Raw genomic sequence first — 136,108 nt, forward strand, 5'->3', positions numbered from 1 at the left:
AAGAGTACGAATTCGATAATGGGGGAAGGTGCTGTCTGGAGCAGCTCTGGGTTCAAGAATTCAGCCCAGCGATGCGCCTTGGTTTGGATTTTCAGACTCCACTGTGCCCTTGCGTGTGAGAAACGGTGTTTTTGTGCCCCAAGCTTCTGAAGGGAAGGATTGATGGTACTTTGGAAGCCATCCTTCAAGCAAGCAGTGCTGCCCACTTAGTTTGAAACTATTTTGTCACTTTATAAAGCACCCATTGTACAGACATCTGCATCAGTCACTCCACATATGCGAACAAAGATTATAATCCATCCCCATCGCCTGGAGACAGTGGCTGTTCCTGCAAACAACCCAAGCGGGTGGAAGTTTCAGGAGCTGCAGAAGGGCAGGAGTCTGAATGTCGCCATAGAGTTTAAATCTACAGAGTTTTCAAATGCGGTCTTGCAGAGGGATTTTCATCTGGTTGGGCATGTGAGGGTGATTTTTCTTCTCTGTTTTTGCTGTGTGCAAAATGGACACAAACCAAGGAAGAAAGTGGCTGGTGCCGGGCCTGGGCCAGCAGCCTTTGAGGTCACTGGCAGTCTGTCAGTGCCCCCGGGTGGCTTGGAGCCCAGCCCGGAATACCAAGGGATGCAGCAAAACAAGTAATTTCATATCAAAGTGCTATCATATGCTCATAAAAATAGAAGGAAAATAGAGATGTTTCCTCCCCCACCCTTTGCAATCCTTTGGAATTACAATGATCAGAGTTGTCGCCTGGAAAGCCTGACTTCACTGGGAGTGCATGGATCCAGATGCCATGGAGTACCCTGTGACAGTGAGTGGGACCACAGTGGGACAGGGGGCAGCCACATTCCACAGCGAGTGGTGCTGGGGTTTGAATGTTTCAGCACTAATCCCTGTCAGACAAAGCCCCCACTCCACTGTACCCCAACAGCTGCAGTGCTGCTCCTCCCCCACCACCAGTGGCCTTGTCTGCCCTTAAAATTCACTGATATTCGAACTGGCTCCCTAGCAGCCACTCCCATTGTAGGTACACAAAAGAGGCCTTTTATGAGTGTCATTTTTACTAGTATTCAAAGCTAAATAACATAGAGTGGAAAAATAATCACCACCAGCATTTGGTCCCATTGACCCCTCTCTCTAAACACCATTTCTGCTGCCAGATTTTCCTGGGAAAAAGTATGGGATTGCAGTTTTCACTGTGAAATGTGTCAGACCCCTAATCTTTCTGTCCACTTTCAGGTGTTCAGAGGATGCAGACCTGCAGCACAGTGGTGTCCTTGGCCCTTGGTTCCTGGCTGGGCTCAGTCCTTGGTGACTCAGAGGGTTGGGAATGTCCAGCGGGGCTTATCTCCTGGTGGGATTCACTGCAGAGGGGAAGGCAAGGCTTAAACTATGCTGGCTGCTCAGGCTCCCTCTGCTATTGATAGGAAAAGAGGCCTCTCTACAGGACAAATCCTGTCTTTCCAGTGTCTCACAAGCCCTCAAATCAGCAGTTTCTGAGCCACTTTCTGTACAAGAAAGGAAATTCCCATCTCAAGGCTCATAGCCAGGATCGTTTTCAGCTATGTCCCCTTTGCCTGTGTTGCAGGGCAGGACCTGCCTCTGAGTCCCTGCTCTCCAGAGGGACCTTGGACCCCACAGAGTGGTAAAAAGGATGGATAAAGGCAAGGCCTGAGGCTGGGAAAGGAGAAAAGGAGAGACTGTAAATGGCAATAGATCCTTGTTGGGCTGGGAGGGAAGGAGATTTTTGTGCACGCTTCAGTCACATGCACATTTGGGTAAAAGATGTACCAGGAATTTGACAGTATGAGGGAAAGATGGGATACAGCCAAGCTGAAAGCAGGATGGTCTGTGGGCATGGGAGAGCCCAAGCACGGTGGGAGGCTAGTGGGAAGGAGGGACAACACCAAGCACATGGAGCTGCACTGGGAAGGTGTCAGGGTGGGCTCTGGGCTTGCTTTGTGGCCTGGAGAGAACCAGTGGGAGCTGGAAAGATTCCCTCCTTCTCCCCCTTCAGCACTGGCGTCGGACGGATGAGTGCCCTCATCCCCCTGGTGCCGCACTTCCCCTCATGCGGGGAGGGACAACAACCTGTCGGGATTCCCATAGGAAAGGGGCTGCGGAAGGGCCTTGTTATCCTGACCTGGAACAATGCAGGCCATCCCCTTGAGCTGCCTGCATGGACCCAGAGACGGCAGCCCCCCCTTCCTCCTGCCCTCGGCCGCCAAGAGCACGGGCCTGGCCTTGTAAACAAATTGTCTTGCTCTGTTCCGGTGGCAGCTGCACTTCTGGGTATCTCATCTGGGAAAGGCATCAGCTGTAGGATGAAAGGGGATGTGCAAGATGTTATTACAAGCAATTACTGTAAAAGAGGGGAAATTTTCCCATGCTAGTAACACATGTCTCCTCTTCCCAGGATGCAGTGGGACAGACTCCTCTGCCCAGGAGTTATAGTGAAACAAGAGTGTGATCTGCTGCATAATGAGCTGAAGCTGGAGGATCAGGGTCCAGCTTGCCTTCCAAAGTAAGCATGCTCTGCTGGGTGTTCCAGCTGCTGGGGCAGGGCTAGGGTAGGGCTGGGGCAGGGCCAGTGCTTGGATAAACCCTGTGCAGCTCCATCCTGAGGACAGGAGACACTCACCCGGTGTCAGAGCTGTGTTTGTAAGAGCACCTTTAGCCTTTGAAGAGGGCAGAGGGAGGGTGTGACTGTGCCAGGACCATGCATGAACCTCCAAAACCCTGCTGCTCCAACTGCCCAGGCAGAGGCGTAGAAGGATGTGTCACTGGGGCTGAGGATGGAAGAGCAAGGTGTTTCTGATGTCTTTTCCCTGAAGGAGAGCTGTCCCTTGGGAGGTGTCAAGTGGGCAAGGATCTTCTTCCCAGAAGGAATTTTGAGAGTTCTTCTTCTCCCTCCTTGTCCCTGAGACTCAGGGGATGGACCCACCTTCCTCTTTGTGTGGTCTAAGTGGAAGGGAAGGCAGATGGGAATTATTTCCAATCTGGCAGCAATTCTCACTCGAGGCACAATGCTGAGAGGGGACCCAGCTTGCTGGTTTTGGGTGACAACAAGGATGAAGGGATGCAGAGAGAAGGTCTCACACTGCTGTGGAATGGAGAGACCCTCTCTTCCCTGGGAGGGGTGGACCAGCTCTCCCTCTGCTGCCAGCTGGTTGGATGCTCTGTTTTACAAACCAAACATCAGGGAGAGTTTAGAGGTCCCACGCCCTAATCATCCCCCTAGAAGTGCCCTTCGTTTGCATCAAATCCCATTTCACCTCATTACACCTTTCTGTACCACCTTTAGCAACACCCCCCCCCCCACACACACTCGGGATCACCTCCCTCACACCTCCATCCGCGGGCTGTTATCGCATCCTCCCTGCCTCCCAGTGTGTATTTACCCCAGGAATCACCTGTCCCACCCAAAACCATCCTCAACTCTTTTCCTCTATCGTTATCTCACTAGGAGTTTGGCAGTCAGGGTTCTCCCCTGCGCACACCAGGCAGAAAATTGTCCCCCCTTCGGGGGACGTGGACTTCTCCCAGGTGAGCAGCCCGGAACACGCGATGGGGCTGGCCCGGCGTTACTTCCTTGCCTCCCAGGGAAGGGGAACCTCTCCACCACTGAGGATGAGCTGTAGCTGGGGTCCCGCCAGCACCTGCTCCGTAGACCCAGAGGGGACCGGGCGACCTCCCGGGGACGTACTGCAGCCCAACCTGCCATGGAATCTTGCTTCTGGACAAGTTCCACCCTGGACAAGGTAACCTGTTTTCCCCCCGCTCCAGAGGGACAGGCCGGAGGAGGCTCTCCTCCGGGGGTGTCCCAGAGAGCCCCTTGCCGCACCATGCCGGGGCAGACCCGGACCTTAAGGAGGAGCTGGTCTGCTCCCGGGCGGCATGGCCCAGAGGTGGGGCCCATCTGAGGGTAGACCCTAGTTTGGAGAATTTGCACCGCTGGGGCAGATCCCACCGGGACGGTGCACATAGCGGAGACGGACAGTTCTCAGAACAGACCCCACCGGGACGGCCACCCCGACTCCGCCCCGGTCCCGCCCGTCCTTGTCGCGGCTGCTGACGCCGAGGGCGGCCCCGCGCCCGCCCCGCCCCGCCCGCCGGACCAACTTCCATTTTAGGTGCGGGAGCGGCGCGGGCGCACGGCGGGAGCCGACCGACCCCGCGCTCCGCACACACCGCCCCGCGCCGCCCGGCGGGACCCGGCCTGACCCGCGCCGCCGCCGCACCGGGCGCCCGCCTCGCCTCTCCCCTCGCCGCCGCGGCGGGACCCGCGGAGCGGAGCGGGCCGGGTGGCCGTGCCGCCGCCGCGGGGCGGGACCGCCCCCCCCTCGCCCGTCCGCCGAGGAGGCCGGCCACGGTGAGTCCCGATCGCGGTGTCCGTGCCGCCGCTCAGGGGACAGAGGGGAGGGAGCGGAGCCAGTGCGGGCTGGCGCCTGCCGGGCGCCGCACGCCTCCGCGGCGGCGGCGGGGCGAGCCGGGCCGGGCCGGTCCGGTCCTCGCCCGGCGGGCCGGATCGGGGCTTGGCCGCATTCTCCTGCTGGGGCCGGTCAGTACTGGGACCCGGGAGCCCCGTCCTGCCCGAGAGCCCGCGCCAGGCGCGGCCGCGCCCCGCGGGACCGGTGGGGCGGCGGGGCCCGGCCCTGGCGGGGGCGCTGGCGGCGCCCGGGAGCCCGCGGGGAGCGACACAAAGGCGGCTGGGCCGGGCGGCCGCCCCGCTCCCCGCCCGGGGCCGCCGCCGCTCGCCCTGCCCGGAACAAAGGCGGCCCGTGTGCCAGCTTCCCGCGGCCGGCACCGGCGGGCCCCCCCCGCCCTCGGGCGGGGATCGGGGCTGGGTCTCCCCGCGGGGTCTCGGCCGAGGTACGGCCCGGCTCTCCAGCTCTGCGTCCACCTAGTTCGGCTCTGCCGGTCTGCGCAGGGGCTCGTCGCCCGGTGTGTTGTTTGCCTGCGCCTTTGTTCTGGCGGGGAAGGGGCCGGTGTGCCCGGGGGGGTCAAGTGTGCGGGTGGGGCTGCGGCTCCTCCTAATGCAATCGCTGTGAGCTTCAAAACAGCCCGACAGGCCCGTCCGCCCGAGCTCCCAAGCGACACCGAAACGCTTCCCGAAGAGACAGGACGGTCCTGGAGCCGGCCTCGGGGGTCTGCTCAGCCGCCGCTTCGTTCTGAGTTTCCCTTGGCCACACTGTCATTTAGCGACAGCCCGGCTGCCTCCCCTTACCCAGCGCTCGTCGTGCCTTCCTTGGTGACCTTCCCCGGCATCGCTTCCTCCTGCACCGTGGGCATTCCTATGCCTCCTCGGAGCGTTGCAGAGAGGAGACTTAGCTTGGGTGAGAAAGTTTGGGTGTCTCTCAGTCATGAGGGCTGCTGGCATCTGCGAGGCACCCGCGGACTGGCAGAAGGGAGGTGGGGCACCTCCGTTATGGCCCTGGGCTTTGGGCGAGGGAGCTTGGACAACAAAGCTTCCTCTGATTGTTGGAGAGAGGGGTGGACCTCCTGGAGTGCCTCCCTCTCTCTCTTCAAGGGCTCACAAGGTGCCCTTACCCTTCCAGGGAGCCGGTGATGATGGGGCTCACAGGGTGTTATCTGGCGTGCCTGGGTTGTTCTGTGACCAGGGGCTGGAGGCTCCTCTCCCAGGGTTGAGGCACCCAGGCTTCTGCCCAGCTCCCGGTGAACCAGAAAGGAGCATCTCAGTGCATGGAGCCCTGTGATGGTATTGAACTGCAGCTACCTGTGTTTTCGCTGATGCCCTCCCTGCCCTGCACAGATGCTTCTGGACTTGACTGTCCAGGTCTTTGGTGTGGAGAATTCAGCTTGTCCTCAGCTTTGCAGGTGCGCTGGGATCCTGTAAGCCGTGCTCACAGCTTGTGTTTGAAGTTGCGACTTCCGTGCCCTCTCTCTTGGATGTGGCAAGGTGGGGTAAGCAGCTGGCTGGTGACTCCCAGGCTCCTGCCTCTGCTGTGGCTCCTGCCAATGGAGCAGGGCAGTGTCCACCAGGCCAGTGGGAAGAGCCTAGGCAGTAAAATTGTTAGTAGTTTCCCAGGGTTACCTTGTCCGCTCCATCCTGCTCCCAGGGCATTCTTGAGACAGGTTCTTTACCTGCTGGAGTTTGCTTGTGCTCTGTAAACAGCAAAAAGGCAGATTTTAAGGATCTGCTGTTCCCCTTGGCTGGACTCTTGAGTGTGCAGAGGACTGTCCTTTGCCGTACGCAGCGTTGCTGGAATCTCGCGCAGAACCTTCCTGGAAGCGGTGGGAGGATGAAAGCGCTCACTCAGTGGAGCGTGCTGGGCTTGCCTGGGCTGCCGCAGAGGGGTGAGCCTCCTCCCTTCCGACACGGAGGTCAGGGCCTGATGGTTGTGGTTGAGGAGCCCTTGAGGCCATCCCTTCCCTAAAGATGGGCTGGGAGGCAGATGAATGGTCCAGCCCAGACTGCGGAGCCAGTGTCTGTCCCTGGACTGCCTCTCGTCTTTTCCCTCCTCCAGCCTCTGGCATGGAGATAAGACCTTGGCCCATTGTATCTGCTGTGGAGGTGGCTTTAGGACATCCAGAAAATAACAGTGTGGCTTGGATCATGCCTGGAAGGCTATTGGCTTCTCGAAATAGCTTACCAGTGTCTGTGGCCTTAGGGGGGAGAGTGCTGGGTGAAGCTCTTGCTTTCCCTTCCCAACAACCCCTCATAACTGTCTCTCATTTACTGCTGGCAAGGACAAAGCCCTTTCCCAAGACAGTGGTGATGCTGTCTCCAGGGAAGTACAGAGCTCTACTGGCTCTGAACCCCCTTGTCTCTGCAGCACCATGGCTGTGTCCCGTCCCTGCCTTGCTGACAGAGAAGCGGAACCTGAAGCTGGTGTGGGTCAATAGAAGACAACAGGTGTTGGCTGGATGTGATGACAAAACCCAAACCTGGGCAATTCAGGCACTCCTTTGAGTTTGACACAGGGCTTGGCCAGCAAAGGAGGTTGTCCTCTGGCACGGAGTTCAGGAATGTGCCTCAGCGCTAGGCTGTCGGAAAGGGGTTGGATTTACGGGCTCTCGACCAAAGTCCTCGAGTTCTCTGAGGTGGCCACAACCTCCTCTTTGCTTTATATCATCTGAGGAGCCTGTTTGGGGGAGGAAATGGTTTCTTAAGAGCCAGTTCTTGTGCTGGAAACCCCCAGCAGCAGGCTGATGAGTATGTCCAGCTCCTGCCTGTCTTGTGCTTGTTGCTAATCCGCCTTCCTTCCCTCCAGGAAGGCTGCTGATGTTGGTTTGGCAGAGGAGTGCCTGTCCCTCTGCCTTGTCCAGTGACTGCTGCATGTGGGGCCTGATCTCTGGATTAATGTGCTCTGTTGTGTTCCTGTGTGCCCTCAGCCTGTTAGGGTGCTTCAGGGTGGCAGTGGGTGCAGTGTGATCCTCCTGTTTCCCTTTGCCTGTGGAGGAAGCAACTTTTCCCTGTGAGGAATACCGCTTCCTTATGGTGCCCTGTGCAAGGAGCAATGAGATGAGGTGGCTCTGCTGGGTGTGGGGGGCAAACCAGTGACTAAGGAGCACAAGCTGCCAGGTGTGGTGCCAGGATGGACCAACCCTTAACCAGGGTTCCCGTCACCTCTGCTTTCGTCTGCTCTTCCCAGCCCGGAGCAGCTGCTGATCAGAGGTTGGCAGTGGGATGTCTGCCATGTATGGACCTTGGACTGAGGTGGGAATGACTGGTCCCTGCTGCCCAGCCCTCCATGCTAGCTCCTGCTGCCTTGAGGGAGATGTGTTGACAGGAGTGGTGGGTGCCCAGGAACTTGTGCCAGTGTCCCTAGCCTCATGCTGCAGGTCCATGGTGACTTTGCACTGCAGAGCTCTTACCCACTGCAAGAATGCTTGTGCCAGTGCAGACCTGAGGACCTGAGCCAGGCTTACTCCATGTTTGAATTTAGCAGGTCTGTGCCCAGATGTTTGTGCTGATGGGATGGAGAATTTCTGCTGTGGTACCAGTCTTGGTGGGGTGCTTGTCCGGGTGTGCCTAGCTTTTCAGCACAAACAGGGAAGGGTCCAGGTAAATTGAGGTAGGGTCCAAGCCCTGGGAAGAGCTCTCGTGTAGTCTGGCCAGGGTGGTGGTGCTCTAGAAACATCTGCAGCTCCAGGGTTTGTATGAGATGCCCCTGGGTGGGCTGGGGTTGGTGGCAGGAGCGTGCTGGGCTCGTGTGTGAGGACAGGAGCTGTTCCCGTACCTCCATCCTAGCCCTGACTGCTCCTGTTCCTCTGGGCGTTGGCCCTGGTCACAGCAAATGCTGCTCAAAGTTCACTGGCCCTCCTGGGCACACCTGAGCTGTACCTGCCACTGCTGGATCCCTGAGGGCTGTGCTGTGGGTACCAGGCATGGGGATAAAGCAGCCAGAGCATTCAGGAGTGGGTAATGGGTGGGCAGCTCTCTTCTCCCCTTGTCTCACACAGCTTTTGCAACTGTGAAAGCACCTCCTACATAGGAGAGTGGTTACCTGGGGGAGGGAGCAAGGTGACCCCATGTGTGAGAGTTGGATGGCCTTGGACTGGATGAGTATGGGGAACTGGTTCCCATCCAGTCCAGAAGGAGGAAGGCATCTCACTGTCCCCAGATGATGCGTTTTCCTCTCACCCCCATCTCATGTGGCGCTGGGGCTGCTCTGTTCCGGGAAGAGCCTCTGGCTTTCTCAGCTGCTTCCCAGTGCTCCCAGCCCCGGTCCTGGCCCAGTTGGAAAGGGGAGGCAGTGATGCTGGGCTGCATGTGGGTATCTGCTGTGGGTGGGAGGGAGGGAGGGAGGGAGGGAGGGAGGGAGTGAGTGAGTGTGTGGAACTGCAAAGACGAGTTTTTCCGACCTGGAAGGGTGGGTCACCGGGGGTGTTTGCATGCTGCTGGCAGGCCCCTTGCCCAGTGGAGTAACACATTCCTGCGAGCGTGTTGCGGCATGCAGGGCTGCTGCTTGCCATGCTTGGCTTGGCTGCGGGCAGGCCGGCTTGCTCGAGGGGGAGAGATGTTGTCCCCCTCCTGCTCACTGGGGTCTGAGGGGGAGGAGGTGGAGAGCCCAGGGTGTTTCTGGGAGAAATCCTCTTTCATGTGGGGAGCCTGCCTTCTCAGGTTGGCTTTGTGTCATCCTTACTCTCTCTTCTCGTTTTTGCCTGCTTTTACTTCCAGGACACACTGGTGTGGCAGAGCCACCTGTTCTCCCCTGGTCTCTGCCCGGGGTCTGTCACCAGCTGTCTGTCACCACAGCTGGCTGCAGTGGAAAACCACTCACTTCCCTTCTCCATTCTCTTTTCAGCAGCAAGAGGAGCCGCCCTGTGAAGGGCAGGTGGATGGACCTGTGGAGCAAAGCTCTGGCAGCATTGAGAGATCTGAGGGGACTCATGCTTGGCTTTCCAGGGGTGACCTGTCCTGCTTTCAGGAGCCTTGGCCGCCCCACAGTGTGAGGCATCTCTGAGGGAGCTGTGCACACAAAGAGATGAGGTGTGTGAGGGAGGCTGGAGAGCTGGCTTAGGGGGCAGATGTGCAGGGGCTGTGGTCTTGGTGCTGCTGTAGCTCTGCAGGTAACCAGCCCATCTGTGGGGCATGGTGGGCGCAGCCAGACCCTCATGGGGTTGAAAAACAACATCTTCCACCCTCTCCTCATAGGATGCTCCCAGACCTGGACAGGAATGTGATAGCACTATGGGTGAGGAACCCTTGGATGTGTTCCCTGGAGGCAGACTGCTTCCAGCAAGCTGGAAGGCCAGGCCTCTGGTCTCTTGGGTGAACCATGCTGACTTCATGGATGGCACAGCTGGTCGAGGCTGGGCTGGTGGTGGTGCCCATGCCTGACATTCCCAGCCTGGTTCCAGATCGTCTGCATGCCGGCCAGGGGCAGTGGGGAGTGGCCCTTGGCAGGACGTCGTGTTTAGAAACTTGCAGGAAAGGGAAGCCACGATGTCATCTCCCGTCTGACCAGGAAGCGCAGGTTTCCTTCCCTTTGGCTCGCATAGGAGCCTGGGAAGGTGCTTCTCAGTGAGAGAGATGGGGGTGCAAACAGTTTGGGCAGGGGGCTGGGGTAGGATGGAGTCCTGCTGGCCGTCTGTCCTGTTTGTCTTTTGCTGTTCTGTATGAACGCTGACTCCTGCCAGCCTGTATGTGCACTGTGTGGGGCCTTGGAGTGCTCTGGGGGACTTGCTGTCACCCTGCTGCAGAGCCCCTTTCCCCACGTCCAGCTGTGGTTCACTCCCTGGCTCCCGCCTGATGCTTTTCCAGTGGCTTTCCTTCACCCATTCATTACTGCTCTTGGCAGGGCCCTCGGAGCCATCTCCAGCAGACGCAGGCGTGCGATTAGAGAGCCGGGCACCTGATGAGATCATGCCGAATGAGCAGAGCCGGGGCGTTCAGCCCAGCCCCGCGTGGTTTGTGCTCTGACTCAGCCCGTGGCCACCCTACCTGCTCGGGGAGTCCGGGCTGGCTGGGGCGAGGGGCAGGTAGGGGGTCCCACTCCTCCTGGGCCACTCCCTCAGGCCGGCTTGGCTTAATCTCGGCAATTCCCTCCTGGCCACTCCCTCGCCAAATGCTACTTCGCCTGTTTGCTCAGCGTGGGGAGGGGAGGGTGTCTCCTCTGGAAGAGTGAAGGGTGCCTTGTCTGCCTCAGGGGTGGCTGGGTACCCTTTGGGTGTGGAGGCCCCACGTGGGGTTGCTGGGAAGGCTGGGGGGCCCTGTCTCCTGCCCTTCATCCCACTCCTGGTCACGGTTCCTCGGTGACTTGCTCTTGCTGGAAAGGCAGATAGTGCTGGCTGCCCCCAGTGGTGCAGGTCCTGTCCTGGTGCCAGTGAGATTCCCCTGTGCTTCCAGGCCCCGCTCCTTTGTCCACTGGTTGGAGCAGGGCCTGGAAGCCAGGACGAGTTCCTGGGGCTGCAGGTGCGGGACAGGAAATTATCTCAAGTGGCTTCCTAGGGAAGAGGGCTGTGGGAAGGGCTCTGTGCCTGGGAAGGATCCCAGATCTATGTGTCTGGGTGCTGGGCTGGCACAGGTAGCTGCAGGTGCTTGTGCCTGTGGCATAATGAAGGGAGGCTGCCTGTAATCCTGATGGGAATGCTGGCCACCAGACCGGCCTCTCTGCTTGGACACAGCCAGCAGCACTTGTAGTGTATTACTCTGGAGTAGCACATGTTCCCCTGGGATGGGGAGCCCACGTGTGCCGTGCCCTCGGCTTGGGGAGGCAGGCTCAGGTCTCACTGAGGGGACTTTGCTCCCTGGACTCTGCCAACATGGCCGTTATCTCTGGTGTGTTTGTTTTCCCTGTGGGAGAGAGGCAGCTGAATGGGAAAGTTGAGCCCAGCAGAGGGTGGGGGGACGGGTGAAGGGCAGGAACATTGGCGTGGCTGGAGCCTGGGGGGCCGCGTTGACCTTCAGCTCAGCGCCAGCGTCCACTGAGCCTTGTGGCCGTGGGGACAGCTCATGTCCCCCTTGGGGGTGGCCATTGTCACCTGCGTGGAGCAGGGGGCTGCCCTGCAATCCCCCCTGCTCAGCTGCTCGTCTCGGGCCGTGGTGGCAGAGCCGGGGGGCTGCTGCCTCCCCCTGCCCGGGAGCTGCTGGGGTGAAGCAGGAGCCCGCTGGCTTGCCGGAGCGTGGCCTGTCCCGGGAATGCTCTGGCCCCTTTCCCAGAATCCGGCGCTGGGTGTTTGTTTGCTGCTGCGCCCCCGAGGTCTGGTGCTACTGTGACAGGAAGCGGGGACGCCGGGGGGAGGGAGGCCGGCCGCCGGCTGGGGATGTGCCTGTGAAATCCCTTTGTCCCTGCCGAGCGCTCAGCTGCGAATTCCCACAGCGAGGAGAGAGCCGCCTTTGTGCTGCTGCAGGGCTCCCGACATGTGAATCTCTTGGGCCTGGGTATGTGAGCCATGGGGCTGGTACAGAGGGGTGGCAGGGACCCTCGCACCAGTTCCCCGTGGCAGGAGGGCTGCTGAGGTGTCCGTGGGCAGCGGGATGCAGCAGGAAGGAAGGCTCTGGCCCTGTGGCAGTCCTGCTTGGGGGCTGCGGGCGAACAGAGCCTCTACCTGGAACCCAGCGCCTTGGCTGCCCTCCTGCGGCCCTCTCCTCCCTGCAATTGCCGAGGGAAGCTCATCTCCCTTCCTCTCGCCGTGGTGCTCCATCCAGGTGGTGCAGAGGGTCGGCAGCTTCCTGGCTCTCCTGGAGGGAAGGAGCTCCTGGCATGCTGTGTCCTGGCTATTCAGAGAGGGGCGAGTGGCCCCCGGCGTGCCTGGGAGGGACAGCTGCCCCGCCACAGGATTGCTGGCATTCCAGCAGAACAATCCCGGCTCTCCACTCTCCACAGCCGACCCTGCGCTACTCTGTGCTCGGCTGCCTCACTCTTGGCCCTGTGGGGTGGCACCGGCCCAGTGACCTCAGCGCAGCCAGGGACAGATCCCTTCCCCAGGAGATTGCCCGTGTTTCACAACTGTCGGCTGTGTCCAGACCCGTCCTGCAGACCCGATCGGTATCTCCGTTCTCGGCCCCCTGGCTGAGGGGAAGACCCACGCTCCTGCTTCCTCCTCTCCAGCCCCACCCTGCCCTTATCGCTCCCTCCTCATCCTGCTCCCTGGCTGCCGGCCCGCTGCCTTATAAGGTGCGATCTGCACCCGGCTTGCATCTCCAGGTGACTCCCCTCTCCAAAGGGAGGCTTTCCCAACCCATCCCGGCTACATGGCTGTCATCCCTGGCACTGGGGGCGGCAGGTGAGGTAGGCCAGATGGCGATCCTGCTGCCAGTCCAACCAGTTGGGTGTGAAGGGTGGAGGAGGAGTGGCTCCGTGCCTGTCCCTGCCCGCGGTGCCACTCATGGGTGTTCACCCGCCGGGCTCCTGCCGTGACGGGCACCCGGGGCACGGCTCCCCCCGGGGAAGGTGGGGCTGGGCCAGAGCAGGCAGGTGCCCAAGGCGGTGTCCAACCTGCTGCCGGAGCAGCCCTTTTCTGGCCAACTTCCAGCCTGCCCGAAGTCCACTGTGTTGTGTGACCTGCCAGCAGGAAGAGCCCTCCTGGGGGCCAGGGAGGCAGCTGGAGCCCAGGGCAGGAGGTGGGGAAGCCTCTCCCCTCATGTAAGGTCTGGCAGGGTCAGGGTAGGCTGGGGAGTGGGAGCAAGGGGCCTCGCACAACCTGGCAGCAAAGATGTGTCAGCCTTGGCAGGGGTCCCTCAAGGGTGGGCTGCTCTGAGGTGATGGCTGTGGGCGCCTTCCTGCCTCTGGGTTTGGGAGAGAAACAGCTAAAACTCCTTCGCCTGCATGGGGATATGGGATCTGCTGCCCACCATCAGCTGTCCTGCTTCCTACCATGGCCTGAGGGCCATGGGCGCTCTGAGCTGGACACAGGAGCAGGTGAGCCTGTGGTCTCCCCTCCCATGCTCTGCTGCTTTAGCCATGCTGAGGTCTGAGGGTTGATGTGTGAGTCTGGACCCTGTGCTTGGCATGGGGAAAGATGCCAAGGATGTCGGCTCATTTATTTCTTAGGTAATTGAGACTGACCAGAAGCCTGTGGTGAATTAGCAGGGCTGTGAGCCTGTGCAGAGCAAGTGCACTGCAAGCACTCGGACAATTGTAGGCTTGAATTATTGATGGAGTTTCTGTTTTTCCTAAGTGCATCATGATAGGCAGCTGGGACCAGGAGAATTTGTTCCTTCCTCTCTCTCAGGGACAGGGTCTGGTGCTGAGAGCTTTCAGAGAGCGGTCAGCCAGCTGGCTCTCCTCAGGCCCTGGGGCTGAGAGAGAAAGGCCAGTTATTGGAGTGGAGTTCGGGACTGTGTTGCAAAATTCCTCAGGAAGCGCATCCCTCTTTGTCAGCCTGGCAGGTGGGTCTGACTCAGGAGCCTCACAGGAACTCAGCCAGCCTGGATGAGAGGCTGTGTCTGTCCTGGCTCTGATGGAGATGGAGAAGGGCTTTCTTTGTGCTGCCAAGGGTGTCTGACCACAGTGACAAACCTTGCCATGTGCTGGACAGGTGCTGGGGGTCACAAACAAGCAGTGAAGCTGTGTGAAGGGCTGCAGTGTGGCAGGCAGAGCTGATGCAGTTCTGTTCACCCTCCCTGGTGGCAGCAGGACTGTGGCAGTGAGGACCTGGTGTGTCCCTTAGCAGGGTGCTGGGGCAGGGATGATGTGGCAGAGGAGATTCTGACTTTGTAGGTGCTTGGGTTGAACTTTGCTCAAAGTGTTCTGTGCTGAGGCAGCAGCCTTAGCCCCAGGGATCCCAAGACCTTTGGGTGACAGCTTTCCAGGGACTTGGGGCATGGAGAAGGGCTGGAGCTGATTGCTGGAAGAATCCACATAGAGGACTGTGCCGGAGGTTTCCCGTGCTGAGGTGGTGCTGCCTGTCAAGCCTCCCGCCTGAGTCCTATCAGCCAGATCGTGTCGATTTTCCCTAGCCTGTGGAGTACAATTCCCCATCTGCTGGCTTGGTCTGGGCCCCGGGGTTAATCTTTCTGTGACAGACTACAGGAAAATACTCTGGTTGGGAGCCTTCTCAAGGCCTTCCATCCTCTGGCAGAGAAGGGTGCAGGTGAACTCTAGGTGGGTATGTCTGTGGTTTGGCCCTGGAAATTTATTTTTCCAGGCAAAGGATTTACTCTATGGGAAGGCAGTTCTGCTGGAGAAGCTGGGGTGAGAGGTTTTGAAAAATCTGCCACATCACAGCTGGCTGCAGCAGAAGAGCTGTGGAGGGCTCAGGGTTTGGGGTGCCTGTCTGGCTGTGTCCAAGCCTTTATCCAGATGGGAAGGTTGTGGTGGGGAAGCTCTATGCACACAGGTGGGCTGGCAGCTGCCTTGTGGCTCCTCCGGGCTCTGCTCCCAAGGCCCATGACATCTCTCCAGTGGACCCGCTCTGACTTTGGGACCTGTGGGCACAGCACAAGGTAGGGTTGGTGCAGGAAGTTGGGAGATAAGGTATGGGCATGTAGGTGTGAAGCTTCCTGGGTCGCTGCATTGTTCCCTGGGGTCCCTTCGGTACTGATTGCTGCAGGGACAGAGAGGATTCTGCCCCTGGGGTGAAGCTTTGTCCTTAGGCTCTTTGGTTTGCCCTGAACTGAGCCAGCTGAAATATTTTTGGCTTGTTGGGGTTTTTAAGTAACGGGTGTGTCAGCAAGTGCCTCTCTCATGATGAAAAGGCTTTCATGAGCCATCCTCAGAGCTGGTCAGGGTCTGGTTCTGGAAGAATGCTCTGTAGTTGGATCTTCAGAGGCTGGGAGTGGGGAGGGAGGGTATGGGTGCAAAGTGATCTCTGGAATTTCACCCTTGCGGGTTCCTGGGTACTTGGCTTTGTACTGTCATGAGTAGCTCACTGGCTGGAAGGAGCAGGATGCACATAGCTGAGGCTCTCTTCTTCCTACCCTCCCTGTCTTATTCTAGAGATGGCCACTGAGTGCTCCAGATGGCACTGGGACATGTCAAGGGGCCCTGTCCCTGATTGTGGGGCAGGTTCCTCACAGCTAGGCGGTGTAGGGCTGAGTTTGGGGTTTGTGTGCCAAACCCAGGGAATGGCTGTGCTCCAGCTGGGATGGTGCTGGCTGTGTCTGCAGGGACAGCTTTTGCTGGCCTCTCTGGACCTGGCACTGCCTCTCTGTAATTATGTCTTTAATCCCAGATCAATGAAGACAATGGCTGGAACGAGGGTGGAGGAAGCTGGTCTGTCCTGGTGGTGGAGGAAAACTGGGAGAGACCCCATTCTACAGGCACTTCTTGCCCATCACGGAGCTGTGTCCAGTGCTCAGGGCAGGAATGACAGCTGTGTAGGCAGCGCAGCCCCCTGACACTGAGTCTCTCAGCTTAGCATGGCCTGATCCTGCTGGGAGACCCTCAGGTGGCCCCTCCTTGAGCATCCATTGGAGTCGGAGGGTGCAGGACCTGTCCTGTTCCTTCCCTTGCTGTTGTGTTTACTCCCTGTGGAAGGGACGGGAAGGAAACAGCCTCGCAGCTGCTCTGGCCCCTTATCTGGGGCCCTAACAGCCCTGCAAGCTACATTGTTAGTGTCCGTGTTTCCCAGCCCCATTCCCAGGAAACAGGGGTGGGCATTTGGGGCTGGGGTGTCCCTGTGGGCTGTGTGGGTGTGCTGCCTGGCAGCCATTGGGGGACCAAGGGGATCTTCTGGGGCTCCTGTCTTTCCTGTCCATGCTTCCCACAGAGCCAGACCCTGCTAGTTTATACTTGCTGCAGGCATGATCGTCTTTATAAGACCAGACTACAAGTCTCTCTCTGGACTCAGGGAGCTGCCTCTGCCTTGCGCCCTAAAAATCTGCCTTTTCTGCATCGGGACTGTTGAGGGCCGGCCGGGAGCACAGCTGCTTGGAAAGGCCATGTTGTGGAGGATCGTTCTCCACAGGGGGCTGTTCCCCTCTTTTAAAGGGTTTGCTGGAATACCCCTCTGGAAATAAATCCCAGCAAGCCAGGAGGACTGCTGGCTGGGATTCTGGATTCTGCAGTTGCATAGGGTGTCTGGGGTGGTAGGACTGCTCTGTGTCCTGCTGAACAATGCTGGGATGTGGCAAAGAGCTGCTCCGCTTCCATCAGAAAGCCCTGGAAAGGCTGAGGATCTGTGTCCCTGCTTAAAGTGAGTGGTACCCCACCAGAGAGAGGGAGTGTCACTCAGGGATGAGAGTTGGGATGTGTCATCACTGTTCTGAGAGGCACCAAGCCCATCCTTTGGAGAATCCTGCAAATCCACAGGGCAGGTGAGCAGCAAGGGTCAGAGCCATCCCTGCATTTCCATACAAGGCTTGGAGCCGATCTGTTGGAAAAACCTCAGGGAGTACCTGTTGCAAGGTGGGAGGGGCAGAAAGCTTCTTGCATGAGCCAGGAGTCATGTCTGGGAGCCTCTAAAAGCTTGTTTGGGCTCCCGAGGGTGGTGGGCTATGTTCTTCCTGGGGTATGCAGCTGGGCTGGGTGTGCCACGGCTCCTTCTCCTGCTGGACACCACGTGGGCAGGAGTAGAGCAACTGGGTTTTTTTTTTATTGATGAAGGCAGATGACAGAGTGGCAGTGACCAGACGGTGGAACGCGCTGTGGGCGCCTTCTAAAGCACTTGGAAAACATCCACCCTGCATGGCCAGGCTCTGTTGCGGCAGTGCCACCGTGGCTGACACGCGCCTGTACCCGAGGGAGGCTTTGGGGAATAGAGCCACAAGAGCGAGGAGGGGTTTGACAGATCAGAAGACTTTACTGAGCTGCTGTGCACCTGCGTGTGTTGCAGGCTGGGTCTGGAGGGGCTGCAGGAGGTGGTGGGAACAGGGATGCTGCCTGCGTGAGCTCTCGGCCTCGGGTCGTCCTTATCGGCCCTCTGGGGCGGTGGCACTGGGGAGTGGAGTGGGCAGAGCCAGTGTTGGAGACCGTGGGAAAGCAGCCTCTGTGCTGCTTGCCTGGCTTGAGCGAGTCCCCACATGCCTGCCATGACTGCAGAGCTTTGGGAAAACCTCTCGGGCTTGCAGGGACTCGGCCGGGCTGTACGGGAGGGGAGCAGGGCTGAGCCCTGGCCGCTCCTCTCCGTCTCCGTTTCTCCCGTCAGTGGGGACAGTGAGTGGTGCTGGAGTCTCCGAGGAGCTGGGGGGCTGCTGTGGGAGCAGTGCCCTGTTTGCCACCCCACCAGCCCTTCCAGACTCATGCCTCAGAGGGGAGGGGGTGGGAGAGAGGCACCTGTTTCCCAATTCTGTGCCTGCCCTACCTCCTGTTTAGGGGTTCTTGTGTGTGATTTTGACCTGCTCCCGCTGTCCCTGCAGCTCTCTTCTCTCCTGCTTCCTCACTGTGGTGGCTGGGCTGTTTCTCCCATGACTCTCTGCGTCTAGACCTGGCTGTCCCGTGCCTTTGCCAATCAAACCTGAGCTTCCTCCTCTGACAGGTCTGTATGGAAGAATATTGCCTTTCTGTACCAAAATGTTGATTGTGGCTCGCTTGCTGTTCCCCTTTGGGTGGGAGTGTTGGAGGGGTGCAGGCCAAAGCCCATCCCCAGGTCTATGGGCTGAGGAGCCCTGGTGGATACCTGGAAGGTGGTGAGTTTTGGCAGCAGGAGCTCATGGGATCCCCTTTAGGGGGATCCCACCACGTTCCATCCTCTTCCTGGCTAGGAAGGAGCTGTGGAGCCAGGGCTGTCTCCCCATCTCTTACCACACCAGGGAGGAGGGAGCAGATAAGTGACACGGGCCTCTCCCTCCACCCTTCCCTGGAGGAAGCAGTAGGATGTGGGTCACTTCTCATTCTTCAGGAGTGTCCCCTGCCCCACCCCAGGGACATGCCCTCCTCTCCTGCACTGCCTGCCCGCAGCTTTTCCTTGCCCGTGAGGTTTTTCCCTCAGCCCACAGCAGCTATTCTGAACCAGGCTCAGCCCCAGCTATTTGCTGTACTGGGGAGACCTTCTGTCCCCACAGTGCCACTTTTCCAGGCTTTAATGCTGGGGCAGTTTGCATCTGAATCCTGCTCCAGGACCCTCTTGCCAGCTCTCTGGTGATGGGTGGGAGCGGGTGTTAATGCCATAAGACTTTTTCCCCCCCGTTCTGAAAATCTGTCTTAATGAAATCAGCTTCTTCTGACCGCTTTTCTCTCCTCCTTTCCTCCCCCAAAATCATGTGCAGTGAAGAGAGGGGCTCCTGCCCTTCTGGGTCATTTTTCCCACCCTCACCTTGACACCAAGCCGCCTCTGCTTGTGCCTCCCCGTGCCCCCCGCCCTGCCCACCCTGGGCACCCATCACCCATGGACGACTCAGAAGTGGAGTCGACCGCCAGCATCCTTGCCTCTGTCAAGGAGCAGGAGGCACAGTTCGAGAAGCTGACCCGGGCCCTGGAGGAGGAACGGCGCCATGTCTCGGCCCAGCTGGAGCGAGTCCGGGTCTCCCCACAGGACGCCGGCCCGGGCTTGGCCAACGGCACGCTCACCCGGCGGCACCAGGTAAAACACCCCCTCGGCAGAGGGGCGTGCACAGGCTCCTGGAGCCCCCCGAGCTGCCTCCCCTCAGCCCTCCTTGGATACGGGAGGTGGAGGAGGGCCTGGCTGTTCTTGTGGCACTGGTGTACTGGAGTCGGTCTGGGGGTTTGCAGACCTCCCTTGGCAGACAGAGCCTTCAGAAGAGGAGGTGCCAGCCCGAAGGGTCTTGGTGCCAGGTTGGCTCTGCTCTGGTTTTGGGAAGGTCAGAGGTTGGCTGTGCTCAGTTCCAGGGCATCTCTGTTCCCCATCCTGCTCAGCTGCTTGGAGGGCAGCTGAAATGCTGAGGCTGGGGGTGTGTGTCTCCCTCTGTGTGTGACAAAGGGCAAACTCCTGGAGTCTGTCTGTCCCCACATGACCAAACCAGGGCTGGGAGAGATCTTCTCTACAGGGCTGGAAATGTGGTTTCATCTGCCTTGTCTTGAGGCATCTCCTCACTTTCTCAGGCTCAGTCTTGGAGAGGGGTGCTCAGAGGGCTGGTGCGTGGTGGTGTGCAGGAGCCAGGTTTCTTTGCGGCTGTGGAAGGTGGTGGTGGCAGGTGGGACATGTAGGGCAGGGTGGAGGAAGAGTTCAAGTGTCAAACAGCAGCAGTCTGCGATCGGCCACCGCATGGTTCTCTCAGGCCCAGGGTGGGCCTCTGGGGTCACTGGTGGCTCCTGCATCAGCAGGTGTGGAAAGTGTCCAGGGCCCTGCCAGGGAGCAGGGAAGGGTCGTGGCTGTTCCATCAGGAGTGTGCATGAGAGTTGGGATGTCGGGGTGTCTCCTCCGACTCTTGCCCAGGCTGGCCTAGAGGAAATTTGATGCATGTGGCACAGACCCCTGAGGAATGTGTTCCTCTGCTACGGGTTCCTGCGGGGTGCATGGTGGGTGTCTCTGTCAGGTGCATGAGATTGGCTGCTCTGGACCCTGCAGGGGAGTGAGGATGGGTATGTGGGTGATCTGTGTAGTAACAAGGCTGGCTGCCCTGCTCTGTTTCAGAACGGACGTTTCCTGGGCGATGCTGACCTGGAAAGGCAGAAATACTCAGATCTGAAGCTCAACGGGCCACAGGTAGGGGGAGCTCAGCCCTCTGGCTGTGGGCAGCCTGCTTGCTGTGGGAGGGTGCAGGACAGTGCCCCAGTGTCCCCATTCCAACTGGGGCTTTGGGCTCCTCATGTGGCCACCGTGGTTTAAAGGTACCTTCTTCCAAAAGGGATCAGAACTCTCCCTGTGAAGAAAGATCTCCTGTCCAGCTGACAGCAGGAAGGCCCAGATTGGTGACAGGGCCTGACTGCCTGTCATTTTCTCCCCTCAGGACCACAGCCACCTCTTGTACAGCACAATCCCCAGGATGCAGGACCCGGGCCAGATCGTGGAGGAGACTTACACCATGGAGGAGGACCCGGAAGGGGCCATGTCAGTCGTGTCTGTGGAGACATCAGATGATGGCACAACTCGACGTACAGAGACCACGGTGCGGGCCTGGGGACACCATGGAGGGACAGGGCATGGTGGGGGACCCTGGTGGCTGGGTGCTCTGCCATGAGCTGAAACAGGGTGTGAAATGTACCTGAAGTAAAGTGCTGGGCTGGAAGGGGAATCTGGGGATGCAAGGGACGTGGTGGGTTTCCTGATGTGAGCGTGCCCTGCACATGTTTTCCAGGTGAAGAAAGTGGTGAAGACTGTGACCACCCGGACGGTGCAGCAGGTGCCGGTGGGACCTGACGGGCTGCCTTTGGAAACATCCCCCGTCACAAGCAGCTACGTCCAGACCATGGACAGGAACTTCCGCAAGAACGGCAATGGGGGGCCCGGCAGCTACCTGGGCCAGGCGGGCACAGCCACCCTCCCTCGCAACTACCACTACCCCGACGGCTACGGCCGCCCCTATGAGGATGGGTACCCAGGCAGCGACCACAGCTACGGCAGCCTGTCCCGCGTCACCCGCATCGATGAGCGCTACCGCCCCTCCATGGACACCTACCGGGCCCCCAGCCGCCAGGACATCTACGGCCCCCAGCCCCAGGTGCGTGTTGGGGGCAGCAACATGGACCTCAACCATTTCCACCCTGAGCCTTACGGCCTGGAAGATGACCAGCGCAGCGTGGGCTTTGAAGATGTGGACTACGGGCTCATGTCTGACTATGGCACGGCCAGGAGGGCGGGGACCCCATCTGATGCTCGGCGGCGGCTCAGGTACGTGGGAGGAGGTTCTGGCGTGCTCTAGGGTTCCTTGAACTTTACGGTCCTTGGAGGAAGGAGGACCGTGGCACACAACGCTGTGAGCTGAGTCACACACGGCTCACACAGGAGAAAACTTTCATCCGCTTCTAATTGTCTGCTTAATTGGTGGTTCAACATGGGTGCTAATTGAGCTGGTCGTCCTGCAGCCAGGAGTTCCAGTGGGCAGCTGGATGTAGCTCCAGGCCCTTCTCTTTGTGTGTGCTGTGGTGTGGCACATCTCTCTGGGAGTGGTGCTCATGTGGGTTCTATGTCAGGAGCAGCTGCAGTCCCATGATTGTGTTCTCCCTGAGCCCAGAGCAGCCCCGGGAAGGGGAACTTAGCCCAGGCTGGGGTGAGCAGGGCTCGGCACCACAGTGCCCTGGGAGTGTTCTTGCACAGCCCGACCCTGCTGCAGGGCAAGACGGGAGAAGCTGCTCAACCTGTTTGGCAGCAGCTTCTCCTCCTTGTGTGTCTGTGGTGATGGTGGCTCCTTCAGCTTGCTGAGCTGTGCTGCCCTGGGAGGCCAGAGCAGGGTCCTGGTGGTCCTTCCTGCCCTGCCAGGCATCCAGGAGGTCACCTGCCTGAGGCCATGACTCCTGCCCATCAGTCTCTTTTTGCCAGCTGTCCCTGCACAAGCACTGCTTCCTGTTCTGCTCCTGGCTGGGCTGTCAGCAGGGCTTGGGCAGGTTCCTGGGGGATGGCTCTGGGGGTGGTGAAGTAGCAGTGGAGTGAGGGGCTGAGCCAGAGTCCTGGAGATGGGGAAGGGACTATGTCAGCACCTCCTGAGTGCTCCAGAGTGGGCCCAGGCAGATAAGGTTCAGCACAGGTGGCCTAAGCTCCTGGGACATAAAACAGAGGCAACAGGGAGAGGCCTGGGGGAAATGAGGCTCTTACCAGCCCCGGTGGAGATCTGCCCGGTCCAGGTGCATGCTCTAAATCCATAGTAGCTCCTGGCTGCCGAGGGACTGAAGGAGCAGCTTTGTCTGTCCTTGTGGCTGGTGCCAGCCACAAGTGCTTCTGGGCTGTGGTGAACCAGTCAGGGCAGTTGTTCACCCGGATGGGTTTGCTTGGCCTCCTCGCTTTGTGCAGCTTGTGCTGGCTGGAGGAGGGCAGGCAGGGCTGCTCTGGGCTTCTCCCTTCTTGGGCAGCCCAGGACAAGCCAGTGTTGGCAGTTTTGAGCACATGGCCATTGGGTCTCATCCCTCAGGGAGCATCTTGGGCAAAAGGGGTTACACAGGTGTGTCCAACCCCTGGCTCCTTGTCCAGACAGAGACTCTGGCTTGTGTATTTTCCCTGGGCTGTGTCCTGGGTGGCCTTTGAGACCATGAGCCCTTTCTGCTCCACAGGAAGGTACCTGTGCTCCTTCTCCTCCACATCCTGGAGGAAGGGGGTTACAGGAGTCAAGTGCATGAGCTGCAGCCAGGTGGGACACTGGGGGATGTGGGTCACCTAGAGGCAGAAGGTCAGCTCTGTTGGAGTTACAGGAGTGGCTCAGGGTATGAAAGATGGGTTGGTGGGCCCCTGAGCCAGCTCTCCCTCTCCCTGGGCAGAGCGATAAAGATCACAGCAATCTGTGGAATTCAGGCGCTGTTGAACTTGGCTTGTCCCCCACCTTCTCAGTTACTGTCCACACTGGCGGCCCAGCTCACAGGAAGGGGAACAGGGAGAGCAGCGTCCCTCGCCTCAGAGATGTTTGTCTTGAGCAGGAGCCTGTCTGTTAAGGACATCTTTTGGGGAGACAGCTTGCCAGGCACGCGGAGCCGAAGGAGCGCCTCGAGCTGTGTGTGCTGGCTGCCATTGGCTGCAGAGACCTCCGGCCCCTGCTCTGGGGCTCTTGTCAGAGCTCCCTCTCTGCAGGGAAGGAGGGAAGGGGCTCCTTCCCATTCCCTGCCAGCCCTATCTTGCCCGGAGGGGATCCAGCACCATGGGAGGTGGGATCCTCCACAGTTGGAGGGTGGGATCCAGCACCACGGTGGGATGAGAGCTCCCTTTCAGGGAGCCTGAGTCTTGGCACAGGAGTGGGATCAGCTGCCAGCCACGTTGGCAAGTGTTGGTTGCTGCATCTCACTCCAGCCTTGTGCTGCTGCTGCCTAGTGCTTTTGAGCTGCCAGGTGTGGGGCATGTTCCCACTGGGACCTGCTGGAAGCCAGCCTGGCACCCTCTGCCACACCACACCATGGCAGTGCCACAGTGCCCAGGGGTTGTGTGACTGTGGAAGTGGCTCTAAAGCTGGCTTGGGCAAGTCCTGTACCAGAGGCTGTAGGAAGGGAAGGGGTGGCAGCAGCAGGACATGCCACCATCCTTGTCAGGATAGTCAGGGGCTGGAGCTGCCTGTGCCTGATCCACGAGTGCTCTGGAGGTGGCTGAGCAGCCCCTGGAGCAGGTGTGAGCTGAAATGGAAGTAGAAGTCTCTCCTTGGGTCTTGTTTGAATGTCCTCAGTGCCGTGGCACAGCAGGGGTGACCAATCTGTCTCCTCCCATCCCTTTCTGTTGGAAATGCTGGATTCCTCTGCCTGGGTGGGGGAAGGATTATAGTGCCAGTGACTGCAAAAATGGGAGAATCTGGGATTTGAGAGGTGTATGTTCTGGGAGTGTGAAATGTCACTTCGGCATGCGGGGCGGTAGTTACCCTTTAAACTTCTATGTCCTTGTTTGGACTCATTCCCAGTGGTGCCAGTCAGTGGATGGACTGGCCAGTTCCTGGCCAGGGCAGGTGTGTGGGACCATGGCTCTTCTCCGGGCCTGCCGAGGTTGATCCCTGGAGCCTGTGTGTCTCAACTTGGCCTGTCTCCATGGCAGCAGCACACCTTACCTATGGGGCTGGCTCTTGCCTGCGTCCTAGGGCTAGCTCTTACTTCTGCAGGGGTCAGAGACCAAGATCCATCTTCATCCCTTCTGGCCGGCTGGAAGGGGTACTGCCTCCCCCTGGTCCAGGGCTGTGCTCAGATACCCTCTGCCCTCTCTCCTAGGAGTTATGAAGACATGCTGGTGGATGAAGTGGCCCCCGACCGGTACTACTGGGCCCCACTGGCCCAGCACGAGCGGGGCAGCCTGGCCAGCCTGGACAGCCTGCGGAAAGGCGGCCCGGCCCCGGGGAACTGGCGTCAGCCGGAGCTGCCGGAGGTCATAGCCATGCTGAGCTTCCGGCTGGACGCCGTCAAATCCAACGCAGCCGCCTACCTGCAGCACCTGTGCTACCGCAATGACAAGGTGAAGACAGAGGTGCGCCGGCTGAAGGGCATCCCCGTGCTCGTGGGGCTGCTGGATCACCCCAAGAAGGAGGTACACTACGGTGCCTGTGGAGCTCTCAAGAACATCTCCTTCGGCAAGGACCAGGATAACAAGATCGCCATCAAGAACTGCGATGGGGTGCCCGCACTGGTGCGCCTGCTGCGCAAGGCCCACGACATGGACCTCACCGAGGTCATCACAGGTACTGGCTCCAGGGAAGGCAGGACGGGCTGGCCCCTGGGGTCAGGTCTGTGGTCAGGGTCCAGGTGCTCACCTTCCGCTTGTGACGTTGCAGGGACGCTGTGGAACCTGTCCTCGCACGACTCCATCAAGATGGCCATCGTGGATCATGCACTACATGCCCTGACAGATGAGGTGGTCATTCCCCGCTCCGGCTGGGAGCGGGAGCCCAATGAGGATTCCAAACCCCGCCACATAGAGTGGGAATCGGTGCTCACCAACACCGCTGGCTGCCTTAGGTATGGATCTGGCAGAGCTTTGGCCTGGGTTTGGGGTGCAACACTCCTTCTGGGCTGTTCCTGGCACTTCAGAGGACTGTGGAGCAGCTGCTCTCGTAAGACAGCTGCAGGTCGTGCAGACCTTGAATTTGGAGGTGTTGACCCTCAGTGAGAGGAGCTGCAGGAGCTGTTTTCTCTCTTGAGTTCTGTGGGGTGTGGGCTGCCCCTCACCTGCCCTTCGCTGTCTCTCTCTGATGGTTCTCTCCTGCCTGTCAGGAATGTGAGCTCAGAGCGGAGTGAGGCCCGTCGGAAGCTGCGGGAATGTGACGGGCTGGTGGATGCCCTGATCTACATTGTGCAGTCCGAGATTGGCCAGAAGGACTTGGACAGCAAGGTACCACAGCGGGACTGGCATTGGGAAAGGGAGAGCCTGTGTGGGGTACACCTAGCACTATTAGACCAGGAGGTGGCTGGCACTCAGCCTGCTGTTTGGGGTAGGAATGTTGGCCTCCCAACAGGGGTCTGGTTGTGTCATTCATCCCCACATCACTATCCCCTGGCTCAGGGTTTCTGGATCAGCCTGGATAAGGTCTTGGCTTGAATTTTCCTTGAGCTTTAAGCTGAAGGCTGGGCCGGGCCCTCACTCGCAGACCTGATGTGCTGCTCCCAGTCTCTCAGTCAGACACACTCTGGTTCTCTCCCCAGCTGGTGGAGAACTGTGTGTGCCTGCTGAGGAACCTGTCCTACCAAGTCCACCGTGAGATCCCCCACGCCGAGCGCTACCAGGAGACGCCCCTTGTCCCCACCAACAACGCTGGGCCCCACAACGCCAGCTGCTTCGGGGCCAAGAAGGGCAAAGGTTCGTGTGCCAGCAGCAGCAGGGAAGGAAGGGAGAGGAACAGAGACAGGTCTTGAGGGTGGTCTGGGGACTTCATGCTTCTACTCGGGCATCTCATGTGAAGCCTGAAGGCACAGTGGTCCCTGCTTCCCTGGCTCTGGGTGCTGTAGCTTGGCTTGCCCAAAGCATTTGTCACAAGCTGTGGTGGGTGTCCGTGGTGGCAGGATGGTGACGGATACATGTCCACTAATTCCACGCCTTCCCTTTTCTCCTGTGTTGCCCCTTCCCCTTCCCTTTGCTTTCTTGCCAAATGATCTGCCCCATGATGCTGTTGGCACTTCTCTCCTCCTGCCTCCCCTCTCTCCTGTCCTTCTGTCCGCCTCACCAATAGACGAGTGGTTCTCCAGAGGTGAGTGCGCTCTTGGTTTTACTTTTCCATGGTTTAATTGGGTGCTTTCTCCAGCTCTCTTTGCCACCCCCCTCCCCAACTGGGCACATTCTGCCTGCAGTGTGGCCAATACCCCCAATGTCACCTCCTATGACACGCTGGTTGCTTGGCTTCAGCTTGCCTCTGGGCTTGTTCCTGCAAGTGGCAAAGAGCTGTTGGGCTGAGGCGGGTGGGGAGAGGAGGAGTCTCATGCCTCTCCACTTGCCCTTTGAAGGTAAAAAGCTCCCAGAAGACCCTGGTGCTGACACAGTGGATTTTCCCAAAAGAACAACTCCAGCCAAAGGTATGCTCCTTGAGTGATGATGCAGGGCTTGGGTGTCAGGGCAGTTTTTGCCACAGCAGTGTGGGAGAGGAACAAGTGAGAGGAGCTCTTTCCCATTGAAGTGAGCCTCTCCGATGGGCAGAAGTTGGTTTTGGAGCAGGAATGGCTAAGGACCTGTTAAAACATGAGCTCTGCTAGTAGTTGTGAGGATCTTGTGCATGGATGAGGTCAGCGCTGCCTCAGGACAGGCTTCAGAGGGAAATACTGCCCCATGGGCAGAGGGACAGCACACTGACACAGTCCTCTGTGGTGGTCTCAGACTTGCCAGCACAGTTTTCCTCTTGCCTGTTCATCACTCCTGGACATGGAGAACAGGCATGATTTAAAGCTAAAATCTCTGTCTTCAAGTGCTCTGCTGAGAATGAGGAAGGGTCATTCCCAGAAGCCTCTGGGGACAAGTATCTCACTGCATGTGACTCACAGCCCCTGACCAAGCAGTGGCTGGGGTTTCTGGTACCCTGAGGCAGCTTGGCCCTCTCTGTGCCATGGATCCCACTCCCTGGGAGCCTGGCTAGAAGCTTTCAGCTTCATCTGCCTAGCAGTGCCTCTTTGGATTAGGCAGATGCTAGCAGAGCCCTTGGATAAACCCTTCCTACCCATGTCTTCCTGGCAGGCTACGAGCTCCTCTTCCAGCCAGAGGTGGTGCGGATATACATCTCCCTGCTGAAGGAAAGCAAGACTCCAGCTATCCTGGAGGCTTCAGCAGGAGCCATCCAGAACCTGTGCGCTGGCAGCTGGACGGTGAGTGCCCACGGAGCTGGCGGTGTGACGGGGAAGGGGAGCAGGGAGCACCACCCGTGGGGGCTGGCAGTGGTGTCCCCAGCCCCGGGTGACACGGTGGACCCGTCCCTTCCCGCAGTACGGCCGGTGCATCCGCTCAGCCCTGCGCCAGGAGAAGGGGCTCTCCGCCATCGCCGACCTCCTGACCCACGACAGCGAGCGCGTGGTCAAAGCGGCATCCGGCGCCCTGCGCAACCTGGCCGTGGACCTGCGCAACAAGGAGCTGATCGGTGAGGATGGCACTCTCCCTGTATCCTTGCAGGCTGGGCAGGAGCTTCCTCCTTCTCCTTTTGGCTGCCGGGGGAGTGTGTGGTCACAACATCAGCCCAGGCCATGTCTGCTGCCCTCACCCAGAGCAGACAGTGCTGGACTCTGCAGAGGGTCAGCAAAATGGGTCACCTCTAAGTGGTTTTCCCTTCAGTCCTGTTTTCTGCTTGCTAATGCCCAGCTCTTTATCCTTCCCAGGCAAACATGCCATCCCCAACCTAGTGAAGAACCTGCCTGGAGGCCAGCAGACCCCTGCCAAAAACCTCTCTGAGGACACAGTAGTGTCAATCCTCAACACCATCAATGAAGTGATCGTGGACAACCTCGAGGCGGCAAAAAAACTCCGGGAAACACAGGGGATTGAGAAGCTTGTGCTGATCAACAAATCTGGGTAGGCTCTGATAGGATGATGCCGCTGTGGAGAGGGGCTTCACTTTCTCTGTGTTTCCAAACATCTCTTCCTTTGCTTCTTCCTAGGAACCGCTCAGAGAGAGAAGTCCGGGCAGCTGCCTTGGTCTTGCAGACAGTCTGGGGCTATAAGGAGCTGCGGAAGCCCCTTGAAAAGGAAGGCTGGAAGAAGTCAGATTTCCAGGTGTGGGGATGCCCTGTGGTGGCCAGGGCAGTAGGTGGGGTCCTGCAGCAGGGAGAAGGGTGTTCCTGGAGCTTGGCAGTACTGGCCTGCAGCTCTTCACCTTGCTGGTAGCACTGGGCACCCACAGAGTCTGGTGTCAAAGGCCAGCAGAAAGTCTCTGCTAGGAGCACTCTGTAAAGTGTCATACCCTGTGTCCCACATGAGCACAGGGAAGGAATTTTGTCACTCTAAGTGCTTCTGTGGCAGTGTTGAAGAACAGGGTTTTCCCAGGCTGTTTCCTTCCCAAAAGCAGGGATTGCCCTTGCTGCTGGAGGGACAGGCACTGCCCTGGTCCAGGCAGGCCTCCCATTCTGATTGGGGGTGCAGTGGGGGCTTCAGCACCTTCTGGTTACTTTGGGTCCCTTGCTCAAGAGCTGTGGGAGGGTTCCTGGGTTTGTGCTGGTGCTGGAGGGGTGGGATGTGCTGGTGAGGAAGAAGCCCCTGGGCCCAGGCTTTGAGTAGTCACTTGTCTGTTGCTGTAGGTGAACCTGAGCAATGCCTCTCGGACCCAGGGAGGCAACTCCTTTGATGACAGCACCTTGCCTCTCATCGACAGGAACCAAAAAACCGGTATGTGCTTGCCTTCAGCACCTGTGCCCGCCATCAACCCTCTGTCTTGTGGGTACTCAGGGCAGCTGGCATTTGTCCCCTCCCTGCTCCTCAGCTTTGGCTTCCTTGGCAGCCACAGCCACTCACACAGGGCCATTAGTATGGGCCTTGGGTGGCTTTCCTGGCCATCAGAGCCCTCAGTTTGGGCCTTAGATGGCTTCTTGGGGCTGGCACTGTAGGTCCTGTAGTCCTTAGGTCACAGAGCTGCAGCTGGGCCTGGGCTTCCCCAGCTGGGGCAGGGGAGAACAGTTCCTCTGCAGTTCCTGGCTGCAGGAGCTGTTGCTGATGTGCTCTCCCATACTTGTAGACAAGAAATCCTCCCGGGAGGAGATCCAGATGAGCAACATGGGACCAGGTAGGAGAGGGACTCCCCCTCACTGTGTGGGGAGCAGGGCAGAGTTCACATGTCCTGTGGGGATGGTGCAGCCCCTCACAGAGGTGACACGACTCACTGACTGTCCCCTCTCCTGCTCCAGACAACTATTCCACACTCAACGAGAGGGACCACAGCAGGACGCTGGACCGATCCGGTGACCTGGGAGAGATGGAGCCGGTGAAGGCAGCGCCGTTGATGGTGAGCAGCACTCTTTAACTCGGGAGGAGTGGGATGGGTGCAGGAAATGCCACATCACTGTCCTGTCTGGCAGAGGAGAGGAGAGGTGGTCTCCCACAACTAACACCCCCCATGCCATGGCCCCTACTAACCCCGTGTGTCTGCAGCAGGAGGAGGGGCAGGAGTCGCAGCCTGAGGTAGAGGAGGAGGAGGAGGAAGATGCTGCTGTGCCCCCCCCCATGTCGGTATGTCCCACAGTGTCCTGCCCAATCTGACAGTGGTGACAGATCCTGCTGTGCTCTTCGGGGTGCTTGGTCAGCCAAATCCTGCTCCAATCACTGCTGCTGCAATCACTGGTGCCATGATCCTGCCTCCAGCCTCACTCCCGCTCCGGCCTTAACACCTGTCCCCCCTCTCTCTCTCTCCACAGCAGAAGATCTAGCTGGCCTCCCCACCACTGCTCCGTTTGGGTTGATAATATATTATATATATAAATATATAACTCTTCATGGTGGAATGGACCGACTTTTACCTTGTCTTATTGTTGGAATTTTGCTGGACTCTCTGTGCCAACCATCCAGCCAAACGCCTGGGCCGGGTCTTCAGGGCAGCCCGGTCCACTCAGTCTCCTCTGGTCCGCTGCACCTCCCTGTTCTGGGACACCACCACTGAGAACTCCTCCTCCCATCCTCTAACCACGTCCTTCCTCCTGAGAGTAAAACCTTCCTGCCTGACTCTGCCGGATCAGCCGGCGTGGATGCTGCACAAGGACTCGGATCTCTGCCTTGACCAGGAGCTGCCTTCTCTTCCACATTTTCCCCCTGCTCCGAGGTGTCTTGCAGGGACAGGGACTGGGACCTCATTCGCTGCCGCCTTGTTTTTGGTTTGGTTTTGTTGCTATAGGATATATTTTTTAGTGCCGGATCACTCTTCAACCAGGGCCGTGGGGACAGCAGCAGCATCCCTGCTCCCTGAGGGCTGCAGGACCAGAGTCCAGGGGCTGGAGGCACAGGGGCCAGGAAAAGGAAAACCAGCAATAACGTCTCTTGCTTTGCTCTAGATGAGGCTTTGGGGGCATGGGAAGGGGGATCCAGCTCTGGATCGGGCCCTGGCTCCCACCCAGTGCCTGTGTGAGGAGGATTCTTCTGTGAGGAAGGAGGTCAGTGCTGGGGCATGGGCCGGGGTCCCTGTGGAGGAAGGAGATGCGGCAGGGTTTTGGGGAGAGCGGGCGGCTCGGGGCACACTGGGCCGGGCACCTGGAGCCAGGATCCCGCGGCGCTGCCCCACTGACTTTCTCTTGACACGTGCCTTTCTTTTGCCACTGTGAAATAGCTCTTTGAATCGTACTGTCCAGCTGCTTCCCTGGGAAAGGGAAGTTTCCTGGGCTTCCGGCAGGGCTGAGCTCTTCCCTTCCCTGCTGGGAGCCTTACCTGTCTGCAGTGGGGCTGGGAGCCTGTTTCGGGGGGAGCCCAACCCTGCTGCCCTTGCTAAGAGGGTGCGGGGTGCTCATCTGCATCCTGGCCTGGGCTGCCACGGGAGTTGGAATGTTCTGCTCCTCCTCCTCCTCCTCCTCTTGGCTGTGGTGCTGGGGCACATCCCTGTGCCGTGATCTTTCAGGGGGCCCTGGGGCTCCCTGTGCAACTGGAAGCCTCTATAGGAGGCTACAAACTGGAGCAGGATCCCTCCCAGCCCGGGGCTCCCCCCAGGGTGGGCTCTCAGGGCACGGGGAGGTGGCAGGGGCAGAGCTGGTGCCTTGCTCCTGCCCCAGTTCCCCCCTAGCTCTGGCTGGGTCTGCCCTGCTTCCAGCCCCACCTCAGCTTGGTTGGGTTTTGTTCTGGGGTCTAACTCTTCTCTTTTCCTCTAAATATGTAAAACACTAATTCCTTTTTTAATTTGTAATTCCAAATGAACCAAAAAGACAGCGTCCCCCTTCTCTCCTCCTTGGCCCTGGTAGGGAGGGGGCCAAGGAGTTGGGGAGGGGGAAGCACCAAGCCGTTCTTGTCTGATTCCTGTGCACACTCTTGTAACGCTTTTAAAACAAAATGATTTTTTTATATAAATAAAGTTTTTAAAGTGTGATGTGTGCCTGCCCCTTTGGTGTTTTTGGCTTTGCTGCGGGGCCCAGCTGCCTTTTCCAGGAGTGGTTCTGGTCTCCATGGCCCCCAGAGGTGTCATTTTATGACAAAACGTGCCATTTCCCAGTGCTCCCACCTTGCCTTGCACCCTTGTCCCAAAAGCCACCAGTAAGCAGAGAAAAGGCAGGACCAGGTATTTTATTGCTTCAAGTCCAAGGTGTAATGCCAGGGCTGTCTTGCAGGGAGGGGGACAAGGAATGATGCTTGGCTGGGCAGCAACAAGGCTGGGGACAGTTGGCTTAGGGAGACCAGCGCTGGGGCTGTTGATGGGTGGGATATGAGGTGTGTTTGGGCCAGCAGGGACAAGGCCAGGCATGCTGATGCTGGGGCCATCCAGGCAGGGAAGGGCTTAGAGAAAGAGCTTGTCATGGCAGGGCTGGCAGTACATCTTGTCGCCACACTCGCTGAAGGTGCCCTTGTGCAGGCGGCGCATGCAGTAGCTGCAGACGAAGTGCTCGGGGTGGTACCTGCGCCCCACGACCGTGATGCAGCGCCCGGTGATGGGGCGGCCACAGCTGTGGCACAGGGTGCCCTGCCGCTGGTGGAAGTGCAGCTCGCAGTAGGGCCGCCCCTCCAGCTCAAAGAAGGACCCGCTGCTGAAGCCAGTCAGGCACTCCTGGGGAACGAGAGGGGAAGGCTGGCATGGCCCTGGGAACACCCCCGTTATGTGAATGTCCACCATCCCGGTCACTGTCCCACTCACCGTGCACACGAAGCACTCGGTGTGCCAGACACCCTGCAGGGCTGACAGGTAGCTGTCCATGACAGGGCGTTCACAACCCTGGCATTTGGGGGCAAACATGGCCAGGAAGTCCTGGTGGCAGTACGGCTTCCCATTACGCTCCAGGAACCCTGTGGGGAGGGAATTGGGATGGGCATCCACCTGGGGATGGCTCAGGCTGGGGACAGTGGGACATGAACATGGCGGTACCCAGGACAGGAGGCAAGGGAGAGACCATGGGAAGCTGTCGGATGGGGCAATAAGTGCAAGAGCAGGGGATACCTGGAATGGGGGCAGGACCCCTGCACCTGTTCCTTGGGACATACCCTCATCTCCAAACACCTTCCCGCAGTGGGCACAGAAGAAGTGCTCAGGGTGCCAGGTCTGCTCCAGGGCCGTGAGGACTTTCTGCAGGAAAAGCCGAGGTGAGGGGGCCGGCCAATGGTGGTGGGGGCTGGCAGGGGAGGCCGGGGGGTCGCCCACTCACCTCGCGGATGGGGCCGGCGCAGTAGGCACAGCGTGGGGAGAAGGCCTGGTGATAATCCTCCTCACAGAACGCCCGCCCGCCCTGCTCGAAGAAGGGCCCCTTGTCCAGCTCCTGCCCGCAGTGGGCACATGTGAAGTGCTCGGGGTGCCAGGTTTTGCCCAGGGCTGTGAGCACCTGTGAGGAGGAGGCATGGCGGCCGTGAGGGTGGCTCTAGGAGGATGCCCTGGGTGCCAGGGTGGAAGCGGGGGCTCACCTGGCCAGCGATGGGCTTGTGGCAGGCGGCGCAGACGCCAGCGGGTGCGGCCGTGATGCCCAGCTCCTGCAGGTCCCGGGTGAGGCTGTCCAGCATGTTGTCCAGCACGGATTCCGTGGGCAACCCGGCTCCCTGCCCTGCAGCTGCCAGCTGCTGGGAAGGAGGATGGTGAGGTCTAGGTGAGGGCCAAGCCCCCCAGCCTGCTGCCCCAGGGCCAAGGCTCACCTTGCTCTGTGTGTGGCCCAGGTCAGCCAGGAGCTCATCCAGCTGTGAGGCGGCCTCTGTGCGTGGGGGTGAGGGGAGCAGCGGCTTTGGGATTTGCACAGGGGTGCTGGACATGGCAGAGAGGGGAGATGCTGTGGTGTCCACCCCAAGGCCGGCACCAAGACCCCTCCACCCCTGAAACACAGCCCTTTCCCACAGGCCACTGCAAGGAACACTGCAGGGATGCAGGATTTGTCCCAGGTGACCCTGGATAGCAGATCCCAGCATGGAACAGACAGCCCCAGAGGGCTTTCCCTCCCATGGCCGTTTTTACCTGTACACTGAATCCAAACCTTCTCCTGGAGGCTGAGCTCGCGGTGGCAGTGGCACCTGGAAGGACAAGCCCTTGTGGCAGAGCCCTTAGGGTGCTCCCCTGGCAGCTTCCCCTGCCCAGTTCCACTACCCCATCATGAGCTGAGGGTCTCTGTGCCCAGACATTACCTTCAGGGTACCATGCTGGGCATCCTGGCGGGAGCTTGGTCCCTGCAGCGCATGGTCCTTGGAGGCCAGGTAAGAGCTCTGCTCCAGTTCTGCCAGCAAAACATCTGCACGGAGACACCTGGGTCAGGCCCCACTAGCTGCCCACCCTGTGATCTTGTACCACTCCCAAAACCTCAGGAGCAAAAGGAGTGTCACAGAAGGTCCTGCTGGCCAGCTGCCAGTGCCTCAAGGGGCCCTGGGCACCCTCCCTGAGGCCCCCATCCTGGTGCAGGATGTGTCCACCTTCCCAAAGAGTGGGGCAAAGGGTCCTGCCCCCACACACCATTCCTGGACAGCAAAGAAACCTCCGCTAGTCCTCAGCTTTCTCAGAATAAGCCTTGGCAGGGAAAAGCTCACCCTGGGCCCATCCTGTGTGTCCAGAGCACCACTTCCCCCCAAGGTGAGCAGAGAACTTTTCCTTTCTGCTTTCGCCTCTCTGCCTTGGCTGTCCCTCACACTGGGAAACAGAGAATGGCCCAACAGTGTGGCTGCTTCCCTGACCCCATCTCCCTCACCCCAGGCCAAAGCTGGCTCCCAGCTCCCACTGGGTGCAGCCATGGTTGCGGCACTGCCGCAGCCCATTTCCTGCTCTCAAGCTTGCTCCGTTTTTGGCCAACTGCTCACTCGACCACCGGCCCCATCAGGCCCTTGGGATGGGGGAGGCACAGGAGGGAGGAGGGCACGGCAGCCGTCCCTCGGCTGCATCCCCTCCCGGTCCTGAGGTACAGGAAAGAAAAGGCTCCCCAGAGGTGCCGGAAATGTGACCCCCAAGCCAGGCCTGGCTGCAGGATCAGTTCTGGACAGGCCCAACTTACCCAAATCCTCCATCCTGCCTAGGCGTGGGGTCCCAGGGCAGGGGCAGCACCCCGAAGTGCTGAGATGGCAGTCGAGGCTGCGCCGGCTCTGTTCCGGTCTCGCCTCCGCCCCCCGTGCCGGGGTTTGGCACCCAGGGTTTCCTTTGTGGGCTGTGTGCCTCACATCACGTGTGACGGGCACAGCTGGGGCACAGGGAGCCACAAACAGCCCAGGCTGGGGTTGCAGAGAAGAGAAACTGGCCAGTGGGCTGCCCAAGGAGCTCCAGAAACCAAGACGTGGATTTCCTGCTGACCCAGGCCCTTTCTAGAAGCCACTGGCCATGTGTGACAAGTGATGGCATCCAAGTGCTAGGTGGAAATGGGTTAGTGGCAGCATGATAGAGCAGTGCCATAACATTCTAGCAGAATTTTGCCTTTGGGAGACGCTTCTGAAACCTTGTCATTGATTTCCAGGTAACAGCAAACTCCTTTTTGGCAGAGAAATCTCCTGACGCTGCTGGGATTAGGCAGTAGATGTGGAAACAACTCCAAGGAACTGGGGGAATATTAATGCCAGAGGTGGATGCATGTGGCTTGGCGTGTCCTTCAGGCTCTTGTTTGGTGTTTGGAGGAGGCAGCACCTGGTAGGTGACCAACAACATCTCTGTCGGCCACCAAAGCTTCACCATGTTCTGGCTTGGCCCCTCTTTCATCCTGCCAGAAAAACCTTGGGAACAAAGATTAAGAGCCACAGACTTCATCCTCTCTGTGGGGAGGCTGCAGCACCCACATTGCTCAGGCTGGCACTGCCTTGGCCCTGCTCCTGGGCATGGCTGAACCCCCACGGGTGGGATGGGCTGGAGCTGAGCCCCTCAAGCTGCCACCACAGGAGTCACTTCATTCATGACACCATTTTGTCTCCTGCTCACAGCTGGGACATCCAGTCTAGCCCCGCTTCAGGAAAAGGCCCCCGGGGCACCAACCTGCTGTGTCCAGACTGTGTTTCAGGGTCAGGAATGCTGAGAGCCATCCAAACCTGAGAGGAGGCACTGCTGGTGTCAGTCCTCAGGGCTGCTTGGCTGTGGAATCCTTGTGTCCGACGCTTCCCTTTCTGCACACAACAGAACATTCCTGGCTGTGGAAGGTTTCGGGCTATTTTTAGCTTTCTAATTGATTTAGTTATGTGTGAGCCCGAGTGCACACGAGCATCTGGAGCTGGTGCTTCTTAAAACTTGTCCTTACAGAACCCAGAGGCCAAAGGGTGAGCTGTGCACTACCCTGAGCTCTGCTCCCCTGTTCTAAAAAAGAATTAGTCTAGCCTGCAGAGGGGAAAACAGTCATGACAATGACAGGGACAGGGTGGCGTGGGGCTGACAAATAGCAGGAATAAGAGGAATCCCTGTGCGAGGATCCCGAGGTTTTCTTTAACTTTCATGCAAGGACATTCTCCTCCTTCCCAGTGTCTGGGTCAGGGGAGCATGGCTCTCCATGGTGAGGGGGTTTGTTAGCATGCTCTCAGGAACTGTTGGACACGCTTTTGTTTTCTAGGAACACACCAGAGCTCAGGACTTGAAATGCAGAAGCAGAAAAGATTTGAAATACAGAAGCAGAAAGGATTTGAAATGCAGAAGCAGAAGCACCAGGCACTCAGAGCCCTCTCACTGCTGGGAACCAGTTCAGCAAACAGGATTTTCCAGCTGAACGCTGCCGGCTCTTTGAACCCCTGAGATTTTTTGCTGTCTCCCCAGGGGGGATGAGGAGCACCTTGCTCTGGGCAAGTGCTACCCTTTGTTCTCGGTGGGTAAGATCAGCCAAACCCTCCGCTGCAGAGCAAGCACACCCCTGTCGTCTTCCCCAATCCAAGCCCTTGATCCTGGCCTGGTGTTACATCCCGCTGCCGCCAAGGCAAGGAATATTGTGCCAGGATCAGTCCAGGTTCAAGAGTCTGCACACCGAGGCCGCAGGGACAGCAGGGAATGGGACAGAGGGGAGACCGTGACGAAACCCGCTCCCGGGTGGTGCTTTCAGCATCTGTGGGGTTGAAGTTTTGAGGTTTTGTGTGGGTTTAATGTATTAATGCAGCTCCTGTGAGAGAATCAGGCGCTGCTGGGGTTGTTTTGGGGAGGGACTCCGGCGTTGGAGGACACAAGGGCGGGTCCTTCCGCACAGCCGCTCCCGGGGTTCCTGCCCAGGAGCGCCGCTGGGGACGGGGACACAGCCGGGAACGCGGAACCGACGCTGCCTCGGCTCCGGTGAACTACAACTCCCGACAAGCACCGCACATGCGCGGCCGCGGGACGGAAGCGGGCGGGGCTAGGGCTGTTTGCCCCGCCCCCCTTGAGCCGGCCACCATTTTGTCACCGACTTTCACCCGCCGCCCGACGGGGCGTTTTTTTTTTTTCTTAAAGGAGAAGCGGTAGCCAAAAGCGGCCCGGCCGCCAGGTCCCGCCGGTACCACGGGCGGCGTCGCAGCCCCGCGGCACGGAGCGGCCGCGTGGGGCAGGGCGGCGAACGGCTTCCCCTGCCGGGCCTCGCCCGAGGGGCAAAGGGGCCCGGGGGCAGGCGGAGGGGCACAGGCAGCGGCGGCGGTAGGGAGCCCGGCGGTGCCGGGGGCCGGGCGGCGGCCGCGCGGCGGACGGGCGGTCCGGGCGGCGGGGCCTGCGGGGCGGCGGCCGCGGGGGCCGCGCTCGAGTGGGCGCTGAGCGGGGCCGGCCGGGGGGGGGGGGGGGGGGGGGGTGGGGAGCGGGAGCTCGAGAGCAGCGGCCGCGGCAGCGCCTGCGCGAGAGGCGGCGCGAGTCCGGGGCGCGCGCGGGAGCAGCGCGCTGATTGGCCGATCGGAAGTGGGGGGGCGGGTCCCGCCCCGGCCGGGCCGCCTATTGGTCAGGCGGCGCGCGAGCGGCGTGAGCGCGGCGGGCGGGGGGGACTCGGGCCTGGGAGGCAGGGCCGTTTCTCGCGTCCCGCCCGTGGATTGGTGATCGCGGAGGGGGGGCGGGGCGCAGGGGCCGCGCGTGGAGGCGGGCGGCGGTCGCTGATTGGCCGCGGGCGGCGGGGGCGGGCGTGCCCGACCGAGGGTGGAGCGCGGCCGTCCCGGCCCCGCCGCCGCCGCTGCCGCCCCGATGCCGGCGGGCACCGAGCAGCCGGGAGGCGCCGCCGCCGAGCCGCCGCCCTCCCCGGGACCGCCGCCCGCCGCAGACAGACCGCCGGCTTCGGGCCGCCGCCGTCCACCGCCGCCACCCGCCGCTGATCAGGGGGAGGAGTCCGGCGGCAGCCGGGTGCTGAGGGGCGGCCGGGACCGCGGCCGCGCCGCTTCGGCCGCGGGGGGAGCTGCCGCCGCCGCATCCCGCCGCCGGAAGGCCGAGTATCCCCGACGTCGGCGGAGCAGCCCCGGGGCGCGGCCCGCCGCCGAGCAGCCCGCCGCCGAGACGCCGCCCGCGGCCAGGAAGGCCCCCCGGGCCGGGTGAGTCCCTCCAGCGCCGGACTCCGCCCGCGCCTTCCGGGGATCGCGGCCGGGGACCTGCGGGCGGCCTCTGTCTGACCCGCGCGAACGGGCCCAGGCCCTGGGGCCCCCTCCGGCCGCGGGGTGTCCCGCGCCACCGCCCCTTTGTTCCGGCCGGGCTGCGCCGGCCCCGCGGGTCCCTTCCCAGGAAGGGCAGTGTCCCGGGAATCGCTGGCTGCGCAGTGCCCTCGGGCAGCGGCCGCTGTCCCGGTGCCCCGCGGCGCCAGCGTGGTCTGGCCGCGTCTACCAAAGGTCTGGGTGAGGGAGACGGTGGGGTCTGCGCTCCCGGCAGGAGATGCTGCATTCGCTGCACCGATCATGAGCAGGACACCGGAGCCTTTGGAAGTGCAGCTGTTCTGCCCTGTTCTAAGCACGAGATCCCCCTGGGATCCCCGATAACTCTCCTGGGCATGGCTGGGCCTTTGCTGTTGGATATTCCTCTAGTTGCCTTCAGCTTCCTGCAGCTGAAACAATCCACCTTGGCATGAGGGGTTGAAAAATAATCCAATAGAGAGGCACCGGGACTTTGAGGAATCTGGGCACATCTCCATTCAGTTCCTTGTTGCTGCCCCCATCCCATAGCGTCTGGCTCTTACACTAGCTTTTATGTTTCTTTCAGGTGCACAGATAAAGTTGCTGGTAAAGGTAAGAGCTGAATTACTCACTCCTGGTGTTGTGTTCCATCTAGAAAATCCTATGGCTTAGCTCACTCCTTTTGGATGTTCCTTTTAAAGAATGTTTTAGTGCTGGGTGATGAGCAGGATTTTTTCTGAGTCTCAAGACTGTGGAACGGTGATAAGTTGCTGCTGGTGTTGGCATGTACCCAACCTGCAAAATCTTACTGTCCCAAAAAGTACTCGGGCTTTCCATGGCTGTTGGGAGTGTGAGGCTGGGCTGCTCCATGGTTTGACAGTTCTTGTTGCACACCAGTCCCAAGTAGCTGGCAAATCCTGGGTTCACTTCTCTTCGGTGCTTAGAAATACAGGAGTAGATCCTGGAGAGACCTGGGAAGGTTGTGTGGAAATTGGTGTGTTCAGACATTCACACTTGTTCTTTTCTGCCTTTAGTGGATTATGGTTTTATTTAGGCTGATGTCTTCAGGGGTGGAAGTGAAAATTATTCAGAACTGGTGGTGTGAGTAGGGTCAGAAGACAAAAGCCCCACCTGTGGGGATCTGTGAGCTGGAGCAGAACTTTAGTTTTCCAGTGCACACTGTGAACTTTGAGCACCTATTTAACAATTTATTGTTAAAAAAAAAAAGGAACAAAACCCAACCTAAAAAGCAAAAAGAAAAATCCCAAAGTTAGAGGGCTTTTCTCCTCACCTGGTGATGACTTCTGAAACGGGTCCAAGTAAAGAGCTTTGTGTAGTGTTGTTTTTGATCTGGCACCAGAGAATTGTGGCAGAATGAAGCATTGAGGAAAGGAGGTCACACACCTGTGCAGATGAATTCCCCTTTCTCCTGGAGCTGTCTCGGTTTGTTTGCCAGCAGTTGTGTCTCGGAAGCTGCTGTTATTCTTGTGTTTTGGTAACTCTTTAGCTTTCTTCCTACAAGTCTTTATTCCATTTGGGTGTAGAAATCCATCCCAGTTCCAGCTGGCAAGGTGTGTTTTTACAGACTGAAGCAGAATTAACCGCTGTTTGTTGATCCCAAACCTTGCTCGTGTGTATTTACCCCTCACTGTGTAAAGGGTAGGCAGGAAGATTATGTCAGAGCTTCAACCTTTTACATCAAAGCACAGTTGCTAAAATGTCTAAAAAAGTTTAGCTTCATATGTGTATAGAGTTAAGACTTTAATGGTCATGCTTGGTATTTCTGGTTTAAGGAGAAACACTTAGTGGTAGTGGTGGAAAACGGGCAGATTATTCCCATTTTTACCCCAGGAAGTGAAAGCTGTCAAACTGAAATTCCCAGGTTTGGGGGCCATCTGCACTCGAGCCATTTTAGCTTTTAACTTGTGCTCTGAGAGTTTCAGCTGTGCTTGAAGGTGAGAGTGGAAAAAGTGCTAGTTAAACTTCTGGGGCTCTATTCTTTTCCTGATTAGATTTGCAGCCAGAATGATGGTAGGGAATAGTTGCATGGAAATTGGCACTGGGAAGAGCTGACTTCTGGGCCAGAGGAAATCTGTGCCATGGGGGGCGGGGGTTGTTTGTTTCTGGTTTGTTTTTTAGTCTACAGAAGTGAGGAAGCTGCACTCCTGTGTCTTGGCTGCACGCTGGATGAAGCCCTTTTGCACCTTGTGCTGGTTGCAGAGGACCTGGAAACAGGCTGAGGAGTGTCTTCCTTAGACAGGTTGTGCAGAAGAAGGAGAGAGGCTTCTCCCTCCTCCTCCTCCTCCTTCTCCTGTTGGGCTTTAGCAGAAGTTTATTTTTTTTTTTTTTTTTTTTTTTTTTTGTTTTGTTTTGTTATTGCATTGCATTGCATTGCATTGCAGTATTAGCCTTTACTGTCAACTGCTAGATCCAGTTTGGAATATTCCCTGGGAGCTGTGGTACAGAGCCATGGGATCAGGCTTCTCCAGCATCTCCTTGGGAGTTCTGGCTGTGCAGGTCTGATGGGAATTTAGAGGGGAGATGAGCCAAAGGTGTGTACCTGAGTGTGACTGTCACTGCAGCGGCGTGCATGGGGGCAGCTGCAGTGTCAGCCTGTGTTCCCTGGCTATTCCCTGTTGCCTGCTTAGTCATGCCGTCGCAGGATTTCCCAACTTGTGCCTGCAGGAGTATTGGATGCATAAGTAGAATGTTTAATCTCAGTTTACAAATGAATTTGTGTAGCTGCAGTGGCTGTGTAGCAGAGTTCACGTCTGGCTTCCCACAGCACTCTGTATCGTTGTGGGAATAATTTTCATTTTAATCAAGAGAGTCACTTCCCTGGAAGCCTGTTCTCAAATCCAGGGCTTTTGCTAAGAAAACAGTCAGGTTTGGCAGATTTAAAAAAAGATAGAAAATTTTGAGGCTCAGGTAGTACCAAATGGGTTTGTACAGAGAGTACTCACATGTACTCACATTATACCTAAGAGTTTTAATCTTAATGCTTCATGCTCCTTTTGGGACTGACTGCTTTCCCTTAAGGCTTTGTCACTGTTTGGAGAGAGAAATGTCATTACTTAAAACCAAACTTTATAAAAATGCACTGAATTTAAATAGTTCAGACTGCCCAAACCATCCAAGGATTTTCCTGTGTCCCATCTGTACAGTTCCACAGTGCTCTGGTAGGGGAGAGCCCTTTGAATGGAGCTTTGCACTTGGATATTTTTCTTGAGTTTCATTTTTGTCCATGCCATTATAAACCCAGGTGTCTGGTGCCTTATCTGTTGTCTGGTTGCTGCCTTAAATCTCAGAGGTGTGCATATGTTGTGGTGCATTTATTTTTATGACAGCTTTTTAACTTAGCAATTAATAGTTTACTTTCCTTTCACTTAATTGCACACATGTATTTTCTGAAATTATCTGCAGGGTCAGTAAGAAGCTTTTAAATGCTTTATAAATCAAAGTCTGTTCTGTTGAAAAGCAGAGCAGTGCTCAGAGCCTTGTCTTTTGGTTGTCTAAATGAAGCCACAGCTTCACTGTGAGTGTCCTTCCAGGTTCCCTTTTCTTGTCTCTTCTCCCAGAGACTGACATTCGCTCACAATTTTTAATCTATTTTTTGTGAAGGAAAAAGAGACAAAAATTTATTCCAAATCTAGAACTTCCCATATTTTGGGAAAGGCCTTGGAGTTTGCTGATGCCAGCTGTTCCTGCATCTGAACACTTGACAGACAGAAGTTTCCTGGTGCAGCCCTGACCCTTGGATAGGGACCAGGGACCATGTTGGGAGGATCTAGAATGAGAAGGTTTTTCAGCTCATATCTCTGTATCACTGTGAGTTCTGTGGCAAAATAAATACTTGATACATCTCCTGAGGATGGTGTTTGGGAGGTACCTGGGTATTCTCAGCAAGTAAAAATGCCCTGAATCTGTTAGACAGCCTTGCTGAAGCAGAGGAAGTAGGAAGGAGAAATCCTGGGAAAAGGCTTATCAAAGACTTTCACTTTAGAGGAAGGAAGCAAAGCTGCTGGGTGAGGGTTGTGCTCTGTCCAGGTGTGTTCTCAGGCAGGTCTGCTTCAGTTCTGTGAGCCTGATTTTTAAAATGATAAGCAATCAGCTGAATGCCCGATCTTCCAAGGGAATACAGCTCTTCCAGAGCAGCAGTGTGTGCTATCCTTGGCAACACGGTAGTGGTTCACGGGGGAATTTCTAGAGGATGGTTTCAAGTGTCTTTGGGTTTGATTTAGCATTCAAAAACCTGAGATGTTCGCCATGAAGACTGAGAAGGTGCAGCAGTCGCCTTGAGATCTGCTAAAGAAAGCCAAGAAGGTGCAGTACATGCTCTGATGGTGAAGTTTATACATGCAAGACAGCAGCTTGATGGTTTACAACACAATGTGATGTCTCACATCCGGGATTCCAGTCAGGCTTTTCCAGCCAAATGTTGCTTATTCCCACCCTGCTAATCAAAGAGCAGACAGTGAGTAATGCAAAGCAAACTGCGTGCTAGGAGAAAAGGGATCATTTGGTTCAGAAGGCCTGATGCAAAACTGGAGATGGAAGGCTGGGAGGAATTGGAGAAGTTGTGGATTCCTCATTCCTGGAAATATCCAAGGCCAGGTTGGACAGGGCTTGGAGCAGCCTGAGCTAGTGGAAGGTGTTGCTACCCATGGCAGGGGTTGGAATGAGATGAGATTTAAGGTCCCTTCCAACCCAAATCTTTCTGTGATCATCTGTCACATTTAAAAAGGCTTTGAGTTCCTGAAGGCCCAGTGTCACAGCAAGCACCAAAAAGTGAGATCACATGAACTGTACTTGGGAATTTTAGTTTTTAAGGGATTAACTTGTTCGCAAGACATTTCAGCCAGTTGTTATCTTGCCAAAGCATGTTTGGAGACCAGCCATGAGCCAAAAGGAAACCACCTGTACAAGCTGTAAATAAGCATGGAGACCTCGGGCTAACAGCATTTGTAATGCTTTTTGCTCTAGCACAGCACTAGAAACATCCAGCTCAGATCCCTCAGGGATATTGCCAGGTGTACAATTCCAGTGAAGTATATGTTTGGGGGATTCTCTAAACATGACTTTCCACATGGCCCAACTTTGAAGCCAGCCTTTCATAAAGCACTTGCTGAGCTTTACAAGTGTCTCTTTTGTTGTGCTTAGAGCCAGCAAATCATCGTCGTAGAAGTCATTATCCAAGGGAAATGTAATCTGCTTTTAAATATTAGTGTCTTTCCTTAGGGACAATGTGAGGAGAGTTTTAAGAGAAGGTTTGCTGAGATGAGGACCTGGGGAGTGTCTGGGCTCAGCAGAGAGGGCTGAGTAGGTTCCCACAGCAGGCAGGGGTTTAAGGTGTGATTAACTATGGGATTCAGGGGTTTTGTACTATGATGAAAGAGCCTGCAACGCCTGTTTTAGCTCCCAAAGAAGAGAAGGAAGAAGAGGAAGTGTCCAGCGTGCTGAGCCATGGCTCTCCCGTGGGCACGGCCCGGCCCAGCCGGAGCTGGCGCAGCAGCCGGACGGCGGCCGCCGCTCGGCAGCGCGACTCCGAGAATTCCCGCACCTCCAGATCCAAGGCAGGCTCGCTGCAGCTCATCTGCAAGTCAGAGCCCAACGCCGACCAGCTGGAGTACGGTACGTGGGGCATGGGAGGCCTGGGGACGGTCAGGGAGCCGGCTGTGGGTGTCACTCTGGGCGTGCGGCTGGTGCTGGCGTGGTGCTGCTTGTCACGGGTACCTTCTGCCACCAGCACTCCCGGCTCTGAATGTCGACGGAGGTACCGTGAGACAGATGAGCTCACTGCAGCGAACACACTTTGAAACCTAATGGTGACTTTTCCTTTCAGTGGTCACAGAAGAGCATCAACCTCCAGATGGAGTCAGGTAGGACATGTCGTTTTGTGGTGGTTCTTCCTATTCAGTGTCTCAAGGTGGGCCTGAGTTGCTCGAAAACAAACGCTTGCGTGAGGTGTTCCATGGGACCCACACGCTCTGTCTCCTTTGGTCCCTTGCCTTTGCAGTTCCAGTGCGCGCAGATGTGCAGAGATACTGTGGTGAAATTGATAGTAAGATGTAATCTGGGCATTCCACCTGGTAGCTTTGTTGCTGTGGGTGGGTAGGTTCAGGAGAGGACACAGTTCTGCCTGGCCTGTTTTGGTTGTTGCTGTGCTCCTTGGTCAGTGCAGGATGTTACCTTTCCCCAGTCCTGCTGGATGAGGAACTGCTATGTAATAGTGTCCTTTCCATGCTGGGGGGTGGTGCACGGATATTCTTGCAGTAGGGGCCAAGCAGTTGCTGCCAAAGTCCTCTCTTCTCCTTTTCTCCCAGCAGCGATGATGATGAGGAGATGCTCATCAGTGAGGAAGAAGTTCCCTTCAAAGATGATCCCAGAGATGAGACCTACAAGCCCCACCTAGAGAAGTATATTGGATTATGTACTTACTGAGGGTTTTGACCAAGAAATCTGGGCATGTTACCTGAATTACCTTAATATGCCCCAAAGCACCTGTGCTAGTTGATTTGGTGGAATGGTTCTAAACACTGCCTGCATTGGCCAGAACTGTTCTTCCCTCAGGAATTGAATTCTTTAGAGCCTTGCTGGCTGCTGGATGCTTCCCTAAGCCTGGTTCCCACTTCTGCTTGAAAGTGGGACTTGAAGAATAGACCTGAACTGGGGTCCATTTCTTTTTTTAAATCTTTGCAAAAAGCAGGCAGTGGGAAGAGTATTGCAATAATATGTTGCATTTGTGTCTTTGTAGGGAAGCACCAAAGCAAAGGAGAAAAGCTAGCAAGGGGAAGGAGGAAAAAGAAAGGCAGAAAGAGATTAAAGTGGAAGTGAAAGAAGAGAACGAGTTTCAGGAGGATGAAGAACCACCGAGGAAGTGAGTAAACTCTGCAGTTACACATGCCAGTGTGTGCTGTGTGTTTTGCATTCTTACTGGTGTACAACAGTGTTTAATTGTTGCTGGTTCCCCCCATCCCCCTCCTCCTCCTCCTCTGGGCATGAGAGCTGACAGGGCAGCACTGTTTATCCTGTGCCCTCACATCTTGCCTGTGTGCAGCCACAAAAAAATCAGACTTTAGCTTAAGTGGAGGGTTTTTTCATCATCCTGTGGTTAGTCAGCCTCCATGGGTGTGACCACACAGTGGGAAATACTTTGGGGTGTCCTTACAATGGGTTCCTTGTGATGCCTCGAGTGGATCCTGAAAGCCAGTGGGAGAGGGCAGCATTCCTGCTGTGTGCTGGGGGCAGACACTGGGATATCTTGTCACTGGAATACCTTATGTGTGTGGTAAGTGTCCTTTTACATTTGTGACTTTCTTTACCAGAGCTCAGAAAAATCAGCTGTTTTCCCCTGGCTTTTGATAAGTAAAACAACAAACTTTTGCCACACAGTCACCAGTGGCCTGACAGCTTCGGGTGTGCTGTGACTGGAACTCATGGCTGAAGCATTTCTCCTGGTAACAGAGGGAGATTGGTTTATGTGACTACCAAAGCCTTTCTTTGGGATAATATGGGGGGGGGGGGGGGGGAGAAAAAGGAGCTGGTTTTGTACCTCAGCTCTTCTCTGAGTGGTTGGAATGGCCCGGGCTCCCTCTGCTGACCTGCTGCACACTGCTAGTGTAATTTCCCTTGCTATTCCTGAGCTTCTGCTGTTTAACAGTGGAGAGGAGTGAGGAGGCTGAAGTTTTGAGAACATTTTTGTCTGTTGGAGAGTGCTTTCTGAGGCTTGAGGTTTTGTTGTTTGAATCAGACACTGCTTTTTATGCGTAATAAAACCTGTGGCTCTTCTGAGGGCTTGGCTTGAATGCTGAGTGTGTGTTCAGTATGTTCCTGGCTTGCCATCAATAGACATGTCTCAGTAGAGTCTAGAAAATACTTCCATCAATCTACTCCACGTGTCTCTGCAGCAATGGGATCAGGAAGGCAGAGCTGGGCAGAGCTGTGGCCTGGGAGGCTGCAGTTTACATGTGAGCACAGGTCTGCTCAGACAGAGCCTAGATTTTTGTCTTGACAGGTACAGAAGCTGCTGTAGCTAATTGAGAGGCCTGTAAAATAGCTGCTGGATCATTAATCCCATTCTTCCTGATCAGGCAGGTGGATGCTTTCCCATGGTGAGGAATGTTCCCCAGCAGAGCAGAGGAAATCGGGTGCACTGTCAGTTCTAGACTGTGTTGGCAAAACTATATGTTTATGAAAAATGCATTAGGAAATGGGAAGTATTGAGAGAGCAAACCACGTGAAGCATTTATTTCTCTGGAATTCTTCATATTTTGAATCTGTCTCCAACTTGCACTCAGTTTTTGTGGTTTTTTTTTTCTAGACCATTTATTTCATGCAGTTAATGAGGCAGTACAGCATACACGTCAAAGTCTCTGCCCACTGCTAATGCAAAGAAGCTTCTCTCAGCTCTCTTTCTGTATTCCCTGTTACAGGAGGGGAAGGAGGAGAAAGGATGACAAGAGCCCAAGGCTGCCCAAGAGAAGGTAATTGATCCTCTCAGCCCAGTTCTTTTCTGCATAGTTGCTTCCCTTGTGTCCTACATGTAGACATGGATTGTCCCAAAGCCATTTCTATGCCTTAAAGGGAATAAAACCCAAAAATATCAGCATACCTTGTCTTCCCTCTTCTGTAGGTGTTGGTATGATTTCTTCCAAGTGAACCAGCCCCCTCCCCACTTCTCAGTTGATCCTCCCATGGCATTGCCCAGCAGTAAGGCTCTGACAATTCTGGGTTTCCTGAGGTTTTCCCAGCTCTAGGAAGAGCCCTCAAATAGTGGCAGGAGAAAAGGTGGCTCTTGGACAGCAACTGTGTCACAGCCCAGGCAGGGGTTTTGGAGCAATCGTGCTTTGCTGTGCTTGCACTTATTTGTGGCATGAGACACGTAAGCCACTCACAGACACAGAGAATTGTGATTCTAAGTAGGACATATATAGAATCTTTATCTGTAGAATCACTTGATCATAGAAGCAGCCAAGCACTCTGCCCCTCTTGTTGCTGATTTCCCAGGAAGAAGCCTCCGATCCAGTATGTCCGCTGTGAGATGGAAGGCTGCGGAACGGTCCTGGCCCACCCGCGGTACCTGCAGGTTGGTGGAGGTGTTCACTTCCTCTGTGGCATGTGGGAGGGCAGGGAAGGAGTGCTTGGAGCAGGCAGCTAAACTTCCACTGGCACTCACACCCCTTTCTGATGCTGTCATTTTGGAAGATTTCATTGTGGCCAGTTGTAGCCGCGTGTGTGAGTGTTTGTCAGGTTGCTGGATGTCATGTGTGTTTTATTTTCCAGTGGAAATCTAAACTTGAGTGAACCTCAGCTGTTCACTCCGCTGCAAATTTCCACTCTTTCTTTCCAGCATCACATAAAATATCAGCACTTACTGAAGAAGAAATACGTGTGTCCTCACCCCTCCTGCGGTCGGCTTTTCCGGCTCCAGAAGCAGCTCCTGCGGCATGCCAAACATCACACAGGTACAGGGGGATGGGAAATAGATACAAACTCCTCTTCAGGTCAGTGAACAGACAGTGGGAAAAGGGAAAAGCCTCTGGGACTTCTGGGGAGAGTGAAGCCAAGTCAGGTGGCACAGATTTGCAGCAGCAGTGGCAGGGTATTACTGTCTTCTGGATTACCATCTTTTATTTTAGACTATAGAGGTTTTATTCTCCTTCTGGCAAGCATCACTCAGGGGCTCTGTAGAGGAATAAACCTCTACAGATAAAGTCTGATTTATCCCAATTTGCCAGCCTTTGAGTGTTGGTCAGAGTGGATAATTAGCTCTTAGGGGAGTCTTAATCATGCTTCACCTCTCCAGATCAGCGGCTGTGGTGTGTTGTGGGACACCTCCTCCCAGAACTTGGTAGTTCTCCTTGGGCAGCTTTACCTGCACTGTCTGAGAGTTGGGAAAGGGAGCAGGTCTGTGGGAGAGCAATGCTGCAACTGCTGTTGTCTTTCAGATCAAAGGGATTACATCTGCGAGTACTGCGCCCGGGCCTTCAAGAGCTCCCACAACTTGGCAGTGCACCGGATGATCCACACGGGCGAGAAGCCCTTGCAGTGAGTAACTCTGCCTGTGCCTTGCCCTGCTGCTCCCCAAGACACCCATTTCAGAGCAGCTCTGAAGTCGGGGCTGGAGCCTGTTCCTGGTGTCCTGGCTCTCTTTGAACACGTGCTTGTGTCACCTGCTCCTCAGGGCAGTGTCTTGGTGCGGATCTGGGGAGTGTAAGCCCTCAGTAAATAAATTCAGAGCTGGAGCTGCAGTGACAATAGCGAGCCCCTGCTGTTTTCCTGGGCTGCCACCTCACCACTAGTGTCCCTGTGAGCGTGTGTGGATGTCCCTTTGTTGTGACCTCCTCGTTGTCCCCTCCCAGGTGTGAGATCTGCGGATTCACGTGCCGGCAGAAGGCTTCCCTCAACTGGCACATGAAGAAGCACGATGCAGACTCCTTCTACCAGTTCTCCTGCAATATTTGTGGCAAGAAATTCGAGAAGAAGGACAGCGTCGTGGCCCACAAAGCCAAGAGTCACCCCGAGGTGCTCATTGCTGAAGCACTGGCTGCCAACGCAGGTGCCCTGATCACCAGCACCGATATCCTGGGCACTAATCCCGAGGCCATTGTGCCACCGACAGATGGCCAGGGCCTCCCACTGCTCCCTGATCCCCTGGGCAGTGCTCCCCCAGCAGATTGCCTGCTGCTGAGCCCAGAGGGGATGCCAAAGCCCTACTGTGGCGGGGCAGAGCGCGTGAGCCTGGTGGCTGACGGCAAGCTCTTCGTGGGCAGCGGCAGCAGCGCGAACCCAGAGGGGCTGGTCATGAACACAGAGATGCTGGAAGCCAGTACAGAGGTGCTCATTGAAGATTCAGACTCCACTGGACCCTAGTGGCAGGGGAGCACCTGGGTGCTGGGACAGTTGGGACTCTGTATTTAAAAGGAAAAGGAAAAAAAAAACAAAAAAAAGAAAAAAAAAGGGAGGAGGCACTTACAGAAAGAGAGGAAAGTTAAACAAAACTTACAATACTAGTAAATAACTGAAGGGTCTGCTCCCCTCCAGCGCAGATCACAGCACATCCTCTTTCTCCCAACCACTTCTCTCTCTCCCACGGCCCCTTTGTGGAAAGGGGCACATGCTGCCATTGCCAGAGCAAGTTGGATTGATCGGCGGATTTCTCCAAGGGAGGGGGCACTGCCAAAACCCTTCGCTCTACCCCAAAGCAGTTGCCTTTCTGGCTCCTTGGCGTGGCCCCACTGGCAAACTAAAAAGCGTTGGACATGCTCTGGAGAAGTTCCTTAGGACTCCCTCTCCCCTGGTCCCGACTTCTATGCACCACTGCACTCTGGTCCTTGCAGTCTCCTCCTTCCTTGCCGGGGCTAGGAGTTTGGCACTTTAGCCCCTCGGCAGGGTGAGCTGTGAAGCAGCAGTGCATGTCCAGCTCCCACCGCGCTCCCCTGCTCCAGCCCTAGCAGGAAGTGAAGGGAGGGAACGCCTTGGCTCGTAGATCGTGTTTGCTTGGAGAGGCCCGGGGGCTACAGGAGCCCTGCGTGGGAGAGGCAAGGAGGAGCATCCCAGTTTGACGACAGTAATTTGCACTTTGAACATGCTTCGTTTTTGTGTTGTGGTAACAAGATTCCTTATTTATTGTTTAAAAAAGGGTCGGTATTTTTTAGTTCTGTTCTTAGGGGGCGGGGGTGGAAGGGGTTCAGGCTGTTTTCCAGTAGGCTCCAGTGCAGGGAGCTCCAGTGCCATCGTGCCAGCAGCCGGGAGAGCTGAGGTGAAGGCAGCACTCTGGAGTCAGATGTGTCTCGAAGCTTTTCCAGAGTAGAGGGAGAGCCCCTGGAGAAGAGCCTGTGTGCAGTGGGAGTCTCTGCAGCAGCGTGTTAGCAGGAGGATGAGGTGAGTGATGGGCTGTGTCTCCCTCCCTCCCAGCTCCGGGTGAGCTCCTTTGCATTAAATGCCTGTTCTGCCTCCAGCCTTTGGGGGAAGGACGTTGTTAGCCAGGAACTTGTTCTTGTGACTCGGGACAGCCGTGAGCTACTTGCTGCTGGGGGATGTGGTGCTCCTCATCCAACTCTGCCTCTCCTTTCCAGGTCTAGACAAAGACGCAGCAGGGACTGGATATGGTTTTCTCAGGCTTGTTTATCGAAGGCAATAGATTGATGTGGGACTAAGGGGCTGTCTGCATTTCTCCCTGCCCTCATTTTTGGGGGTGGATTGTGTAGCCGTGTTCTGAAAGCTTCTCTTTTCTGCACAGACACTCCAGCTTTCCCTGAAACATGGTGGGTCAGGTGTTGCCTGCTGGTGTAGTTAGGGCAACTTTGAGCCCTTGAAAAAGTTTACATAGGATAAGATGTGTCTGCTATGGAGACTTGGATTTTTTTTGCTCTTCTCTGAAACTTTGTGTGGAGATTCAGTGGCCTTGAATTCGTAGCAGTTTTGGAAGAGGTGAAGAATAACCTGTTTTTTTTGTTTGTTTGCTTGGTTTTTTGGTTGAGTTGCTGCGGTTGGGAGCAGAGCTGAGCTGAGCTTGTCTGAGCACAAGATCAGCTGAGCTGGTCTGTAGCACACAGCAGATTGATGAAATCGGGTACCTGGGGTCTGGAAAACTGCAATAAAATGTGAAATTTAATTGGATTAACAGGAAACTGACTCTGAACACCCACTCTGTCCCCTGTGATGCCTGGAAATCCAGCTGTGGCCCAAACATGCTGGCTTTTCTCAGGCTGTTTGTCCTGGTTTGCCCCCTTCCCTCCCTTCATCCTCCCCCCTTACACTGATACCTTTGTCAGAGCAAGCCGAAGCACTTCCTGGTGTTGGGGCGGATCGAGGCTGAGCAGTTGGGTGTCCTGTGCCCTGGGTGTGGGCATCCCACGTCCTCATGCTGTGGCAGCAGCCTGGCTCACGTGGGGGCCCAGCACACCTGGTGGCAGGTCTGTGGAATGGTCTTAAACTAAACCAGTTCCTTCGGTTGAGATGATCCAGTGTCTTTCTTGGATTGCTTTACTGTGGTTTGCAGCAGGAAACTTTCTGGGTGGCAGCTGGTCCCCTCCCCTTGCAGGCTAGAGAGGGGCAGTACACTGAGGCCAGCAGTTAGCCCAGCTCTGATGGTTTCACCCCCAGCAATGTGAGGCTTCTCTCTGGGGACACTTGGTGGCCCTCAGGGCAGGTTGGCTATGTCCTTCCTACCTGTTGCTGCTGGCCCCTGTGCCTGTGGGAGGTGCAGGGTGGGCAGAACCTTGCACAGAACACTAAAGGAGAGCTCGGGGGTATGTTGGTCAAGGGATGGCACTAAAAGGCTTTTCTTTGGGCCAAGGGCTTGCTCACCTCTGGTGACCCAGCACTTGGCACCGGGCTGGGGGAGACTTGCTCGTCCCACGTCTGCCCCAGTGGAACAGGGTTTGCCCCTGGCTGCACTTCTGGGATGCAAAATCAAACATTTCCTTTGCTTCCCAGTCTGGACACCTCTGATCCCTGCCGCTCCCTGCCTTGTCCTTCCATTACACCTCTTGTAGCTCTCCCTTTTCATTTTCTGGCCGTGGCCAGGTGCCTGTCTGTCTTCTAACCACAGCCTGCTCGCCCCTGATGCAGGAGACATGTGTAGCTCCCTTTCCACACCCTTCTGAAGCCCTAAAACTGACAGCCCTCCTGCAGCTCCTCCTCCCCTCGATGTCTCTCCTTCACTCGCATGCAGTTTGCTTCAATAAATTATTGTAGTAGTTTGCAATAAACTTTTTTGTATTTTTTTCCCCTGTATTTATTTTTTTTTTCTCCCTGGGGAGGGATCGGAGGGGGCACAAGGCCCTTTGACACGGGCAGCACTTTGGGGGCTCTTGGCTACTGGGCTGGGGCTAGGGGCCCCCCAAGCTCAGCAGCTTCTGCAGTAGCCACGGGGTGGCAAGGAAGCTGCTGGGCATATGGGGACCCCGAGGCAGGCACACTGTAGTATTCATGGGAAGCTGCTTTTCAACTCCTGGGGTTTTTCTCACTCTTGATCTGGGTAATGCATAACCAAAATAAACATACTGAGGAAAAACCAACCCAACCCAAAGGGCTGTTTTTGTCTTGGTGTGTGCAGCTCACCTGTGGGGTGGCCGGTGTTGTTGTGGGCTGGCTGGGATACCTTTCCCTGTCTGCAGCCCCTCTTTAGGGCAGGGCCCCTCTGGGCATGAGAGGGTTAGAAACACCTGGCACAGATCCTTCTGCCATGGTTTGGGTTGCAGTTCGGCTTGGGGCTGCTGCAGGATCTCCAGCCTGGGGGCAGCCCTCGAGCATTGCCTGGCCCTGCTCAGGCTCCAGCCGGCTGGCCGGGCTGAGGTGTTGAGCAATGTCCGGGCTTTGCTCACCTCTTCCCGGCAGAGGTTTCCCGCGCTCTGGAATGAGGGAATGAGCCGAGGGCTTAGCGTGCTGCTAATCTCACTGTGTAGCTGGGAGGGAGGAGTGGGTCAGCCGGGGCTGGGAGCCTGTTGCTGCCGGGCCAGACAGTTCTGGGCAAGGCACTTGGAGTAGCGATGCGTGGGGGAATTAGGGAAATAATCTGTCGCTGTTGATCCCAGAGGCGGGAATTTGCAGCGTGGTGCCAGGCCCCAGGCACGGAAGAGGGGGAGAGCCAGGCCAGCGGACGTGTGAGCGGAGCTCCCGGCTGGAATGCACCAGCTCAGCAAGGGATTGTCCTCGCCAGGCCGGACGGGTGCTGCGCCCGGAGCCTGGTGGCCGTGACAGCTGCCCGGACCATGGCAGCCGCAGAGAGCCCCTCTGCTGCCCTCCGGCGCCGCGACCTCTGCAGCCGCGGCATCCGCCTGGCCGGCAAGATGCGCGCAGATGTCGTTGACCTCCTGGACGCCTACGTGAGTTTGCCCTGCTCCTTCTGGGATCACTGGCGGGATCTGGGCAGCCGTGCTGGGGGTGCGAGGACTCCGACCCGTGGCAGGGACGGGGCACGGGGAGTCCTGCTGGATCTGGCACCTGGGCAAGACTCTGCTTGCGCTGCCCCGACACCTGCAGGGCTCGGCGCTGGGGATCCCCCCACGCTTGTCCTGCCTCCACTGATCCCCGACGGGTCTCACCCTGCAGGTGGAGCAGCAGGGCTTGGACGCCTCGGCCAGCGTGGCAGCAGTGGAGGGGGTGCCGCTGGCGGCAGTGGAGCGCTGGGACGAGCAGACGGGCACTCAGCGGCTGCTGGAGAACCTGGCAGCCTACCGGGCCTTCCGCGCCCTGCTGGCCCAGATGCTGGAGGAGCAGCGGGAGCAGCTGGGCGAGGCGGACGCGGGCCTGGGCCGGGCGCTGGCGGCCGTCCTGCTCCAGGTCTCGGCCTTTGCCTACCACCTCGAGGAGCTGCTGCGGCTGGAGAGCCGCGGGATCCCCGGCGAGGAGGGGGACGGGCCGCCGCCCCCGCCGCGCCTCAGCCTCTTCGAGCAGAAGCTGCGGGGCCTGGGCGTGCTGCGGGAGCTGGCCCAGTGGGCCGTGAGGTCCGTGCGGGACCTGAGACAGCTCGCCAAGCCCAGCCCGGCCACCGGCACGGCCCCTGGCCTGGCCGAGAGCCCCTGAAGGCGGGCACGGGGTGGGGGGGTCTTGGGTGCCGCTGGGGCTCCTTGTTCACCCTCTCGGAGGACAGCTGACAGCGAAGGAGGAGAACGTGGAGGGGAGGGACCAGGTCATTAATGCCCCTGCTTTTAGTGCTGCTCCCAATGGGGAAACTGAGGCACGGGCTGCAGTCTGTCCATCTTCAGGTGTCCTTGGGCTCTTCCTGCTGGGCAGTTGAATTATCCCCCAGGAAGCAGCTCTGCTGCTCGTCCCAGGGCCTAGAGGCATGACCAGCGGCACTGCCCTTGTCTTTGGAATTTGGACCTATGGCTGGCAGATGCTGCCTTGGGGCTCTTGCAGATGGCAGGGCAGGATCGAAGGGACAGAAAAGCATCACCTAGTGAAAGGAGTCTTGGGACCTGTCCCACCCAGCTGCAAGGCACAAGGCTTGGCTTCCTGCACGTGGACTCTTTTCCTTCTGCCCAGCTTGGCTAGCTGCTCATTGAATTTCTGCTCTAACTGCTTGGGGGCTTTTTGGGGAGGGAGGGAAGCAATCAGGAGTGGAATTCTTAACTGCTTGGACATGATAATGCAGAGGATTTTTTAACTGAAAGGGGATCTTTTAGCTGTGATTCGGAAGCCCCTCTGCAAGGAGGTTAGTGCCTGCAGGGCTTATTTTAGGACTGGGAATGGCATGGGAGAATCTTAACAGCCCCAACCACATCCTTCACCCTGTGAACTGCTGGGATGTTTCACGGCTTCCTGGGCCACGGTTCTCCTGCCGACTGGATGTGATGGCTGCTAGCTGCTGAGTGAATAAAAGGGCTGGGAGATCTACCAGGGTGATGTCCTTCTTGGGGGAGCTGGGGCAGTCAACCTCACCAAAAAGCCTGAGCTGCCCAGTTCTCACTCCAGGGAAGGGTCTTTCCCAGTGGAGTAAGAGGTTTGAGGGGGATGCAACCAGCTGGGAGGTCATGGGGATGATGAAGGAGCCGGGGATTAAGGAGATGGTGGGAGGAGAAGGAGGAGGTGGTGGGTGACAGGGCTTGTGCCCTATCCTGGTGAGGCCCTGCCTTCTCTGTGAGAGGACAGGCAGTACGGAGGGAGGCTGGGCCCACAGAGCAGAGAGGAGGCTGGGGACGTGCCTGGCTGGCTCTACACAAAGTGGCTTTGTGGTGGCAGGTTGGGGCAGCAGCGGGCATAGCGCCTGCCTCAGAACCAACAGCGTCTGCACAGGCACGGGGGCTCTGCAAGCACAAAGAGCAGCCCGAGGCTGAGCCCCCAGTGCCATCCTGCCCACCCCACGACGACACCAGGCTGCAGGGTTGGGGCAAGGGTGGTTTGATGCAATCTGGTTTTGTTTTTTTGTTTTTTTTTTTTTGGGTGATGCCTGAGAGGAAGAATGTGCACCTTCTTCATCGCCACTTAACTGCCTGCCCTAAGCTTTGCAGCTCAGGCTGGATTATTTCAATCTTTATGCTTCCCTGCACTCGGGAATAACAATTTATGGCCATTATATTTTTTTCAGGATTAATCAAAGCAAGTCTATTTTCTGACAAGTATTTTTCTTGCTCGCTGCTGTGTGCTTGAAGCCACCTTGCTCTTCTCCCTTTACATCCTCCAGCTCAGCAGTGGTCGGGTGCTCACACCCTCCTCACCTTCCCAGGGGTGGGCAGGGACATTTGGAATATGTCCTTGAACCTCACCACCAGACCAGGTGGGAACAGACCTCTTTTCTCCGGCAGCACAGGCCGGGTAGGAGGTGACCTTCAGATCCAGGGAGCCGGCCAAGGCTGCAACCCGATCCTCCCACATCAGCTGCTGGCAGAGAGCTGAGCTGGGTGCTGCACTTGCACTCCAGGGTGAAAGCAGCAATGGAGACCCAAGGTGGATGATGGTGTTGCCCCAGGGATTTCCCCGGGCTTTTGCAACCTTCCTTCCTCCTTCCCTGTTACCTTTGCCAGCTGGGTACACCTGCATTTGTGGAGCAGCCACCACGCTTGGGAATTGCCACCCTGACCAGAAACAATGGGAAAAAGCAGTCCATTAATCCAAACCTCCACGCTTTGGCTGAGCAAGAGGCTCCGGCTCCCGGCCTTTCCCTGCCAGCCAGCCCCCACCATGCCGTGCAGAGGCGGTGACATCTGAGCTGGCTGGGATTTAATGCTGTTTTCCAGCTGCAGCCCTGAGGGAATCACCAGTGAAATGATTTGGCGAGGACAGGGGCGCCCAACAGCTGAGCTCCCGTGGTGCCAGGAGGCCCTTGGATTTGCTTTGCCACGGATTGAAGTTGATCTGGCTGGCTGAAGGCAAATGATGCTGCTCATTTTGGAATCAGAAATTAGGAGTTTGAGGGGAGGACAGCTGTACCTGTGCGGCTGATGCTGCTGAGGACCCCTGCAATGGCCTCCTGCAAACTGAGAACCCACCAAAACCATCCAGCTTTGGGAAGAGACAAGAGATTTGCAGTGCTGGTGGGAACAGGGAAGGGGGGGGGCTTTGGAGGGAGGGAGGGCTGCACTCCCAAATTGTAGCAGGGATGGAACCACCAAAAGCAGCCCATGGATGTGTTTAATTTCAAATTAATAAATGTTTTTTAGGGCTTAATGTGTGGCTGGGCACACTTTGTGGGGTTGCAAAGGTTTTGAGCTGACTGAGGCTGCTCCCTGCTCTCAGGCCTTGGTGCTGTGTGGGAATGGATTTGCTCCTTGCCCACAGGGCACCAGAGGCCAGTGGGATTCAGCCGTGCTGGTCCCACTGCTTCACCCACAGTCCCAGCATTGCAGTGCTGGCTTCTGACTTCTTGATCCTGAGCTGGAGCTGGGGTGGGTGGATGTTCACCAACACTTTCCTTTTTTAATAGCAGGAAAGCCTTTTCCTCCCGTCTGAGTCAGTGGAAAGGATTTCCCTGGGTTTCCCCCCTCGTAGCCTTGGCTGCGCTTGTCTGCCTCAAAGGAACAGGTGGAAACCCCAGGGGAGTGGTTCTCTGCGGCTGTGCTGCTTTCCTGGGAAGGGTCAGGAGCCCTCCCTTCTTGCAGGAAAATGTGCCTGAAGCATAGCCCTGCGTGTGTCTCCAAGTGTGAGCTGGAAAAAAGGAGAACTTTTGTGGTTCACCTCATCCTCCCTCACCACAGCGCCTGCCAGCTGGCATCTCTGCAGTTAGTCCCCACCTGTTCATTCCCCCTTTTTCTTCCCTTCGTTTTTTCCTCTCCTTTGGATCTTGTCTAATGGTTTCTCACCACAAGCACCACTGGCAGGCGCTCAGCAGGATGGGCAGTGCCTGGGAAACAGGTTTGTCAGGAGAGGAGCTTCACCACCTGCCTGGGGATGAGTTGCCTCCAAGCCGAGGTGGACTGTGGAGTGGGGGATTTCTTGTGCTGCTAAACCTGGGACACAGGGGCAATTTGTACAGTTCTCCCAAACCAGGAAAGTTCAGGTATTTCATATACAGGGAAATCAGTGTTAGGTGTGTGTGAGCACGGGAGCACAAAAGGAGTTGAGACCAGTCTGTCACCAATATCCTGCCATTCTGGGAAGCTGCTTATGGGGCTCTGTGGAAGAACGAGCTCAGGAATGTTTTTCTGGCCTGAAAGGAAGGGCCAGCACTGGCTGCTCCCGTCGGAGGGTTGCCATAGCACAGGGGTGCTACATCACAGCAGGGGCAGCCAGGCAGGCAGCTGGGCGAGCGGGGCTGCAAGGGCAAGGGTTACAGCCCACGTGCCCCTCAGACATGAGGCAATTTTGGGCTTTGAAACCATTTTTGTGTGTCATGGGCCACAGGCAAGGGGAGCTCAGGGCGCCGCTTCTGGAAGAAGCTCTTGGACCACATTTCCCTGTCACAGCACATCCCTGAGACCCACCAGCACCCCGAGTCCCATCGCTGGCAGGCAGGGACTGGGGTGGTCCCCACAAGGACGGGCACACGGCCGGGGCTCCCTGGGCTGTTACACCTGGTTGGGGGTCTTCGGGTGCAGGGTGGGGGTACAGGGACATTGGGAGGGGTCCCAGGGGACAGGGTGGGGGCACAGGGGGTACGGGCACAGCGGGGACCCGGGGTGCAGGACAGCGCTCCAGGGACCGAGGCGGGACGGGTCTCTCTTTCCCCCGCGGGTCGCTCGGTGCCGCCGGGGCGGGACGGGACTCGGTGACGTGTGTGGGTCCCGCCCCCGGCCCGGGGCGCTCGGTGCGGGCGGAGGGGCCGGGAGCGACGCCGCGGGTGCGCGCAGGGGCGAGGGGCGGCCCGGCCGTGCGCGGCTCCGGCCCCGGGCGGGGGCGGGCAGAGCCCTGCGCCGCGCCGAGCATGCGAGAGCCGCCGGGGCGGGCGGCAGCGGCGCAGCCAGCCGGGGCCGGGGCCGGGGCCGGGGCGGCGGAGCCATGCTGCTGGCCTCGGCCGTGGTGGTGTGGGAATGGCTGAACGAGCACGGGCGATGGCGGCCCTACAGCCCGGCCGTCAGCCACCACATCGAGGCTGTGGCCCGCGCCGGGCCGCGGGCGGGCGGCAGCGTGGTGTTGGGCCAGGCCGACAGCCGCCTGGCGCCCTACATCATCGACCTGCAGTCCATGCACCAGTTCCGCCAGGACACCGGTGAGTCGGCCCCGCCGCCCGCGCCCGCCCGTGCCCGGGGGGCTCCTCCCGGTGTTCCCCGCTCCGGGGCCGTGCGGGGCTGCACCGAGCACCGCTGCCGTGCCCCGCCGTGCACCGCCCGGCCGCGATGCCGGCTCGCCCGGTGTCCTCCCACCCGATCCCCAGCCCTGCCCTCGCTGCCCAGTGCTGCCCACGCATCCCTGATTCCACCCCCCCCCCCCCCCCCCCCCACCCCGGGGGTCGCGCTGCCCGCTCTCCTCGCTGCTGCAGCGCCCCGGGGTCTGTTGTACCCACCCCGTGGCCTTTCCTTCTCCCTTGAGGAGACCCCTGCACAGCTTTCCCGGGGCCGTGCTCCCTCTGTGCTAGCTCTGAGCCGCCATCGACCTAGAGCTGAATGGCGCTCGGGTGACAGATGCTGCCCTGGGGCATGGCAGCCCCAGGGCAGGGACACAAGCAGGTGGAGGGATGCTCAGGGAGGGCACGGGCAGGTGGGTGGGTCCCTAGCGTGATGGGGTTGTCTGTCCCCCACCTCCTGGGGTTGTCTGGGTCGTGAGGCACAGGCACCCGTGGCAGGGCATTGGCAAGAGGGGTTGTGGCCCCCCAGCACCCCCGTGATGGCCAGTGTGCTTTGTCCCTGGGGTGCAGCAGAGTGCCAGACACCCCTCCTTTGTCCCTCTTTCCCCAGCAGCCCTGGGGGCTGGCGGCGACCCTCCCCTGCCCGTGGGTGTGGGGACAAGGGACCTCTGCGAGCAGGGTGGCTGGGGGCCAGCTTCTGAAGACTATTGTTGCCCAGGGTGGAGGACTGAAAGGGAGATTGTTCTGCCTCTCCCTGGGTTGCTGGGGATGTTGGTATTTTGGGTCATTAAACAGCTCTGATTTGGGGGGGTCGCGACCCTGGCAGGCCCTGAATAGCTATTGTTCCCTTTCTTCCCCTGTTGAATGGGAGGCCGGCTGGCGGCGCGGGGCTGGGGGAACACACAGCATTCCCACACTGCTGCCTGGGGACCGCCAGATGCCGCATGCCGCCGGATTAGGATAAATCATTGCCCGCTCCCCTCGGCTTTTCTGCCCCGGGTGCCCCTTGGCAGGACAGGGTGGCTTGGCTTGGCTTGGCTGGGGTGTAGCACCCCGTGCCCCTTTAGCAGGGTGCTGATAAACACCTTTTCCTTCTTATCCCACTCATGTCCCTGCGGGACCTGCGGTGGCGGCTGCTCTCCGCGGAGAGGTGGGGGTGAGAAGGGACTGAAATTCTTGGAGGCTTTGCAGGACACGTGGTGAAAAGCCGAAGCAGCAGACTTGTTATTGCTTCTCTTTGAGTGCTTTCTTGTTCCTCACCCTGGGCTGAGCCATGGGGAGCTGCAGAAGGACCTGAGGGCAGTGGTGCTCATCCCACCTGTTAGCAGACACCTCTGGGTATTAGGATGAGATCCCAGGACCAAGCCCAGCCATGAACAGCCAGCCCTGCTTTGCTGTGAGACATCCCAAAGAGGAAGGCTTTCTCCTCTCTATAGGAATCTCCTTTTCTGTAGGAATTTCCAAAATCTTTGTCTATGCATCCTAGTTGACTGGGAGTGGTGGGAAAGGAAATGCTTAGCCAAAATAAGGATGCTAGGCACAAAGCCTTGGTGCTTTGTGCTCTCATCCCACTCCTAATGTTTGCTGATGGGGCAGCGGGAGCTGGGCACAGGGCCCCACTCAGACTCCTTAGCTTGGCCTCACAGGGATTTTCCCTGTGCCACAGTTGGGGTTTTCGTCACGGGCTGGTTTGGCAGCTGCAGATGGTGGGGCTGGCACGAACCCCGCTCCCCTGTGTGCGATGAGGGCCTGTGTGTCTCACTGCTGGGGCCTTGGAGCTGTCCCTTAGAACTTTTATTCGCCTGTTCCATCCCAGAGCTGGGAGGGAGACAGGCACAGCAGGACTTGGGTGCCCTAATGCCTGGTTTCATCAGGCTCCTGGGGGAAGTCCCTGGGAGCAGGCTGGAGCAGCCAAGCTTGTGGTTCTGTGTTTCCCCATCTGGGCTGAGTTGCTCCATGCTGGGCCTGTGGGCCAGCGTGAGTGAAATCTGCCCTTCCCTTCAGTCCAGTTGCACCCCCAGGCTGTGAGGCTCCCTGCTCTCTGGAGAAACTGAGGCACACCAGTCAGTCCCCTGGCAGGGTGGGGACAGCCGCAGAGCCAGAAAGCCATGCTGTCCCCGCGTGGAACGGCACCGGCGGGGCAGGTTGGGGTGGTTCCGCTGCCTGCCCACGGGTAGGTGCTGGCGCCAGGGTCTGACAGCATCTGTCCCCTTCCCTCAGGCACCATCCGGCCCGTCCGGCGCAGCTACTACGACCCATCCTCGGCGCCGGGCAAGGGAGTCGTCTGGGAGTGGGAGAATGACAGCGGGACGTGGACGCCCTACGACATGGACGTGGGCATCACCATCCAGCGCGCCTACGAGAAGCAGCACCCCTGGGTGGACCTGAGCGCCATCGGCTTCTGCTACGTCATCGACTTCGCCACCATGGGCCAGATCAACCGGCAGACCCAGCGCAAGCGCCGCGTCCGCCGCCGCCTCGACATGGTCTACCCGCTGGTGTCGGGCACCCTGCCCAAGTCGCAGTCGTGGCCAGCCAGCCCCGGGGCGGCGGCGGCCCCGCCGGTCCCTGCCTGCACCTGTCCCCAGTGCCTCCTGGTCATGAGCGTCAAAGCGGCCGCCGGCCCCGGCACCTCCACCCTGCAGCCCCGCAAAGCTGCCCCCGCGCCGCCGGCCGCTCCCAAGCCCCCGCTGCCCGCGGCAGGGCCGAAGGCGCCGGACGGCGTGGCCGCGGTGCGCGGCTCGCTGAAGCCGCTGGCGGCGCAGGGGGGCCGAAGGCAGGCGGCCAGCGCACCTGCCCTGAGCTCGGCCGGCGCTTCCAGCAGCCCCCCTGGCGTGGGCAGCGGCAAAGGCTCCCGGCCCAGCCTCGGCACCCTGAACCGGAGCCACCTGCAGCGCCTGGCCATCGCCCAGTCCCGCGTGCTCATCGCCTCCGGGTGAGTCCCACGGGTGGCCTGAGCGGAGAGAGGGACAGCACAGAGTGTTCCCCCTCCACAGGGCACAGGGTCTGTCAACCCTGAGCGTGGTTGGAGACACCTCGGTGGTCCCCAGGCTCTCGTGGAGGGTGGTGGGTTCTGCTGGGCCCCTCGCCTTCCCCGCAGGTGCCTGCGGCCCAGAGCAGGGATGGGGTGGCTCCTGCATCTCAATGAAGAGGCTGAGGCTGCTCTTTCTCTTGAAGTCAGGGGTTGGGTGGGGGACTGCGAAAGGCCCAAAGAAAAGCCATTCAGGCCCCATGAGAAGGGGTCCCTCCAGACCCCCACCCTCCAAAGACATTATTTTGTGATGGAGTGGACATTTAATGGGCCTGTTTCTCCCCTTTGTCTGGCTCTGCCATCAGCCTTCTGTCGCAGCCTGGCCCCTTTCCTCTCTCCCTCTTCATCCTCCCCCTTCCCTTCGCTCCTGACCTGCAGGGAAACTTTCCCATGGAAGAGAGCCCCAAGGGGAGGGGGAAAAGAGCTGCGGCAGTGACGTGGCCGTAGGAGAAAAGAGGAAAAGAAACAACAGAGTGGCCTGGGGAGCTGTGACAAAAAGGGGCCATGAATGGAGATGCAGTCAGGGTTTCTAAAGCGCCAGAGAAAAGGCGGTGGTGGGGCAGGGAGGGGCACGTTGCCCCATCGGGGGTTTCTCTGTTTCCAGCCAGGACCTGTGCAGTTGCTCAGGCAACTGTTGTGTGGCCCCTGGGCCCTGTGGGGACGTGGGTGCCTCCTGACGTGGTTGCTGCTGACTCCCCTCAGGGTCCCCACCGTCCCTGTGAAGAACCTCACTGGCTCCAGCCCTGTCAACCCAGCGCTGGCAGGTGAGGATGGGGCTGCAGTGGGTGCTGGCTCCCCTGGGGTGGGGGGCAAACAGCCCCAGTTTTGGGGGTACATCTGGGGTTTGGGGTGTTGCTGGTTTTCCTCAGTGCCGTTTGTTACCTCCTCTCGCAGGGATCACAGGGATCCTCATGAGCGCGGCCGGGCTGCCTGTGTGCCTGACCCGGCCCCCCAAGCTGGTGCTGCACCCCCCACCCGTCAGCAAGAGCGAGATCCAGTCCATCCCCGGCATCTCCCACTCCTGCCGCAAGACCACCAAGAAACAGGCCAAGAAGGGTAAGAGAGACTGTCCCTCCTGCCCTTCCTGGTTCCCCTGTGCCCCCCATCCCTTCTGCTGCCCCTGGCAGTGGGTTTCTCCCATCCTTTGACTCTCGCTCTCCTGCAGGTAAAACCCCAGAGGAGGTGCTGAAGAAATACCTGCAGAAGGTGCGGCATCCGCCGGATGAGGTGCGAGTGGCAGGGCTGCACCAGGGAGTCCCGGGGAGCTTTGCCCTGGGATGAGCAGGGCACACGCAGTGCCGTGTGCAGGGATATCCCACCACCCTGTGTGGCTCTGCCCTGTCCCCAAAGAGGGGCTGTGTGCTGCATGCACGGCCCCTGCAGGGTGACAGCCTGGCCCAGGGCTGGGTGCCGGTCCCTGGGTGAGAGCAGGCCAGCCCAGCAGCACGCATCCCTCTGATCCCTGTCCTTCCCTCTGGCACAGGACTGCACCATCTGCATGGAGCGGCTCTCTGCCCCCTCTGGCTACAAGGGGCCCCAGCCAACCGTCAAGCCTGACCTCGTGGGGAAGCTGGTCAAGTGCAGCCACGTCTTCCACCTCCACTGCCTGGTGGCCATGTACAACAACGGCAACAAGGTGAGAGGCTGCAGCCCTGGGGGATCCCCAGCTCGGCCACCTCTGCTGAGCTCCACAAGCTCTCCATGGGACAGAGCTTCAGCCTGGCTGTCCTGGAGGACTCTGAGCTCGCACCCTAACTCAGAGTTTCATTTTTATCAGCAGCAAGCAGTTGGGGACTGCTAAATCAGAACTCAGGGTTGTGTGGGTGTGTTTCCCCACACCATCCCTGGTTTTATGTGCTTGTTTTCCTTGCCAGGGTGGACTTTGGTCCCTGTGTGTTTGAGCAGAGCTACCTGGAATTTGGTGCCAGGCAGTGGTTCAACAGCCACGGGAGGGTTTTTGCAAATAACCTTAGTGCTTGCCATTCCCTGGAAAATGCATTGTTTAGAGATTTTCAATATTTATTGTATTTCCCTCTTTGAAAGAACAAAGCAAAACAAACCACCAATTCAGAGCTAGGGAAAGCGATGAGGACTGGAAAACTGCTGGGGAAGAGAAAGGCAGACCTCAGGTTTTTGGTTGAAGTTGGGTAGTGAAATCTCCTGGCCCTGTCCCAGGTTCCTGAGAGTTTTTGAAATGTTGTTTTTCCCAATTAAAATAGCGTTCAGTGCTGCTCAGGGACTTACACTGCTAGCATGGCTCGGTGCTGGAGATACTGCTTTCACTGTGTCCCCCTTTTTCCACTCTCAGGATGGGAGTCTGCAGTGTCCCACCTGCAAAACCATCTATGGGGTGAAGACGGGGACGCAGCCTCCCGGGAAGATGGAATATCACATCATCCCCCACGCGCTGCCCGGCCACGCCGACTGCAAAACCATCCGCATCATCTACAACATCCCCCCAGGGGTGCAGGTGGGTCTGGGAGGGCCACCTGGGGGGGCTGGCAGCCCTTGTCACCTCTGTATCACCCCTAGGCCCCGCTGCAGCTCGTGCCTTGACTCAGGAGCTGCTTGTCCATAAGGATGTTGTGGGAAGTCTGGGATGTATCTGCATTGAAGTGCTGTCCCTGTCTGCTTGGTGGTGGGGGGACGGTGGCCATTAGTGCCATCAAGACTTGGGGTGCTGGCCCTGTGTCCAGAGCATCCTTTTGAACTCCAAATGGGTTTTCTTCTCCCACTTCCCACATTGCAGGGACCAGAGCATCCAAACCCTGGGAAGAGCTTCACGGCCCGTGGCTTCCCCCGGCACTGCTACCTGCCAGACAGCGAGAAGGGCAGGAAGGTGAGCTGGCTGAGGCGTGCCAGGGTGGGAAAAGCAAACATGGCTTAAGCAGGGGAATGTGGGTGGAGGTTTCCCTCACAGCCCATCCAGCAGGCTCTGCAGGAGCCCTGTGACCTTCCCAACGTGGGCTTGGCAGCCTGGTCCCTCTGTTTTGGCTGGGGCAGGAGGTTGTGCTTGGGTGCTCCAGAAGGGCTTGCCTGTGGGCTGCCCACATTGCTGTGGTTGCTTTGCTGCCTGCCCCATTGCTGGCCTCCACAGGTACTGAAGTTGCTGCTGGTGGCTTGGGACCGGCGCCTGATCTTCGCCATCGGAACCTCCAGCACCACAGGCGAGTCGGACACGGTGATCTGGAACGAGATCCACCACAAGACAGAGTTTGGCTCCAACCTCACTGGCCACGGCTACCCCGACATCAACTACCTGGACAATGTCCTGGCTGAGCTGGCAGCCCAGGGCATCACGGAGGAGAGCCTGGCACAAGAGAAGGACTGAGACTGTGGCGAGAAGGCAAGGAAAGGGTTCCCTGTGCCGGCACCCACCAGGATAAAGCTGCTGGAGATACCTGCCTGGGCTTCTCAGGGCACACCTGGAGCCCCCTGCTTCCAGTGGCAGCCAAGCAGTGCCCCAGGCTGGCTGGGAATGTGGGAGAAGGTCCTTTTGGCCATCTCCTTCACTCCTGCAGGGCGGGAACGTCCCCACACACAGCTGTAGGGCTTCAGGCTGGCTTGGCCACCCCTCTGGGTGGTGTCCTGTCCTCTCTGCCACTGTGCTGAGGACCTGGGGGGTGCCAGGCTCCTCTCTCTCCTCATCTGTGCCAGTCCCAGCCTGACCCAACACCCCTGCCACGCACCTGTAGCTGGGACCTGGCTTGGGGTGGGAGCTGGGGCCATGGGACTCCCCCTTGCTCTGCCTCGTCCCTCTGACGTTTGTTTGTTTGTTCGTTCTGTCGGTACCTCCCCACTGGTCTCCTGTGTCTGTGGAGGTTGGGGGGCCCTGGGCTGCCTCAGCTACCCCCCAGCCCTGCACCCCCTTTTCCTCTTGGCTGTGTCTGAGCTGTGCCCTGCAGGGTCCCCTTGTCTGGGCTGCCCCTGCCTCTGCATGCCAGGGAGGGGCTGGTGGGTGGTAGGAAGTGTGTGTGTGGGGGGGGGGACAATGACATCCCACCCCTGCAGTGGGTTCCTTGAACTGTTCGTATGGGGGCGTCCCCACATTGGAATTTCTATATACCTCGTGTTTTGGGGTTTTGTCGTATATATGTACATATAGGGGGGGCATTTTGGGAGACAGCCTGGGAGAACGTGGTGCTGCAGCCAGGCTGGGGCTGGGCACAGCAGTGCTTGGGGTTGGGATGGGGGCTGTGGGGCCCCCCCACCCCGACAGGGCTCTGCCCCACAGGAGGGCTGTCACTTGTGGGTCCCCATGGGGCCAGGTGCAGGTGGGGTGAGAAGTGTCCCCCTTCCTGCCCACGGAAAGGCCTTGGGGGAGAGCTGGAGGGGAAGGTGGCTGCTGAGGGGTTGGCACGGGCTGGGCCAGGTGGGTGGTGTGGGTAGGAGAGTGTGGGTGATGGGGGTGGGGGAGGTGTGTTCCAAGGCTCTGGGGGTCCCTGTCAGCCCCCTGGGGTGACTGGGCCTCAGAGAGCACTGGGCTGGTGGAAGGTGTCCATGCCAAGGGCAGGGGTTAGGAGTGAGAGAGTCTCTGGGATCCCTTCCATCCCAAGTAGGGATTCATGGGGCCTCTCGGAGCCACCTGTGCCGGGTGCTGGGGAGTCCCTGCCCCTCTGTGCTGGTGGGAGGTGGGGCCCATCCTGCTGTGCATCGTTCTGTTGTCGTTGCTGTTTTTCCTCTTGGTGGCCTGGAGGGTCCGTCACCCCCACGGCCACCCCGCGGAGGGGCTGGGGGTCAATAAAGCGGATGGCAGGGGACTCTGGCGGTCCCTGCACGGCCTGGCCTCTCCGTTTGTCTTCTGTCAGTCATCTGTGTGGGCAGGCGAGCCAGGGGCACTGTGGGCAGGGCCGGGCACCCCGAGTCTCCCCGATGTCCCTTTGCACGGATCTGTGCCCAGCCGCCCTCAGCGTGGGTTGTTATCTTCTACCTCAAGGGAGAAACCCTCTTTCCCCAGGCACACGCCCCTGGTTTTGGGTGGCTCTCAGCGGTTCGATTTCTCCACGCACGCCCTGGGTTTTCCCCGGTGCAGACAAAGCCTGTCTGGAGCTATGCAAAACCCTCTGGGCGAGAAGGGGGAAGGTCCCCCATCCTCCGCGGTGCCAGCCCGATGGCTCTTACTGTGAGTAAGTCTTTCCACAACGTGACTTTTTGTTCCTTTTTTTTTTTTTTAATGCTCTGTTGAATACACGACAAGTTGCTGGCTGAAATAAAACTACTCCGTGCCTCTCTGCATGCGTGTGTATATCTATCCCGATAGATATACATGGAGACGGGGATTGCAGCTTGCAGCATGCAGGATTTGGGAGATAACCCTCCCCGGGGCCCCTCCGCTCCCTCCTTCTCTGGGTTTGGGGATTTGGGGGGCTCAGGGCACCGTCCCCTCCGTTCCCTCTTGCTGGTACCCCTCGTCCACGCTCAGCACTGTGCTGTGCTCAGGACTGGCAGGGACCGGGCTGTCACCTTTTCCCAGTGCTTGGTACCCCTTGGCCCTGTAGCGCCGGTGGCCGTACCAGGCTGTCCCCAGGCCGGTGGCCAGCCCCGCCAGCACGGCCACGGTGACTCCAGCCACCTCTCCCCCTGACAGCCCCCGGCCCTGGACCATTTCGGCCACGTGCTGGACCTCCTCGGGCCGTGCCAGCCGCCACACGTGGCTCTGGCCGTCCCTGACCCAGGTGCTGTCCCCGTCCCGCACCAGCAGAGTGTCCACGGCAGGCAGGTTGGCGGGGGGCCGGGTGAAGGGCGGCAGGCGGGCAGGGGGCAGCGAGATCCCGGTGAGGAGCCTGGCCTGGATGCAGAACTGCACCTGGCAGCTGTCACTGATGAGTGCCAGGTGCTGGCTGAAGCCTGGGGGACAGCCCTTGGTGTGGGGGTCCTCAGTCGTGCCCTGGTGCTGCCCAGCCAGGGGGTTCCCTGCCTGGCAGCTGAAGAAGCCCCCAAAGGGCACCGCGTACACGGCCCCCTCCTCGTAATCCTGGCTCACACACACTCTGAGCTCTCCAAAGAGCTTCAGTGGGAAGTATCCTGAGGGACAGGACTGGGCTCCGGTGATGGGGTTGGCGCTGTGAGCGCTGAACAACCCCCCAAAGAGATATCCCGCGTTTGGAGCCACCAGCCCGCTTGCGGCGCACCAGTAGGCACGGAACTGCACCCGGGAAAGCCAGAAGACGTCCTGGCACTTGCGGTGGCAGAAGATGCCCAGGGTGCACTTGTTGTGGCACTCCAGGTGGCTGTGACCCTCCTCCTGCTCCTGCACAGCCAGCAGCACCGGGGTATAGTTGGCAGGGCAGGAGAAGGCCCCGGTGAGGGGATTCCTCTGCTCCAGCGCCTGGCACAGTGCGCCGGTGTCCGGACCGCTCAGGCCCACGCACTCCTGGAAGACTCCCCCGAAGGTGAAGTTGGCCATGGTGCCCTTGCAGGAGCCGTCGTCAATGTTGGCGTGGAAGCTGAAGTTGGGCGAGGAGGTGTCGGTGCAGCCCGGGGTGGTGTTGAAGGTGTAGTAGCGGCGGATGGCAAGCTCCACATGCCGGGCCACCCTCCGCACCGTGGGCACCGGCAGCTCTGGCAGCGTGCTCGGCTTGATGAAATAGTACAGGGGCAGCCCCGAGCGGTCCAGGGCCACCAGTTGGTTTTGAATCCTCTCCTGCCACGTCTTCAGGGTGATGCCTGGGTAAAAGGGGGTCCCGCCGATGCTCTCCACCCTGGAGTTGGTGCGGTTCTCCAGGTACTGCTTGGTGAAGCCGGAGCTGATGTCCAGGGATTCCTTAGTTCCCACACTGATGATGTTGTGGAAGGCCACGCCGGCCGAGGCGGTGACAGTGCTCCGTGTGGCCCAGCTGTCCTTCAGGAAAGTAGCTTTGATCTGGTCCTCCTGCACCAAGGTGGCTCCTGCGTCCACGGAGGTGATGGTGTGTGTGCCGTAGTTGAGCACCAGCACCTCAGCCAGGAAATCGGCCATCCTGGTCTGGTTGTTCTCCAGGTGGCTGGCGATGGTCAGCAGCTGCTTCTTGAAGCCCTTGTCCAGGGCCGCCTCGGGGTCGATCTTGGCAGTGTAAACCAAGTTCCTGACTTGCACCCGGGTGGTGACAGCCCGGTCTCTCACCTGGTGGGTCTTGGTGCGGTGGAAGTCGTTGGAGAATTTGCCATTGATGGAGGAGAAGAGGGACATCTCCAGGTTGATGGAGGCAGAGGTGATGCTCTGGTAATCCTTCCAGGACTCGATGATCTCTGAGTTGATGTCCAGGTTGCTCTGCTTGCGGGGGATTGTGAAGATCTCATCTGGGATGATGTAAGATCCATCTTCTGTGGTCTTGCACTGCGAGTAGCCCAGGTTGATGACTCTGCCCATATCCAAATTCCTGAGGTTATCCCAGCCCCCCCCCGGCAGAACTTCCAGACTTGAGAGCTTCAAGGTCTTGCTGCACACCCCAAACCCTGAAGAGGATGAGAGTTCCTGGGACTGCCCAGCCCCTGCCATCCATGCCAGCAGTGCCCAGGTGAGCAGGACCCCCCAGAGCCCCCAGCCCATGGCTGAGCCGGTGCTGGGCCCTCACCAGTCCGAGTGGTGGGACAGGAGCTGGGAAAATGAGCTGGCTGAGGGAATTGATGAAAGGGAAAGAAGAAGTGAGAGCTGAGGCATGTGAGAAATGACAGAGTTGAAACTGAGACCAGGGGGTGGGGAGCAGGAAGGTGTCTGTCCCTCCCTCTGCCCCACATTAGGGCCCTCTGCAGCCTCTTCTTCCCCACTCCTGTCCTTCCCCCAGGGTCTGCAGTGTCACCAGCTGGGAAAAAAAAACACCTCCCGCTCTGGAAAGCTAAGCCACAGCATTCAGCATTCACAGAATGCTGAGGACACTGATCCAGCCCTGCCCAGGCTGGGCTTCATCTTCAGCAGCACAGGGCAGGTGGTGCAAGTTTTGGGGAATAAACAGTTAAGGAAGTTTCTGCTGTGACTCTTTCCATACAGTCACATTCACTTCCTTTGGTTTTGCTCCCGAGTTCCTCTTTCCAGGACACTTCTGTCTGGGAGGAGGCTGAAGTGACAGCTGTGATGGAGGTAGAGGGACCATGGGTGCCCGTGTTTTTTGGGCAGGATAATGCCAGGAGTAGGGGGGGGTGAAGAGATAACAGGAACACTGTGGGGATGTTCTTGCTGGCTCAAGCCCCTGGAGCAGCTGAAAAACTCTTGTGCAGGGATTGTCATCTGCACTAGGATGTGCAGGCTGTGTGGTCACCTCATCTAAAACCTACCCGCTGTGCCATGGAAGCAGTGGAATGTTACAGATTTTTTCCGCCAATATTTTGAGGTGGTGCTCTGAATTAACCTATTCCTACCTTGCTTCCGATGGTGAGATTCCCATCAGTCCCATGGCATCTCTCCTGGGAAGTGGGGAATGAAGGGGGGGGAACAGGTGCGATCCCCCCAGAAAGGGAGGTTATAGCCCCAAAATTAATTTATGAGTAATATAGTAGAAAATGTAAAGATTCTCATATATATATATATAAATTACTATTAATTTATTTCAAGATAAATCTGCTGTGTTAGAGATAGGATTTTAGACTGTGATTAATTCTATATATGGATCCATAGGGCTTGAAAATAAAAATTACAACATTTTATGTATATAAATGAAACAATAAAGGGCTTGAGAAAGCTAGACAAGACGATGTGTATGAAGGACCTAGAAACAGCTCTGTGTATGCGGAGTTCTTTCTCCCTCCTCCCGCTGGAACACCCGAAATCCGTGATCTGGGATTGATTGAAATTTGGATTTATTGGCGCCCCTAAAAACGCTGCGCATGCGCGGTGACCGCTACGCCTCAGTGCTGCCGCCACGTGGGCACACCCGGTACTGCAGCTCCGAGAGCTTCGGGCGCTTCCCGCGGCTCCACCGGGACCGGGACCGGGACGGACACCGGCACCGGCGCCGGGACCTGCCACAGCTGCACCGGGGGCGGCTGAGCCGGGCTCGGAGGTGAGCGGGTAACGGGGAACGGGAACGGCCCGGGGACGGAGCGACCGGGGGAAGCAGGGGGAGTCGGTATCCCGATGAATGGATCCGAGTTCCAGGGGAGGGATCGATGTTCGAGGGGAGGGCTCAGTGTGCTGGCGGAGGGAAACTTGGTTAAAGGGTAAAGATGCAGAGGAACAAGTGTTGTAATCCCCTGGATTTCTGACAGAGCAAACCTTTCAGTAATCGCAGTACATCTCTCTGAAAAATTCTGGGATCATAAGGTTTTCCAGGAAAGCAAAACAATCACAGAGACGAGGGTGGGTATAGGCTTGCAGTTATTAATTATTTGATGGGTGTAGAAATGATCCTAGGAGATTTGATGCTCCTCTTTTAATTCGTGGTATAATTTAAAAATTATTCCTTTAAGAAATGATCTAAATTTGAGAATTTAAATTTGAGAGGAAATGGTGCAAAATATATGCATGGAGAGATTGTGGAATCCCAAAATGGTTTGAGTGTGAAGAAATCTTAAGGATCATTTCATTCCATCCCCTCCCATTCCATCCACAGCCCAGGGTGCTCCAAGCCCCATCCAGCCTGGCCTTGGACAGTTCCAGGGATGGGACAGCCACGATTTCTCTGGCTTTATGGGCACAGGAGGAAATTTGCAGCAGGAATGGAGATGTCTCCTTTGCTCTGTCCAGCCCCAGCAGGGCTTTGGGAGGCAGAGGGTGTGGGAGCAGGAGCTTTGCCCACGGCCTCGGGGGAGTCTCTGATGTCCCAAAACGCAGCAGAGCAAACGTTTGTGGTTTAACATCCCCTTAAAAGGAGATGCCAAGCCAGGAACAGGAGCGGGCTGTGGAGCAGGGATGGTGCCCAGCAGCGGGGTGACCATCCAGAGGGTGCCACCAGTCCGTCCCTGCTGTCCAGGTTTGGGATGAGCAGGCTGGTGACTGTCCCTGTGTTTGGTCTGCAGGATGAGGAAGCCACCCGTGCCGAGGAGGAAGATGAGGAGGTGTGGGAGGATGGAGACAGCGGCCACTGAAGGCTGGGGAAGGCAAAGGTCCAGGTAGGAGATGTTGCTGTCCAAGGAGAGGGACTAGTCCAGTCTGTCCTACTGGAATTTTGGGGTGTGAAACCAATGAGACAAAAGGTTTGATTCAATTTTCTTGTTTGGGTTCTCATGTGCCTTAAGAGACATTTATGTAATGGTCATTTTAGTGAGTTTGCACTGGGTTTGCAGGAATGTGGACCCTGGGGCAGAAATCCCTGCACAGCTTCTGTGTCCCCCCATGAATCATCTGAACAGTCCATGGGGCTGGGCCTCCTTACTTCCTCCTTCTCCAAGCTCTAGATAAGTCCTTCTTTTCCCAAGGGAGGTGAAAGCTAGCAGGATGTGAAACCAGAGGTGGTACTTTAGGAAAGCCCCTCCAGCCTGGGAAGATGCTTTTGGATCCAGATTCTGTCTCAGGAGCAGCAGGACCTGTGCTGTTCCCAGGAGGTGAGGCAGAGCTGCCCACCCTTCCCTTCCCTTCCCTTCCCTTCCCTTCCCTTCCCTTCCCTTCCCTTCCCTTCCCTTCCCTTCCCTTCCCTTCCCTTCCCTTCCCTTCCCTTCCCTTCCCTTCCCTTCCCTTCCCTTCCCTTCCCTTCCCTTCCCTTCCCTTCCCTTCCCTTCCCTTCCCTTCCCTTCCCTTCCCTTCCCTTCCCTTCCCTTCCCTTCCCTTCCCTTCCCTCCCGCACTCTGGCTTTTCGAGGGCTCTCTGGGGGTCTCAGGGAGAAATTCTTTGTCATTCAGGGAAGAATTAGCCCTGACCCCACTAAAAGCAGGAAGAATATTTTTATCCTTGTTTTTGGATACACATCTTGTGTTTTCTCTCTGTTGCTGACAGCGTGTGGTGAAACAACAGCTCCCAACCTTGTCAATGCTGCTCCCAGTTCATAGCTGGTAAACAAGAAACAGTAATTTGCTACCCTGTGGTAATTTGATTAAGGACAAGGCCTCCCTCTTTGTTTAATATTCCAGAGAAAAACTGCCAAGGAATAAAGCGAGAGCCGCCCCTAGTGAAAACCTGCCCCGTCTCACGCTGGGTTTGCACACACACAAGGCTCAATCCCTGCTGGAATCCCAGTCATAGCCCTCAGATCAATGAGCACTTTAAGGTCTCATAGCCTGACCAGGACAACCTCTTGCCTCTGGACATGGAAAAATCAATTTTTCATTCTTACAGCACCAGCTCAAGGTAATTATGAAGTGGTGTGATGGTTTTTAAGTTGTGCACACGGAGTAAATTCACAGGAGCAGCCAACACTGCTCCACCTTCATGGACAACCCTCTGGGCTTGGGATCTTGATTTGTGGATGTGAAATCTCCTCACAGAATCCTCTGAGGCTGAAACAAAGACAAGGAACCTCTTGAGATGGAAAGAGCCAGAGCAAGTTGTTGTGGGAAAGGAAAATTAGAGATGATAAGTGCCAAAACCTTTGTCCTGACTGTACTCAGGAATGGATCAGCTCTGGAAAATTCCTGGAGACACTGGAGAATGATCTCTGCTCTGCTGAAAAGTGGGAAAATCTCACTGGATGCAGCCCCTGAAGGAGGGCAAAAAGTGCAGGACCTCAGTCTGTGAGTGTGTGAGAAATAAGGGAGGGACAAATGTAAAAAAAAAAGAAAAAAAAGGAAAAGCCCTTGACCAAAAGTGCTGTGCCATAAGGGAGCTCCTGCACAGTCCCTGGGAATTGGGCTTATCCTGGCTTTCCTTCCAGAGCAAGAGGAACACCCCACAGTGCTGTTTGAGACATCCCTGGCTGGAACTGGAGCCGACTGGGCACTTTCCCATTTTCCTGTAGGATGTGGGCCATGACAAGGGAATTGGCTCCAACAGGGCCCAAGATCAGTGTGGGGTCTGTGGCAGGGACAACTCCCAGAGCTGGACAGGGAAGGGAACCTTCACCCACACTCACAAAAAGCTGAGAGGGAAAACACCTGGCTTCAGCTGGCTGCATCTCCTGGAGCTCTGGGGCTTCTGGCACAATCAGGGACATGGGATAATGCCACAATCAAACTTTGGGAATAATGGAGCTAATATCACCCCTTGAGCCTGTTCCAGGCAGGCTCCTGCCCATCAGCCTCTGTTTGCAGATGGCTGTGGAAGTGATGGAGGCATTCAGGGAATGCTGATTGTTTTTCCCTTGCTTTGGCAATCTGGTCAGTAAAAATACTAATTAAGCTAATTTCCAACAGGGAAAAATTTAAGCAAGAGGTGCTGAAAAGAATTGGAGTTTCTGATTTTAAGTCTCCAATTTAAAATTCCCTTTGGATTGTCACAGGTGCAATTTCCATGGACTGGTCGCCTTGGCCAGGAGTGTCCAGTCCTGCTGGAAATGCACTGGACCAGGATGTCATCTTCATTTTATGCAGGTAAAGACCCTCTGGGTGACCCCCAGTCACTGGAAGGACTGGACTGTCCTCCCAGGGCAATAATTCCAGCTTTTGGGAATAGCAGAGGAGCCTTTCCCTTGCCCAGAGGAGCAGCCAGTGCCTCCCTTAATCCACAGATCTTCAGGATGGACCACAGAGAAAATAACAGGAATATGGAAATCCTCCCCACTGGGCATTTGTGCTCTGGATTACATTTTGGATTTATAATGCTAAAGTGGGGCTGTGGAGTGGACTCTCTCCTTTTCACTGTAATTTTTATCATTGTTCTTGTTGCTGTCACTGTTATGTGTTGTCATTAGTATTAAATTAATATATTTGTCATGGTTTCCATTATTAAAGTGTTCTGAGCTGGATTTTTGTCTCTGGTCTATTCCCCATCCCACTGAGGGGTGAGGGAGCTGCTGCTGCATGTTCCTTGGAATTTGGTGGTGAACTGCTGTTATTGCTGATTGAATAAAATAAGTATTTATAAAAAGGAAAGGCCATAATTTGCTTAAAACCTGTTTGATGGAGCTGATCCTATTTTCTTTAAAATACCATTTACTGCTGAAGTCAGCTTTATTTCCATGAGGACTCAGCAATCAACTAATGAAAAAATAAATTGCACAAACCAGAATAAAATTTAATCGACTTCTCTTTTTGAAGGAAAAAGAATCCTTTTTGGAGCTAAGGCTGCTCAATATCCAAGGGGAATCAAGTTAAAATAGGTCTTTTATCTCTGAGTGTTTATAATTTGGAAGTTTATAAATGCTAGATCATTCTGCTATCCTACATACAAAGAGAAGGGTCTCCAGTTCTCTTCCATCCCTTCAAAACTAAACCAACAAGTGTCCTCTGCACTCTGGCAAGCCATATGCCAGGAGCATTTTCTCTCAGAGGCAAAAAAAAAGCAAAAGGATGCATTTGCTGTCAGTCGTTCCAATGATACTTGATTAAATCTGTGAGGTTATTCAGTTCTAAACGGGGACAGAATTTGAGCAGAAATTAATTTTCATACACCTGGGAATTTGTCAGCCTGTTTCTGTTACTTCCTGCAGGTGAAATGTCTGTATTTACTTGATTTTTCCAATTCCGTGCTTGCACCTGCTGGTTTCAGTTCAGCTTTAGTGTTTCCCCTGGTAGATGAGAGGCTTCTTTTCCTTCTAGAGGCCAAAATGAAGGTGAAACAGGCACATACCAGGCCTGTGTTACATCAGGAGAGGGTGCTCAAAGCTGGAAAGCTGTGAGGATCTTCTTCCTTGGCATCTGTTCCACTCCCACCTGTAAAAACCTCAAACCCACACTTACGACGACCACACTGAAACTACTGTTTCTTCCCCTGCAGATTTGCTGACCAGTGTTTTATAGCTCAGCACTACAAATGTTAAAAAAATATCATTCTAAGCTGGTACAGAAATAAAAATAGAGCTTGATTGGGGATGGGGTGAAAGAGATTTCTTATAGCTATCTGTAGAGTTAAACTTCTAAAAGCACTTGAATGTCTTTGGAGTGTAAGGATGAGATCTTCAAGGTACTTAGATATTTATTTGCCATCAAAAAACACTTCAACTGATCCAATTTCCTAAAAAACATTTTTATCAGTACATTTTTCTTTCTTATGCAGATGTTTATAAATTAACCTGATTGTTGTACAAGGATGCAAAAACTCTGTCACCCTTCCCACCCTCAGCAGACAAACCAACACAAACAGATGGAATGCAAGATAGTTCTCATAGTCCTGTGGGAAATGCTTCCTGGACATATCCCAAAGCTCCTGGAGGAACTCTTTATATGGCAAAAACTGGGTGCCCTCCCTGCCCTCCATTACCACACTGTAATTCCTGAGCAAATAGCTTTGCTGCAGGAAGTAGGAAAGCTTCCATGTCCTGGGCTTGATCTTCAGCACAAACACAGTTCCCGAAGTCCAGAAGGCCAGTGCAGCATTCCTCAGAGACAGGAGAGCTGGACTGAGCATGTGAACACTGGGACAGGGACATGTATGGCCCAAGAGGATAAAAACTTGCATGGGAATCACATGCGCTCTGATGTTCCTGCAGATCCCAGCAGTCACTCTTTGGTTTCTTTCTCCAGGAGAAGCACAAATCTTGTGCTGATGAACAGAAGATGCAAATGCACAGAGCCACGCCCTCAGCTGGTAGAAACCAGCCCAGCTTTTGACTGCCAGGTGGGGGAAGAGAGGTGCAAACCTAGACAAGGGCATCAAATATTTCCTTCCCTCTGCTACCTGGAAACAGTGCTGACTTGGCATTTGAAGACAGTATTTCAGGAGCATTTTTGCCTGACAGATATGAGATAGCTAAAGCACTGCACAATTAGTGGGTTTATGACATAGAAAATTGATGACAAAGTCCTTCAGTAAAGAACATATGATGAGTCCTTGTTAACCAGTGACAAAGGAAACAGCAGGTCCTGAGCATGGAACCTCCTGGCTGGCAGGACAAAGGCCTGGTGGCACATTCCAGCTTCTTGCTCTGGGAGAACAGAGCAGAGCCAAGCCTTGAGGTCGGATCCTGCACAGTCAGAGGAGCACCTGCAGGTTCAGAGGGATTTGCTGACACCCTGCTGGCAACACCCTCAAGGGAAGAGCCAGACAACACTGGACTGTGGAACTCAACTGCTCCTGTGAGCTGGGCTCGCTGCTGCCAGGCCAGATCAGCTACAGCTCTGCTGTACCTGCAGCCAGGTTAGGAAAAGTGATGTCAAGGGACCCAGAGGGAACAGGCAGGAAGGTGGAAAGATGAAACGCTTCACCCTGAAAATCCTAAGTGATATTCCAAGGTCTCACTAAAGGGTTAAATTAGCTGTAATCTCTTCTGGCCTTATTTGCTGCATTCAGACAAGCAGAACAGATAACATCAGCCTTCTGCATTCCAGCTTCTCCCTGAGCAGAAAGATGGGCTTCATGTCAGCAGAGAAGCTGAGATTGCCCCATTTTGGAGGTATGTACCCAATTTCCATTATATGTCAGAGTCATCTGTCCCTGCACCTGTGTGAGACATGTTGACTATCACCCCTGCTGCTGGGGCTGATGAGCTTGCTGAGACAAAGGACTCTCCCACCCCTCGGTGGTGACCATCTGTGTCAGAACCTTCTTCCTCCTCGTTCTTCTGCAGATCTTGGTCGCTGTCATCATCATCATCATCTGCTGCATTGTCCTCAATCACTTCAACCCTCTCTCCAGCCTCAGGGTCCACATCAGTCTTAAACCACACAGCTTTGTAGCCATCATCTGCCATGTGCCTGTCTGTTTTGAGGATTGACTTCACTTCTTTCTCCTGCCCAGCCTCTTCTTCCTTTTCTCCCTCTTCCTCTTCCTGGTCAAAGATGACAGTGGAAGCTATGGAGCCCTTTGGGAGATTCTCTGTTTCCTTTGCACTGGAGGAGTGCAAGGCAAGTGCTGGCTGTGCTGCTACAGGAGTCTCTGCCTGGACACTGCTGGTTTCTGATGTCTCATGCTGCTTGGTGCTCACATCTGGCTGTTCATCTTCCTGGTAATATTCATTCTGGTAACCCCTATAGACTTCCTTGGAGAACTACAGGAGGAAAGACACATTGTGACTATAGTGACAGAGAAAGAACTGGGGAGCTGGAGGGAAGGGGTGGCTGCAGTGATTGAGCTCCTGCTCAGGGAAGTTCAGCTTGGTTTGCAGTTAGACCTATTTGAAACCATGAAAAGATGCAGATCCCTGGAAGAGACGTTTTTTATTGGCTCAATTTCTGAGCACCAGCACCACACACGTGGTGATCTGTACCCACCCCATTCTGCAGTGGGATTTCCCTCACTCAGGGTGAAGGACTTCTGTTACCCACCTGAAATATGTGCTCTGCACTCAAGTCTAGGCTTCTGGCAGGCCCAGCCTATGGCACGGACCAACATCTGGTCAGACAAATTAAACCCTAAACTTCCCAGTGACCAATCTGCCAGGGACCTGAGAGGTCCAAAATGAAACAGCTCAAGTGCAGACAAGTGTCTGAGCCCAGGCTTTGGGATCAGATATGAAGGAACTCTCTTCTCCTTTGACTATGGAGCATGAACAGTGGTTTATACCACAGACAGGTTTTTTCAGAGACTGCCCCTGATGTGTGCCATGTTTTTCCTAGATTTTGTGCTCCATGGATCTGTGGTGCTCTCCTTACCATGTCTGCTCATCATCCACCACACAGCTCCAGCCTCAGGGACAGAAAGAAAGCAGTAAACAGCACCAAAGTGATGCCACATCTGCAAACTTTGTCTCGGGAGTGATTCACCACCTTCACACAAATGTGTGATACTTGGGCAGCCCACCCATACTTCAAAGCTTCCTCAGAGCCCACTTTCTAACTCTTAGAAGCTCAGGTACAAACAAAGCACTTACGTTTTTCTTCATCAGGTATTTGAGAGGTTTTCCATACCATCTACTAGATTTCCATAGCAGCACTCCAAGGAAGACTAAGGCAATTAACAGCAGTGCTCCTAATACTCCCCCTAAGATAGCCATGTCCTGAGCAGAGTATATCTTGTCATAGGGGGTTACAGCTGCGAGGAAAACAAACCAGTGTTACAAAGCCTAAAACTGAGAGGCAGCATCTTCCAACATGACCCTTCACTGTGGGAGAAGTTCCACACGATTTTTGAAAGGCAAGGAAGTATCCTGTGCTGCAGAATGTGACAGTCATATATCTGATAGCACAGAAAATATTTTTTTGCTGTCCTAAAACAGAGGGCTTCTTTTTTTTTTATTACACAGAATATTGTAATTTCCAATAAATTCAATGGAGTGGAAATAGCAGCCATTTTTGAACAGTGACTTTTACCCTGTGATTTAACTAAGTTAATAAATATCCGACTACATCAGGCAAGCAGACGCTACATGGGGTAAAGCTAATTAGTTCTTTTACTTTCCCACATCACCCTTTTACCCCAGAATGCAAAAATGAGGTTTGATTGTACATCTGTGTGTGAAAATGCAAAGCTTTCTTTCATCTGGAACATCCCCTTCAATACAGATGAGCACACCAAAATAAGAAACAAGAAAATAGAACAGGAAATAGGAATAGCATTAGAAAGTCCTCAGGACAATAAAACCTTTCCTGCCCTTTTGTAGCTGTAGCAATATTGCTCAGTCTGCTCAGGGGCAGCTTCTGCTTCCAGGCACTGTTCAGTGTCAGGTATTTGTACAGAGATTGACACCAGAGTGGAAAGACAGTACTGTTCTCAGCTTTGCTTGATGGTGGGGGCATTCTTGAAGTTTTCCAGCTTCATTTTGTACTGTAAATGACTCTCATTAAGGATTAATGAAACAAGGTTTTGTTCTCCTGCTGACCTACTTATGATAATGGAATTGGAGTAATCCCTTTGCATTTGATTCTGCCCTCAGTTTATCATTAACACCTTGGCAAGGATTTAGGACCTCAGTGAAGTTTTGCTGCTTTATCCTGCCTCCTAGGGAGCCACAGCCCACAGAGAGTCACAGAGCTGTGTAATTTTGCATATTCAACAGCACCATTGCTTTGTGTGGCTTAACCAGCAAGGGCAACATTTCAAAGTTGCCCAGAAGTTTTGGTACATGCTTGGAGCATTTGTAATTCTGTGAGCTCACAGATGGACTAGTTTTATGCTGGTCTGTGCCCTTAAATAGGGTTTCAGTGTTTTTTAGCTGTGAAGTGACACTACCTTTAGGGAATCCAAATTTACACCCAGGATCCCACTTGATTTCCCCACCCCACAACGGTGGTGAAGAGAGGGTGAAGTGATGGAACTGGAATTGCACATCATCGTGTGGAGTCTGGGCATTGTCTGTCTACCCTGAGATAAAAATCCACTGCTATTGGTTTATCCTAACTCAAAGCATAAGCAGTTCTATGAACTTCAATCCTTATTTATTTATAAGACCAACCGAAGAGTCGCTTCTCAGTGGTATGGAAGTGTGAGCTGTTTTTACATTAACAAGGTTAAACAGTAACTGGAGGATTACATATGGAGCCTTATGTCTCTCTTATTACTCATGGGCTGTTTCTCCTGTAAGACCATAAAATCCTGGTCCTGACCTGACCTGAGTAGAAATGCCTTGGCTCATGGGCAAGACTGGCTTTGGGGTGTGCCAGCTCCCATCTGCTCTGCTTAAGACAGGCAAGAACATTGCAGATTTGTTTTTGGCTAAAAAGGATCAATGGTGTACTGAGATCTCCTTTGCTATGGTAAGACATCCTGGGTTAATTTCCAGCATGAATCAACCCCAGATTTAGCTTTGGAACAACAAGAAAAGACACTCCAATACACAGCACCACTTAAAATGTCGGGAGGCTTTTTGAGGCATGTGTTCACTATGCTCTGAGGATGTTGTTGGGGTGTTTTCCCTCTTAAAACAACACAGAACCTCCTGTAGGGGTGGGGTTGGCCTCAGCCCAGGCCCACAGACTTCAACAGGTGACCCATCATGACCAGTTTGCCACAGAAATAGAAAAGACTCCCCAGAGCAGAAAACAGAGGACCCCCCCACAGCCTACCTGTGGCAAGGATGACCTCCACCACAATTATGGTGCTTGCCTCCTGCAGGCTCAACACATCTTTTCCAACAGCCTATAGGAACATGGGAAAGAGATGGCTTAAGGACTTCCAGACCTCCAGCTCACTCTCAAGGTCTGTGGGGGGCCCTTTGAGGAGAAAGTACCTTGTCCCTATCCTCACCACAGCCGTTCACTGTGGCTGGACAGCCTAGTCACAGGGGAACAAGAGCTCTGAAGATTGCCTGCCCTGGGGGTAGATGAGCTGAGCCATGTCCCTGCTGTGTTCAGTTCCCAGCACAGGTTAGGAGGCAGCCTGGGGCAGGAGCAGCAGGTGTTGGCACCTCTCTGTGCCTGCCTGTGGACCTCCAGCAGTGCTGTGGCCAGGCTGGTTCAGATAGCTCCACTGTGCCAGGCAAGCCTTGGGCAGGCATGTGGACAAAGGGAACATCCAGCTTCTTGCAGGGCTAAAGTTATTGACTGCTTCCTTTGATCCAAGCAAAAAGAGGATTTGAATTCCTCCTTTCCACACTCCTGACAAAACACCCAAGGAAGGCACCCTACCTGGATGGTCACAGTTCCTGGGGACTCCAGAACCACGTTGGTCAGGATGAGCCCATCGCTGGTTGCGATGAAATCGGTGCTGTTTTTAAGAGAGTACTTGATGTTGGGGTTGATTTTCTGAAAGGCCAGAGAGTGGGTGATCAAACCACACCATGCCTCATATGCATTTTCCCAACAACCCCTTGGCAGGATTTGTCTAAAACACCTGAGGTATGAGCAGGTGTGGATAGTAATAAATAAACCTGGGCTGAGCAGGTGAGAAAGGCTGAACTCAACTGCATTCACCCTGTCGCTCAGAGCCCAAGAATGTATCACAAAAACATAAAAAAAAATCCCAAGTCTTAACCCAGCTTGTATTGGCAAGTTTAGTACTTGCCCAGGCAAAACACACCTATGCAAGTGATCTGTGTGGGAATGGCTTTGGAAGAGGGGAGTCCAGCAGCTTCTCCCCGTTATATCACACCATAAGTGGTTCTGGCATCTGTGGAATTTCCAAGGGAATATAACATGGAACACTAGAGGACAACATGTGTTTGCCTCTCCCCACCTCCCCTCCCTCCTGTTCCCTGATCCTGCTTTAAGCCCAAAGCAGTGAGACAGAACACGGAACACTTTTAGTTTCTTACATCAGGGAAATCCTGATCCAATGCTGTTATCACCAGGGGTGTGGAAGGATCTCCAGCTTGGTAGACAAAGCTTCCCTGGGGCAGCCCAACAAACACCATCCCGTTGTACACCCCCTTCTCGAAGTAGGGTGGAAAATTGCTTTTATTGATGACCTTGATCTCTACAGTGGCTACAGAGTATTTCCTTATATCGCTGACCTGGGTGGCCTGGATAGAAAGGGAGAGAGAGATGCCAGATTTCTCCTGCCTCTGATGAGACGCAAAAGGACTGGCTCTATCCAAAGCCCACTGCAATTCCCAACTCAGCAGAATGTGCCCAGGATGAATTTCCTTTGCTGTCACCACCCACACCTGAGGGGAAACTCTCAACTGCTTCAGGACCTTTGCATGTGGGTTGATGCAAGACATGGGTCAAACAGTGGGCCCTTCAAAAGAAAATTTTTTTTGAGGTCGTTGACTCCTGTCACACCCAGACTGCTGCTTCCTGGAAATCCAGCTGGGCTGGCTGTAATGTCATCACTTACCATAACTTGCAACAGAAAGGAATCTGGAGAAGTCACTATTTTGTTCATGGTTAGATTCCCTGTGTCTGCATCCACTGAGAACACTTTGTCTGTATTCCCTAGAGAAAATGCAAAGACCATTCAACCATCAGATTCCTTCATAAAGTGACCTGGAGCACACAGACTCATTCTTCCACATCTTAGTGAAAATACCCTCAAGGAAATGCTGCTTTCCTTGCCTGCCTGACTGCTCCAAAGACTGGGAGTGCTGGCCAGGGATGCAGAGGGACACATTAGATTGTGTGTGAACCCAATTAAATGAGGTAGCACAACAAAGCTTTGCATTTCCAATGCCTAGGCCCACAGATTGCCAGTCTAAAAGTATGATAAATGCCTAGAGCCTCTGGAGCAGTTTGAGGACTGAAAATCTCCATCCAGTTCCCAGTCTGCGCTAGCAATACTTATTTCTCTCTACTGATTACAAAGGGAGTCTAGACACAAACCTTGTATTTATGTACAGGTAGAAACCAGATTCCTACATCTGTGTGGGAATCACAGAAGTACCTGCGTTGGATACGTGTTATAAGGTAAGCAGAATTTTTAGTTCTCTTCCTCACCCTGAGACACTGTGGGCTCTCTGTTGACAAGGATCTGAGTCAGTGACTGTAGGGAGGGAGGCCACATTCCATCCAAATGCCAGTGGAATTTAATGTTCTTTAATACATTTGATATCAGGATGATATTCACAACTGTGGTGCCATGAGGCATAATAGGTAAAGGGAGAGGAGCACTCCACTTGCCCTGATCCTTTTGGGATCAAAACTAAAACAGGGCAGATGAGATACTGGCAATGTGCTGGGGAATAAAAACATAATTCTGAGCAATGAATAGAAGTTAGGCTGATAATGTGGGAATTTTAGGTTCAGCTCAAAGACTGCATGGAAGTAGCATGACCAGACTGACAAAATCACATCTAAAAGCTTAAAGATAAAACATGTCTCAGCTCACAAAAAAAAAAAAAAAAAAAAAGTCTTTTTGAAGCAGATTTCATTGAGATAGGTTTATGCAACTGTAATTCTTTTCTTTTCTTTTTTTCTTTTTTTTTTTTTAATTCCTCTCTGTACAGTCTGTTTCTTCTATTTAACCAACAATGTTCTGTGACACTAGTTATGTCTCTGTGGCAGAAACAGAGGAGCAGATCCCAGGCCCTCTCAAGGGCAGGTAGCACAGGAGACATGAGCAACATCCCTTGTGGAAGGTGACAAGGTCTACTCACCCCCAACAATACTGTACACGATCCTGTCTCTGATGGTGTAGTCAGGGTCAACAGCATAGATGGGTCCTGGCTCCAGGAGGAGCGGCTCCATCTGCAGTAACAAAGCAAACAATCACCCACAGGCCAGGGCCAGATCAGCAACTGCAGCTCTCCCAGTCCAGCACAGATCTCTGCTTGAACAGAACAGGATTTATTGCTGGGAGGTGTCTGTGACAGGGTGAAGGTGAGCCAGACTTGAGCTGCTGTTCCAACTCTTGCCTCTCCTGTGATGTGCTGTAGGAGCACAAAGAAACTGTTCTGCTCGGGGTGGGAGGATGATGAAGGCTCCCTGTTCTACTGAACCATCTGCATTATACTGGAGATCAGCACAAGCTCATGGAAATGATTGAGTGCTTCCCACTGGGAACAGCACCAGGGGCACTGTCTGAGCCCCCCTGCTCACCGACATCTCGGAGATGTTGACCCTGCCAGAGTAGGGGCTGCTGATGCAGACACTGTTGTCATTGTGGAGCCGGGTGCAGGGCAGGAACCAGGGTGCCCGGGTGTCACTCTGCTTGATGGTGATGGTTATTGTTGCAGTGGCTGTGTTGGTGTGGTCAGGGCTGTTCACAGGTCTGTCCTGCCCCCAAGACAAAGCACACTCCTGAGACACAAGTTTCACTGCCAGAACAGGGGCCCATCTGCCAAAAGCAGTGGCCTGGGGCCCTTAAGCCATTGTCACTCCATTCTGTTTAATTGACAATTTACGTGAGAGCAGCTAAAGCAATAGGTTATCTTGTTCTGCTGGCAAAGGTGAGCTGACTGCAGGTCTGTCAGTGGAGAGGGAAAGGCTGCTCTGAATGCACCCCTCACCCCCAGTCCCCACCTTCCCTCCTGCTCTCCCAGAGATGTCCCATCCAGAAGCATCCTTCAGGTAAGAGGAACCATGCAAACCAGGCATTCTGTTCCTCCCAAATCACTTACCCTTGCATACAAGAGCAACGTTGTCGAATTAAATTTGTCATAGTCCAAAGCTTTTTGTAAATAAAGTTCTGGGTTATTAACTCCTCTTATGGCAAAATAACCGTCGGTGTCCTAGCAAGGGAAAAGGAAAAATCCTATAGCAGACTCAATCACAGACACATTCCAAATCCTGCTTATTGCTGCCTTTGTCATCTCAACTGGACCTTTAATCCTGGGGACCTGGACAAGGGCCACTGTGGGAATGTCTGATCTACTTACTGCACACTGGAGTTGCCTGGCTTGTCAGAAAGGTTTGCTCTTGTGGATTTCCTCTCCCAGATCACCTGCTTTGACTGCCCACCTGCTCAGCAGCTTCTGGATGAAATCTATCACCTCATTTATTTCCTACATTTAGCAAGTTGCCAACAATCCCTGATTTTTGGGTCCCTAATAGCCAAGCAATCTGACTTTCATGCACAAAAAAGGTCAAAGAAGGCTCAGCCTTTGGGAGCTGGCAGGATCACCTGCCTTAGCCTAACACAGCTGGACTTTGAAAGAAACTGTAAAGCTGAGTTGAAGTGTTATGCGTTGCATTTTACTCTATAACCTTCTGCACTTGCTTTGGTTCTCATTTAATCTTATGCCCCTGGATTAGTAAATCCCTCTGGGTTTACACCCATATGAATGCAAAGTCTGATCCCAGAGCTGAAAAACTGGTGGTTTCGGTTCACAGAAACTGAAATTCCCTGGGGATATAGAGGTAATGGAGGCACTGTGTGCTCTCTCTCCACAGTGCTTTTCAAAAATGCAAACATACATTTGGTTTTTCTCTTGAATTCCTTTTGATTTTAGTTTACAGCCAGCCCTTATGCTCTAGGCTGGCACTGGTTTAACTGTGTGCACAATCCATTTCCTGTGCTGCTGTTGGCAGTTAAGGCAAGGAACTCCTTTCCCCATCAGACTCAGCACAATCTGAGCTCCCTGAGGTACAAAGGTCTCCTGATATGTTTACAGATCATACCAACAAGACTTCCCTGAGTCACTATGGCTCTGAATATCCTAGATGAAAGTTTAATCTGTACAGTGCATTAAAAGGGTGAGCCATAAGAGAATTCAATACCTGCAGCACTGATGGCTCTGCTTTGCTAACCAAATCAATGTTTGGGTTTTATAGAAATTGAGAGAGCTAAATGCATTGACCTTCTCCTAAAGCTGGGGATCTTCTGAATCCAGCTTCTCCAGAGCTACTGTTTGTCCCCAGAGATGCTCACCTGCACTGTAGTGGTGAGCTCATAGTAGATGGTGTCCAGGTCAGCATCACTAGCACTTAATTCTTCACGGGCTATAATGGCTGTATTCACTTTTGTATCCTGAAAAAACACATTGTTGTAGTTATTGTCTGTGTGACTGGGACTGAAGTCCTCTCCCTTCTGACCCCTCCTCAGTCCCACAGCACTCAGTGAGCAGTCACCTCCTCTTCCCTTACAAACACCCTTTACCTCTGGGACATCCCTGGTCAGGTTTGGCTGTGCAAACACGGGGCTGTTGTCGTTCTCATTCAGAATGGTGACTACGATTTCCAAGGGATACCTCTGCAGAATGGGCAAATCAAAGACAAAAATAGACTGTTGGGGCTGATCCTGCTTTGCAGAGTGACCAGAGGGGATGGTGTAAGGGTGGGGGCTAGATGGGGCAGGGGTTTGCAGCCAGTCCACATCCTGGGGCAGGACTGTGGGCTTCCTCCTCACTGGCAGAGCCTTGGCACTCTCTGTGGCAATGAGAGCAGCATGTCTGTCCACAAAAAGAAGGACATCTGCATATCCCAGTGTGAGGATTAGAAAGAGCAGAGGGAAGCAGGTGCTGCCTGCAGTGCCTTGTCCCAGGACTCAGCCATAGGAGAGAACTCACCTGACCAGCAGGGCCCTTGCAGATCAGGTTCAGCAGCAGCACGGGGTCTTCCTGCACGAAAAACAAACCCACCCACTGTTGAAACAGCCCAAGAGTACAAACTCTGGCTAAAGCAAATTAGCCAAATTCGTGCTTTGCTGAATCAGAAACACTGTTGGGATTTATCTTATTTTCAAGTGAATCTAACATTTCCTGTCTTTCCTTAATGCTGGGATTTTGTTTATGATGATATCAAAGCAGCCCCATCTTCCAGGCACTCTCCCTGCAATTCCTGTAAGATGTTGGCAGAGCTAATCTGCCATTCTCTCTCACCTCAGGTAAAATCAAACAGATTTATTTTAAAATTGAATAAATCAGAAACATTCTATGCAGCAAGTACAGTGGCAGCTGTGGGGGGTGTTAACTCTGGTTGTTGCTCTTCACTCAAGTAAAAGTGGATTTTTCTATTGAAAGGGAATTTAAGGATGCCTGTGGCTGTATACAGAGCACTCTGGGGAGCTAAAATAATTTAGCAGCAACCTAAGTGAACACAATGACCTTTTATACTGCCTTTCTGCTTCACACAAGATGACAGAATCCCAGAATGATTTGGTTTGGAAAGGAGCTTAAAGCTGATCTCATTCCAACCCCCTCCCATGGACAGGGACATTTTTCACTACCCCAGGTTGCTCCAAGCCCCATCCAACCTGGCCTTGGACACTTCCAGGGGTGGAACAGCCACAGCTTCTCTAGGCAACCTGTGCCAGGTCCTCACCACCCTCATAGGGAAGAATTTCTTCCCAATATCCCATCTAACCCTGTCCTCTGGCAGTCTGAAGTCACTCCCCCTTAGTCTGTCATTTTAAGCCCTTATAAATTATCTCTCTCCATCTTTTTTGTAGGCTCCCAAACTCACACAACTGAAAAAACTTATTTCCTTTAGAAATGGGTTAAGAATCCCTGAAAGCCCAAGACTCCATGTTGAAACTCATTGCATCCCAGCATTATCTGTAGAGGCTTACCTCATAGTCCACACACTTTGTCAGCCGCAGCTCGGAGTTCTCAATAGTGAAGAATTGGCCATCGGAGAAACTGGGATCAATTGTTAGGGTGAAACCTGGCTGCACTTGGATGGTAGTCACCACATAAGGACAAAGATTTTCAGGAACGCTTGGGTTGTTGTTACTGACAGAACATCCTGGAAAAATACACAAATAAGATGCAAAATTGCCCAAGGATTCACATTGTGAAGGAGCTGGGTGAGAGCTGTGGTCACAAGCTGTGGAGCAAAGGTGTCTTGGAGCTAGCAACCTCCCACCTCTAACAGGGCCACCCCCTCCCACTGGAGACATTCCTCAGAGACATGGAGCTCGTGAAAGAGCTTACCTAGTTCCTGTGCTGAAATCTGTGCCAAGAGGGGCAACAAGAAGAGTGCAGATGTGAGGAACCTGTGAGGAATAGCCATGGTGAGCTGCCAGTTGCTGAGAAATCCCTTTTTCCAACTAAGCTTATTTTCTCCTTGTTCCACCCTGTGCCCTTGTCTGTGTTCACCACTTTATGGCATCATGAAACACCAGCTGGCTGTGGATTGCCGTGGTTCAACCTTTGCCTCTTTGCCCTATTGGATGACTTATTGAAGGATTTACCAGTCATGGAACACGATGACACATAAATCTTTGCTGCTTCTTTTTTCCCTGGATCTTTCCTATCCTAAAGTTTCTGTGGCAACAGGAAAATATTTGAAGAAGTTCAGAACTCAGAACCAAGCCCTTGCCCAGCTGAGCATGAAGGACAAAGGCTGGTACTTGGGAAGCTGCCTGTGTAGTCCAGTCTCTCCTACAGGGAAGAGGGAAAATTTGTTTTCTGATGTGCCAAAGATGAGGTCTGTATCCCACAAGGTGAAGAAGTAGATTCAAGTGGTGACAAGGCTCACCTGCAGTCCAGGGAATGCCCAGCAACTTTGTAGGGAAAACATATCTTCTTCTACCATTGGCTGCTCCTTGCAGAGATGCTTCCCACAATCTCCTTCCAGAAGATTCCACATCAGGAAACCTTCAACTATTTAAATCTCATCAGCTTCCTGAAGTTTTCAGGGAACCTCTGCTCTCACTGATCTTTTAAAATTCTTTCGGATTTCAGGAAGTTCTTGGATGCTGCACTTCAGCCAGGTGGTTATTAGTAGTTTAATGAAATCCAGGCTTCCAACACTCCTTCCAAAAGTATTGCAAAAGGAATCTTTCCTAGCAGAGACTTCCTATGGACCAAAATGAACAACTGGAGAGGTTTGTTCAGTTTCTCTGTAAGGGAATGGTGCTTAGGTGTGCATTTGAGTGGGAGCAGCTCCTTTTGCAGGTGCCAGGTCCATCACAGATGGTGAAAAATGCTGGAGCAGGATGGGCTGGGCAGGGCTGCACAGCACAACACAGGATTGCAGCTGAAGATCTTAATTTTAGAGCTGGTCTCCAAAATCCATTGGTTTTACAGGAAAGCTGGTGTGGCTGTTCCATCAAAAGGGGGGCAGTCTGCCTGTGTGGCACAGGGACAGCACATAAACCTCATTAAGTGGTGGGAGCAAATTATTCCTCATGGAGCTTTGTCTTTAGTGGCTCTGACAAAACTGGGCCACCAACTCCAGGGGCAGAATGGAGAGGAAGCAACTTTTACAGTTAGTATCTTTGTTGTGTAGCTCTCAGAACATTTCTCTGCCATAACACCTAACATTTGGCTTTTTTCCTGCTACATGAAACCCTGATTCTGACCTCTGTGCACAGCTGCACTGTAAGCACTCCCCAATCCCAGCCATGTGACCCACCATGCCTCATGTAGGGGAATCCTGGCAAAATGCTTCTTCCCTGCATTCCTAATAATCCAAGACCTTGTAACGGATGCACCCTTATTCCAGTTTCCCAAAGAGTAGCCAAGGCACACGCACAGGTAACCATTTTTATTTGGGATCAGCAGCAGGCTGCCAGTAGTCAACACAGAGTGGAAGGGATGTGCTTCACTCAGGCTCCATCTACTGACAGCAGTACACACCCACATACAATTCATTTTGGATAATCTCAGAGATTTCATTGGCTTTTGACTTCTTTCCAGGATTATTTTTATTTATTTGCCTATCTCAAGAGTTTTTCCTAAGCAAGAGCTTCTCTGTTTATTTTCAAAGCCATGCATGTGCAAAGCTCTCTCCTTGGCTGTTTCTTTCCCTTCACCTTCATTCAGAACTGTCTGTATCTTCATTCATGTCTGCAACCAGCTGCTTAGAGAAGGGGCAAATGTACTGGCTGGTAATGGCAGCAGCCTCCCTGGCATCTCTGTCCGAGCGGCTGTGGGAAGGGAAAAATCAGGGATAGTCCATTATTTCTGGGAGCGTGGACTGCAGGAAGTGTGACAAGGCCACGTTGTGATATTCAAGGATGATTCCAAGGAGTCAGGTGTATGACAGAGGGATCATGGCTGCCTGCTTCCAGGCACTCTACAAATGCACAGTGGTGTTTCACCCCCATTGTGGACACAAGAGGTACTAAGGGTCATCTTATTCCTCCTGATTACAGTGATTTAAGAGTGAGATGTCCAAGGGAAAGTTGTTGGGCATTAGGAAAAGACAATATCCAGGTGCTGGGACAACCCAGCCTGAGGCGTGTGTTTCAATCAGCAGCTGAATCCAGACAGAGCAGCAAAGGCTTGCTTTCAATTTTAACCACTAGATCACATTTCCTAATGGGATGACTAAATGCTTCAATCCAGAATGACAACTCTTGGGAAATCATTAAGAAAATATATTATTTTGCTTCCCTGGGTTTTACTATTTTTAACAGCATTTTAATAAAATACTGTTTTATATATTAGCAGTATTTTAACAAAATTGACTTTTCTATGGCCGTTCATAAAAGTCCTCTTTTGGATTCAGTATTGTACGGCTCAGTGTCACAGAGGTCATCAATCTCTCCCACCTACCTGGTGTTCAGAAAGCTCTGGTACAACCAGAGATAGCAAAGTTCCTCAGGGCTGTTTGCTCCCTCTCTCCCCTGCATGTCTGTGTTGACTGGGCCAGGAGAGCTGGTTTAGATAAAGAAAATTAATTATAAATCACCAATTATGTAACCAAACCACCACCACTGCAGAGCAGCACTTGCACCTTGTGTTTTATCTTCTGCTGTGCTCACAGACATGGACTCAGTGTCACACACTGGCCAGGTGTGGCAGTGAGAGCCCCAGGTGGGGACTGGGACACCAGAGGTTTCCTCTCACCTGCGCTTGCGGCCCATGAGGTTTTGGATGAATTTCTGAACCTGGGCGTTGCCTCTCATCTTGCTGTACTCACTGGTGAACAGCCCATCCGAGTGCCTCTGAGACCTGTGTGGGGATGTGAAAAATGAAAAAAAGGTTCCCTTTCCTGGCGGATTTTAAAAGGCATAGTAAAAGACAGTAAGAGACAAACAATAAAGCAGGAGGTTATAATGGCCAGGTGCTTGACATTCAGCCAAGACCACACCAGTTTTGGAGACGCTCTTTAAATTCATCAGCCCGCTGTGTGTTCATAGACCTATCATACATTTTCAAACTTTTCTATAAACCAATTTTTAAATTTTAGGAACTGTTTTACATGGCCACTCCTTGAGTCCACCTTTTTAGAGCATGAGTGTTTCTTGGCTGTAGTCTTATTATTTTTTTTTAATCAGTCTTAATTTGAGCTGTGGTCTTCAATTTCTACAGATGGTCAGTGCTGATAACTGGTATATCAGTAGCAGGTGTCTTCACTGGGTGTTATCTAACCAAGTAGGTATTTCACTTACTACAAAGACATTTTATTAGCCTATGTTACTCTTAAAGAAAACTATATCTTAGAAACCATTTCAACACCACACATATAGCATCTACCCTACTACTTGCAAAAAGCCAACACCATAATATGTATTTATAACAGGGACAATGTGGGACAGTGGCTGCACCTCCCAGCCATTTGGGCACGTGGGACTCACCACGAGGCTGACCCGCTGTCCCGTGTTGTCCCTCTCCTCCCACCACCACCTTCCTCTTCCCCTGTCATCTTGGGCTGGCTCTGCAGCTGGAGAGCTATGGGCAGCCCCTCAGGAGGGTGGTGTGGCTGGTTCTCACCTGTCCTTGAGGCCCACCAGGTGCTTCACCAACTCCTGCACGTAGGCGTTGCTGTTCATCTTGCTGAGCTCACTGTGGAAGAGCCCGTCCGCGTGGCGCTCCGTCCTGCACGTTGGAAAAGGGAAGGGAGGTCAAAAGGAATGGCTTGAAAACACACAAGAGCAGGCATTAAACACTGCTGCCTCAAGGCAAGACAGTCCCAAACACACATGGACAAGAATTCGTGCTGCTTTGGCAAAGTTTCACCAAAAAAAATGAAAAAAGAGGGAGTTTTAAAAATATCTTTGTTAAACATCACACAGGAAAACGACCTGCCCTTGCTTTTACTGATGTAATCACCTTGCCACAAGGATGTGGGAATGTAGGGTGATTGATGATTCAGCATAAGGGGGGGGGGGGGGGGGCAAGAGCCTGGAGAAGTAATAAACAAACATCAGAGACACAAAACTGAAGAGCATTTAGAAAAGGGCAGCAAAGACCAGCCCTTGAAGGCAACTCCCTTGGTGAACTTGGTGAACTTACAGGGTTGGCTATTTCTGGTTATGTTTTTATGGAACCAGGCTATTGGAAACAGAAACTCTCACCTTTATCAGGCTGTGGTGCACAGGGAAAAAAAAAAAAAAAACAGACTCAAAAGTGTCTTTGTAACTGTGCTTTGTTTTGGGGTCACAGTTTTTCTCCTGAACTAAATAAAATTAATGTTCCCATTCTTAAGCAAGAAAAAAACATTTACAGGATTTTCACTCATTTAACTAAATCTGTTTAGGGAAGAAGAAGATCCACAAGCAAGCAGATGCAAGTTCAGGAAGGCAACTAAAAGGCTGGGCTTTCAGCTAGCAGGCTCTTTGAACAAAAACCATGGAGGAAAAGACAGCAGAGTCCCAAGAAATGCTTACCTCTCCCGAGATGACAGAGATGCTGAGAAGTGGGACAGGACAATCATAGGAATAATTACTTGCCACAGAGTTGTCATCATGGAAACCATGTTGTCTCCTAAAATAAAGCTGAAGTTTTGTGAGCAGCAGTCCAAGTGACCTTGGTGTGTGTCTGGTGCAGTTTACATGCCCCACAAAGACAGGGCTGTGGAAACATCCCCACTGTAACTAAATAAGGCAGGGATTCCTGCCAGTAAACACCTGGATACATCTGCAAGAGGCTTTCAGACAAAAAAGGAAAATACATGTGCTAAATAAAATTAATTCACATGTAGAGGAAGGGCTCATGTGTGTCTCCATATCCACCTATCCTCTAACTTTTCAAGAAGGAAAATCAAAACAACACAGATTTGCAGTCAGAGCAGGCCCTCCTATTTACTGAAATAAAAAGAAAAGCACATTTTGTTTATCACAAGCCATGGCATGTTTCCCTCCTTTAGTCCCAAGTTGTTTCCCCCTTTAGTCCCACGTGCTCACCCTTCCTCAAGGATCACACAGCAGCTCTACCTGCAATTTATCATACACGCCTTTATTTTTTTGCCTTCCTCCTGCAAAGAAACAAACCATCATCACTGTCCTGCAATCTCTCAAGACAGCACTTGCTAACCCCAAATCAAAGTCCTCCCATTTGGTTTTTACTTTATTCTGAAGCTAAACAGTACAAAGAACATCAAAGGACTGTAAGAGAATTCTGAACACTTTCTAGCCACCCTTCTGGGACTGTTTGCTGCTCTGGAGGCGCTGCCAGATGAGAAGAGGAATGAGGAGAAAGGACAAGAGTGAGGGATTTATACAGAAATTTATTCGCTATAAACCACAGGGCAAATATTGAATGGGGGCTGCAGAGCAAACAGATGAGAAGATGAAGGAACCTTAAGCTTAATCTCACACACACTTTGAGCTTTAGTATTGTGTTTTCCTGCCTGATCCAGCTTTGAGGGGATGGTATAGTAAAACACGAAGGACATTTCAAAGATCAGCATCTTACTGGAGTCCAAACAAGGCAGACTCCACAGTCCTGGGATGCAGGAGGAGCTGAAAACAGCCACCAAAACCAGAGCATCCTTGGGCAAAGGGAACCTGCATCCTGAGCCTGTCCTTCCATCTGCCCAACAGCTATCACACAATCCCTTGACCCCAGAATCTCACCTTGGCATTTGGCCTCCCCTGGGCTGGCATTGCTCTGGGAGCACCATATTTAAGAGACCGTTTTAAACCCCATCCCTGGCTTCAGAATTTCCTCTCTCTTCATAACCTTTCCAGCCGCGAATCTGATGATCAACTTCTCTTTTCTCTTTCTGAACTTAATTTTGTCTGCCCTGGGTAGACTGTATTTGCTTGCTGAAGTTCCCAGGAGCAGTGATGGCTGTTGGGGAACTTCTGCCTATCAATAATGATTGCATTGTTTTTTTAAATTAGCCAGACTGCAAGGAGCAGGTAGATTTCCAGTGTCATCACTGAAGGGCTGTTTAACCTTCTTAAGATACTTCCAAGTTTTTAATTTCCTCCCCATTGAAGCTGGTTTTAAATGACTGCAAACTTTTTTGCCAGCTGGGACCTTTAGCTGAAAGAACTACGCCCCAAGCCTGCCTGAAAGCCCTGAGGAGGGAAACCCCCCATATTCCACTGCTGCTCAGGATATGGATGGCCTCATAGCAATGGCTCAGTGAGGCATCACAGAGGTCTGAAATCCATCCCCCAAAGTGAGAGAGGGGGGAAGGCAGCCCATGCAGCCCACCCACCCCAGCTGGACTCACCAACCCTGGTTGCTCCCAGCTGATGCTCCACTGCCTGCTCCTCTCAGGGAGACCCCTATAAATCTGCAGCCTTATCAGAAGCAATTATTTGGGTAAAGATATGGATATGAGCAATCATGATTAACAGCAAATAATGCAGTGGGGTTGGAATGTCCTTTTAATTATCTGGTCGGGTCATTCACAGCAATTTGATGGAATATTTCTGCTGATGGATAATAATTCCTGCTTCTGCCTATAATGACATTTGTTGGGCAAACATCCTTGTACCAATAGATTCACTAGGATTGTCATCATTATTTCCTGGCTTTAATTACCTCTTCATAGGAGCTTGATCTTCTGTTCTTGTAATTTCATCCTGGCTTGGGCTATGTTTGCAATTGCCAGGATCTGTCAGTGAGTCCCTGTGTGTGCCAGTGATTTGGCTGAACGACATGTCACTTTTTTAGGGTAAGCATTGCCTGATCAATAGGATCAGGGCTGACTTTTCCATGAGGGGACAACACCTTCTGAACTGTGGTATCAACTGGAAAAGGTCTGCCGAGTACAAATTCTGTCACAGCATCTAAAAACTAGCATACTTTTACATGCATTGAAAACATCCTGAATATATTCCCTGCCATGGCTGAGGTCTGGTTGGTCTCAAATCCTGCAGCTAATAGAGGAAGAAAATAGGATTACCCTTTCTCTCCTTCTTTATATGGTATAAAGTAGCTTGGAAGGAATAAGCACCATAAATAATTTATTTAATCTTCCAACTGGAGAAATGGGAGCTGTATTACACTTTTTATCTGCTTATCTTCCTTTTTCCTTGGAAAAGCAGTGGGTGTTCCCATGACTAGATGACTGGGAGGGATAAGATTTTCCCCATCATCTTTCCCTTGGAAGAATGCCCCAGGGCCTGATGAGCAGAACCTCAGCCCTCCAGCCTGTGAGTGCAGGCTGCAGCCAGAGCCCTGCAACACGGACGGGGAAAACAGCAGGGACACTACAGATCCCATTCCAGGGCTGGAGCACCAAGATACGCCATTGTCAGTGCTAGGACTGGGAAGCCCATTTTCTCCTCTGGTCCAGACTCCTCTCCCTCTCCCTCTCCCTCTCCTCTCCCTCTCCCTCTCCTCTCCTCTCCCTCTCCTCTCCCTCTCCTCTCCCTCTCCTCTCCCTCTCCTCTCCCTCTCCCTCTCCCTCTCCTCTCCTCTCCTCTCCTCTCCTCTCCTCTCCTCTCCTCTCCTCTCCTCTCCTCTCCTCTCCTCTCCTCTCCTCTCCTCTCCTCTCCTCTCCTCTCCTCTCCTCTCCTCTCCTCTCCTCTCCTCTCCTCTCCTCTCCTCTCCTCTCCTCTCCTCTCCTCTCCTCTCCTCTCCTCTCCTCTCCTCTCCTCTCCTCTCCTCTCCTCTCCTCTCCTCTCCTCTCCTCTCCTCTCTTCTATCCAGCAGCAGCCTTCTGCCTCTGCTTCTGCCTGCAGCAGTGGTGCCAAGCTTCAGGTTTATAAAACAGGGTGAACAACATGTAGGGAGGTAAAAATTACTGATGTGATTCTCCTTCCTTTGCAAACAGCCTCAGTGGGTCTGAAATGCCTCCAAGCTCTGGGGAAACGAAGTTTGCCATGAGAATCTGGATGAGGACAGAGAACAGGTTGGAATGACAAAGTGGCCCCACGATGGCAGCAGAGGGTGTATAACAGGACACTAAAAGGTTCTAGGGACTGGAAGAACATGAAATAAGTAAACTAATTAACTACTTTGCAACAAACAAAGCAAAGCAAAACAAAACAAAACAAACAAACAAAACCCCAACCAAACCAAGCAACAACAACAAAAAGGATTTGCCTCCAGCCGCAGGGGCAGAGTGAAAAGGTGATGAGGTAGAAAATGGTGTGGCCAAGCCCAGCACAGCTGCAACTTAATGAAGGTGACAAACGTGGGCTTAAGCTCCAGCACAGCTCTGGAAGCCCCTGATGGGGAAATTGAGGGCCATGAAGAGACCTCAAAAGCATTTTTAAGCTGAAATTTATTACTGAATAAACCAGAGCCCAAACCAATTCCTCAGTCCTGAAACAACATCTGATTCTCCTTAACCAGAATTGACATCAAACTCTCATCAGGAGGCATTATGGAAATAGGAGTGATAAAGAGCCCTGCTTAACAATATAAGTTGAAAGGAGCTTTGTGAATTTGCACCTTGCTTCTCCCATTCTCCATTTGTGTGAACACTCCAAGTCCCAGCAGGGGAGTGGAGATTCCCCTTGCCTGCATCCAGCAGGTACAAAGCACCATTAAATCACCCATTTGAATGGAATCTAGAACCCATTATCTATGTGCAGCATCACAGCAGAGAAAAGCTTTCAGCTATTTTGTGGCTCAAAGAATGATAGAGGAAATGACTGGCCTCACATGATCCCTGCTCCTGTACCACTGCTACACCTGCAGGTGCAAGAAGTCAGGGCTGGACTGATCCCAGCCCCTGGCTACCCTGAATGACCTGTCCATGGCACACAACCATGGATTTATAGGATTTTAGCAAAGTGCCACAAACAGGTGACACTGAGGAGTGCTGAGGCTGTGCAAAAACACTCCTTGAAGACAGCAGGGACAAATGCCCCAGGACGAGGTGGAGAAGGGATCTGTGAGCTTTGGGGCCATCCCTGAGCTGCCCTGAGGACACTGCCAGCTATAAAGCCATCAGGATCGTTGTGCAGTCACTTGTGCTTAGGCTTGACACTGACTGCCATGCCCAGCATGGAGAGACCTGTGATGGGATGCATTAAGTAAATCCAGCAGCCATGGGTGCCAAGGCTATTCCAAGTAGCCACGCTGATGCCTGGGAACACCCTCGTGCCAACAGAGAGCAAAGATTATGAAACACAGGAGCCACCCCCCTTCAACACCCAGGCTCTGGTTACTGCTCTGTCTCAAAGGCATCAGAGCTGAGAATAGAACTGAGGAAGGTCTTTTTATTCCTCTTTACAGTGAGAGGGGTCACCAAATGTGCAAGTGTGAAAGGCAGCATCTTAGAACCACGTTAAATGCCTTAGCCACAGATTTGGCAATATTTGAGAGCATGTGTGAGCATGGCCTTTTTTGATGTGGAAGAAAAGACAAGAAACTAGAAACATTTCAGAAAAGAGGAGATTTCATCACAGAGCTACCTATCCTGGCCCACAGCACAGAGAGGATGCAGGCAGACTCTCCATAATCAGCACTCAGAGCTCTGTGGGGTCATTCTGAGTTCTGAAGGGGAGAAATTCCCATTCATCCTTCAAAGTAATTGGTGCAGGAGATAGGAAAAGATTTTTCCCTGGAGAAGCAGTGTGGATGCATTCAGAGTCACCCAGCAGAGAGCATTAAGAACAGGCTGGATAAATTCTGCTATTGCCACGTGGGCATTGTTGCTCCTGCCTTGGACAAGGAAAGTCCATACAGCCTTTGGGGTTGCTGTTTATTCAGGGCAGTCCTTACAAAGTTTGCCCAATCCTTGCCTGCCTGTCCCCAGAACCCAGACCCCAGGATCTGCTGGAGCTGATCTTCCTGGAGATACCTTGACTGGCCAAAACACATCCCAAAATCTTACAGCCATGCTTTGCACCATGGCTGTGGGATGGCAAAATGCACAAGGGTCAAGGCAGGCCAACAAAGCTGTGAGATGACCATGGCAAGCCCCACACATGTCCAGCAATGGTGTCCCAAGTCCTGATGGAGCTGTCCAGGTACAGCTGACCTTTGAGGAGCCCAGCACAGACTGTGCCCCATGCAATGGCAGCACCAGCCCATGGCAGGGGAGTTTATTGAGGTCAGATGGTACTAGGAACTGCATGGCTAAATCCTTCCTACGTAAAGTACCCTTTAATCAGCTTACAGGGTACTCAGGAACTTCTACCTCCCCCATTCCTTTTTTCCACCCTTCCTGTGTCTGTGTGAGGCCATGTGGGCAGTGGAGATTGTCTCTGGTGTGTTTGCAGGTGAGCCTGGCCCACGTCACTGCAATGACGATGATGCTGTTCCAGCTGAGAGCAGATTGGAGGTGATTCCTTGCATCACTCCCAGGTCTGTAAGAGAAAGGAGCCTAATTGGTATAAGGGGATTGGAGGATTTAGCCTTCTAAATGCTCCTTTCTTGCACAGGATGCTTTCAGGAGTGGTTTTAATCTTTACCACCTGATTTCATGATTTTGGCTGCAAGAGTGAAGAGTGGGATGGAAAGAAGAGGCAAGCAGGGCAGCCCAGGTGGGCTTGGAAGAAGGAGGAAAATCACAGTCCCATATGGTCATATAACCTCAGAAAAACACTTACCCTGACCTCAAAGGGGCAAATTAAGTTAAGAAGATGTGTAGATCCAGAATCTGTGTGCCTGTCTTTCTACCTACCTGCTCCTGAGGTGGCTTGGATTGCCTGTGTCTCTTCTGTGCTGTGTTTGACTGAAACACGTGGCACCTTTCTGGATTTCCACCAGTTAAAAAAAAAAAAAACAACAAAACAGATGTGAGGGACAAAAGCACAAAATGTCACATACCTAGAGTTGTGTCTGTTTGGTCTGAAGTCAGGAGGGAAGGTGCTGGACATGCTGGTGACATCCATGGCTGGCAGCATTATCCAGGGGCAAGGACAGCAAAACATTTGTCGGGAGCTCTGGGTTGTGCTGGAGCAGACCTCAGTTATTCTGGTGAAAGTTGTACCTGCTTCCCACCAAACCTTTGGGTGAAATCTGCAGTAAACCCCAGATCTTTTGAAGTAAAATATTAAATATTAGGCTTTTAGCTCATACTAGGGAAAAAAAAAGAGGTCCCCATGCTTAAAACATTTTGGTAAGAACAAGGGGAAAAGTATCCTGTTGGTGCAGGAGTGATACCTTGGGTGCTGGCAGAGTTCCTTGGCTCTCCTGAGTACAGGGTAAGAGGTGCTTTGCAAGTGAGAAGATCCCTCTGAAGCAGGGAGAGGTGCTAAGTCAGAGGGTCCCCTGGGGTGCCTCCCAAGGGATGCTCTACCTGGGGATGCTGGATGAGCCAGACCCCTCCTGCAGCAGGAACACCTGTGGCAAGCCTTGAACCTGGAAGGGCTGTCATGAGGCACTTCCCTCCTGCAAACAAATCACAGAATCATGGAATCATTGAGGTTGGAAGGGACCTCCAAGACCATCAAGTCCAACCTGTGCCCGACCCCTGCCTTGTCACCCAATCCAGAGCACTGAGTGTCACGTCTGGTTGTTCCTTGGACACCTCTAGGGATGGGGACTCCACCATCTCCCTGGGCAGCCCCTTCCATTGCCTGACCACCATCTCCAAGAGGAAATTCTTTCTGACAAGAAATTCTTCTTGCCCGCTTGGGAATGGGTACTGTAGGGGGAAAGAAGGGCTGGTTTTACTGTGGCTGGCACTGTGATACAGAAAAGGAAAAGCCAAGTTCAGGGTACAGATTTTTTACTGTAAGGAAGAAGGGAACTCTGTTTTTCCAACCTATGAGTGCATCATGTCTGTCACCAAGGAAGCCCAAAAGTAGTTTTTAAAGACAAGCTGTCACCCCCATCAATCCACTTGCTGGAATTGTACACTCAGTGGAACTCCTTTCAAAGCTCCCCTGATTTTCCCTGGGCTGGTTTTCCCACCCAAATGGGGGAAAAAAATGGCCTGCCCCCTGGTTATGTTCCCAGCATGGAACAACACATCCCAGTGCAGGCATCAGCAAAACAGCAGGAAAAACAACAAAACTCTCCAGCACCATTTTTTCGTGTTAGAGAATCAAGGCTGATTAGGATGTGCAGCAGAAATCATTTCATCCACAAATTGCCTGGGTTGTGCAGAGAAAATCATGCCTTGATCCTTTAACACAGGGACACACAGGACTGGGTGGATTCCTCTCCTGGCCTTCTCTGGCCATCCTTGCCCTGCTGGCCCAGCACTGCTTCCTGCCCAGCTGGAAGCTCCTTGTACCTGGAATACAGGAACACTGAGCACGCTCACTCTTCCCATGTGTCTGGCCTTATCACGGCTCTAATTGGCATCATCGCTGTAATCTCAGCCTCCAGCTGTTTGTGTGTCTGGGGAAGAGGAGAAAGCACTTTGGGGAATTAATTTGAATTAGAAGAATGATGTGCATTGTGTCCTGGCTGGCAAGGCCAGCTGTCCCAGGTGTGCTGTCCCAGCACCGAGCACAGCAGCTCCTGACACAGCTGCTAGGGCTGCATTTCTGCTCACCCCTCCCTGATTTTGTGAGGGACCTGAAGGGACACCCTTTCCAGTAAACAGGAGCAGGCTTTGTCAAGATGAGTGTGGAGGGAGGTGCACTTACATGTGCTTGCTGCTCCCGGTCACGCCTTTCCCTGCCTTTCCTGTTTGTGTTGTCTTCCACTTCTCCCCTGCCCAGGAGGTTTTTCCCAACAAGTGGCTCTAACAAGCTCAATAATATTTTAAACCCAGTCAGAGCGCTCAAGTTATATTATTTTGATCTGTCCTGTGCCACAAGCCCTTGTATCTCATCGGGTCACCCTTGTGGGAGATCAATTATGTGGTTAAACTGAAACCAGGCATCCACAAAAACATCTAGTTTTGACTCCAAACAAACAGAGATGGAAAATACAGCCATTTTATCCATAGTTTCACCCCCACAGCTAACCACTAGCATTAGTTTTTACGTCTTACATGGATTTATCATTGCTTACCAGAATGGTAAATGTCAAAAGATCCATTCACCATGTAAATAAATCCCTGCAGCTTCTTAGGGGACTGGGAGAGCCCAGAGAGTTGTGCCATCCTCTTCCCCCTCTTGCAAAAGCTCACCTGAGAGAGGGGATGCTGCCTCTGCCTCTTTTCTGAGAAATGCATTACAGGAGATTGGAAAGCAGGATGGCTTTGTTGCAGATGAGTGTCTCACAGAGAATTGCCCAGCTGAATATGGCAAATAAAAGGAACACGATTGGACTTGAAAGCTCTTTGTTTTCTTCCCTTTGTCCTGAACCTGAAGGCAGCCGGGAGAGCTGATGCTATCAGGGCACTATTCATCAGCTGAGTTTGGCACATCTGTCCTGAAACTTTGGTAGCCACATTGTTCCCCTTTACTATTTAAATTTGTAGTGCCTCAGATGTGAAAAATTATGATGATAAAAGTTCCATCTCCTTGTGGAGACTCTGACAGATGTCTCACTTCGCAAGCTTCCTGATCCTTTGAACTGGCTGGGAATCAAATCCTCCTGGCTCCTTGGCAGAGGACCAGCTTCCTTTGGTCAGGGACGAGCTCCACCACAGCCATAAACCACGCTACTTATCTTCCTGAATTTCTTTTCCAAACACTCCAAAACACTCCAAAAAGGCAGATCTCCCACTGGTTTGTTGGTTTGGGTGTTTTTCTGGTGCTGCCCTTTTCCTGACACAAGGAGCAGCTGTGGTGCTTCGACAGCTTCTGTCACAGCGGGATGGGGAATGAGGACACTGCAGGCTGTGCATCCAAACAAAAAAGGGTTGTTCCAAAACACCAACCACATCAGAACCTCTCCAAAGGTGCTCTGAGCATTCCCAGTCCATCACTCTGGCACAACTCCTCCTGCTTTCCATGAGGGTGACCCATGACTCTGTCCTTTGTCATCTGTTTTTTGTGCACTGACATGACATGACTTCTTTGGATATGCTAGTGTAAAATAGACTTTCCTTCTCCTCTGCTAGGAGGGTAGCTCCTCTTATCCAAGAAAGGAATTGTGTTTAATATCTGTAGCCTGTTTGCCACGGAAACACTGTCTTAATTAGTGGTTTGCATGGCTACTTGCTTCTGGAAGTCAAAAGCATTATTTCACATTAGTTTAATCCACTCCAGGATTAAACTAGTTTAGGATTAAGGCCCTGCTAGTCTGGAATATGAGTTTCCACACTGAGAATTAAGAGTCATTCAGCAGTAACCCACAGGGAAAATTGAGATAATGAATGTAAATTAACTGTTAAAGGGGATTAGAGGTATGGCACTAATCCCTGTGGGGAGGCAGGACAGCAGTCACTTTTCCATCCTGCTCTCTTGGCTTCTCAGGTAGTTTAAACATAAATAAAGTAAGAGTATTGTGTCCACACAGTTTCATTAATGCACTTCAGTGCCTCCTTTTACTACTTTGAGTTGATTTCTCAGAATAAAAAGGTCTCTAGTGAAAGTGGTTCTGCTGTCCCAGCCTCTCACTGAGTGAGGGCTGTGTCAGGAGTCAGGCTTTAGGGATCAAACCCAGACAGGAAAAGCTGTGACCAGATGATGGAAGCCATCTTCCTGCCTGAACTTCCCAGCAGATGAGGTATCACCAACCTCCGAACCTGGCAGATGTGCAACCATGCTTGCGTCCTCCTGAGTCCAACACAAACCATTCCCAAAAAGAAGGTAGAGATTCAGGTATGTGAGTACCAACTCTAGTGCTGGTGACAGACAGATTTAGAGCAAGACCTGGCTCCACTCAGGCCAAGTGGAATTGTCTCTCCTGTCTTTGCACACCAGAAGAGGGAGATGACTAGAAAAAAAAATCCATGGGTATGGGATCAACACAAGGATGGGCAACCTTCACTGGGATGAGAGAGAAGGGTGGTACAACTCTGTAGTTACTAAAGACATGGCATTCTTGCTGGCTTTAGAATACAGACCTGGAAGCCTCATCTCTGGAAGCAGAATTTAGCCAACCAGGCTGTTATCCAAGTGCTTAAACCAAGGGAATTTTCTCCTACTCATGTATGAAATTGCACAGCAACAGCAGCTGGGTAAAACAGACAGTGTGGATCAGCTGCTGCTAGTCCAAGGCAAGGACAGTGCTTGGATCTGTGTCCCATGGCTGACACCAGGATTGTGGCCTTTCCATGCTGCACATGGTGAGGGGTAACCATGGCCCTTTCCAAAACAGAATAAAAGGGAAATTGGGGAAGCAAAGGTAGGGTTTGGAGAAAGGATTTCTCCCATGAGTCTCAATAATTTGGATGAAACTCTGATAGCTGCAGTCTATAAACAGATCTTAGAAGCAATTTGTCTCGTAAAAAGCTTCCAATAAGGTATTTTTCCCTTCCATGCAGTATAAATGTCCCTTTACTGCTATGCCTTCTCTTCCCACTGCCTTCCACAAACACCAAGCTGACCTGAATTCTTGCCTGGTATAACATCTGGGCTGAGGTTTGGTGGCACAGCTGCAGAGATGCCCAGAGTCTGTATCAGCTCCCACATCTCCCAAGTCATCTGGGCTAGAAATGGGAGGTCACACCTCCCTGTGCTTCCTGATCCTGCAGGTGCATAGGTACACCTCAAACAGCATTTTTCTCCCATTTTCTGCAGTAAGACATCCCAGCCCCCAGGCTCAGCTCATGACCTGCTACCCCATCTTTGCTTGCACACTTGCTGCCTCTCTGGTTTCTTTCTGTATGCTACATTTCTCCAATTGGTTATTCCTGCCCAAGCATGGGAAAGGTGTAGAATTCCTTTTGAAGTGCATCCAGCATTTGTCAACTTATCAAGAACACTTTGAATCCCTACTCTGTGCTCCAAGATGCTCGCAGTACCCTGTCTCGGCTGTATCTTCAAATTTCATTATGGACTGTCTGGATCTTCACTCTGTTTAATTACAAACACCTAAACATCCCCAGATTCTATACACACATTGGAACACAATTTCCCAGCTATTCACCCCATCTGTACTAATACCAATTCTTTCCTCTCACATTGCATAAGAGTACAACCCCATGTGAGAACACGGCAAGACCATGCGAGAACGCAGCCAGACCTCTGCAGCGCTCGGGACACCGGGACACCAGGAGCCGGGACACCGGGAGCCTGCCCCCTCCCACTCCCCCCTCCACCCCTTAAGCGGCTTGGTGACCCAGTTGTCCCCGCGGGGCCGGGGCCGGGGCCGGGCGGGGCGGCGGCGGAGGCTCCTCCCGCGGCTCGGCGGGCAGCTCCCGGCGGCCGGCCCGGCTCCGTGCGCGGGGGCAGCGCCGCGGGGCCATGGGCAACGCCACCGCCGGACCCCCGCCCGCCGGACCCGGCCACAGCATCGCCGCCCTGGTGTTCGGCATCCTCCTCATCCTCCTCATCGTCGGCGGCAATGGGCTCGTCTGTCTGAGCGTCTGCACGGAGCGGGCGCTCAAGACCACCACCAACTACTTCATCGTCAGCCTCGCCGTGGCCGACCTGCTGCTCGCTCTCCTCGTCCTGCCCCTCTACGTCTACTCCGAGGTGAGACAGCCCGGGGACACCGGGGGACGGCGGGATGGATGGGGCTTGTGTACCCGCCGAGCCTGCAGGTTAGGAGGCAGCGGGGGCGGGGGGGGCAAGAGACCAAGTACCGAGGGTCAAAGCTTGCTCCTGACCGCCACCCCGGGAGTGTCCCCCCACTCGGGACAGCCCTGCCCCCCGGGATGTGGCGGTCAGACCCCCCGGCTCTTACCTGCGAGCGTCACGGCATCGCACAGCGCTGCGGGACTGCGGGCGGCGGGGAAAGGAGCCGGCTCCGTGCGAGTTCCTGGGATCCCCGTCCGAACCGCCCCGAGTGGAGGCGCACCGGGGCGGCTGTCTCTTGGCTTGCACGCTGTCCAGGTTGCCGTCAGCAAATGGATAGGAAGAGACAGGTGCTGTGCTCTGTTTGGCATAAAACGAGCAGATCTTGGTGATAAAGGGAGATCTTTAGCCAGTAAACAACTTTCCGTGTTGGCTGAGAAGGAGAAGCTGTCTTTTCTGGGAGCTGGGTGGGATTTGGTCACTCTGCACCAAGGTGGCTTTGGTTGGCAGGTTGTTGATTGGCACAGGCCTGAGCCATGCGACGGTGATTGTGGAGAGCCAGATCATGGACATGGGGCAGAATTGCTGTTCACTCCCAAAACCTATTCACCCCCAAAACTCTGACAGCTGAGGAAAAGAACAGGCACTGCCGAGGTTGAGTGGGTCTCTCTGTAACATTTACTGCCAGGGATGAAGAAACCCTTGTGCTTGCAGGGGGATGTTTCAGAACCTGTTAGTACCAGCTGGTACAGGGCTCTTCCCTGCTCAAGAGGATGAAGGCATCCACTGGGCCAAATAGCAGGTTTTTCTACCCATCCTGATGGTAGCTGGTAGTGTGGATCTTCTTCCCAGCTATGGAAGAGCATCTCCCCTCTTGTCCTCTTTCACAAGCCATACAGAGCACCCCATGGCTCAGCAGGCCCTGACTGTGCAGGCCTGCCCTCCACTAAGCAAGGCAGGCTGCAGATTAGAGCTTAGAATGGTCTCTACCTCATCCTCGGATTTTGCAGGACATTGTGACCTCTCTGGAGACAGGTATTGTGGAACAGCAGGTTCATCTGGGGACTGATGAGAGCAAATGAAGAACTGGAGCATTAGGTCTCCTCTTTTTCCACTGTGCTCTTGGTTTTGGTGGATTTGCTTTTTCCTCATTTCCTCCATTCTGCTGGTTAGAAAGGCACATTCTTCATCATTCTTCTCAGCTGCTTTTTGCTAACTGGGATCCCTTTTCTTCCTTCCTCTTTCTATTGTCTATCAATGCCTTCAGTCCCCAGGTCTCTCTATGGGCAGTCACCAACACTAGAGTGGTCTCCTTTTGCCTGCAGGTGGAAGTTTTGCTGGGATATATATAAAATACAGGTTAAAGTATTCTGGGGTACCTTTGAAAATTATTCCAATGGGGCAGGAGTGTTGTGGGGCTTTCCTTGAATACCACAGACATTCCACAAGTTCTGGATTCTCAGGTAACGGGTTTTCATACCTGTATGAGCTTTAAAAACTGGGGCTGTCCAGCTTGTGGTCATACTTGGTACGTTCATTTCCATGGCTGTCCATAAACATCAGTTCTGTGAGGGAATTCTTCCATGTCTCTACTCCCACGATATTAAACACAGGGAATGAAGGTGCTGTATGACAGAATTCCTTCCCTCTCGTCCTCTGCAGCTCTTGCAGCCACGCAGGCATTCAGAGGCACAAAACAGCATAGGCACCAGGATTTGCACTCCTGGCGCTTGGAAGGAATGCATGGAGCAGGTGTGGGAAGTGCTGATCAGGTACAGAGAGAGAGAGACAGAGAGCACTGTGCAGCAGTCACAGCCCCCTTGAGCAAGCAGTGGGGCTCTGATGTGTAGAGCAACTCCATCTCCAGAGTTCCAGCAGTTCCCATTCCATGCCTGGAAGCTTCTTTGAGGGGCCAAAGCCTAAAGATGCCCATGTTCATTTTAATTGTCTCCTGTATGCTGGTGCAGGATTTCCAGCTTATTTTTTTCTGAAATAAGAAAAGGAAAAGGGAGAGTAATCACTGAATCCATGCCAAAGGACAGAATTTTTGTGATTTCTTTTCTTTTCTTTTTTTTTTTTTCCCTCAGAGGCAAAATTCAGAATTAGATGTTGGGATGCAAGATGCAGGGTGTAGTGATTGCTCCATAAAACTAGCTTGGTTTCATCTTGCACTCTGTACCAAACATAGTAGCCACTGATGATATGGCCTGGACAGTCATGAATGCTCACCTCAACTTTCATTCTTGGTGTGGGGCTTTTGTTTTGTTGTTTTAAACTTTAGTACAACTCCTGACACAGTAAAGGTGGACTCTGAGGGCCTATTGGAAAACTTGAAAACCAAATGAGACGGTGAGTTTTTGCTTTTTTAGCAGGAACAGAACAATAAACTGAGCGTTTTTTTTTCATTCAGCAGAAACTTGCTCACCTTGTGCTGTTTTCCTGTGAAGTGGCATCTTGTGTTCCAGTTTTGGAAACATTCTTCCAAGTCAGGGCTTTAGAAGACAGCAGGAGAGACTTAACTTTTGAGGTGACATTTGACATCCTCACAAACAACAGATCTCCTCCAAGCCCCAGTGGGGATGGGATTCCTTCCTGTGGGATGTGGATAATCCTTTGCTGCTGTTCACAGAAGATGGAGCACAGTGGGAGAGTCCTTGATCTTGGCTTTTATTTCTGGTTGTTAAGAAAGCTCATTTCAGACACTGGCAGCAATTATGGACACACACTCTCTTTCCCTGGAGTCATCCAAATATAGAACAAATACATGTTCCAATGTTTTCCAGTTGTAATTACCACACAGCTGCCTACCCTGATGGGCAGAAGGCACTTGCCTTCTTGCTTGCTTGGGAATCTCAGGTCTTAACAGTATGATAGGGATAGGTAGTGGTAACTTCCATAGGGAAGTTGCACTGCTCTTCTGCCAGCCCTGATTTTTTTGATGATGAGTGTCAAGTGCTTTCCAGCAATCAATCCAGTGCCAGAAATCCACTGGATGGAAAAAGATGATGGGAAGCAAGGGGGAAGGAGACGGCCTGGGGCACTCCCAGGAATTAACTGTTACTCCTGAGGAGGCAAAGTTCTGCTTTCATGTGAAGAGAGGCCAGGAGAAGATGCCAGAGAGTACCTGGAGCCCTGGTAGCACTGCAGCGGGGGTTACCTGAGGGAGCAGAGCTACGGTGCTATGGAGTTACTGCAGGACATCACTTGGCTCTGGGTGGCTTTGGGAGGGAGCTGCATGGCTCCAAAGGCTTGCCTTGTGTATAGCTGCTTCCCAGTGACTATGACAATGGCTGGAGTCTCAAAGACTCTGGGATACTTGCAAGAGTTTATACCATCCTCATTTAGTGGAGGCATCCCAGCAATTAGGGCAGGCACCAGGACAAGCTCCACACGTGGACTGTGCTGTGGAGCACACCTGTACCTGTACCTGCTGCTCCTGTGATCAGCTCTCTGCTAATCCCTGCCAAGCAGCAGAACTGCGGAGCAGGCCTGAGCCAGGAAGCTGCTGGCAGGAGCTGAGGGTGTTGGTTATGTAAACATCTTTGCCACTAAGACCTGTGTAAGTGATTATGGAAAAGAGGAAACGGTTTGAGCAGATTTGCATGTTTACCTGGCTCCTTCTCCAGGTCAAGGAAGATGAGTGTTCCTAGCAGGCACAACAACGGAGCAGCCAGTAAAAACCACATGAGCTATCTTCTTATCTTGGTGAGGGTGATGGGTTCTGCCTAAAACTTTGAGGGTGTCACTGGTTTGGTATCAAAATATCTATTTTCTTGCAGTATTTTCTGTGTGTCTGTGATGCAGCTCCTCTAGTGAGAGGCCAGAGCTCTACCCTCTCCAAATTTTCCCTGGCTCTCTGTGAATGCATGTCAGCTTGTTTGCAGCAAGATTTGGCATTAGTCTTTCCTAGAAAGTTACAGTTTTAGTGGAAGTAGATGTTATTCTGGGCCTGACTGATGTCTGAGCCACACAAAGTATCAGGGAGGTGAGACAGGCTAGCAATTACAAACCAGTGCTTAGGGGTTTTTTTTGAGATACCAGTAACTGGGGAGAGTGTCTTGGAATTCTTGGTCCTCATAATGTCTCAGGCAGATGATCAGGCTTGCTCATGATCTCTGAAAAACCTTGACCTCAATGATTTAAGTTAGAAACAGCATCATAGCAGATATGAGGCACCTCTGTCTTATATCCCACTCCCTCTTCTTCCTCTCCCCTTGCAGGCTGTGCTGTGTATTTTGGGGACTGGGACAGTTGTCACAATCATGACAAAAAGGCCCCAGTACTGCTTCTGGTGGACATGGGGACATTTCTTTGGCTCTGATGCTGGACTTTGCCTATTGGCAAGGACTATTCCTCTTCCAACTTGTGTCACAGCCTTCTTACTCCATGCCATGGCTGCACTGAGGCAGATGCTTGTTCAAAGTCCAGCTGGGCATCTCCTAATTCCCTTTCAGGCTCCTGCTGTTCCCTGCATGTGGCAGGACTGAGACAAGAGCTGGTACCAGTGGAAACAGGACTAAAACCTTTGACTCTGTCCTGGCTTCTGCCCTCAGGAGCTCTTCTGGCATCAGGCTGGTTTAGAAGGTAGAGTTTTCCTTACAAATCAGCTGTGCTTAGGAATAAGGATACTAGAATGGGCTGACTAGGAAGGCAGCAGCGAAGGTGTTTGAGAAGCCAAGTCTGTCTCCTGCCCTCCACCATCCTGTAAAAATTTCTGCATTGTATTCTGGAAAAGTGGAGAACCCAAAGAGCTGCTGAGGGTGCAGTTGCTCTGGAGCACTTCTTAAAGGAAGCTCGAGCTGTTTGTGATCCCTAAATCTTAACACTGTGTACCTTGATGGGCTAATCTGCTGCAGCCTCCTGGAATTAGGTACTCCTTAATCACATGGCCCAGCAAAGCCTCTTATCCAAAGTTACTCTCCCATCAGAGGGGTCCTTGGCACGTTTTGTCAAGGTGGGCAGGTGACAAACACCTTAGAATGGGAAGTTCTCTCCTAGCACCTTCCTCAAAGCCAGAGTCTTGGGGGATGGTAGGGAAAGGGAAGGGTTTATAGCACTTTCCAAGTGCCTGACTTTAATCTCACATGATTCAAAGGTGCTGCAGCCTGAGAGCCCTTGTCCTTTTCAGAATCAATTAGTTCTCCCAAATCACAAACAGGTTTGGAAAACTGTAGCCCAAAATCAAATTTTCTCTCTCATAAGCTGAAGTGAACCTGGTGAGATCCCAGTGAGCTTGGCAGAAATTTGGTTTTTGATGGTTCAGGTGCCAAATTCAGTTTGGAGTTTCTGCATTGTGCTAGAGAAGAGGCTGAATGAAGCACTCATGTCTGACTCCAGAGCTCCCCTGGAGGTATCTCAAGGAGATGCTGTACAAAAATAGCAAAACAGTTACTTCAGAGACTCCTTTGGCTTTACAGCCCCTCTAATCATAATCCTGTGCTTGACATCATTATTGGGTGATATTAATCCCTGCAGAGCTGCCTGCCCTGTTGCTGGCAGGGGCTGGGGTTCGGCACCTTCCTGGTGTTCTGTGGACTGTGTTCCCCACGTGGCTCCTCTCTGTGCTGAGATGAATTAAACCAGAACCTGTTGTTTAGCACCAGTAAAGGAGCACATCCATACCTGCTTCCTGAAACCTGCAACATTAGAGAGCAGCAACATTAGACTCTATGAGCACTGGCTGGCTATTGCTATAGAGAAAAATGTCCCTGGGATTTATATATATATATTTTATATATATATATATTTAAATATTTTTATGCAGCACATTTTCTATAGATAAAAATAGATAATAGATTATATCTATTAGATGATGCACATTATCTGTAGATAAACATACATAGAAAATTAGATACATTACGTGTAGCAATAGATATCCTATAGTAATATTTATCATATATCTTTTTATAAAAGCACATAGAGAGTACACATAGTGTTTGGTATTTTGCAATATCAAAATAAAGTGTTTGAGTCAGATATGACAAGGGGCCATTGCTACCAAACACCTTTTTCTCAAGCATAGGTGCTAGAAGCAAGAATGTAGATTTAAAGCTTAAAGCAGAGACATATTAAGTGGAAAGAAGTTTAGCTATAGACTTTAAAATGTAGAAAGAATAAAAGTAGTTATAAAGGTGACAAACAGTCTTAAAATAAGTCTGTATGTCAGAACGAGATTGGTTAAGAAAGGTCACTGTATAATTAAACAAAATTTCTTAGTATTGGATTAGAAACATAAATATCTTTGTTGGCAGTGTTTTATTGGTTAATAAATCCTTAAAAGACCATGCAACCATAAGTCTTGTGACTTCTAGCCATGCTCTCAACACCTGTAATAAAACCTCACATTTTCTGTAAAAAACCAAGAAAAATAAACCACACTTTCTAAAGCAACTAAAAATCCCATCTCTCTACCTCATTCACAAAATAAAAAAGAATCCCCACAAAACATTGTAACGTGGGAACAATAAACGCACACTAAAATCATACTTATTTGTACATTTTACTGGGTTTTTAACTGAACCTCTCTCTGCAGAGGGACCCAACGGATGGTGGAATTTTCCTCACAGCGTCAAACTTGGAGGAAAAATTCCCTGCTGCCCTTGTGGTGACAGCCTATTGAGCTTCCTGGTTTACCTGTGCAGGTGTGAGCAAACTGATAGGTCTCTGCCTGTGCTCAAGGAGCTCCTGGGAATAATGGCACAGGAATGGGATTGAGGCGACCTATTTCTGTATCAGCCTAAAAAGTGCTTTAATGTTAAAAGAACAAGGTACCTGGTGAGACAAGCACTCAACTGGAACAAAGTGGCACAAATAGTTTCTGGCTGTACAAGCATCAGTTGTTGCTGTCCTTCTGTCTGTCCTGCTGCCTGTCCTGTGCAGAGCCTGTGCCACTGGCTGAGACATGACCAAGCTGAAAATCACTAAGGATGGCAGAATCAACGCTTCAGGTGGTTCAGAACACTGACACCGGTCCCTGCTGCTCTGCCCTGGTGCCTGTGACCATGGGGAGACAATCAGAGGTTGTTACTCATTGCCTGGAGTTGGTCTCCAGGGGCTGGACTTGTGCTTGGCCTGCCAGGATGCAACAGTTGTGTAACACAGGGACCATTCCCATCAGGTGGTTGGAGTGGTTGGGACACAGAAGTGGAAGAGAAGCTTTGTGCTCTGTCTCTTGCTTGCTTGGAGACTGAGCTCAGGGTGCTGTGCAGCCAATACTGCCTCGTTGAGCAGATCTTGGGGTCCTGAACTGAGGGTTGGAGGAGTTTGGGGGTACCTGCCCTCACTCAAGGGTGATGTGTCCATTTCTCTGCCACATTACTCACTTGGCTGTACTGAGGGCTCAGTTCTCCAGACAGGCCAGAACCACAAGCCCTGAGCAGGCTGTAGGCTCTGCGTGGGGCTGATTCCCATTGCGGCTGCTGCGCTGGGAGCATCGTGTCATGGGAGGAGCACTCAGCTTTGGGCTGCTTGTTTGGAGGAAACATGAGCGGCTGAGGCACCCAGGCATGGCCACGTTCCTGTCATTTTAAAGGACACAACACCTGCTGACCACAGGGATCTCTTCAGTTCCAGGGAGGAGTGTGGTCCCTCAGCACGGTGCTGTGCGATGCCCTGATGACCATGGATGTGATGCTGTGCACGGCCTCCATCTTCAACCTGTGTGCTATCAGCGTGGATCGGTGAGTGGCTTCCTGCTCTGGCTGTGCCTGGGCAGCACACTGGTTCCACAGGCCCTTGCCAGCGTCCCAAGCAGTGAGGATTCTGCCCTCCCCTAAGGAGGGTGTTCTGCTCTAATGTCGTCCTCCACCACCAGGTTTGTGTCCCATTGCTGGTAGACAAGCTGAAAGCTCTTTGTATGATGAGCCAGAGCAGACGCTTGGCTGTTCTGGTTTTAGCCCAGGCCTTGGTTGTTAGTAAATTAATGGGGGGAAGGACAGTGACAAGGAGCTTGGGGCCCTTCGATTACATTACCAGTGGTGCCACCACCACACCAGGACTGACTCACCCAGGGCTCTGTTGGCAGGTTCATCGCTGTCCAAATCCCGCTCAACTACAACCGTCGACAGATCGACCTGCGGCAGCTGATCCTTATATCCACCACCTGGATATTCGCCTTTGCTGTGGCATCCCCAGTCATATTTGGCCTCAACAACGTCCCAGACCGGGACCCCAGCTTGTGCCAACTGGAGGATGATAACTACATCGTGTATTCCTCCATCTGCTCCTTCTTCATTCCGTGCCCTGTCATGCTGGTGCTGTACTGTGGCATGTTCCAAGGACTCAAGCGCTGGGAAGAAGCCCGGAAGGCCAAGCTGAGAGGCTGCATCTATGGAGCCAACAGGAAGCTGTATCACCCCCCAACCTTGATGGAGAGAGAGCAGACCCGGCTGGGGCCACTGGAGTGCAGCCCCTATGCCCGTGCCAGCTTCCCTGGGGAATGTGGGATGAACAGTGGGATCCAGACTGTGTCCTACCCACACCTCAGGTACCCACACCCGGGGCACGGGCACAAGAGGGCCAAGATCAACGGCCGGGAGCGCAAGGCCATGCGGGTGCTGCCGGTTGTCGTCGGTGAGTGGCTGCCAGGGATGGCTGGGGAGGGTGGGAAATGTGCTACCTTGTCCCATCACAGCGCTCAGACTGACAGGACCTGGGTAAATCCAGAGCAGTGCCAAAAATCACCACCCTTGGGAAAGAACACATGCAGGGTTTATAACCCAACCTCCCTTCAAGGCAAACCTGTGACTCCCAATATCTTACACTCAAAGCCAAAGCGAGACTAACTTAAGAATTTTCATCAATGTTTAGGACAGGAAAGGCATCCCAAATTTTTGTCTGGGCATAAGCCCAGCTCCACATGTCAGCACAATTGCTACCTTTCCCCTGAGTGCCAGAGTTGTGTCGATCTTTTTTGGCTCAGGCTTTGTTAAATTAAACCCTTTTGAGCATTAACATCACCTTCTCTCTTTATTATCCTCCTGGCAGGTGCTTTCCTCTTCTGCTGGACACCTTTTTTTGTGGTGCACATTACCAGGGCTCTCTGCAAGTCCTGCTCCATCCCCCCTCAAGTCACCAGCACTGTCACTTGGCTTGGCTACGTCAACAGTGCTCTCAACCCCATAATTTACACCGTGTTCAACGCCGAGTTCAGGAACTTCTTCCACAAAGTCTTGCACCTCTTCTGCTGAGCCCTCCATGCAGGAGGAACCACTGGGCGAGAGGAACCACTGGGTCATTTTTTGTAAAGTTCATTGAAGATCTATTTCTGCCTCTGGTCTGCTGTCTGTGTTGGGGGTGAGGGGATGATGAGGAGAGCTGGCAGCTGAAGGAAGGGGCTCCCCAGTCCTTGTAGTAAGATGTTACAGATGAGGGAATGTGGATGCAGTTTGAAACCTCTTTGCACTGGAAACTGCCAAGTGTAGCCACTTCTTTAACACTTGCTGCTTGATGTAAGCAGGGATAATAATAATAATTACTAATCTTCTGGCTTCTGGGGTGGTATCAACAGGACTGTGAAGTGACATGGACACGAGTCCGGGGGAAATAAGGCTGTTAAGCTCATTTTCCAGATGTCCACATGCCAGACAAGGGTACCAAGCTCATTTCCCGATGTCCATATGCCAGGTGAGGGTGAATCTATCTATGCAACCTCCTTTCCCCTTATCCTTGATAATTTTAAACCCAGAAACTGATTTCACTCATGTTTAACATTGGTCTTACAAAGGCACCATAGTGTTATTGATAGCGCTCCAGAATTTCCTGTGAAGCCACATGATTCCTGACAGGAACTATTTCCAGTCTCAGGAAAATACCCTTCATACCTTTAGGTGAACCTGCATGCAGTGACAGCCACAGCAGCCAGTGGGACAGGTGATGATCATCACTGAGGCTCAGAGGGGAGAAAAAGAATATTGCAGAAAACTAGTCTTCCAAGTAATGATTTTGTACAGGACTGTTGCTTTCCAGGAGGGAATTTGCTTGGAAGCAGAACAGAAAAGGGATGTTTTAAGTGCTCAATTTCTCATTAGCAAACAGACTCGACACCTACATGATTATATTGTGCATTTCTGAGCTGTCACTTGCTGGGTTGTGCCCCAGGTACCAGGACACTGTGGGCTTTCCAGAAGTGCTGTTTCAGAGCCATCTTTGCTGCATCCGAATGCAGGATGCAAGAAACCCTGTAAATGAGCTGTGTTACTGTGGGCTTAATTAAGACTGTCTTCTCAATTAACTAATTGTTTGCAAGTTCTAGACAACAGCAATCAGCATTTAACTGTGAGGAGAAACTATTCTCAAAGTGTTACTTTGGGAAACAGGAATGAGCATTTTGCTATGGGAATGGAAGGAGTTGCCTGTTTTTCCCTTCCCAGCAGTATCACAGATAATTTCTGTTCCCATCCTGCCTCAGTTCCTGCTTGGCTTTCATTGGAAGCATGGTTCCTTCTGGAAGAGCTGCACGCTGTGGCCACCAGCTTCTCACCCTCGATGGCACCGCAGTGCTGCCCCTTGGGCTGGCTCAACTCTGTGTTACAAAGAATAACTTTTCCAGGAAACAGCCAGGAAGTAACACCACCTGCCACTGACTGTGGGAGCTCTGTTACCTCCCTCCATGGGAGACTCGTGACCCATGCCCCTCAGGAGCTGGTGTTGCTGGTAAACCCACCAAGGGCACTTCTGAGAGACCCCGCTGAGAGATGGAAAACCAGCTCCTACTGCCTTGGAACACATGGAATGCAATCTAACAGGCCTTTAAGATGCACAGGGGAAGGAATAGATTTGTCAGAAACCTCTGGTATTTTTCATGGAATTCACCTTGAAGTCTTTTCCATGGCATTTTTCTTTCTTTGTTTCCCATAACTGAGGATAGAATCTTCTCCATTTGAATGCATATGTGATGTTGGGTTGGGTCACTCTGTGGGTTCAGGTTACCCTGCCTGGAGCTGAACAACCATCCTCATCCACCATCACCAAACTGGAGCGAACAAGAGCCAGGACAAGTGACCCCTCACAGGGGCTGTGACCCCTCAACCAGAGCAAACAATACTGACCCTTCATAGGGGCTGTGACCCCTAATGGGGGCTACGCCTGGAGCTAAAAACAAACCCAACCAAACAACCAGAGGCTTGTGCACCTGTCAAGACTCCTCTGAAGTCTCCAACCACAAATAAAGGTTTAATTTAATTAACAAATAAAGTATTAATAACTGAAGTAGTAGATTGATAATGAAATTATTTTGTTTTTGTGAACAAAGCAAGTAACTCCCTAATGATCAGCACATCTCTAATTAGCAGCTCCTGCAGGGCAGGAACAGGACAGCCCCATATCCATGTGTGCTCACCTTGGGCTTGATCCCATCCAATTCTGGCCAGCTGGATGCTATGAGTGACATTCCAGGCACGCTGTGGAATGAAGCTGTGCTTTCCTGTGGAGAAAACACCTCCCAGGTAGTCAGGGAGTACAGACACACGTGTACCTGTTAGTGCACTCCCCTGTGCAGTTACCTGTACCACAAAGTACTGCCCTGGGAATTAAGAGGAACCACTGGGCACACTTGTGCTTTCATCACATTTTATTTAACAACATGTTATTTTTCAACTATATTTAAGAGGAGAAGCTCCAATGTGTTCCAGATTTGCCCAGCACAGAGGGAACACAGGAAAAACAAAAATTCTTTCAATGCCAGACTAAGAACTTGTACCGACTTTATCAAGGCAATTAAACCAAAGATTCATTTCTCTTCTCTAATGACAGGTAGGGAGACCCCAGTAGGAGGAAGCACTGGCAGATCTCCTTGCAGCACCTGCTTTAGATCCATCTCAAGAGAGATGAGGAGACTGCTGTAATCCACATGGTGGAGGACCCAGTCAGGCAAAGGCAAAGCCTCCCAAAGCCAGTCAGGGCTGGGATGGAAGGGAGAGGGTTCAGATGAGGTTTTCAAAGTCTCTGTATTATCCAAAGATTTGGAAAGGGGTTAGGAATAGACAGATGCTGTCGCAGTATCAAAAAGTCAATGAAAAATGAGTCTGCTAGTGAGGAGAGTGCTGTTGGCACAGGACAGACCGTTCCTGCTGGTTGCCGATCCAGCCGGCCCCACATATCCATGAACGGCTGTGGAGGTAGAGCGCTCACACGGTGACCTTCTCCATGACATTGTCTGGGACGTGCACCTCATCCCCTTGCACTGTCACTGTGGCTGACTGGCCACAGATGTGCTGGTGGTCCTTCCAGTCCTGCCAGGGGAGAGCAGAGGGAAAGGCTGTGAGAAGAACAGGCCCCTGGAAAAGGGCCCTCACTGTGTGAGAACAACTCTCTCTCCACAAACCAGACCAGTGATGGAGGGCAAAGGAGCCATGTACTGGATCAGTATAAGAGGTGGAACTGGGCTAAGCAGAATGCTGCCATCTCCACACAAATTACAGTCAAGGATATCGGTGTCAGGTGGAAAATCTACTAAAACTGAGTCAGAACCTTGATTTAAAGCCTCTCCTGAAAGGCAGCTCTCAACACTGAGCGCTCCCAAGGGACAACGCTGTGCCAGGATCTTAGCTCAGCTAAGACAGAAACATATTCCTCCTGGAAATGACTGAATTCAGAACAGCTGACTCAGCCTGAACCTGGTCACTCAGCAGAGCTGTAACTGGCTAAACTGAACCATCCTTCTCGCCAGGCAGGGGCCAACTGGTCTGAAACATGACACACAGCAGCTTCCTCCACTGTACTTCACACCTATTCCCACCTCCCAAGTTCACAATTGTTGAGTCTGTCCCACTGTATCACCTGCAGCATCACAATTAATGGAAAGGAGAACTAGGTCCTCAGTGCCATGGCAGGAGCAGCACGGAAGGAAGGAAGGAAGAAAGGAAGCAGCTCACCAGGAAGCAGCAGGAAGGGGCTGTAAAAGGCTCCCAGCTCCCCACAGTTCCCAGTGAGGCGTCCATGCTTCATTTCTAATGTTACTTGGATTTTTTGGGAAGGTGTGTGCAAACCTGGGGAGCTTCTCTACCCTTTTAACCCTGTCCTGACTTGCAGACCTGCTCCGTCACTAGAGCCTTGCTGGTGATCCCACTGGCAGGGTGGGTTTGGAGTGCTTGACCCATGCAAGGCTCTGCTTTGACTGCCTGGCTCTGCTGCCCGTTCCTCCCTCTGTGCTGACACCCATCAGGTGACAGCCTAAGCAGCCTGGCTGTCCCCAGAGTCACACAACCCTCTCCAGGGAACTGAATCCCAAGTCACAAGCAGGCTGATACCTTCCGCTGGCAGAACGTGGAGCAGTAGTTGACTTTGTGGCATCCCGTGCACTCGTTGGTGGCTTCCCGTCCGCAGTTGACACAGGATTGCTGTGGGGAGGGATGGAGGGGGACATGTCACACACAGACAAATCAGGGGCGTCACCGAGGTGCAACAGAGGTGCTGTGACTAGCTGGAATGCCAGAGCAGTGGGAAAGCTTCCATTTCCCAAATACCCTCAAGCACACCAACTCACAACAAACAGGTCCAGTGGCCTCTGGATACACCCTCAGAGACCCACTCTCCTTGCCCTTTTAGCAGGGATCACTTCGAAAATGAAATGCACCTCTGTTTTTCTTTCTGTTGGGCAGGAAGTCCTCAAAAACTGTGTGTGGATACTCACTGGTCATGGAAATCCATCCCCACCACCCCAGGGAAACCTCCCTCTGGATAGGTCAGGTATCCATCAGTCAGGTAACTACAGGAGTCAGGTGTGTCTCTGACCCAGACATGTCAGACTGTGCAGAGGCTGTTGGCACACAAGCTCTGAGTTTATCCCAAATTTAAAGCTTTAAAGGCAGATTTCATTGGTGGTTTTGTTTGGCATATAATCCTGGGTATGTCTAAGAGAAGGTCTGAGGAAGGACAACAGACTAAGAATATGGATGGAACTCTTCAGGTATTTTCTCCTAGTTTTAGAGAGGAAAAAGGAATCTGCTCCTATGGGATATGTTCCTTGATCCTTTCCAGGTCATGACTACATGAGAAGTGTACCAAGAAGGAAACGGGAATCAAGAAGGCTCTAACGGGAGCAAGGATTTAAATTCAGAAGCAAGGCGAGATAGGATACACAAGTGAAAAAATCACACCGGCTTTTTAAGGGATGTTTTTGTGTCTATCACTTTCATCTTATCTTGGTGACATCAATTAACATAACCCGTATATTTATATGGGAACATCACTGAACTGCCACCAAAATAAATACTTCACAGATCATTCCACTTCCAGCTCATTAAACTCCTGACAAATCATTATCACGTCAACAGCAGTGACAGGAAGCGTTGATGGGCTGTGAAAGTATTGTGAGCTCTTCAGTTCCTCCAGGCTCCTTCTCTCTTTGAGCACAACCACCCCAAAAATCACTGCTCTGATTAACACCCTCCCTCACACCTTTCCATGTACCTGCAGTGAGCAGCTGGTGAGACTGAACTGTGTTTGTGCTCCTGATGTGCAGCAGGGGAGTTGTGACACCAAAAATGGCTTAAAGCTTCGATTTGGAACTTGCAAAGCCTGCCCTGAAGGGACACTTGACTGGAGCAGTTTGTAACCTGTACAGTTACGGGAAAATGTGGAAAATACATGGGGCATGGCTGTACCTGGAGATCTCAAAGAGAACTGACCAGCACAGCTCTAAGGGTTTCAGTGATGGGTCCAGTACTAACTCCCATTCCAAAAGCTGGAGGAAATTGTGGACTTATGAAAACCAGCTCACAGGATAGAAAGGAAGCAAATTATCTTCCTGCCACAGGTCTGTGACAGCCACCCACCAGAGCTGCAGCACCACCACTCAGAGGTGAGGGAGACTAATGAACCTGGTCAGGTGACAGTGAAGGAGCACAGAAAACTGGAATGATTGGGAAAGGGGAGACGCTGCCTGGAGCACTGGCCCTACTAGGAAAGGCTCAGATCCCTTGCCAGAAGGCCAGACACAGAGCACAGGATTCCACAGCAGTGACAAAACCTCTGTGTCTTTAAATGGGATGAGACAAAGACTCTTCACAAAAGGCTCTTCACAATACCAGACATCCCCAGCCTACCTTGATGATGATTTCTGTCTTCCCATCCACATCCTCTGTTTGTTGGAATAACTGGCTCTGGTATTGCTGCAAGTAAAACATAGCAGACATGTCATTTCCCAGCTGGAGCATGACATGAGGGGTTGGAAAGGGCACTGGGATGGAGGGTCCCCATGCTGAGCTGTGTCTGCCCAGCCCCACACTGCAGCTATAAGAGGACAGGGTGGCCCCTCACTCCTCTCTTTCTAGGAGAGGGACACTGTCACCTGATGTGGAGACAGGGCAAGAAGCCTGTGAGAAAACGGCCTGAGGTGACAAAATGCCAGTTCACCACAGCATTTCCTCCAAGCCCAGCTCCCCACTCCATCCAGCCACAGACTTGTCCTTAAAATGGGGGGTCTGACTGCAACCTCCCCTCACAGGAACTGGGAAATTTGCACAGGAAACATGAGGAAAACGCCAAGGTAACTGGGCCAAGTGGCACATTCCAGGGCCAAATTTTGGGTCAAGTCCAGTGATCCTAATCCACTAAGAGGCAAAGGAGTCTGGAGGGAAGGTACAGCCCAACAAAAACGATTTGGGGGGGCAGGGAACCTGAACAAAATTAACACACCTTAGACTTCAGGAGCAGCACTAACCATAATCATTATTCCTCCTTGCAACAGAAGAGTGAGAGGGCTGTAGAACAAGCTGTGACTCCATCGCTCCACTGAAGGTGATGTTCACAGCCTGCTTTGGCTGCCTGGCAGAATCACTTCACACCAGCTCAACCCCAACCAGGTGCTGCTGTACCTGTTGCAGCAGCAACATGCTCAGCAATGGGGGACAGGAGTCTCAAACCAATGACATCCAAACTAAATCCAAAACTAATTATGTGCTAACCCTGGCATAAATGTATTTGGAACAGTTAAAAAGTCAAAAAAAAGATGAACCACTTCCTCCAGGCCAAGCAGGTTCATCCAGGAGTTGACACACATAAAGAGATTAAAGGCTTAATTTACAAGTATATGACCTGAGAACACAGAATTTATTCTCCTGTGAAACCACAACCTTCAAAACCTTGATATTACCATGACAGAAATTAAATTTATAAACTCCAGGCAGATGGAGGCAGAGGCAGGGAAACCGCTTGCTGTGGTCTGCCAGGGATGTGATTTGGCTTTGCCCTATTTGACAAGGCAATTCTAGCCATGTGCAAACCATGGAGAAGGAAAAGGTGTGATAAGAGAGAGGAACAAGCCAGACACATTCAGATCTTTCACAGAAACAGCTTCACAAAACCCAGAACCTCCAATTCCCAAGAGTATCACTGCTAGTTCAGAATACACAAGCCACTCTTTGCTGACCAGAGACATATTTCTCAAATGTCCCAACCCTTTTTAGATTAATTTCATACTCTCCAGCCCTGAATTGGTTTAATCTTTCTAAAAAAGCTTTCAGATGCCCCAGCTGTTTGCTGATTTAATTTTCCACCTTGCTCTCAAATGAGCAGGGCTCCAGAAGCATCCCTCCTTTACAGAGGGCTATTCCAATTAAAACATTTGTGGGATTTCAACACTGGTTCTCTTCAACTTCTACAGAAAATCCATTTAAGGCATTTCCCAAATCTCTTTATTAACCCCCAGCAATTCTGGCACAGAATTTGGTGAGTATGTGTAATCTTCCCATCCTAAAGTTTATCTGATATAAACAATGGATTAATGCACACTCAAAAAAATTACATTGCCCAAGCACACCAACACATGTCAGTCCTGCCTTTAATCTCTTAATTTTAGGCCTGATCTGCAAATGTCAAATATCTATTGCAAGAGACACCGAGCCTTTGTTTCCCCACTCACCCTAAATTCCTAAATGTCTTTCCCTTACCAAAAAAATGCAGTAAAGCCAACATGGAGATATTAACCAAAGGATTAGATACTCAGCCACAACCTGAATACTAATAATACTCAAAAACTGTTTCTTAACAGGCACATGAAATTCCACCAGCTCAGTTGTATTTAACTAATCCCACACAAAATGCTGCAATTCAGGAAAACCTTACAAATGTCTCCATATTTACATTTTTTGCAATATCATGACACATTTTGGAAGTTCATATAAACATGGAACTGGAGGGCTCAGGGTTTGCCTTCCTTTCGGGACATCATTCTTCAGGACTTCTAAATAATATAAATGTAACCCTACTCAGAGATCCTAACACTTTGTAAACTTGCACATGAGCTCTCTGTGAAGGAAGTGTTATTTTCATCTGAGGCACAGTGAGGCCAAGGACTTACCCAGGGGCATCAAAATAACTTGTGGGAAAGATGAAAAGAAAATTTGAAGGAGATCCTCAGTCTTGAAATTTGCCCAATAAGCCATGACCCTTGAACAAATTTACAGAAATTAAGAGAGCAACTGAGTGCATGTCAGAACTGCCAAAATACTATATTATGTGTTAAAAAACCTCCCTGCTGGTGAAGCCTTTAGCTCCAGCACTTGGAACAGTCCCTTCAGAAGGGATAAGGATGCCCCCAGCTCCTGACACAGGGCTGAGATCGCACGAGTAGGGAGGCAGAGCGCGAACCCCTCGTGTCAGACACACTTCAGAGCTGTGTGAGACCCACAGGCAGTGACACTGCCCAGCACAGAGCACAGCTCCTGCTATTTAAAGCTCAGGCAACATAACTATGGGAACAGGACAGCTCATTTGTGTTATTTAATGACTCCAAAGTTCATTAAATAATAAATATAATACCGAAATACACCATACAGAGTGAAGTGTAACATACAACAAGGCACCTAAGTTTATGCATCCAGTTGAGAACCAGCCTGTTTCTATCAGATCTCTACAATACTGCTCTGTACTAAGTCCCTCTTCCAGGAAGAGCTGAGTCTGCAGCTCTGTTATCATCTCATCTGTGGCCCAGCCTTGCCCTGCAGCTCTGACACAACAGACACCACCAGGAAAGGTTCCCCCTGTTTGCTCACCCTTGAAAGTTCTGTCAGTGGAACAAAGAAAGTGGTGATTAAGCACCAATTTCCCTTGTATTAAACTGGTCTAGAAATAAATTCCCTACCTGAAGGGCAGGTAGACCTCTCTGTCTGTCTCTCATATACCTTATCTGCCCAAAAAATCACATGACCACACACGTACTTGGAGTGGGAAAGAGACTCATGTTACAAACCACTAGGAAATTGGGAAAGGTCCTTTGACCAACACAAAAGCAGAGAGCCAATTCTTTGACCTTTAGTCTAATTGCTTCCCTGTACCCAGGAACACAGAGTTTTGTCCAAATATGGAATTCACAAGGAGGAATTAATTCAGAGACAGCTACTTGTGATACTGCCTGGATGGTTCCAGCCACCAGCGCAGCTTAAAATCATCTGGATGATAAAAAATACCACCATAAACATGTGGTTTCACCACAGTGCATAAGTGTGGAGGTCCCCTGATAATGGTGAGACACAAATGGTGTAAAACTGGGGATGCAGTAGTTCCTGAGAAAGGAGTTTTCTCTGGAAACAATCATGTGCTCATCCTTCCCATGTCAAGTCAGTTTTAATCTATATACAGGAGAGATTTTAGCTCCCATTCCCAGCACAAGAAGTAACTAGAGGAACATCAAAAAGAGCTGGTTTTGGATCAGGGTGTATGGAGAAAGAACTGAAGAACCATTCTAGAAACCACTGTGAGGATAAACAGAAGGGAAGATGCACATAGACTGGAAAAAGAGCAGAATGAAGTTAAACAAAAGCAGATGTTTATTCACTGTTTCAGTGTCCCACACTCTGTGCAGCTTTCCAGCAGTAGCCAGCCCAAACCTGGGCAGCAGCACCAACACCTGTTCTGCAGGAGGGAGGCAGAGAAGGATTAGACTCCCAACATATCACACACCTGCACATCAAAGATGCAGCATATGGGAGAGTTTAGCAGAGCCAATTTGGCAAAGAGTATCAAAGAGGCTGCAAGGACTGTCCTAGGGGTCCTCACCTTCCAGCAAAGTCTTCCCACACCTCTCTTCCAGGCCTGCACACTTGTGCCTATGGATTCAGTGGAAAGCTGACGTTAGCACACTGCTGATGGCACCAGCAGGAATGTGCTGTTTGGGAAGGGGGTTCAGCAGCTACCAATGGTGACATCAGTTCCAACACCGTCCTTACCTCTCCCCCCCCAGACCACACCAGCAGCTGTGGATCTGTGGGAGAGGGAGAGCACATCCAGTATGGAGCCATACTTGGGTGCATGCATGAGCTGGTGGTCAGAAGGATTCAAGATCCTTTGCATCAGCTACAGAGAAGAGGAAGGAGAAGAGGGCAGTCCTTGTGGATAATCCTTGTCTACAAGAGAGAGAAGATGGGAACCAGTCAGGGCTCTGGTGAGGCCAGGCAGCCTGCCAGTCCTACCACAGGACTCATGTGAGTCAGCTTTGTTTGCACAGTTCTCAGCAAGACAACTCTACACTTTACTGCTTATCTTCTCAAGAGGGATCAATCTGATTTTTATTTGTGCCTCAACGTTTGCTACGCGAGGAGAAGGATTCCTGAATGGGATGTACAAGCACTGGCAACCCCGTTCCTGGGAAGGCTTCACCTGGCAGCCAGTCGGGGCAGGAACAGCCTCCACAACCAGGCCATGAGCGACCCGCCCCACTTGCTGGTGGGGTAAATGCCCAGATGCCCACGAAGAATGCCTGGGAAGTCAGGCTGTGGAAGGAGCCTTAGCACATAAAGGCAGCTAACTGCAACAAAATGGTGAGCCATTTTGCTTTGGGTTTCTTGGAGGGATCAGGGGCTCGCTTGGAGTGTCACCTTGCCCCTTCTTCCCCCTAACCCTCACCTTTTTCTCCCTGTGGTCCGGCTTCTCTGCCCCTACCTGCTTTGCCCTGCTTCACCGTTTCTGTGAACCAGCTCAATGCCGTGATGACCTCGTGCTCTGCCGTCTCTCAGCCGCCTGCACCGCGTTCCCCAGGCGCAGCTGCAGCCTCCTGCCCCAGCGTGACTGCCGCCGCCATTGTCCCTGCGCTGCCCGCCCACCAACCCGCCACAGCACTAGCCCATAGCGACCAGCCCGTCCTCACCGCCTTCCCCAGACAAGCCCGCAGCCGTCGCCAGCTGCTCACAAGAGCCCAGGAACTCCAACGCCGCCTTTTGAAGACTGCGCCCAACCACTCACAAAAGTGAGGGGGCTCGCTGCAGCTGGCAACTCACACACTCCGCCTGCTGAGCTGGCGCTGACAGAGCGCTGGTGTTCTCGTGGCAACGCTGTGCCTGTCTTCTGTTTCTTTTTCCATCTCTGTTTTTTCCTCTCTGCTCTCTTTTCTAGCCCCCTTCAGTCGGACACTTGCCCTTCTTTACATTCAGATATAATATACTGTCGCATTTGCACGTTATTTTCGTCTGAGAAATCTATGAAAAAGAATCCTCCCCGACTCCCTCTTTTACACTGGGACAGAACACGTCCCCATAACCCCTGGGATCAGCTGTTCCACATATCCCATTGAAAGACTCCAACAGCTCAGCTCACTTGACAACAGCCACTGCACTGCTGAACACTCACCAGCTTTCTCAGACCAGGACTCAGTGCCCACATCCCATAAATTTATGGACAGGTAATGGGATAGCTCAGGATCATGACACCAGTCTGTACAACCAGCCTGCTGCCCACAGCTCTCGGAATCACAGAGCACTTTATTCCTTTCCCCATTATACAAATAATTTGGGAAGATTTCTCTTGCTAACATTGCATTCAAAGTTTGGAGAAACAATTTCCAGTATCACTGCCCCAGGAACTACTCTGCTTAGCACTCAGCCCCAGTGGTGCCCATGGCTGAGCCCCCTCAGCCCCACAGTTACCTCTTTCCTCTCCACATCAGCCTGGATCTTGGCCTGTGTGACAGCGGCCTCACGGAAGGAGGAGCTGGCCTGCTTGGCCTGCTCAATCAGTGTCTTCAGCTGCTGTGCTGTGCTGAGTAGGGAATTGACCATCTCCTCCAGGTAGAGCCAGCTCCGCTGCTCTGTCACCTCCAGCCTGTTCACCACCGATGGTGACATGGCTTTGGTGGGCGTCGTGGGGGGCACTGCCAGGGCAGGCAGAGAGGTCAACACTGGATGTAAGGAACAAAAGAGAATATACAGTTAGGGTGTTTCATTTCCATGAAGTGTGTGTGAGGAGGGGGTGTCGGGTTTTGGGTTTTTTTCTGTGCTGTTTGGTTTCTTTTTTAAAATATGATTTGCAAAATTTCTAGTCTAAGGAAGTTTTTGTTAAACAGATCATTCCTTCTGCAACATCAAGTGCAGGTCTGTGCAGAACAAACCCATGGGCACTCTCAAACCCACAGGACAAGAACACCTCCTCTTGACCTGGATGGCTCTGAGAAGAGTTTAACACCTCCCAGCACTGCTGTGAAGCACCCCGATGCAGCGAAAGCAGCATTCCCAGGAACTCCACCACCACTGCCAATGTTGCCCTCACTCTAAGCTTACCTAGCCATAGCTAAGTCACTCATTGACCTGATACTTTACAAAAACATCCTGATGTTCCTCCCCAGGTGTCAATTCTCAGGTTCAAACCACAAAACTCAGGTACTGATCCACATCACACTCACTGTGCCTGAATTCTGACCTCTACATAACCCTGGCCAGACACTAGACTTAATACCAGACAGTCACCATTACTTCCAAGTGAGTGTATTCTAAACATGGACTTCTCAAAACCATGGGTTGGGAAGCCCTGTAATAACCCAGCAGTTACTGTGTCACTGAACCAGCTACTTTTCACATAAGGTTTGCATGTAAGCTGGGAGATCAGGGTATGATGAAATTAAATCCAGACCCAGCAACTCCACAAATACACAGTGTGAGCTCAGCTTAGGTAACATTCCAGGAAGAAATATTATCTGGCTTTATTGTTTCAAAATGTAACTCTAGCAATAAATACTCACCATCTGCCATAAAATTCAGTCCAAAACATTGACATCTACCAGCACTCACCTCAGCGTTCCTCACTGAATTCTTTACTAGCAAAAAGAAGGTACCACTGGCTACAGGGTTGTGCAGACTTCTTACCTCAAAATACCCTTAATTAAAACAGTAATTTTAATGACTTTGCACATGAGTGGCATGGAACTATTTGCACTTGGATATGAGTACGAGATAAACCAGTCTTTTTTATCAGGGTCTGTTTGCACAAGAGTCTTTCCCATTCTCTACTTCCAGCACAATATTTATCCCTGCATGACATTTGATAATGTATTAAACAGGAATTACTTCCGATTCCTCATTTTGGCAAAAGTACATCAGGCAAGAGAAAGTATTCACCGGTGAAAAAACAATCAATGTTTAATTAGTATCATCAAGATCTGATTAAGTCTTAAACACAAGAAGATCTGACTCTGGAGACCAGGAACATCCTGTGCTGCTCCAAATAAATAAATACAGGTCATCCAGAGGGGACTGAAAACTGATACCAAACCTGCCCAAAAGTGCCCCCAGCATGCACCACTGGAATCATAAAGCCATGCACAGATGTCTAGAAAAGCTTCTATGACATGATTTTAATGGGGTTTGTTCTCCTCAGATCAAACACTAAATAAATATTTAGCCACAGTTCCCAAAGAGGACAAAAGTCTGGAAGCAAGAACTTTAGAATAGGCAGGGAATGCAAGATGACTCACAATGCAAAATCACAGCAGCTCCCTCTGGCAGAATCAACAAATCAAAGTTCTCAATAAAGAGTGAAAAACTTCCCACAGAGGGTAAACCTGCTTGTCCAAATCTTAGTATCTGTAAAACTCACAAGCAAAATAGAGCAAAGTTTAATATTCTGCCCTAATCTTTACCTTTGCTGAGAAAGATGGGAGGAAATTGAAGCACAGTGAGAGCAAACGTACCGATTTTGGGATGGGACGTTGGCAGTGCAGCCTCAGGGAAAGGTGAGATCTGGCAGTTGTCCTGGTAACTGGGATAGTGAGGCTCTGGATGAGACACCCGGCAAGGCTGCTGGACGTTGGTGTCCTGAACTGCAAGAGAACAAGTTGCTTGGGAATCACTAACACACCTGGCAGGCATTTCTAATGCTGCATTCACCCGTAGTTTTTTACATTTTCTACAAGTTCCTTCACTCTATGGTAATTCCCAAGGGTTGGAAATGTGAAACAGCAGCAGGATCTCACACAGTCAGCAAGCAAGGAATCCTGGTCCTGGCTCCACCATGCTCTGCTTTCACCTTTAGAGCCTACAGGTTCCTTGGTTCCATTCCCACACACTGAAATATCCACAGGGCTCCAAACTCCAGTTCTCAGAGCAGCATCATACCCCCAGGAGAGCTCACAACCCAAAGCATGACACAAACTGAGAGAACTGAAATGTATTTAATGCATTTATATTTTGTTTGACTTATCCTGGCATTTTTTACTCTGTTTCAACCCTCACCTAATTTGGGGCTTTTTGGTAGTATTTTAGGTTAAATGAGGAATAAAAAAAAAAAAAAAAAAAAAATTAGAGATGAACATAAATCCCAGGAACTCAGAAAAGATGAACACTATCAGCTGCCACACTTGGGCAAAGCTTCTCCTTTGGTGCAACTCAAACTGCTGAAATGATTTCACAGGAAGGACAGTGTCGTATGCAGTGTTTCCCTTGAGAAACAAATCCTTTGTGTTGCATTCAAAATGTTCCTTCCTGCAGCAGTAGGCATCCAACCCTCTTTTCCTCCTCCCCATGGCTGTCTAGGAGACACCTGAGCTCTTACCAGTGGCTCCAGTGAAAACATCTCCCTGTGCTGGGCTCTCTGAGATGATGGCCGTGGCCTCCACAGTGGATGCCCGGTCGAAGGTCAGTGCCCCGGAGGTCGTGATCTGTCCAGAGGGAGTCACGGTGACTGGAAACATTAAAGCACTTTCATAATTAACACTCAGCATGGAGGACAAGCCTGTCCAGCTGTTGATAACCCTGTGCTGCACCATCCAAGCTCAGGGGACTCACAGATCACCAGCCTGGGATAACCCAGTTTGGATCACACCTGTGACCAGTGCAGTTGGAAATGGGAATAAAAACCCCAATGGGCCTCTGAAGGCTCTGCTGTCCTTCCAAGGCTCTGGGGGCATGAGGCCAAAATGTTAATTTACAACCTAATCCCTCCCAAATCACCACCTTCTCAGTTATTTTATGAACCATAACTTAACACCTCCCATAAAGATTCAGTGAGGCCACATACCCCATGAATTTCTGGCTGCTTCATGACAATTTTAGCAAGAGTGATTGTTGCTACTTAAATCAACATAACGACCTGTGGATTACAGCTAATTCCATGACAGCTGGACAATTTTAGTTGTTGATATACACAAAGTAATAGAATGTGCCCAGACAATGCAAGGAACAACACACGAAATCCTTCTGGATAATTATACCTGAGTGGGTTCAGAATGTTTAAAACCCATTTTAAAGAGGATTGTTTAACTGGTACCATTAACTTGTGATGGGCTGATTCTGTGGCATACAATAATTAAATTTTAAAATACTGTAGCTACAAATTCCTGGCTGGTGAAGTATGTGGCCACTGAAACAATAATTTCTCTCTTCCAGTGTCAGCATGAGAGAACCAGCAGCCTCACACAACAAACCAATACAGATTAAACCTATCTGGGAACTAAAGAAACGAAAGCCATAAAACAGCTCTGCAGAATCCTTTGTGTTTCTCCTCCTACTGTTGCTGATGATCTAATCTTACTTTTTTGTTCTTTTTTTAGATTTCTGCTGCTTCCTCCTCGACTCACTTTGTACTGTTACCGTGCAGATGATGCCAGTGTGCCGAGAGCAGGAGGACACATGGATGTGACTGGGGACGTGTGAGTTGCATCAACTTGCAAATTAATTCCCGCTCTCACACAGATGATTTGTCAATCAAACCAGTAACTAACAAAGCTGGATGTTGGAGAGGGATGTGCAGATCAAAGCACCACCTTCTGCCTCCTTCATTAACGACTTTCAGGCTGCAGGTTCCATTTCAGCTGCTTCCAGACATTGTTTTTTCTATGTATTGCAAGGAATAGCACAAATCTTACTCCAGCTTCTAAGGGACACAAAGAAGCTCAGGGGATGGAATGGGGATTTCTGGCAGAACAGAGAAGGGCCAGCTTCCCCAAAAACCTAAGTCCAACAGGAAATTTCTCAGTTGTTATTTGTGAAAAATCTACCTGAAATCCACTATGAATCCAGGCCAGGACCCCATGATTCTCCCCTGAGAGGTGGTATAGGGAGCAATATAATCATAGACAATAACCATAGAATACCGAAATTCTTGGGCTTGTAAGAAACCTTAAGGTCATCTCCTTCCACTGCTCTGCCATGGGCAGGGGCACCTTCTACTAAATCAGGTTGCTCCAAGCCCCACCCAACCTGGCCTAGAACACTTCCAGGCATAGGACATTCACTCTTGGCACAAAATACGAAACCTACTATTCACAGCACAAGGATGTCATAATGCTTGAACTTGAGTCTCCTGGAGGTCTAGAACTGCACTTTTTCTTGTTCAACATGTGTCTAGATGCAGCAACGCTGTGCTACTTTCTATAAAATAGAAAGTGACACTGAGCCAATAAAACCATCCAATGAAAAGAATGTGACCAAAAAAAGGACATTTTTCTCAGCTGGACAGTTCCAAGGGGACACTAACAGACATAAAACACCTAACAGGGCAACTCTCCAAAGAAAAGAAGGAATTTTTACCAGAAGAAAAGAACCTACATGTAGTTGCAGCAGTGGCTGGAAGCAGAGTGATGTTTTTGGAACAATTCTTCTTCACTGGAGTTGCAGGTATTTCATTTTCTTTTTTCCGCCTTTTATATGGCACAAAGAGTCGTATAGGGCCACTCTGGGCAGAAAAACACCAGAAAGAAAATGAAAAGAAAAAAGGAAAAGGCATTAGCAGAGGCGCCTCTTTGGAGACTTTGGGTTTCTTCTGTCTTTCCAGGAACAGCTGCATGAATCCCTATGGATGATGTGCAATTTGCAACAACAGACCAAAGCACTCAAAAGTTTTCCAAACAAAAATAACTTTGACAAAAAAATAAGTTCAGCTCCCTCCAGCTGAAGAGGCACAAATTCAACCTCTTCCCGCTCTTATTTAAGGAGTAGAACTGGGCAGATAATCAGCTGCTGGCCAAGGTGGTGGGAAAAAAGAAGAAAAAGAGGGAGCAGAAGAGAGGAAGAAGTTCCAGGCTAGAAAACAAGCACATCAGTCAGTTCACAGCAGAAAAGAAAGGCAAAGCACCAGGTCAAGCTAAAGTCTTCTCCTTCAGGATTTAAAACTCATCTTTGAAACAAACTAGCAAAAAATCAAACCCCAAATCAACTACCCAAAACATCCAAACAGTTTTAAAAATGAGAATATTGATACATAATATTACTTCTTTACATCATGTTACTTGTTTACAAAAAATATTTTTCCAATGCAAAACATTGTGAAATTTGAGTCAAAAATGATGAACAGCATTGACATGCCCAAAAGGCATTTTGCATAGATAAATTAATAGAAAAAAGGAGAAAAAAGCAGTAAGTATGATTTACTTTTACTGAGGCTGTTCTGCAATAATGCCAGCAGTTCCTTATCTCCTTTCTCCATGGGGCAGGGACAAAGCACTTGTCCCTGAACACTCCTGTGTCAAGGCACTCAATTCCCAGGACACTCCTGACCTGCTCACCCCAGGGCTGTGGCAGCTTGACTGGTTAATTTGTCCAAAAAAAATAATTAGTTCCTAAAGTAATGGATGTAAAAGCCTCCCACTCACCAGTGTCATGTCGTCACAGCAAGCAGCACAAGTACACGAGGCAGCATGGGGATTTAAAATCCCATCCTGAAATCAGAAGTGACCAGTTCAGCATGACAGTCACCAAAACCACCTAGAGCACACCTTGGTCCTGCTAGAAAATGTGGATGGCTCCCAGAGTGGTAGCCATTCCCTTCTGGATGCTGTACAGTAACAGAGAGGCCAGTTCCCCACAGAGCAATGGGGTGAAAGGGTCAGAGGAGAGAAAAGGAAAACCAAACCTTTTCCATACTCAGAGGCCAGGATATATGAATTTGAGACTTGATTTCTGCCCAAACAGAAATCAACTGTCAGCCTAGTGGCAATGCCAAGTTCTCCAGGAGACACAAATAAAGGACCAAATAATGAATGGTGAAAGTGAAGAATATGTGACAGGCAAAGACATCAAAGGAGATCAGGTTACTGAATTACAGTATTGTGGGTGAGACCTCAGTTCCTGTTGCACAGCTCAAGGCTGGGCTTCACCCTGCAGAAACTCTTTTCAGTATAAACAAGATCCCCAGTGTGTTATTTGAGATATGTCAAAAACAATTCCTCAATATCACTGACTCTCAACCAAACCAAGTGCTGCTCCTGGTGCCATCAGCACCTGGCTCCAGCTGCCCCTTCCCACAGAAGGGAGGGAGCAAACTTAACCTTACGTGGATAAGGCACTGCAGGGGCCGCCCAGCGTAGCGGATGCTCCTCTTCCAGTCCTTGCTGCTGGCTCGCCCCGCCATGGCTTCGAACTCTGTGGGGCTGTACCAGTTGTCCCCTTGCTTAATGCACCTGCCACGGCCTCCTGAAGTAAAGCACCAAAATACACTGTTAGGTCAGGTTAAGGATCATTTTGCCACTCATCTAAAGAAGAAAATATGGAAACTGCTGGACAAATAGCTGTTAATCTGTTAGAATCACTAGTATCTCCACTGGATGCTTCCCATTGCTCTGGGGTAACTACATCCATTTATTATCATGGTTGTGACAATGACTGGACATGGTCAGAGCTCCAACTCTGGGTATCAAAAGACTATTAAAATTACTCCTCTACAAGAAAGAAAAGTCTTTCTTGGATAAACACCACAAATTTAAGTCTTTCATCGATTTGCACTTAAATTTCTGATCTTTTTTTGTGTTGAAGAAAACTTTCTGTTCATTAAGCAATCACTGCACTGGGCAGCCAGGCTGGCTGGCAATTTCTGATGCTGCTTCCCCAGCTTCCCCACAGGGATAAAAGACAAGAGGATGAGCTCAGGAGTCCCGTGAAGAGACAAACTCTCTATTTGCATTCCAGCAGGGATTCTTCAGAGCTTTGCAAAAACACAAGTCTATTCATGAGACAAAAAGTCATTAGAGGAGTTGACCTATTACTGAGGAGACTCATTGCATGGCAGCCTGGATATTTTCAGGTTTAAGAAAAAGTTAAAAAGCCTCTGAAGAAAAAGCAAAACAAAAGGGAACAATAAAATCAAAAGGCACTGGGCTGGCTTGGAAACTCTCTTGGTTTATTTTCTCTCATGTTCAGCCCTTAAGAACAGCTTGATTAAAAGAAGAGTAGAGCACGAGCTGTGCCAGCCCTCAACCCGGGAGGCAGTTACCTGAGCCCAGCCTGTTCTTGTACAGAATGCCACTGATATTCCGGCACCGCACCGGGAGCTCATTCTCGTACACAGAGGGGTCCCAGTTGTACTTGGTTCCACTTTTCCCCTGGACAGCTGTCAAAGGGGTAGGAGGAGACTGTGGTCCTTGGAGAAGAGAGAGAAGAAAGGTATCAGCAAGCAAAAGGCAGATATCCCATGTGTTCCATCCCATGCTTGGCTGGGTGATATGCCAAGGGGCTGACTGGAACAGCTGGAACTGCCCCCCCCCACAATGGAGCAGCACCAAAAACTCAGCCTGAACGAATTGAGAACGGCTGATAACCAAGCAAAGAGGACCTGAGGAAACAGACTCTAACAGGGAATAAATGCTGAGATTGTGACCACCTGTAAGCCATGGTGTAAGGAGCTGGCTAGAGATTCCCCTTCCCAGAGCCCATCCCGTGGGGAGTTTTTAGAGCACTGAAGGTTTGCTGTGCCATCTCGTGGGCAGCCAGGAAACTGCCAGGCAGCCCTGAACAAAACCCGAGCGACACAAACACTCAAGGATCAGCCTGAACGGACATGAAAATGTGTTCCCAGGACCCTTGGAAAGAACACATGCAGAAATGGGAGACTCAGATTTTTATTAACCGTATTAAAATAATCTGTGAGCCCTTGGGGGTGGGATGGGTGTAGAAAAACCAGTAATAGAGCAAGATTTTTCAAGTAGCTTCTTTGCCAGGATTAGGGCAAAGAATGAGGAAATGAAACACATTTCTGACAGGAAAAGTTAATTAAAAAAACCCCCAGCATTCTTTCATTCCCAAGAAATACACAAAATACTGTGTGAGGACTTGGTATCTTAAAGATATTTTCCAACCTGAACAACTTTACGGTTTTAAGAGAGGGCAAACCATCCTTATAAAATTATGCACATATTTTTAGATTCCAGAATGACAAGTAGAGTGGAGAAGCAGCCATCCCTCTGGGAGAGTGACCCACCACAAGCAGACTGTCTAATACCTGGTGTGAGGGGTGCCGAAGGCCCCTTGATCCCGGTGGTTTCAACGATGCTGCCATCCGTGTGCACCACTATCAGAGTGGCTTTTTCAGGGTTCAAGCTGTCCCCAATTTGGAGGGCTGTTCTCCCAGACTACAGAAAAAATAAAGAGTTTAAATTAATTAAAATACTTCAACACAAATAGATTTCAAGTAACACACAGGTACCCCAAGACTCCAATCAGTATGGCAGTTATCTGGTTCATTTTTGAGTTTTCAGATAAGTAAATTCAAAGATTTCATGTTCCAGGCCACCAGTTTGGTTACAGGATGAGTACATGGGGGTGGAAAGGTAAAACAGCTAGGAATAAGACACCTGTGTGTCCCCCAGCTAATGAGTTTGTAGCTTAATGCTTGGATAGTGCAATGAAAACAAGTCTTTGACCTTACTACAGCTCTTCATTTACACTGAGAAACTTTTTCAAATGCCCTCAAATGGAAGGACAGACTTACCAACACGTGTCCTGAAATTGAAGCTGCATTGGCCACAGATGTGGTGAAAACATTGTCTGCAGAGGCCCCCACGTTGGCTACTGTCACTGTGGTGACTTCTGGAATGTAAAACAGGGTTAATTTAGTGTTCTGCTACATACAGAAAGCCTGATAAGTAGATTAGAAATTAATTTTTCATGGCACCTGTAAATTGTTATTAACACAATAATTCTTACTTCTGCTGATCTTTGGGTTCAACAGGCTTTAACCTCATTTAAACCAGGGCAGTCACAATCAGGATGTGATGAAGTAAGGGAAAAATAAGTATTGCACCTTTATTAGGGATACTCTGAGCTGTGATGCTTTTATTTATATAGGGAGACTGGCAAACTTCAGGATAAATTGAACAGTCTGCCTCTGTCATGTATTTATTCCCATGGTGCTATGGCCTGTGCACTTGGTCTAGTTGAGAACTGCCCAAATATATAGCCCAGCGTTTTTGTGGTGTGCAGAGCCCAGCCTGGCTCAAACCTCTGGGTTTCCACGTGGGGTGAGGGAGGAAGAACATCTGGCGCTCGGGCGGGGACACCCGAGCGGGCGACGGGCTCTGGACTCTGTGGCACCGCACGGCCCTGGTGCGTGACTCAGGGCGCTTGCTTGTGGGGACACGGGGCCGTGGCTCAGGTGCACGGGCGGCTCCGGCTCTTTACTGAGTGTGAAGGGGCGGAGTGTGGGATTTGGTGAGGGGGTGGGAGCGCTCCCTGAGGGAGCTCTATGTCCCAGCCCGAACCCCGGGGGCTGTGTGGGGGCTGGAGCCCGGGCTGGGGAAGCCCCGGGCGGGCTGAGGGAGCGCTGCCCGCCCTGACCTGCGAAGGCAGCGGCGGCGGCGGCGGCCTCGTCAGCGCTTGGCATTGGCGGGGGTCCCATCTCGATGTGCTCGGCGTCTGCCGCCATCACCGTTACTGCCTCCTCCTCCTCGGGCTCCGCCTCCCCCTCCGCTGCCTGCGGCCGCTCCTGCTGCTGCCCGGGTCCCGCGGGCAAGTCGAGCTGTCCGGCGGCCGGGTCGCCGTCGCTGTGCTCCATGCGCGGGGCCGGGGGTGACCGAGCCCGCCCCGCCGCCCCCCCGGGCGCTCCTGAGGGGGGTCCTGCGGGCGGGGGGGCCGGCGAGCCGAGCGGCGCCGAGCCTGCCCGAACGCTGACGAGCGTGTTCGGGGCCTTCCGACCGATTTCCGATGAGGCCCGAAGCGGCCCGAGCCGCTCGGGCCCCGCGCGAAGGCGGCCGGCACGCGCGCTCTCTGGCGGCTGGCCAATGGGGCGCGGCCGAGTCCGCGCGGCGCGGCCCGAAGCGGTACCTGACGGATCGGGTGAGACCCGAGCCCGCCCGAACGCGGCCGAGTCCCCGAGCGGTGCGGCCCGGCGAGGCGAAGAGTCCCGAGCGCGTTCGAGCCGTTTCCGATCTCTGCCGAAGGCGGTAGCGAGGAGCGCCGATGTGTGCCGAGTCCTTTCCGATCGTAGCCGAGCTCCGCTCGCCGGCCCGAACGGAGACGCCCGAACGGGCAGCGCCCGAATCCGCCCGAAAGCGACCGAACCGGGCCGAACGCTCCGATCGCGCCCGAAGGCGGGTGGGCGGGGCGAGTGGCCGCGCGCGGGCTGCTGGGACGGCGGAGGAGCGGCGGGTGGGGCGGGGCTCCAAGATGGCGGTGCCGAACCGAGGTGAGCGGTGTCACGATAGCAACACGACAGCCCCTTCCGGGGCACCGGGGGGGCTGTCGCCCACCGTGCTAGAGGTGACTTCTCGCGCGTGGAACACGACTAGAGCGAGGCGGGGCCGAGGTCGAGCCCAGCCCCGTTGGCATATCGCGACAGTCCCGACACGCTGAGGCAAATCCGGGCGGCGCCGTGAGCAGGGGCTTGGCGCATGTGCGGGTTTAGGAGCACCTTGACCTCAGGAAAGACGCTTTTCTGAGGCCGAGAGACAGCCCATGAACATCCAGATCTTCCCTTCAATTTACTAACTGCTGGGATTCAAAGAGGGAAAAAAAAAGCCATCCTTGGTGTGATCAAAAGTATTAATTTCCAAGGCTTTCACTGAGGTCAAAAGTTTTCTCCCGAAACTAAATTTCTGCCTTGGGTAGATAAAGGTGGCTTAGAAAATTTGTGCCGAACTCGTAAAAAAAATAAAAAATCCCAATCTCAGGTCTGAGCAGTGAGATGTTCTGGGGGATGTTCACCACAGCTGCTGCCTTTATTACAGTGTTATGTTAAAAATTAAAACATTTGTTAGAAATGGGCCATGTTCCACCACAAAACCCCATTCTCAGTGTCACTCACTCTAAAATCAGCACCAGCCTGGATAGATAAGCACTGAAATTACACATTCGGGCGGTTTAACAATCCCTTTTGACTCCGAGTCGCTCTGCAGGGTGTTCTCTGGGGCTCC

At 52.9% G+C, this 136,108-nt stretch overlaps 10 protein-coding genes across 17 annotated transcripts in view; 6 read left to right on the forward strand and 4 right to left on the reverse strand.

Annotated features, from left to right (window-relative positions):
* The first annotated feature begins 18,672 nt into the window (after positions 1-18,672).
* Positions 18,673-31,318, forward strand: CTNND1 (catenin delta 1). Its single transcript, XM_062494206.1, has 19 exons — positions 18,673-18,867; positions 19,879-19,950; positions 20,195-20,353; positions 20,543-21,075; positions 24,072-24,535; positions 24,629-24,812; positions 25,068-25,185; positions 25,497-25,650; positions 26,021-26,038; positions 26,292-26,360; positions 27,013-27,140; positions 27,259-27,409; positions 27,645-27,837; positions 27,924-28,038; positions 28,560-28,647; positions 28,994-29,074; positions 29,163-29,260; positions 29,407-29,484; positions 29,670-31,318. The coding sequence occupies exons 1-19, from the start codon at positions 18,673-18,675 to the stop codon at positions 29,679-29,681; spliced, it is 2,910 nt and encodes a 969-aa protein (XP_062350190.1). The 3' UTR covers positions 29,682-31,318.
* Positions 31,319-31,546: 228 nt separating this feature from the next.
* Positions 31,547-34,477, reverse strand: LPXN (leupaxin). Of its 6 annotated transcripts, none has more exons than XM_062494794.1 (9): positions 34,395-34,477; positions 33,541-33,644; positions 33,374-33,429; positions 33,061-33,166; positions 32,836-32,985; positions 32,583-32,756; positions 32,422-32,503; positions 32,078-32,226; positions 31,547-31,990 (listed from the first exon to the last, which is right to left on the reverse strand). In XM_062494794.1, the coding sequence occupies exons 1-9, from the start codon at positions 34,405-34,407 to the stop codon at positions 31,724-31,726; spliced, it is 1,101 nt and encodes a 366-aa protein (XP_062350778.1). In that variant the 5' UTR covers positions 34,408-34,477; the 3' UTR covers positions 31,547-31,723. The 6 variants fall into 6 exon arrangements, with proteins under 6 accessions (XP_062350778.1, XP_062350777.1, XP_062350774.1 ...); XM_062494793.1 differs by having other exon boundaries at positions 32,836-32,988; XM_062494790.1 differs by having other exon boundaries at positions 31,547-32,226.
* Positions 34,478-37,375: 2,898 nt separating this feature from the next.
* ZFP91 (ZFP91 zinc finger protein, atypical E3 ubiquitin ligase) lies at positions 37,376-51,888 on the forward strand. 3 transcript variants are annotated; one of them, XM_062495971.1, is made up of 11 exons: positions 37,376-37,830; positions 38,489-38,514; positions 43,318-43,533; positions 43,745-43,781; positions 44,226-44,318; positions 44,657-44,779; positions 46,335-46,385; positions 46,909-46,987; positions 47,252-47,366; positions 47,850-47,949; positions 48,264-51,888. In XM_062495971.1, exons 1-11 carry the CDS (start codon positions 37,490-37,492, stop codon positions 48,772-48,774), a joined length of 1,692 nt encoding a protein of 563 aa, XP_062351955.1. In that variant the 5' UTR covers positions 37,376-37,489; the 3' UTR covers positions 48,775-51,888. The 3 variants fall into 3 exon arrangements, with proteins under 3 accessions (XP_062351955.1, XP_062351956.1, XP_062351957.1); XM_062495972.1 differs by having other exon boundaries at positions 44,229-44,318; XM_062495973.1 differs by lacking the exons at positions 37,376-37,830; positions 38,489-38,514 and adding an exon at positions 38,530-40,454 and having other exon boundaries at positions 42,144-43,533.
* Positions 51,889-52,450: 562 nt separating this feature from the next.
* CNTF (ciliary neurotrophic factor) lies at positions 52,451-53,474 on the forward strand. The gene is made up of 2 exons (XM_062495304.1): positions 52,451-52,733; positions 52,960-53,474. Exons 1-2 carry the CDS (start codon positions 52,620-52,622, stop codon positions 53,431-53,433), a joined length of 588 nt encoding a protein of 195 aa, XP_062351288.1. The 5' UTR covers positions 52,451-52,619; the 3' UTR covers positions 53,434-53,474.
* Positions 53,475-57,783: 4,309 nt separating this feature from the next.
* DTX4 (deltex E3 ubiquitin ligase 4) lies at positions 57,784-64,431 on the forward strand. Its single transcript, XM_062494859.1, has 9 exons — positions 57,784-57,994; positions 60,290-61,004; positions 61,803-61,864; positions 61,995-62,156; positions 62,266-62,327; positions 62,584-62,736; positions 63,409-63,570; positions 63,850-63,939; positions 64,198-64,431. Exons 1-9 carry the CDS (start codon positions 57,784-57,786, stop codon positions 64,429-64,431), a joined length of 1,851 nt encoding a protein of 616 aa, XP_062350843.1.
* A 1,478-nt stretch (positions 64,432-65,909) lies between these two features.
* On the reverse strand, positions 65,910-68,628 carry MPEG1 (macrophage expressed 1). The gene has a single exon (XM_062495452.1). It carries the CDS (start codon positions 68,626-68,628, stop codon positions 66,469-66,471), a length of 2,160 nt encoding a protein of 719 aa, XP_062351436.1. The 3' UTR covers positions 65,910-66,468.
* A 7,822-nt stretch (positions 68,629-76,450) lies between these two features.
* CDHR5 (cadherin related family member 5) lies at positions 76,451-87,239 on the reverse strand. The gene is made up of 14 exons (XM_062495950.1): positions 87,161-87,239; positions 86,797-86,972; positions 85,796-85,846; positions 85,387-85,479; positions 85,159-85,257; positions 83,909-84,019; positions 83,388-83,564; positions 82,946-83,036; positions 81,691-81,788; positions 81,167-81,373; positions 80,541-80,657; positions 79,980-80,052; positions 77,849-78,009; positions 76,451-77,026 (listed from the first exon to the last, which is right to left on the reverse strand). Exons 1-14 carry the CDS (start codon positions 87,237-87,239, stop codon positions 76,451-76,453), a joined length of 2,109 nt encoding a protein of 702 aa, XP_062351934.1.
* Positions 87,240-103,515: 16,276 nt separating this feature from the next.
* DRD4 (dopamine receptor D4) lies at positions 103,516-112,976 on the forward strand. Its single transcript, XM_062494977.1, has 4 exons — positions 103,516-103,746; positions 111,355-111,467; positions 111,812-112,359; positions 112,774-112,976. Exons 1-4 carry the CDS (start codon positions 103,516-103,518, stop codon positions 112,974-112,976), a joined length of 1,095 nt encoding a protein of 364 aa, XP_062350961.1.
* Positions 112,977-115,418: 2,442 nt separating this feature from the next.
* DEAF1 (DEAF1 transcription factor) lies at positions 115,419-134,751 on the reverse strand. The gene is made up of 13 exons (XM_062495749.1): positions 134,535-134,751; positions 133,690-133,787; positions 133,201-133,330; positions 132,196-132,342; positions 131,260-131,399; positions 130,580-130,645; positions 129,537-129,663; positions 127,543-127,671; positions 126,683-126,811; positions 124,647-124,897; positions 118,833-118,898; positions 117,036-117,125; positions 115,419-116,018 (listed from the first exon to the last, which is right to left on the reverse strand). Exons 1-13 carry the CDS (start codon positions 134,749-134,751, stop codon positions 115,914-115,916), a joined length of 1,695 nt encoding a protein of 564 aa, XP_062351733.1. The 3' UTR covers positions 115,419-115,913.
* Positions 134,752-134,977: 226 nt separating this feature from the next.
* Positions 134,978-136,108, forward strand: part of TMEM80 (transmembrane protein 80) — a 6,071-nt gene continuing 4,940 nt past the window's right edge. Inside the window, 2 exon segments of the mRNA XM_062495750.1 lie at positions 134,978-135,349; positions 135,351-135,381. Coding sequence (XP_062351734.1) covers positions 134,978-135,349; positions 135,351-135,381 — 403 coding nt within the window.

This window comes from Cinclus cinclus, chromosome 6, assembly GCF_963662255.1.
Source record: "Cinclus cinclus chromosome 6, bCinCin1.1, whole genome shotgun sequence".
NCBI classification, from domain to species: Eukaryota; Metazoa; Chordata; class Aves; order Passeriformes; family Cinclidae; genus Cinclus; species Cinclus cinclus.

What these genes read in the sequence shown, in the direction of transcription:
- CTNND1 (XM_062494206.1), top strand. Translation starts at nt 18,673, where the DNA reads ATGGACGACTCAGAAGTGGAGTCGACCGCCAGCATCCTTGCCTCTGTC. An exon ending in AACACCGCTGGCTGCCTTAG is followed by an intron (nt 24,813 to 25,067) that starts GTATGGATCTGG and finishes CCTGCCTGTCAG; the next exon opens with GAATGTGAGCTCAGAGCGGA. An exon ending in GCGCAACAAGGAGCTGATCG is followed by an intron (nt 27,410 to 27,644) that starts GTGAGGATGGCA and finishes TATCCTTCCCAG; the next exon opens with GCAAACATGCCATCCCCAAC.
- LPXN (XM_062494789.1), bottom strand. An exon ending in GGTTTGGATTCAGTGTACAG is followed by an intron (nt 33,167 to 33,373) that starts GTAAAAACGGCC and finishes TGCCATGTCCAG; the next exon opens with CACCCCTGTGCAAATCCCAA. An exon ending in ACAAGCCCATCGCTGGCCAG is followed by an intron (nt 32,757 to 32,835) that starts GTGAGCCCCCGC and finishes TCCTCCTCACAG; the next exon opens with GTGCTCACAGCCCTGGGCAA.
- ZFP91 (XM_062495971.1), top strand. Translation starts at nt 37,490, where the DNA reads ATGCCGGCGGGCACCGAGCAGCCGGGAGGCGCCGCCGCCGAGCCGCCG. An exon ending in AGATAAAGTTGCTGGTAAAG is followed by an intron (nt 38,515 to 43,317) that starts GTAAGAGCTGAA and finishes CGCCTGTTTTAG; the next exon opens with CTCCCAAAGAAGAGAAGGAA. An exon ending in GATGAAGAACCACCGAGGAA is followed by an intron (nt 44,780 to 46,334) that starts GTGAGTAAACTC and finishes TCCCTGTTACAG; the next exon opens with GAGGGGAAGGAGGAGAAAGG.
- CNTF (XM_062495304.1), top strand. Translation starts at nt 52,620, where the DNA reads ATGGCAGCCGCAGAGAGCCCCTCTGCTGCCCTCCGGCGCCGCGACCTC. An exon ending in TTGACCTCCTGGACGCCTAC is followed by an intron (nt 52,734 to 52,959) that starts GTGAGTTTGCCC and finishes CTCACCCTGCAG; the next exon opens with GTGGAGCAGCAGGGCTTGGA.
- DTX4 (XM_062494859.1), top strand. Translation starts at nt 57,784, where the DNA reads ATGCTGCTGGCCTCGGCCGTGGTGGTGTGGGAATGGCTGAACGAGCAC. An exon ending in TGTCAACCCAGCGCTGGCAG is followed by an intron (nt 61,865 to 61,994) that starts GTGAGGATGGGG and finishes CTCCTCTCGCAG; the next exon opens with GGATCACAGGGATCCTCATG. An exon ending in ACAGCGAGAAGGGCAGGAAG is followed by an intron (nt 63,940 to 64,197) that starts GTGAGCTGGCTG and finishes TGGCCTCCACAG; the next exon opens with GTACTGAAGTTGCTGCTGGT.
- MPEG1 (XM_062495452.1), bottom strand. Translation starts at nt 68,628, where the DNA reads ATGGGCTGGGGGCTCTGGGGGGTCCTGCTCACCTGGGCACTGCTGGCA.
- CDHR5 (XM_062495950.1), bottom strand. Translation starts at nt 87,239, where the DNA reads ATGGCTATTCCTCACAGGTTCCTCACATCTGCACTCTTCTTGTTGCCC. An exon ending in TCAACATCTCCGAGATGTCG is followed by an intron (nt 83,037 to 83,387) that starts GTGAGCAGGGGG and finishes TTGTTACTGCAG; the next exon opens with ATGGAGCCGCTCCTCCTGGA. An exon ending in CAGGAACTGTGACCATCCAG is followed by an intron (nt 80,053 to 80,540) that starts GTAGGGTGCCTT and finishes ATGTTCCTATAG; the next exon opens with GCTGTTGGAAAAGATGTGTT.
- DRD4 (XM_062494977.1), top strand. Translation starts at nt 103,516, where the DNA reads ATGGGCAACGCCACCGCCGGACCCCCGCCCGCCGGACCCGGCCACAGC. An exon ending in TGTGCTATCAGCGTGGATCG is followed by an intron (nt 111,468 to 111,811) that starts GTGAGTGGCTTC and finishes CTCTGTTGGCAG; the next exon opens with GTTCATCGCTGTCCAAATCC. An exon ending in GGTGCTGCCGGTTGTCGTCG is followed by an intron (nt 112,360 to 112,773) that starts GTGAGTGGCTGC and finishes TCCTCCTGGCAG; the next exon opens with GTGCTTTCCTCTTCTGCTGG.
- DEAF1 (XM_062495749.1), bottom strand. Translation starts at nt 134,751, where the DNA reads ATGGAGCACAGCGACGGCGACCCGGCCGCCGGACAGCTCGACTTGCCC. An exon ending in CAAGAACAGGCTGGGCTCAG is followed by an intron (nt 131,400 to 132,195) that starts GTAACTGCCTCC and finishes GCTTTACTTCAG; the next exon opens with GAGGCCGTGGCAGGTGCATT. An exon ending in CCCTGCAGTGCCTTATCCAC is followed by an intron (nt 130,646 to 131,259) that starts GTAAGGTTAAGT and finishes TTCTGATTTCAG; the next exon opens with GATGGGATTTTAAATCCCCA.